This window comes from Lygodium microphyllum, chromosome 6, assembly GCF_053477565.2.
Source record: "Lygodium microphyllum isolate KBCC chromosome 6, Lygodium_microphyllum_v1.1.10, whole genome shotgun sequence".
Lineage (NCBI taxonomy): Eukaryota > Viridiplantae > Streptophyta > Polypodiopsida > Schizaeales > Lygodiaceae > Lygodium > Lygodium microphyllum.
This window is the reverse complement of record NC_141140.1, coordinates 129,210,310-129,354,488: the sequence shown is the minus strand read 5'-3', so window position 1 is coordinate 129,354,488 and position 144,179 is coordinate 129,210,310.

Sequence of the window (144,179 nt, the reverse complement as noted above, 5' to 3'; positions counted from 1 at the left end):
TTTGAGCATGGACCCTATTTTAAATGGTCGTGAATCATTCAGCATACCAAGGTCCAACTCAATTACATTCGCATCTCTTATTCTATCCTAAGCCTCTATTGGCTCATTCAAAGTTACTTGATAGATATCCTTTGTAGTGGACCCCTCATTAGATTCATCACTTGATGACATCACACTACTAGCTGCATCCTCCAATGTATCTATCTTTGTAGAGGATAAAGGAAATCTCTCATTTTGAGGAGATTTAGGGTAGGAATCTACTACTACTAAGTGTCTAGTACATTTTCCAAAGATTAACCGATCAGCGGGTATATCAACCTAACAATCCACTTGTAAGATCCATGGCCTACCTAGCAATACTTGATAGTACCCTGCAAACCTGATAACCCTAAAGTCCAAAATGCATTCCACATTAGTCACAGTCATATGGACTTTAGTAATGTAACCTTCAAGTTGTCTTAAACTATCATCATCCTTTGGAGAATTGTGGAGGCATCTTTTTGGATTTCTAACCCTAGTCTCTCCATTAATTTGGAACTCATAATGTCGACAAAGGATCCCATGTCTACAATAGCATGTTCCACTAATATGCCATTAATATATGCTACTACCTTGGACAATGCTTTTCAACATGCTCAAACCAATCATCTCCTACCCGTGCTCAAACCAATCGTCTCCTACCCGTGCTATGCCCAAGGGCTCCATGATATACCCCATCTACATAATCTTTTTAAATTCCTTATGCACTTCTGGAGACAACTTAATCAACTGCAGGAGGTTTACATCTGGTTTAACTTCACAAAGAGAGCTTGCTAAATAAAATTCATGGTAGCTAGCAAGAGCTCTCTTTTCCCACAAAACCATTCTCTCCTTTGGTCTTTGAATAGGCTTTGGTGCCTCTTTCTTGGATTTTTCCATCTTCTTTGGTAATTCCTTATCCTTCTTGGTATCAGCTTTACCATCAATGGCTTCTAGAGGTCCGCCTTCCATGTCAAGATTAAGGACTTGCGTCCCCTTATCATCTTGCTTAGGATTATTCTTGATAGGTTTTACCTTGTCTTTGTCATTTCTTTACCCTTTCCACCTCTTGCAATGACCCGTAGATTATAGGCTTCAATGCCATTGACATGTACAACTTCAATAAGGCTGAGTTCACTACCCTAGGTAGCTCTTCTAAAATAGCCTTCCCTCTTTGCAGTATTTGTTTCGGTCCCTCATCTTGCTAGAGATTATTTCCTTGTGCTTGATGGTTTATTGGACCTTGTTGTTTACTTCCTTGCTAGAGAGAGTGAATCTTGCTCCAACACGTACTAGCTAGGTGGCTAGACTTTCCACATATGTCACATTTAACATTTGGACTATTTTTGGGAAATGTTGGCACTACCACACCACTTACAACTAAATCTTGAGGGGGAACCCTCTTTTAGGGCATCAACTCCCTTTTAAATTCTGCTATTTCTTAAGGAAACTAACATTAATAGCTATTTTCCTATATTGTTTGGTGATCATGTCGGTATAGTGCTTTCATCATATCTCACCAAGGATATTTGATGCACTTTACTCATAGCCGCAATTGTCTACCTGTCGTTCCATTGGTCTAACCACTTGATTAGGAATTGGCTACTAATTCCCTAGAACAACATTAGGATTTATTGTTTGGCCTCCAATACTTGGTGGAGCCATCTGACTAGCCATAAGCACGGTCACATTGGGAGGAGCTGGCAACATGGGCACATTCTAAATCATGCTTCCTCTCCCATTAGAAGTACTCATGGGCATCCCTTAACCTCCATTCATCAATGCCAAAGTATTCCCAATACCTAGACTTGGATTCCAATTTTCCCTAAAGGTATAGGCTGCTTGTATTCTCAACTCTATCTCCTTTGCTTGTGTAATAGCCATATTAATGTCAACAAGAGCAACACTGCTCAATTGCACTTGAATATTAAAGTCCAGCCCATGAAAAAAGTACTACAACTAAGCAACGGTTGGAATAGGAATATAAGTTTGCAACTTATGAAATACTTCAATTTCTTGGCATAGCCTTGAACATTCTCATGAGGTTCTTGATGTGTTACATTAAGAACACGTAGCTAATATTGACCTCCCCTTTTAGGGGCAAACTCTCTTCGGAAGGTTGCAAAAAATAAATCAATTGTAGGTATGGTTCTAGCCTTTAGGCTATGATACCATACCACAGCTAATTCCTTCATAGTCATATTAAATAACATCATCAAGTGTTCTTCATCGAGCCTTCATCTTGGATTTGACAGTTAGCCATTAACTTTTGAAACTCATTAATATGAAGTTCTGCATCTTCCTCTGCTAAACCATTAAAAATGGGTAGAGGAAATCCCAAGGTTGGCAAGTCTAGCATTCCTATTGGAATTGCAATGGGTTGCACCATGATAACAACTAGATTCGCTAAAGGATTTTGAATGGATAGCACTACTACCCCACTCAAAGTGGGCTGACTAACTAGGAGAGGGAAAGTACTAGGACTTCCTCCTCCTCCTAATAGACTATATGTGGGGCTAGGCTACTAAGACCCCTCCCTTATAGGGATATCGGACAACTCCATTGAGAAGAATATCTCATAATAATCTCAGCCTGCCATCTAGCCCATTCAGCTATTTCTTGCTACTAAAGATGGACTTGACAATCTTTTGAATCTATCACATTGCCTTTTCGCATACACTAATAAACTGGTCCTTATTGATTGAGGTTCCGAGACCACCACTTATTAGAAGATCCTGGAAAATGCACCACATATTGAGACCTAGAATGGGCCTGCCAACATTGGCTCTAAGGCACTAGCCGAGCCTCTACTACACAACCAAACCACCTCTCATAGCCTTGTGGTCAGGAACGTCTAAGGGGTATACTACCCTAACCTCTAATATAGAACTTCATGTTTGTATGAATTATAATCTAATGAATAACCCTTCCCACATTCTTTAGAGGGAGTCCCTACACATATTGGTGTAATGTATTTTCTCTATTTTTTGGAATTAAAAAATCTATTTTTATCTTTTTTCTCTATTTATTTATTGATAAATATAAAATTTTTAATTAGTTGATTTGAACTAATTAAGCTTGCTAAGAATTATTTTTATATCACATTCAATCCCATGCAAACACCATATGCACAACAAAACCCCAAAAACTCATGATTTTTCTTAAAACTGCAATGTTGCATAATTTGCGTGTTTATAAAGAAATTATTAGATGATTGTTTTTTCTTGATTTCCTTAACATTTTTGATAGATCACAGCATTGACAACCAAATACAACCATTTCAAACTATTTACCAACAAAATTTATCATAAAACGATTAAATTTATGACTTACTCATAGAATCGTGCTTTATATCATATGCATCTCGTGATTGGAGGCCCGCTGACGCTTCCCAATAGCCATTGATGCTCCTTCCAACCTTGATCTATACTCCTTCAAGGTCTAGTATCATCTCACAATCAAAATCTCACATCTCAACCCACCTCCTTTTCTCATTGAATCAACCACGGAAATGCACAAGAGGAGAGAGGAGAGAGAAAGACTAGAAATTGAAAATTCAATTCAAGCAGCCATTCTGCAAGATCAAACAAATGATTGGAGGCAATAAATAATCCATTGATTTAATCTGATTGATGCCTCTCTTTCAGGCCCAAACCCCCCTCTCTCTCATAATCGTCATGTAGGAGGGGGTGTGCCATTTTGTTGCAACGAGTTGGCTAGAGCGGGGGCATGTGCCATGTCGTGGGGGAGGGGGGGTCGGGTGGAGTGGGGTTTTTTGAGGTGGGGTGTGCCACATTGTGGGGAGAGGGGGGTGCCACGGTTTTAGTGAAGTAGGGGGATGTGTGTCATGTTGTGGGGGGTTGCCATGCTTTCAGTGGAGCAGGGGAGAGGGGTGTGTGTATGTCATGTCATGGCTTTGGCCCCCCAAAAGGCCCATGCCCACTATATTTTGTTTCCTTTGGTCAATTTTGACCTTTAAGATGTCCAGCCTCCCACAATTTTTATGTCCAATCGACAATCCAAAAAATCCAACACGTCTAGCTTGATGTCCTGAATAGCCAAGAAGTCATCTTTCTTCAATTGATTATCAAAAAAATTATGAAAAATTTGCAACCACCATAACAGTCAAAATTTGCATTCCTATCTTTCATAGTCTCTAAAAATTGTCGAATTCATGTCTTCCACTTCTGTCGGCTTTGCATTCCTGTGTAAAATTTGCATTATTCTATTCCTTTTTGGCACTTTACAAGTATTTAAATTTTGCTCTATTCTAGGAGGCCTACATAGATTTTATCTTCACTTTCACATGTGGTGCAGACTCTTGGATCTCTCGATTGTAGCTATGTATGGCTTTCTCTTGCATTGAAGCAGAGTATGTTGTAAGCATTGAGACCTATAAGGAAGCTAAATGGCTTACTCATCTAGTGAGAGACTTGGGCATTGTGAAAGAGGTGTCTACATTGTATTGTGATAGTCAAAGTGTCACTCAGATGGTACTACAGAACCCTAACTTTCATGCAAAAAGATAAACAACATTGAGATGAAGTATCACTTCATTAAGGGAGATTCTTAAAGACAAGTGCATTGGGTTTTTCAAGATCCTGGAAGAGAAGGGGATTTAATAATGGGGAAATACTAGCTACATTGGCTAGTATATAAGGTGTTAGGGACCTGATTTTTGACGATCTGATTATAATACAAGTTTCTTTTCATCTTCACCTCTCTCTCCAATCTTTCATGGCTTCTTCCTCTCTCTTTCTATGTTTCTCTCTCCTTTTCTAGTCTTTCTCCTCTCCTCATTACTCTCTTTCTCTCTCTTCCTACAGTCTTTCTCTCTCTTCTGCACTCTCTCTCTCTTCTTCTCTCTCTCTTGTCCTCTTCTTAACAAGTGGTATTAGAGCCATAGGTTCTTAATCCAGTTGGCCAACATTCCATTCAGTTATCTTTTTTCTTAGTCACACAGATTTAAGAGCCACAGGTACATAGGTACACAGTTATAGACATGACATGGAGTAGCAGTGGAGTTACCAAGGACTTTTGGACCACAAGGACTGCAGGGCTGGAGCATTAATGGAGTCTTGGACCAAGTTTGGAGGCTCGAATACTAGATTTAGCATCTCGTGGGTCATTTTGGCCGATTTTGAAGGTATTTTCTTTAAAGACAGTGGTAAATGGAGTAGAAGAGGGGAAAGTCCGAGTTACTTTTCAGAAATAGTCTTCTCTCTCTTCATTCTCAAGCTTCAACCAAGCTTCCATGGAGGAAAACCAGCTTATATCTTTTCTCTCCCACCTCCATTTATCACATGGCTTCTAGTAGAGCTTCCTAGGGACCTTGAGCTTCATTCTAAGTAGTCATTTGGTCATTTCCACTTTGCCTTGGCTCTTGATCTTACAGATCTGGTCCTATCACTTCTATCCTCATCTTCTTCTTTGGCAGATTTCCTTTGCCATGATCTGCCCATGCATGAATTGCCACCTCATTATGCTTAGCCTGCACAACTTAGTTGGATGAGGCATGAACAGTGTAAACAAGCTCGAGGAAGAAGGCCTCCAAACCTGCTCCTACCGCCTGTCCCATTTGCTAGAAGACAGAGCCCACACTTTCACACCAGTGGAGAGCCTTCTGTTGAGGTTCGAGCAAGTCTGTGATATGCTCATTATAGATCTCTAAGAAGGAACATCGGCATTGATACCGCAGCTACTTGTCAATGTTTTTCATATCTTCCTCTTTTATTCTTTGAAAAAAATTCTCAAAAACTTGCGGAGTAAGGCCTCTCTCTTCACTTGGAGGTTGAGCAGCTATTAGATCCTAAGTAGCTCCCCGCAATGTATAAGTCTTGCCACTTCCCATCTGTCCATATGCAAAGATAGAGCTGTTGAAGCCTTGAAGATAGTTTTCTACCGACGGTAAACGAACAATCTCAAACATGGTTTGCTTTGAGGCATTTGCTCCGGCAACATGATCAAAGGGGCGAACTTTGATTGTTACCACCACAATCCTACGCTTGCAAAGCCGCTTGGCAAGTATTTGCAAGTACGACCCTGAACCACTGGAGCTTCCAAATTTAGCTTCCACTTAGCACTCCCCTGTGTGTCTTGATTGTGGTTTCTTGTTGTTCGGTGTGACATCGCTGGGGAAGGTTTTGAAGAAGGTGGTCAAAGAGGCAGGGAGGCATTACGACTGTGCTTGGACTTGGTAGAAGACTTGCTGAGAGCAAGCAAAGAAGTGTTTGCGTCCGAGAAAGGACTAGTGGCCTTGAAGCTCCAAGCACTATCAGGAGAACTGGGTGGTGGGGGAAGGAGAAGTAACAAAGACAGTAACAATTGTGACAGTTCCTATACAACAAGTCTTCCGGCTCCATGGCTTTGGCTTGATCTAATTAGCCACACTACTAAAGGATACACTAAATACTCGAAAGAATTCCAAAACACGGGGCCACTACAAGACAATTATGGGAATATTGTCATATCAGTCTCATTTGGGGCCAAATATCTTTCAGAGCATAGATCTGCTCCTCGCCCATGGCAGACATGATAGTCACAACAAGGTCTTTTAAGCTTGGAAACAACTTTACTGCAGAAGTGTGGTGTTTCTTTATGTGGGTGCCTGGGGTATTGCATTACTTATCCAGATTGGAATGGGCCATAAAACTATATTGATTGGAGCAAGCTAAGTGCAAGGGCACCAAATCAGCGTTGTGAGGGCCTGTGGATGTCACTTTCAAAGCATTTGTGATGACATTTCTTTGCTGCTTCCAACTTCTGGATAAGGGATATTTTTGTTTGCTCCTTGGGATTTCACATAAGTAGAGTCTTGACCCTTCCCAATGCTTGCAACATTGGCAATTGTGGAGGCTCTGGGAGCAGCATCCAAGATTATTGTTATCATCCAAACTTTTTTGAATAGATGGAAGTTCTCTTCAGGACAAGTGGTTGAACCTTTACTGTCAGAAAAAAAACCATGGTTTCCAACTTGCTGAGTTGAGGAGCTTCGGGAAAATATTGATCCTCCACAACAGTCTTCCAAATATGTATCCAAGATGGATGTAGATATGCTGCCTCTAGCTGATGGTTTGCACAAGTGGATAACAACCATATCAAACTCGTGTAAGTTGAATTGCTAAGAGAAGTTTGTGAAACCATTCCACTGCTAGGAGTACTGACAAAGATGAGGCACATAGCTTGAGGTATCAAGCCATGAGAGCACACAACATGTCTAGCTTTTCAGAAGACAAAGCAAAAGACTCTGCTATGGAAGTCAGGCAAACTAAAGCATGTTCTACAATCTTTGTGTCATCGTACTGAAGAAGTTTTGTCAGGATGGGAATAGTTTCTACCACAAAATTAGAGGTATCCAAAGGCAATTGCCGGCATATGTTTGCAATAGTTAAAAAAACAACTCTCTGCACGCTAGTGGAGAAAAAGTCAAGGTATGACAGAACAGCCAGAAGTTCTCCTCCTTGTAAATAGGCAGTTGGATGCTCATGAGAAATCTTTTCAAGAGTTTGCAAGGATTTCTATGCCAGGTCAATGTATTCTATAGTCAACAAACATGCACACAAGCAAGGAACTACACCATAATGTACTACGACAACACATGATGTCGGTAACGCATTGCACAGGTGGGTAAGTTCTCGAGCTGCTAGAAGCATCATATCAAGGTTGTACTCATGATTTAGAAGTCCAACCAACAAAGGCACAAAAGAATCTACTGAGAAACTGCTTAATGATTCTTCAGTCCTGATAGAAAGCAATTGCATTGCTGAGAACATAGACTTGTTTTGGTAAACGTTAGGTGTGCTGCATGCACTAGCTTGTTGATCTTTGGATTTAGGTTTGCAAGTGATTCTGAAACTTTGATCATTCAATATAGCACAGTTTTCATTTAAAACATGATTGTTTCAATCAACCTGTCATCCAAAGCTTTATGAACATGCTTTGAAGATCCACAGTGTTAAGGTAGTATCATAAACTCTATGGTAAATCAGGTAACTATTGTACATAGAATGGCTGAATTGGATCTTGAAGCTGTCAAATTCAGGTCTATTGTTGACTGTGGTTGCACTTGAAGTGGTTTTTGCTTGTGTTGAATCAAGCACTTGATGCTGCAATATGCAGATTCATTAAAAGAAGGAATATGTAGTGGAAAACACTGAAACACTGCTCTAATGATATTGCCACATTATACTGAAGACTGTTGGCAGCCAGTGTTGGTTTGTTAGACATGAATCACACAACCAATATTGAAGCTTGGAATTTCAGAGACTAAAATGATGAGGACTTGGAATTGGAAGCACATATGCCTGGGAATGTCTTTGTATTGTTGATCTATGCCAATAGGAGGTGAGTGCCCATTCAATGGAGCAATGGTCACTGTACATATGCTAGCTATAGTAATGGTATTCCAACTTTGGGAATCTACAGATCTGAACTTCAATAGGAGAAATGGCATGCTGTTGAGAATTGGGCAGAGTGATTAAGTTTAGTTTCCCTAAACAGGCTATGAAGGATTGAACTTTGAGTTTCTAGTGTGGCTCATCATATCACAAGGAACAAAACCTGATTCATCATTCAAAATTGAGGCATCTGTAGGAAGGCTAGTTGTGTATGTATTTATTACATGCTAATATGAGCATGGCATATCATTTATAAAGGATATCTACATGAGTTGACAAAGGTCTTGGTGTGACTGATGAAAACCATTTGAGACAGCATTTGATCCATTGTATGTATTTCCTTTTGGGCCACAACTATTTGGAATGCAAACTGCAGATTGGCAATATATTGAGGTGAAGATGATTGTAATGCAATTGGAGTAATTGTTGACTAGATTACTGTCATCTAAAGGGATTCCTGCAACATTTATCATTCACCTGTGTCAGATGTTTGCTACCCTGTGACCTGTGCCACATGTTTGCTGCCCTGTGACAATCTACAGTCAATTGCAGAACCATGAGATACCTATGCATTCTTTGAAAAACCATGATCACATGATACTAATGTAGCTGGCTTATACCATGCTTTGGAATATTCTGAAAGCAACTTGATTACAATGGCAACTAATATAAATAGCTCCAGCTCTACTGAACAAGGTTGGCTTCAAACACAAGCTAATATTGATAAAGTTGGAGTTTTAATTGATCAGTATATTGCTCTTATGAAGGCGGATGGAGAAAAAGGAGCAAGACATGAATCAAGTATGGATTCTCATCACCTTGAGTATTATCAACAGCATGATGAGTATTATGGTCATGATGAGTATTCTCATGGGTATTATGTACCCAATGCTTATGCTTATGGCCAACATGTATATGCTGATGGTACACAGTATGATCTGCATGCATCTTATGAATATGGACAACAACAACATGGAAACAAACATGAGCAGTATGCGAGTACATCTAGATAGCATGTTAATGCTTATAGATATGATGTACCATGTCATAATGCAGAGTATTATTCCATTGAACATTGGCTGTAGAATGGCTATTAGATGGGCAACATGCTTATGCTTATGAGCATCCACCTTTTTGAGCAACATAGTCATGATTATACATGTGAACCTTCCTTAGTTCAGCAGCCCAATTCTTATGGACATGACAATAATGGTCATGCTTATCAGTAATCTTCTAGCTTTGGTGAGCAACAAGTTCATAACTACCATGGTATCACATATCCCAATTAGTTCATACCTCATGATCACCCACATATAATGATGAGTTCTTTTTAAGGTGCTGATGATGAAGAAGAGAGTAGTAAGCAAGCTGAATAGCAAGAAGGGGATAATGAGCAACATGATAAAAAAGATGTACACAATACAGAAAATCATGTTGAGAAGATGAAGGAAAATCATGCTGAGATGATGAAGGAAATGTGTCACATGAGAGCCACCATGGACACACTTGATGCCAATTTCTCTAAGTGGTTGGAGATTCAACTGAAGGGAAAAGAGCAAGAAGACCAAGAAGATGTACAAGAAGGGAACAATGAAGAGCAAGATGTACAAGCTCATGACATATCAGCTGCAAAATCACATGAGGCACTCAGAGAAGTAGATGGTTATGCTGAAGGTTTTAGACTCTTGGAGAAACCTCATGGTGATCTTATTGAGCATCAATTTACACTTAAACAAGGTTTACAATAGCCATTGAATGCATTTGATAATGAGTACCTTGATCATGGTTACGATAATTGGTATATGTCTAATGATGACGTAATACATGATTTGGGCATACATGAAGATGAAGATGGCATTATGCTTCCCTATGATTCGGGAGATTATGGATATGATTATGGGGATACTTCCTTGTATCCATTTGACCCGGGTGGATTGGAGTATGTGGTTGATGGCCATTCTCTTCTCTTGGACAATCATTATGACAGAATACCTTTTGATCCAGGAGGTTAATGGATTGCTTGCGATCTCATTTAGACCAGCATCCATCTTTTTTTTGGTAGACTCTTTTGGCTAAAGATTGGTTATCTATGGCCATATTTTAGTATAGGGAAGATTACAGACAGCTCACTGTTTTACACCAGATTTACTATGAACTTTGAACACCCAAACCTAACCTACATGAGCTAAAAGCACTTACCAAGAGCTCCATTTTGATGTGTAGCATGCCTCGATTGGAGAATCCTACAGAAAGTTATGACAGATTTACTACAGAAAGGCCCTGTAGTAAACAGCTTGCTGTCCACTATCTGCAACTCGCATTTACTCAAGATATGTGGGTAAAATTTTTATTTTTATAATTTCACAATAAATCCCATGTATCGTACATACCCAATGACCCATCATACGCAATAAAACCTCTTCATTCATTAGTATACCCTTGTAATAATGCAACAGAGTAGTACCCTGATCTACTCTTGCGCAGTTATCATAAGTGCCCAAAATTGTTTTTAAGGGCAAAAACCTTCGGGTGATGGAATGTAAGAGAGGGGGGTTTAATAATGGGGAAACACTAGCTACACTAGCTAGTATGTAAGGTGTTAGAGACTTGATTTTTGACGATCTGATTATAATACAAGTCTCCTTTCATCTTCACCTCTCTCTCCAAGCTTTCATGGATTTTTCCTCTCTCTTTGTCTTTCTCTCTCCTTTTCTAGTATTTCTCTCTCCTTGTCACTCTCTTTCTCTCTCTTCATGCAATCTTTCTCTCTCTTATGCACTCTCCCTCTCTCTTCTTCTCTCTCTCTCTTGTCCTCTTATTGACAGATCCATATGGATGATAACCATGCAGATCTTCTCATGAAGAGTTTACCTTTTCAACACTTTGCACACTATAGAGTGCTAATGGGTATTAGATAGTTGCCACGTGAGTACCTAACAATTCCCTGGCAGCACGTTTTAGTGGTCAATTTTCCTGACACTCACGAGAAGGCATGGGGTCTATCATCTAGGTTTCCCAAAGTCCACCCCGTAATGGAAGGTACCGCCCATCCCCACAAGGATCAACCTGCAAGCTCGAGATCCTAATTTGACAACTAAGGTCTCGATGCATCAACTAGCTCCATCAGCGGTGTCCCATAAGGGCTTCTCTTCCGATTGGAGTGATCATAATTACCCTTGGTTCATGGAGTGCAACGCTTTTTTCCAAGGACTGGTTAGGATTTAGGGAACCTTAATGGAGTTCTGGCATAGCCACCGCACCTTTCCCCTAAGATAATTATTGATCAAGGTTTTAAGACCTGACCCTAAGTAAGTCAACACTCGGATCTACCTAGATTTTCCTAATCAACATTTCATTCAATCACGTAAGAGAAGCTTTGAGCTTATTGGGACCACCTATTTGTAAGATGGATCCATCAAGGATCTCGCTCACCTGCTTCCCACAAATGGTTTTCTAATTACCTATCACATTAAGTTGTGATATATGAAAGCAGCTTCGTTAATTAACCTGTTATCAAAGGTTCATTCACATAATTTTATAGCACAACACAAAGACAGAGAAAACACTCTTTTGGCAAAACATATTTCACAAAGTTATTTACAATGCTTTTCCCCTTCTACCTATGCAGAAGATAAACCTCCGTTCACCTGAAATTCCCTTCTGTCTATGTAGAAGAAAACAAACCCTCCAAGATTTTGCTCCCTTTACTAGTATTGGGGACTCCAGGATCCCATCTTGATTCCCATGAGGGTCAAGCAGTTCCTAGGAGCAATCAAGAGGTTTATGGCTAGAGTCCCCCCTGGCACTCCCACCTCCTCTTGCCTAACGAATTCCTCACCAAGTGACCTCTCGCTGTCGAGGCCGACCCAAAGCTCCTCGCGGCGGTACAAAACAATCCCCCTTGGAGCAGGGTTCCACATCTAGTCGTGGGGAAGGCATAGCATGATCTTTCCTCTCATTATTATGATTATATATTTACAATCAGATCTAACTGCTACAAGCACAATCAACATTTCCTATGCAACCATCAGTACATGCACAAATAAAAAAGAAACATCACCAAGTGTTTTTAGCATAGGAAGCAACCCCACCCAAATCTAGGGTTTCTCTTTTAAGATCCCACCTTATTCTTAGGGTTTTGCTTTCTACGTGCAACTCTTTTTCGAGATCCATGGTTTATTTCACAAATTTTAAGTCCATTTTATCCATATGAAAAATTTGGTATTTCCACCCTAAAAGATAATATGGGTATTTATACTTATGGCAGGCAATTCATGCATTGTCCTACCCTAACCCGTACTTAGTAGGATTTCAAATGTTTTTCCAAGTCTATTTACACTTTAGAATTTGTATTGACAAATTCGAGACAAATTCTTATCAATGTCCAACAAGTCTTACAGACTTCCAATATTTATTTAATTTCCTGATACTGATAGTTTCAGGGTTGTTGAGTATTTCATAGTTATTTTTGCTTTAACATTCTCGATATTTTAGGTAAGGTTTTCTTGCTGATTCATACATGGGTAAACTTATGATATTGACGCTGTCGCTAATATAATCATCAATATTAACATTGCGTGAGTTTTCAGTAAGAAAATAAATTTTATTTTATTCTACTCATACTCTATGGTTTAATCGACAATGTCCAACCATTTGCAGAACTTTAACGTTATCTAGAAAGAAAAATTTTCATTTAGTTATGTCCTAAGTGCAATGATGATTGTTTTTTTGAAAACTTTATTCTAGGCAATGCAAAATTCATAAGTGCGATTTTTCTTTCATCTTTTAGACATCAATCTATATTACTACGCATCTAATTTATGTACATCTAGTATATGTTTTTATATACAATTTTTTGTTGATTTAATGCATTGATTATTTCATGATATTATCCAAAGGATTTTCTATCAATTATTATAAAACTCATTTGTGTCTGTTTGTCATTAGCAAAATGAAATAGAGATAGTCACTTTCAGGGAAAATTTATAAAATATTCCCTTTCTTAGCACCATCTACCCTTTTTTTGTTGATTCATACGTGGGTCAATTCATGATATTGACACTTTCACTAATATAATCATTAATATTAACATTGTGTAAGTTTTCATTGATAAAATAAATTTTATTTTATTCTACTCATACTCTATGGTTTAATCGATGATGTGTGAGACCATTTATCGAACTTCAACGTTATCTAGAAAGAAAAATTTTCATTTAGTTATATCCTAAGTGCAATGCTGATTGTTATTCTGAAAACTTTATTCTAGAAAATGCAAAAATCACAAGTGTGATTTTTCTTCAACTTTTAGACATCGAATTATATTACTATGCACCTAATTTATGTGCATTTAGTATATATTTTCCTATACAAATTTTTGTTGATTTAATGCATTGATTATTTTATGATAGTATCTAAATAATTTTCTATAAATTATTATAAAAATCATATACATCTATTTATCATTAGCAAAATGAAATAGAGATAGTCACTTTTACGAAAAATTTATAAAATATTCCCTTTCCTAATACCATCTACCTTTTTATTGTTGTTATAATCACACATGTCATTAATGAAATAACAATAAATATTATATAGTAAACCATAATTGAGATATTTTCTTAATGATAGGCATATAATCCTTTTCCAAGTGAAAGAGTCTTTTCACTGAATAGTTAATTATTATATTACTTAGGCTATTTTCCTAAGTGGCAATTCATATGCATTTTCTTTAGAATGTGTTTATAATCATTTAAAGCCAAATATCGCAATAAGCTTATAAAACATTATTTTTTTTCCAAACCGAGATGTTACCTCTCTCAGCTTTGTTATAATAAGGGTTTCACAAATTTCTACTGCGTCATTTTCTCCATCGGCCACGTTCTTTGCTTCCCTTGCTTCAAATGGGCTTTTTGAATTTCTACAACCTTGTGGAGCCATGGTTGTCAGGTGAAATTGACGTGGTAGTTCAAGGAGAGTTGGTGGTCATCGAGAAAAATTTTGCCAGCATTTTACTTAGTGATATCGTTGTATGGGAGGAAGGCATAACAGGGGGTAGAGAAAATGGAAATGAGGTAGAAGAGGGGTATTTTCCTCCTTTAAGGCTCAAGCTACAATGGAAAAGAGAAGTAGAGAAATTTTTCCATCATCAGGAGGTCTTCCTTCTTGCTTTCTTTGTGAATGAGAGGGGGTGTATTTATAGTCATGAGGGGGAGCATGCAATCGACTCATTCTTTTGGATACTTGTCAAGAGCTAAGTAATCTTTATAAAAAATATATTTTGATTTCCTACCTATTGGATGGTGGCATGGGGATGATTTTTAAATGCTTTCTCTCCCATCCATGCGTAAAAAAGTCATGATTTTTTGTCTATTTTTCCAAAAACTTTTTTTTCTTCAAAACGACTTCATCTGGTGGTTTTTGTCCAAGTTACCTCATGACTTATCTAGTTTATAAATTCATGCCATAGTCTTTGATACTTAACTTACTCAATATCATACTTGTTCTTGCGTGTTCTTTGTCTACCAATTAAGGCTTTGGCGATTTTTCTCGTGGTTATGAAATCAATACGATAAATGGAATCGGGAATGCTAAATCAAACATAATGCGAGAAAATTTATGATCAAGTCGTTGTAATATTATTTATGAGGCGTCTTTACTTTTTGTTGGCTCCTGTTGGGTTGCGGAATTAAGAAAAATTACGTGCGGTCCCTTATGTGATAACTCGACGAGTAAATTTTTAAAAGGTCTTAAGACAGAATTCATTTCTTGATATGAAGTATTATGGCAAGAATATTACAATAGTATATTCACTTTATTCTCATACTCCCATAAAGGCACATTGGCTTTTAAGTGGGAGGTTCTTGGAGTAAAGGCCAATGGCTAATAGCCAAACGTACACCTCTTGAATATATACACATTATACAATCATATACAAGTGAAGACAACAAAGAAGAAGTGTGTCATTCATTTTTTACTCTCATAAACCTCTTGTGTTCTTCTCCTCTCTCAATCCTCTTGCACTCCATAGCTTCTACATTGCATCCCACCATTGCTTCCCTCTCAACAGATGGGTAGGCAAGTGAGATGTAAGTGTAGGGTCAGGATGCAAACTTATGCAGTGGATGGTGAGTGGGCAATGGGTGCAAGAGGAAGTAATAGGGGTGACACACTTCCCACAGAGAGAGAGAGAGAGAGAGAGAGAGAGAGAGAGAGAGAGGAGAGATTATATATATATGTGTGTGTGTGTGTGTGTGTGTGTAAGATTTAAACAAGACGAAGTGAGAAAATATGGAAAAAAAAACATAAAATCCCAAGCTTCAATGTATGGGGGAATAAGAACTCAAGGAAGTGAAGTTGACATTTAGTAGCATGGAAACTTTGCTTCTCTTGCAAAGTTCATTTGCATCCCACCATTGCTTCCCTCTCTTGGGTAAGTTACTCAAGAATATATGTGTGCATCATGTGGGTTAAAAATAAGGTATTTTTAAAATATTATTTTTAACATTTTTTACATATAGAATGATGTAATATAAAGGGATTATTTATAGATTGAATAGAAAAGGGTTATTTTTTATTCAAGAAAAATTCACAGATAAGGATATTAATGAATAGAACGCACGTGATGTAGAGGATATACATATAGTAACTTCCCCGAGTTCCCTCTCAACACATGGGTAGGCGAGTGAGATGTAAGTGTAGGGTCAGGATGCAAATTGATGCACTAGATGGTGAGTGGGTAATGGGTGCAAGAGGAAGTAATAGGGGTGACACACTTCCCACAAAGAGAGAGAGAGAGAGAGAGAGAGAGAGAGAGAGAGAGAGAGAGAGAGAGAGAGAGAGAAGAGATAATATATATATATATATATATGTAAGATCCAAAAAAGACAAAGTGAGAAATATGGGAAAAAAAAACTTAAAATCCCAAGATTCAATGTATGGGGGAATAAGAACTCAAGGAAGTGAAGTCGCCATTTAGTAGCATGGAAACTTTGCTTCTCTTGAAATGTTTATTTGCAACAATAAGGAACATTAGTACTATATTATAGTTGGTAGATTTCACAAACCCAAAACCAATCCTATGTCTAAATCTACAATCCTCCTCGAACCTAGTTTTTCAAAACGTTTGTGCTAAAAAGATTTTCTTCAAAATGTTGTCTAAGGTCCCTTCCAAGAGAAAAAAACAACTAAAAGAGATAGGTATTAAAAGTAGTTTATGGTTAGAAAAGGAGATTAGAAATCCCTTATTTATTGGATCCTATGTGTGCTAAGGCATCACATATAGTTTTTTATTATGCCTCTCTTTCTCTCTTCCTCTATGTGTGTGTTTGGGGGGAGGGGGGGGGGGGGGAGGGATGCTATAGTGGCTAGATTCCCCTACATATATATCTCTCAAATAGTAGGGATTGATATAGAGACACAATAGCAGCATAGTTTTTGTGTGTAACCTCAGCATCCCTTGCTAAGGTTGCTACACATGCCATTTGAGAGGGCATCTGCTTCATCTCATTTGGCAACAAGTAGTCTATAGATACATTGCCCAGAAAATTGTATACCTAATTGAAAATCCCAATGTCTTTCTCATCCTCTATATCCCCAATTGTGCCTCCATCAATGTCTGGCTTGTCTGCATCATCTCAAGCTCATCTATGAAAGGGGACATTATGTGGAGAATTTCCAAGTTTAACTAGATCAACTAGAAGCTATCAGACCCTTTATCAAGTACTCTACTCAAGATAAGTGAATCAAGGGCGTTTCTCACCAACATATGTTTGGCCATTATTGTTGTTGTACATGGCTCTCATGTAGTGCATACATTGATATCCCTTCCAATGTGCTCCATAAAAGCATGTTTGAGGAGGAGGGATAAAATTTCTTAGAGGGTGTAAAAATTATGCATCTCCGTGGTGGGAGAGGCCTAGAAAGCTCAAAGAGATTGGGCCTCCAAATGGAAACATCTCATTTTCATCAACTAAGGCTCTCTCTCTACCCCTCTCTCTCTCTCTCTCTCTCTCTCTCTCTCTCTCTCTCTCTCATAGGTCTGCTTACATAGCCTATGTTTGGAGAGAAAGAATCATTGCTATATGTAGATGACATAAATCATCATCTTTCCAATATAAATGTTGCCTCTTTATATAGCATCACTTTTGTTTTGAGATTATAGAAATCTTCACCCTTCCATCACTAATTGTCTCATTTTCTTGTTAGGTTTGTAGAGGTAGGAATTATCATCCTTTCGTTAGAAAATTGTCTCTCTTTTTAATAGAGTTGGTGTCTATTTTGTGTGTGAGTTGCTACTTATCAAGAATCACATGGTGTGGGGGGACTTGCTTGAGCAGCACTACCACACACTGTACACACAAGACAAAGCTCACTTAGGAACACAAGAAGAGAGATGGAGGCCAAAAAGTTTTATTGTTTGTTTTTTCTTCTTCTTCCACACGTTATACAATGTACAAAAAGTATAGATAAGATAGAGTATAAAGGAAAGTTGCCTACTAAGTCAAACAGTGCATAATTGACTATACTAATCAACTAGCAGTATATCTATGTTAGCTATAGGTAAGTGTAACAAAATAAATATAATAAGTGGTAATTTAGTGGTCATGTGAGGATCATAATGACCACTGACATGCTAAGTGTAGACGTGTAGACCTATCTAGCCAGGCAGTCCATCCTCAATGTCCACACATGTTGAGCTTGCCATCTCAACACTCCCCCTCAAGCTCAACTCTATCTCTGTAACTCCAAGTAAGCTTCGAAAATTTCGAAGCTTCTCTACATCCAATGCTTTTGTGAAAATGTTAGCTATATGATCCTATGTGTTGAGATATACCAAGTCAATCTCTCCTACAAGTATCTTCTCTCTCACAAAGTGGTAGGGCACTGTAACGTGCCTCGGCTGTCCAGGCACATTTTTAGTGGTCCATCGAGAGACGAATCTAAGCGACACTACCCAGAACTCCCATGGAATGTTACAGGGTTTGTCGGCTAGGGTTTCTCAAGTTCGCCTTGCAACGGAACGTTCCCGGCTGAACCCACTAGGATCGACCTGAAACTTGGATCCCTAGTGGTCAATGTCTCTTGACAATATTAGAGCCCCAAGAGAGACACCAAGGAAAATGGGATTCTACTATAAGAAAATCTATTTTGTAACATCAACAATCTTTTATTTCATTCTTTTGATGACTAAAACAAAGAAAACAGCAAATCTTCATGCAGCACCATAGTAGATATCTCCCACGGATTTGATAGAATCAACCATAATCTTCAACATCTTCATAAAATCCATCAATATAACAAGAAACATAAAAGAATACACCATTTTTTAATGGAACTAAATCACATAGTATTCATCCTCAATGTCTTCATAGTTTTCTCTCTCAATCTCTCATAGAAAGATACATTGTTTTGATATAATTGGCTATCTCTGACTCTCTCTCTCTCTCTCTCTCTCTCTCTCTCTCTCTCTCTCTCAACAATACATCATCTCCTCACTACAATACTCAAGAATGAATAATCATTCTTAGGTCGTGGATGCACCTCCTAAGAGGTATGTCTGTGTCAAAGAGGCACCAGAGCCACTATAGTAACCCTTCATATCTCGCTCCTGTCTCTATTACTCTAGTCTTCTCTTTAGTCTTCAGCAGCTACTTCTTCCATTTGTTTTAGCTCTTTTGAACTTAGATTCATCCTTTCCAAAAGTTAGAAAACTTTTCCAAAGTCACACATACATTCTACAGAACACTTATAGAAGATCTATAGAACAAAACAGAGACAGAGGCTCTGTAGAAGGTTTACAGAGGGTTACAGAAGGTCATCAGAGAACAAAAAATCCTCATAACTCATACTAAAACCATTCCAAACTATCAAAAACTATTCAATAAACTTTCAAAAGATTTCAATATTCATCAATCATCAATCCATGCTTCATAAGAAAATCAGAACAAAGCAGAAGCTATACAGAAGGTATCAAAACCAATCAAAACCTCAACAAAACCTATCAAAACATCAAAAGCTTCATATTTCTACTAAAAATCATCATGAACTTCCAAAAAATAATCAATATAATCCAAAACACTCTCAAAAACTTCCATTAACAACCATACATCACTCTAAATCTATCAAAAATCAACCATTCAAACCTCAAAAATAACAAAAATCAGTCAAAATTTCAGTCTTTTTCCACTCTCAACATATCCCCACACTTAGAAAGGAAGCGTCCTTGCGACCTAAGAAAAATAATAATGTAAGTTCAGCAAAGGGCTCAATTTTATCTTCTTTAGTATCTTCAATAATCACCCCAAACCATGACCCCAACTTATCACCTGTATCTCTGATAATACTACAACGAAAGGAAAATACCCTTTTGGATATTATCTCTATTTTTAAAAGAAAATTGTTAGCAATCACAAAGTCATAAAGGATATAAGAGTTTTCTTTGAATCAACATCGTCTTCTGCTAGCTTGTAGTCCAACATCTTCTTCATCAATCCATCTTCAACTTCAAAAACATCCAACAAAGATAAACAATATATGTATACCACATATATAACTCACACAGACACAACACTATGTAATCTGAATGGCACATGGCCCCAAAAAATGGAGAGCACAGAAAAATATTTTCATTAAAGAAAAAGAACTTATACATCCAAAAAGAACTCCACTGCTAAGCAGGATGCAGACACTTCTTGAGATGCTCCAGAGTTTTATTCTCATCTACAAAATGCAAAGGCACATTCTGGAGGAACTGTATACAACACATCCTTTCTAGCAAAATAAGAAACCTGGTAGGGAAAGCTTGTGGGAAGTAATACAGAATATCCATCTGAGCAGCAGTCACATCCAAATTCGGATTGATGGTCAAACGGGGGATACACTTGCGAGTGTTCAGATTAGACTGTTGATGCATAAAAGAAAGGTACCAGCAAAAATGAGTTGTAAGATGTACAGAGGTATCCTCAGAATGAGCATGCACCCGAGCAAAATGAAGGTAAGAGTTTGAACATGCTACAGAGGTATCCCAGGACCTTGGAATGAAAGACCACAGCTAAACACCGGTCCTGTCACAGAATCATGCAGTGCCCATTGTCGTCGACGAAGTATGTCACTATCATACCCTGGTGTATCCAGCACTGATTGAGGAGGAAGGTTAATGTAATCGGAAGGAGAGGAGAATAGAATAAGAGGAGAGAATTGTAAAGGAGGATAGGATAGATCATAAAAATAAGGGAAATGAAGAGATAAGGAAGATGGAAAAGATGAAAGATTCAGCAAAAACTTATGAAGGGAATCTGCTGAGAAAACAGAAGGAATAAGAGAAACTATAGGAGGAGGTTCAAAAGGGGTAGGCGATGATGTCGGATCAGCAATGAAAGGACAAAAAGTAAAAACAAGAATGTGAGGGAAATTAGAAGGAGTAAAAGATAACAGAGGAATAGTATCAGGGGTTGGAAGTGAGGAGGGAAATATACAACGAAAAATGATAGGACATAAGAGAATAAGACAAAAGATCAGTGGGATCTAATGGATAAAAAGAGCAACGATAAGCAAGATCTTGGAAAAAAGAATCAGTGAATAATGGATGATAAGCAATATGACGCAACAGTTGAGTTTGCAAAGGTTGGATATCGGATTTGTGGAATACACCCCTGAGACGACGGGGTTCCAAAGCAACATCTTCCAAAGGTAGATGCCAAGCATGTCCTCTACACCAAGACATCTGCTTATGATAAGTTTTCAACCCTTTAGCTAAAAGAATCTCCACTAAATGTACATACATCATGGTAATATTGATGGAAACCCACACCTCACACCCAGTTTAGGAATCCACAAGGGGGTGGGGAAGAGGGAGTATGCCAGGGTGCACAATTGATGGTGCATTAGTGCGTCCAACCCATTTGGCATAGGTGCAAGCAAGAAGGCCGGGGAGCCTTGCAGTGCAATGTACAGAATAGAGTGACGTGTCCTATGCTGATGGCAGAAACCCATCCCATGGGTGCATAGGGAAATAGAAACGTACCTGACGCCAATGGTCGTAACATCCCTCAATCTTCACCTCTCGATACTTGATTGAAGAAACATCCATCACACTCAATCTATCCTCTGTCTCACTCTCTGTTGAAAGATCTAGGAGGGCAACCTGTTCCTGAAACCCATTGATGTAATCCTCACTGTCACTTGTGCAAATGTTATATGCCTTGTGCACATTTGATGGTGCAACTGTGCATCTCGCCCTGTGCCAGCATACAATGCAAGAAGGAAGGCCAGGGAGCCTTATAGTGCAGTGCACAGGAACATATCGTGCTTTGTGCATTGAGAGGCCCAGCCCATGCGTGCAACACTCCGTTCACATATCTCACCTCTCATTTTATTTGAAGGGAAAGACTGGTCACTCAACCCACCCTTTGTCTCATTCTCTGTTGAAAGATACAGAGGGCAACGCATACTCACGTCCCCATCCTATTAGGATGAAAGCTTGCCTCACTTAGTGGGTTGGTGATGACGATCATGTCAGCTGGTGTTGTCATCAGGATACTGAAGAAGAGGCATACCCAGGGAGGCAACCAACAAGTCTCGAACTTCAATGATTTGTAAGAAAGGTCGTCTGTTAAGAAGGTCAGACGAACTGATATTGCAGAGACAATGCACCAAGGGAGGTGGCTTCAAATTACTTGCTAGAAAGGTTCTGTTTTGGTGATTCAACTATCCTAAACTACGGGATGTTACCACCTTTTCCATAGTCATCTTCCCGCCACGGGTGTTTCTACCTTTTCTTGGAACAAGGCCTGTTATGAGAGGGAATTTCTTCCTTTTCTCCCATAACAATTTTTTCTGTTTTGTTTCTTTTTATTTTTTGCTCTTTTTTTTCTCTCTCTCTTTGTCTTTTTTTTGTTAATAAAGAGAATGGTAGAAATACCATGTGTCAAGACCAACCTCACCACCGTTTTTGGATCAGACGAGAAGATAACAAGGTAGGGTTGAGAGGTATCTGTGAGGGGCTAGCAAAATGAGACCGCCTTATGAGGAAGATTATAAGGGCTATCAGAAGCACGAAGAGAATGACAGTGTGATGCCCAAAAGGGAGAGGGTAGGTCGACTGTGATTGTCAAGATCCCCAAGGAGGGAAGTACTTCTTCAAACGATAGCCATTGATTAGGAAAGGATCATTGGAGGCATCAACGGTCTGTACCTAAACGGAGCCATTAGGATTGACAACAAGTATCTTGTATAGGCCCATCCACCATTGTTGAAGCTTGCCAGGAAACTTGCCAAATCTCAAATCATAGTCCAGGACAAGGTCACCTTCTTTGAACTCCTTGTGCTTGATGAAACTATCATGATAGGCCTTCCGTCACGCTTGAGTGGTTTCCATGCACCGTAGAACCATCCTTTGAATCTCATCCAAACATTCCAAGTGCAGGAGGCAGCGTGGAAGTGACTCATCATCTCCCAAGTGTTCTTTAATTGCCACTCACACAGAGAGGGCAATTCCAGTTTGACAGGGAAGACGGCTTCTGTACCATACACTAACTGGAAAGGGGCCTATCCTGTAGCTGCCTTATGGGAGGTTCTGTATGCCCAAAGGGCCTCTGTAAGTTGATCGTCCCAGTCGCGACGATGTGCAGCAATCGTTCTTATCAAGATCGAGCAAAGGATGTGATTGGTGACTTCAACTTGGCCGTTGGCTCTAGGGTAGTAAGGAGTGGACTTGCGATGGCAGATCTTATATAGCTCCGTCAGCTCCTCCATGATTTTGTTAAGGAAATGAGTACCTTTGTCACTTACCAGCTCGAGGGGACTGCCAAAATGGATGATAATATTTTCGTACATGAATAGAGCTACATTGTTACCATCATCATGCTTCAGATCTTTAGCTTCACACCACTTTGTGACATAATCCGTACATACTAATATGTATCTGTTCTGTTTTCATATGGTGGGTGGATCAATGGGTCCCAAGAAATCAATCCCCCACTTCTCGAACGGCTATAGGGAAAGAATAGGCTACAGTGGCATGGCACTTGTTTTGGTGGGTTTCCCCATTTGCTAACAAGCATCACATCTCTTGCAGTAGTCATATGCATCCTTGTGGAGGATCGGCCACACCAATATCCTGCCAACAGAGCCTTCCTGGCTATCGCTTCTCCTGCGAAGTGTCCACCACATGGTTTATCATGGCATGCTTTCAATACTATGCCAATTTCATCCCCTGCAACACATCTTCGCAATACTTCATCTTTGCCTCTCTTGTACAGTGCACTGCCTAGCAAAATGTAGGGGGTTGATTCTAACAGAAGCTTCTTCTTCTCACGGCTTCAGATACCAAGAGGATATTGTTGAGTTTCCAAGAGGTTGGCTATGTCTGCATACCAGGGACTAACTGTTTTAACTAGAAACAATGAAGCATTGGGAAGGTCTGGATCATCATGTTTCTCTTTTGTAATTTGAGGGATCCGTGATAGATGATCGGCTAGGACATGGGAATGGCCAGGTTTAGTGATCACTTCAAAATCAAACTCCTAGAATAGGAGCAACCATCCCATGAGTTGTCCTTTAACATGTGCTTTGTTCATCAGGAAGGACATGGCTTCATGATCCACGTAGACTTTGAAATGCATTGACAATAGATAGTGTCGAAACTTCTCCAGTGCAAACACCATTGCCAATCACTCAAGCTTTGCCAATGTGTAGTTCCGTTCCCTATGAGTGACCTTTTGGCTTGCCTAATATATTGGTTGATCTAATTTAGAGGGGCCCTTTTAACACAGGACAACACGTAGCCCTTCGACTGATGCATCTGTGTGTACATGAAACTCCTTCGTCTAGTTAGGGGGCTGCAAGATAGGTGCTTGGATAAGGCACAATTTTAGGGTATTAAAGGCTCCTTCCTAGTTATCAATCCAAAGGAAATCCGCATCTTTCCTTAGGAGCTTGTGTAGAGGGGCTGCCTTGGTTACAAAATGTGCAATAAATCTTTTGTAGTAGCCCACATGACCAAGAAATCCTCTCAATTGCTTGAGGTTTGTTGGTGCTGTCAAGGCGGAAATATTCTCAATCTTCACCGGGTATGTTGCAATCCCGTGTGCAGAGATAATATGGCCCAGAAGAACTCTTGATGAGATGCCAAAGACACATTTTTCGGGGTTGAGAGAAATCCCATACTCTTGGCATCTATCAAAACATTGCTCTGGGTGTCCCCAGTGCTCACGGATTAAACTATAGACACAGGAGTCATCAAGATATACCTCAATGAAATCATGAAAATGATATTGGAAGGCAGTCATCATTACTCATTGGAAGGTGGTAGAAGCATTACAGAGCCCAAATGGCATCACTCTATAGGCATACGTCCCCCATTCTGTGGTGAAGGTTGTTTTGGATTGGTCCTCTTCTACAAGTTGGACTTGGTTATATCCGCTGAACCCATCCAAGAGGGAATAGAGCTCATGGCCTACCACTGTGTCCAATAGTTGGTCTATAAAAGGGATAGGGAAATGATCCTTCTTTGTCTTTGAATTGAGCTTTCAAAAGTCCACACATATTTGAAGTTTCCCATTCTTCTTGGGTGCAACCACAATGGGTGAAACCCATTCACTGTTAGCCATGGGATAAATGAACTTGGCTTCAAGAAGTTTCAATAATTCAGCCTTCACCAGAGCAGAATAATTAGGATTCATACGCCTTTGTCTTTGCCTTATAGGTTTGGCATTAGGCTCTAGGTCAATATGATGTTGGCATACTGTGGGATCAATCCCCTTTAGGTCTTTATATGACCAAGCAAACACATCTAAGTTCTCCTTTAATAGATCTCCAGGACCACTAGTTCTTCTTCTAGAAGATTGAGACCCACTTTCAGGTGACGTTCAGTACTGTCAGTGTCCAGGGACGTCACTTGTCTTTCACCTTCCACTTCGCGGATAAATGTCCCACGGATTGCTTCTAGTGACTCTTTCAAGGGAGTAGTGTCATCGTATGATGCTCCACTAGAACCAGTGTCCTCCTTCTAAATAGATGACTCATTTGTCTATTTAGATTGCTAGAAGGGTATTTGCTTCTGTGTGAGTGGTGATTTCTTCTCGACTTAGGGATTCATCTTTAGAGGATGCGTCCAGGACTGTCACATAGCACAGAGATTCTAGAAGCCGTGGCTTTAATAGCTTTGGCTTCTATTGACAGGGGGCATCATCATCATCTTTTCTCCAGAATGAACGGTCAACGCGACATGAGCCACTGGTGAACTTAATTTTTATGCCTTTGATCCATTGCTTATGCAGATTCTGCATACTTTGTGGTCCATTGATCAACCCAAATGAAACCATGGTCATTCCCTCCAACACTCCCAGATCTTTGATCTCTGAGGTATTTTTAGGGCCATTAACAAGATTGTTTGCTATCAGAGGAAATTCTTCATCGGCACTTTCATATCTTGCTTCATTTTCTTCCTTATCATTTTCATCCTCTTCCTCTGGAGGCTCTATCTCTACTTCTGTAGAGGCTATGTAGTAGGAGAAGAACAGATCTTCTGCCTCTGTGTCTGTTTCTGCTTCTGCTTCTGTCTCTGGCTCCGTCTCTGTTACTATCTCTACGACTGCCATGTAACAGGGAGAACAGTACATCCATGCTTCTAGCTCGCTTGTCAGAGGTGATTTCAGAAATTAATTCTAGTTGAGGTGGGAGGTATTCTCCTATGGATAAAGACTTTTCTTCCTTTGGTAGTTGGCTTACAGTGCCCACTATTAGAAACTTTGCCTTTGTTTTCTTGGGAAAGATCTGTTTAACAGCCTCTTCATCTCTTGATGTACCATATGTTACTTCGTTGGAGGAGTCAATTATGACTTCGATGGATGTGGATCCATTTCCTTTTTGCGATCCATACAATTTAAACACCACTTTGTTGGGTCTTTTGCCTATGGTTAGAGTTCCTTTGAACCAGTCCGTCCTAGCTCTTGCTTCAAAAAGGCAAGGTCTTCCCAACAACAGAGGGTATGAGGTCCCATAAGAATTTGGTTTAACTACCAAATATGTCAATCAATAGTCTCTTCCTGCAAGGGTTGTTTTTACGTATGGGAGGATACCCAATGGTTTAATTCTGCTTTGGTCTGCCAATCTAATAAGCCATTGTGTAGTTTGAATTCCTTGCAACCCTAAGTCCTTCATTGTCACATCCGTCATTATGTTTACTAATGAGCCCCCATCAATCAATGCATCTAAAATAAAGCATCCTTATATCCATATGCTAATCTCTGGGGTTCCGGGATCGAGGAAGGCATTAGCCACATCTACTTCCTTTACAGGCTCTAGGGCCTTATTGGTCTTGGTCACTGTTGAAGGAGCAATCCTTAATCCACGTCTTCGAGTCAAGATGCTTTTGAATTTCTTTTGAAAGCTGGGAGATAGCATCAACAACTGTCAAAAGGTTAGATTTGGTTTAAATACGTCTAGGTCTTTGACCAAGTCATAATCTTTGATAGGATCCACAGGCATCTCCAGCCTGTTGGGGAATGGGGCTACACCCATTTTCATCTTTCCTTTTTCTTCTAGCAATGGCAGCATCGGCACTTCTTCTATTTCTAGGGGTGCTTGTGCATCGTTTATCTCCTGGACCTCTTGTCCTATTTTTGGAATTGTCTCTGTGACTCTCTGTGGCACTACAGTGCTCTCTGCACTGTTATATCCTGTACTACTCTGTCCCTCTGTTAGCAGGTTGAACTTCACAGTCTTGGTAGGGGTATTATTCTCATTCTAGACAACTGGTTTCTTCTTCTTAGTGCGCGTGATAGTGGCAACTTCCAACTTTACCAAATTGGAGGTAGGCTCTTGTACCTTTTGTTGGCTATCATTGGCATTGGCCTTGACAGGTGCTGGACTTGGACAGTCCTTTACAATGTGTCCTTCTCCTTTGCATTTTCTACATAAGGGCTTATAATCCACGAATCTTCTAGGGTTTGGACAATTTGGGGAGATATGACCCTTTTCTCCACATCTGTAACATTCCAGCTCTGATCTCTAACCACCGCCAGACTGTTGTCCTCTGTAACTTTGAGAGGGAAACCTCCTTGGACCAAAATTAGGACCAAACTCCCTAGGCTTTGGTCCAATATCCTTTGTTGTCATTTTGGATTCTAGCAAGTTGAATCTTGCATTTTCATCTTTCTGTCTTCGTTCGTGCATCTCTTTTAGAGAGCAAATATCCTCTGTATGGTTATTTTGCAAATAGTAGGAACAAAAGGCTCCAAGAATGGTTGGTTTTTGTGTACATTCAGTGGCTAAATGTCCCACTTGATGACACTTTCTGCACCATTAGAACACATCACATCTCTCCTAGCTCCCGCAGGGATGGATATATTGGCGGTATTCACCTTCAGCGTCTGTAGTTGTTCTGTAATCACATCCATAAGCTCTTTCTTGATACTTTCAACTAAGTTGGATAAGTATTCCTTCAAATTTTCACCTCTTGAAGCAGTTGTAGTAGGGTTTTGGAAAGCTTCTGTAATTACTGCATACACCGGTTGGGTTGATCCAAAAGGTCCTATGTACTGGTTCTGATTCAGAGCTCCTGTTGAGACTTGGGGTTGTTGATTCCAATTGGTAGGGTTCCAGTGTTGTTCAGTCGCCATTGGAGGAACTGTTTGAGGCCACTTTTGTTGTGGTTGAACCATCATTTGAGGCACTGTCATCTACGGTGAGCACAATGGATTAGGTGCACTATACTGCGGCACTGTTTGCATCTGGGGATAGGGATATGGAATTGTCCTTGGAACTGCATTTGGTGGATATACCATTCCTGGCATGGGAGGAGGTAAGACTCCTCTTCCTGGAGTCATTGACAACCTTGCCTCAACTTTGTCATACAATCTTGCACCTTCCACTATAGCTTGCAGATTGACTGGTCTTCTCAATTCCACAAACTTGCAAACTTCTGGTTATAGGCCTCTGAGAACCACTCCTTTCTGGATACCTTCGTCCAAATGATGGTTAGTACGTCTCTTCAGGATGGATTCCACTCGCGAGACATAAGCTTCTCCTCTTTCTCCAGAGGACTAACTTAGGTTCATAAACTCTTCTCGCATTGCTCTTCAAAACCTTCATGTCTGAATTTAGTGAGGAAGGCCAACTTCAGGTCATCCCATGTGCCAAAAGTTCTTGCTGCTTGTCTCTCATACCACTCAAACACCGCGCCTTTGAAAGTGGCGGGGAATATCACTAACCAATGCTCAGGGGTTCTGGCATTGTTAGCCACACATGCTACCATAAATTCTGTTACATGAAGATCAGGGTCTTCATTGTACTCTCCCTTAAAAATTGGCAATGGGACTACATTTGCTGGCATGTCATCAATGTTTCCAGGACAAATCTGACTAGGAAGGGGACCTTGAGTCACCATGGGGACTTCTGTAAAGAGTGCTTTTAGGGCATCAAAGGAGGTGTTTGCTGCAAGCTCGTTCTCAGCCTTGATTCTTGCCTTCTCTCTTCTCACGTACCTCAGGACTCGTTCTAACGCTTTCCTCTTGATTGCGTCATTCATCAGGGGCTTGGCTCTAACCAGTTGTTCAGAACTCAATAGAATAGAATCAGAGAGGGGCTTCAATCTCTAGGGGATTCTTTGGCCAACATCTCCTCTACTTATTTCTTTTCAACATCTCTGAATTCGGCTTTCAAACCACTATAGAGGGGGAGATATTCCGTTCTAAAAGAATCAAAACTCATTCTTCTTAGGATCGTTGTTGTGCCATCATTATAATAATCCCAGATTTTGAGGTTTTCAACAGTGTATGTTGTGAAAAACACTCTGTCTACCAACTTCCAGTGGGTTGCTAATTAAGCAAACAGGAGGTTGTCAGTGCACCAAGCATCCCATGTATCTTGCTTTTGAGCATCCACGAACAAATTCCAACTCTTTTCCTTCTTGTTTTCGTGAACCTCCACCATTGACCATGACTCTTGAAGCTTTTTCACGATCTCCCACTTAATAATGTCTAGAAACTTCTCAATGAATGTAAAATCTTCCATGAATGGTCATTCTCTCTATTTCTGTCTTTAGTTTATTCCCTAAACAATTTGCCACCAAGATGCATGTCTCTGTTGCTTCAACAGGAAGAGGAAATAGTCCACCACATAGAGCTTGCATCATGATGGTAATATGTTTTTGCCATTGTGGGATGAACTTCTTGTGGAAAGTGGCTTTGGCAATAAGAATCTCCAACTCTTCAATGGAAAAAGGAACTTTGCAAACATCCATTGAATTCTCCTCTTCTTTGCAAAACCATTTCCTTCATTTTTAGCCTCTTCTGATGCTTGTTGATGGCAAGTTTCCCTGGCTGCGGACCAAAAACATGGAGCCCCAAGAGAGACACCAAGGAAAAGGGGATTCTATTGCAAGAAAATCTATCTTGTAACATCAACAAGCTTTTATTTCATTCTTTTGATGACCAAAACAAAGAAAATAGCAAATCTTCACGTAGCATCATAGTAGATATCTCCCACGGATTTGATAGAATCAACCATAATCTTCAACATCTTCATAAAATCCATCAATAGAACAAGAAACATAAAAGAATACACTATTTTTGAATGGAAATAAATCGCATAGTATTCATCCTTAATGTCTTCATAGTTTTCTCTCTCAATCTCTCATAGAAAGATACATTGTTTTGATAGAATTGGCTATCTTTGACTCTCTCTCTCTCTCTCTCTCTCTCTCTCTCTCTCTCTCTCTCTCTCAATAATACATCATCTCCTCACTACAATACTCAATAATGACTCTCAATAGTCCTTCTTAGGTCATGAATGCACCTCCCAAGAGGTATTTCTGTGTCGAAGAGGCACTAGAGCCACTACAATAACCCTTCATATCTCGCTCCTGTCTCTGTCACTCTAGTCTTCTCTTCAGTATTTAGCAGCTACTTCTTCCATTTGTTTTAGCTCTTTTGAACTTAGATTCATACTTTCCAAAAGTTATAAAATTTTTCCAAAGTCACACATACATTCTACAGAACACTTACAGAAGATCTACAAAACAAAACAGAAACAGACTAGAGACAGAACAAAGACAGAGGCTCTACAAAAGGTTTACAAAGGGTTACAGAAGGCCATTAGAGAACAGTAGAACCTCATAACTCATACTAAAACCATTCCAAACTATCAAAAACTATTCAATAAACTATCAGAGGCTCTACAAAAGGTTTACAAAGGCTTACAGAAGGCCATCAGAGAACAATAGAACCTCATAACTCATACTAAACCCATTCCAAACTATCAAAAACCATTCAATAAACTTTCAAAAGATTTCAACCTTCATCAATCATCAATCCATGCTTCATACAGAAGAAAATCAGAACAAAACAGAAGTTATACAAAAGGTATCAGAACAATCAGAACCTCAATAGAACCTATCAAAACATCACAGAGCTTCATATTTCTTCTAAAAATCATCATGAACTTCCAAAACATAATCAATATCATCCAAAACACTCTCAAACACTTCCATAAAAAACCATACATCACTCTAAATCCATCAAAAATCAACCATTCAGACCTCAAAAACAACAAAAATCAGTCAAAATTTCAGTCTTTTTCCACTCTCAACAAACATTCTAGTGTCACAACCTAGACATCCTGCTTTACGCAAAGATACTCAAGCCAAAGCAGATCCATGCCGCACTTGGTTCAAAGAGAATGGGAAATGAGAGGGATGTGTCACTCAACCTCTTTGCCCGTAGGGCATAGTCCCATTCCGATCCCCTAAAACGACATGAATCGGGGTTCTAACCTGATAATTTCTCAGGGTTAAACATCTGTAAAACCTTGTGAGAAGCCTCCCAGTTCTCTAGGACCACCGTAGGACAAACTTGTTGGGGTTCCACCCACCCGCTTCCCTTGGTAGCTTTAGTTTTCTACTTACTTAAGGCAGATTAGTGGTAACACATACAAGAATCTTCCTTAATTAACTCGTTAGCCACATGTTCCTTTATGTAATTTTAGACACTAACACGAAAACAGTTCAAACAAGTTTCTTGGAAGTAAACTTTATATTAACATTTCAGTTGAGTTACAAATCTCATCCAAAAAGGACAATTTTTCACAATCCATGAAGATGTGTCTTTTTTCCTCCAAGTTTTTGCCCTTGCACTAGTAATAGAGCCTCGAGAATTCATCTCAAGGCACGTAGATTGTTTGAGTAGGTCTCAAAGGCAGGGAATTTACAGCCAGAGCTCCCCCTGGCATCTAAGCGTCCTCTTACATTCAAACTAATCCACAGAGAGACCTCTCATTACAGGTTTGGTCCATGTTCCCCGGTCCATGTTCCCATCACAGTTATTCAAAAATCCCCTTGGATAGGGTTGGCGGCTAGCTGGGGCTGGTTTGGCATGCCCTCCATGAATTTTACATGTTTCATTATGCGGGTTTCTTATGAGAGGTTGGTTCAATCAATCCTTTCACAGACAATGCTCCTAGAATTACAAGCACAAAAAACAATAATATGGTGAGTACTCAGGATGCCTGCTAAGATGGAATTCCTATTTTGAATGCTTAGCATTCACCCTTTGGATTTTTCTTGTCTTGGTTTCAACTCCAATGGCCTTCAGAGGGGGTAGGGAATATCCTTGTTCCATCCTGTGTTCTTATGCAATACAGACAAGTATTTACCCAATTGGATTTTATATCTAACAGTTCCTGGATGGTAATTTTCCTAATTTGTCAACCTTTAGATCAGGGCTTCTTGTTTTGAGATCACAAGATCTAGATGATTCAATCTAGGATCCAAATTGGTCATTTGGTAACCATTTTCCTCCTTAAAACATTACCGAGGTTTCTAAGTTTACCCCAGGGTTTCATTCCTTTAAGATTTCATGACAGAAACTTTTGTTTAACTCTCCCGCGACTGTGGCCTTCTCTTCTCATGATGCACTCCTTTGTGCTGGAATTTCCCACACACTCTGCTTTGATTCTAGAAACCTTTTGCCAAATAGAGGGGTGGTTGATAGAAAAACCACAGGAATAGCGAGGGAGGGAGGGTACTTGTGATCTCTTTTCAAGAGAGGGAGAGAAGGAATTTCCTTAAGCCTTCTTCTTCTCTCTCTCTCTCTCTCTCTCTCTCTCTCTCTCCTGTTCTGAGACTCTCTCTCTCCCTTTCTCTCTCTCTCACTCTCTCTTTCTCCCTCCTTCCCTCCCTCCCTCTATCTCCTTCACTTAGGGGGCTTTTATAGGGGGAGAAGGGTATTATTGGGGGGGGGTGTGACATGGGGCCCCCCGTTTTCCCTCTCCTCTAGGCAGCCAATTTTCCAACCCTCGCCATGCAGTTGGCACTCCTAGGGGAGAAGGGATAGTGAGGGGAGAATGGAGGCGGCACACGTGTGCCCCTCCTCCCCATCATTATTTTCGTCCCCTCGCCATGCAGTTGTCTCTCCTACGATAGAAGGGATAGTGAGGGGGGAATGGAGGCGGCACACGTGTGCCCCTCCTCCCCATCATTGTTTTCGTCCCCTCACCATGTAGTTGGCACTCCTAGGGGAGAAGGGATAGTGAGGGGGGAATGGAGGCAGTACATGTGTGCCCCTCCTCCCCATCATTGTCTTTGTCATCCTCCTCATCTTCCTCGATGTCCTCATCATCCTCGTCAACCTCACTGTTATTGCCTCTAGCTCCTCGTCATCTTGTACTTCATCTACTTCAAATGTTATTGCAACTCTGCCATCATCCTCTTTTTCTTTATCCTTGATGACTACTACTGCGGCTCTCCCCCCCTCCACCAGCTGGTAGTGTCGACATGGGGAGGGCGTAACATTTTTTTGAGTAATATTGTTGGAAAAAGAGGGGGTTTTAATGGGTTATTACAGGCACCTCAATGTGTTTTGTCCTAGCATGGAACACTAGGTTTCTAGCTAGCTCTATGTTGCTCATGTTGTCACATTGAATGATAGCTGGACCATCTCCTTGCACATCCAAATCACCTAATAAATTTTGCAACCATACCACCTCACACGATGCCATAGTAGCATCTCTATACTCAGCCTCTGTACTCGATAAAGCAATTGTAAGTTGCTTTTTGTTGCTCCATGTAACTATTGCACTACAAGGGAAACATGAATCCACTGGTAGATCTTTTGTTTGACATGCTACCAGCCCAATCTGCATCTATGTATTCAAATACTTGTACATCCTTACCTACATCATAAAAAAGTCCATAATGTAAATTGGACTTCACACACTTCAATATGCGTCTAACTTTATCCAAATGAGGCTTTCTAGGCATCTACATAAATGGGCTGACAAGGCCAACAACATAGCTCAAGTCTGGCCTTATGATAGTCATGTAAATCAACTCCCTACTATCCTCTTAAACATAGTAGGGTCTTCTATCTCATCCCCAATGTCAACATTCACATTTTTCTCCAATGGTATTGAAATAGGCTTACATGCTGTCATACCATACTTGATAATATATCCAAGCCATACTGCCTTTGGGATAGTCATATACTATTATCACATCTAATCACCTCAATGCCAAGAAAGTATCTCAGCTCACCCAAATCCTTCATCTCAAACTTCTTCTTCAAGAAGTCCTTAACTTCAGCAATCCCATTGTTATTGTCACCTGTAATAATCAAGTCATTCACATAGATGACTATGATGACAAAACTTGCATCTCCCCTTCTCACATAAAGTGTGTGATCAGCATCAGAATTATAAAATCCAATATTGACAAGATACTCTCCAATTTCATCAGACCATACTTAGGTGCTTGCTTCAGTCCATAGAGTGCCTTCTTTAACCCGCACACACATATGTGGGATGCTCTAAATCCTCATAACCTACTAGCTACTCCATATACACCTCTTCTTGCAATTCACCATGCAAGAAGGCATTCTTAACATCCATTTGTTCCAAACTCCGAACTTTGGCTACTGTCAAGGCACTCACACATCTAACAGTTGCCATCCTAGCAATTGGACTAAATGTATCTTCATAATCTATGCTATATGTTTGAGCATAGCTTTTTGCAACTAGCCTAGCAGTATACTTGCTAACTGAACCATCTGCATTATAGTTGACTTTGTAAACCCACTTATATCCAATAGCTTTCTTACCCTTAGGCAAGGTACCAAACCCCAAGTCTTATTAGCTTCTATTGTAGCCATCTCCTCATCCATTGATGCATCCCAATGAGCATGAACAATAACATCCTCAAAATAAGTTGGCTCAACATCCTCAAGTACCTTCACCATATAAGCATAATGGTGAGATGCTTAACCTTCAAAACCAAATATTTTAATAGGGTATTTGACCTTGCTAGACCTGTGTACCATTGGATCATTTTGTGGATCCTTTACATTACTATGTGCTCTCTGTACACTTGATGTCTTGACTGAAGGAATACAAAGCTCATCATCCAAGCTTTCTATACCACTAGAATCTTTATCGAATCCCAAATGACTAGTAGATGCATCATTACCATCCAACACTTTTTTGTTTCCTTTGTCTTTATGTGCAACACTTTTAGATCCACTTGAAGATGTGGGACTACTCCTTAGTCTCCCAGACACTGTAGATGTAGTACCAAATGATGTTTCTAGTCCACTAAGGCTTTGTGATTCTTGCTTTTCTTTCTACATATAGCTATCATGATCATTATCATCATCCAAAATATCATTAGTAGCTGCATACCAACTCCTCATCTCATTAAAAATAACATCACTACTCACTCTAAACTCACTTGTGATAGGGTTATAAAAATGATACACTTTCTGCTCTAAATATTATCCAATAAAAATACATTTTTAGGCTTTGGATCAAGCTTCTTTTGTAGCTCATCTAACACATGAACATATGCAATGCAGCCAAGTACTTTCAAGTGTGATACATTGGGCTTCTTGCTTATCAAACATTCTTTGGGGGTCATCCCACGAACTGTAGCTATGGGAATTCTATTCATAATATAGACAATAGTATGAATATCTTCAGACCAAAAATGTTTTGGCATATTCTTTTCAGCCATCAATGCCTGTGCAACTTCTGCAATATGCATATTTTTTCTTTCTGCAACCCCATTTTGCTGTGGGGTATACCTGCAAGTAAATTACCTATTTATCCCATGAGACATCAAGAAGCTGCTAAAATCATTAGAGAGGTACTCTACCCCTCCATCTGATCTCAAGCACTTAACTTTCAAGCATGTTTCTATTTCAACAGCTATCTTGAAAGATTTTAAGTGCTCAAATACATTGCTCTTTTCCTTCTTGAAATATACCCATAGCTTCCTTGAACAGTCATGAATAAATGTGACAAAGTATTTGCTGCTACCAAGAGATACATTTTGTGTAGGCCCCCAAACATTTATATGCACAATATCAAGTATATTTTTGCTCACTTCTCTATCATGTGAAAAGGGTTGTCTTACCTGCTTACCAAGCTGACATGCTTCACACACTTTATGAAATTCTGCAACTCTAAAAGAAGGCAACCCTATAACCAATCCTTTGGACTGTATTAATTTCAGCCTTTGCAAATTTTCATGTATAATACATTTATGCCATATTTCAATGTTTATAACCACTTCTTTTTCTTGATCATACATAGCAGCATTCATTGTAGGAATTCTAGCATCTAAAGTGAACATGCAATCAACTCTACTTCTTTTGCGACTAACCTACACTTGTCATTAAAGTCTTCTACATAACAACCTTTTGCATTAAATCAAACCTGTAAACCTTGCTCTACCATTTGGCTAATAGACACTAAATTCTTTGTAATTGATGGCACATGTTATACATCTGTCAGACTCTTTGTTTAGCTATCATGCAAGGACAAGGGAACCTTTCCAATGTGTGAAATTGGGTGGCATGAATCATCACCCATGTGCACAAAACATGGATTTTGTAAGTCTTGCATCTCTCCAAATCATTCAACATGGTTGGTCATATGATGAGTTGCACATAAATCAACATACCATACATCATCATGTGTCCCCTTTCCTGTAACAACATTCATCATATGCTACATAACAAATAGATACTCATTTTTGTCTTCATTCTATTGTGAAGACAATGCATAGTTTCTTTGCTTCAATTTACTATTGCAGATATGATCCTTCTTAGCATAACAATAGATTGTAATATGACGATAAACAATAGTAAAATTTCCAAAACCTCTGTTCTTCCATCCACCTCTTCCTCTAGAACTCCCCCTGCCTCTAAAGTTTCCACGGCCTCCAGAAACCTGCATTTCACCAAATTGCTGATTTTAACCTCTTTTGATGGTTATCTCACTAGCATACCCCATACCACAGACTCTCGAAGAGGATCTATCACATCCCCTTCCTTGACCTTGAGTAAAATGCTTGGACCTATTCACCATTTCTTTTAGATGAGTCACCCTACATATTAATCTCTTCGGTAATCATGAGAGAGACCAACTCATCAAAATCTAAAAATGGCTTCTATACATATACAGAAGTGATAGTTTTCTCATTATTAAGACCACCCAAAGTAGATGAAACTAAATCATCATCATCAGGCATTGTATCAATCGCTACTAAAGTATCTGCAATGTTCCTCACCTTTAAAACATACTCATTGACACATATTCTCTCTTTCTTCAAGGTATTCAACTCTTGTTTGAGTTGAATCTTTCGTGCCTTTGTATTTACTGAAAACATATTCTCAAAAATTGTCCAAGCTATATAGCATGTGAAGTTTCTGCATTCTTGATATGTCCTAACATAGTATTATTAATGACTACAAATAGCCAATACATTACCTTTTTGTCTTTTGCATTCCATTATTTCCTTGCTTTAATTCATTTGCAGTCAACTTTGGCTCCTTTTTTTCACCTGAAACAAGCTCATAAAGGCACTTTCCAATGAGAAAGTTTGTCACACAAAACTTCTGTAAAGCGTAGTTGTTCTGTAGCTAGATTTTCTGTCCTAGATGGTTCTTCAGTGATAAGAGCATTAAGGAAGGCTTTACAGCTAAGGCCATCTGCCACTACATTTTCTTTACCAGGTCTGAACTTAATTTCAAAGTCATACTCTTGTAGAATCTCGGTCCAACATCGTTGCCTTATATTAAGATCAGGCTGAGTAAAAATCCACTTAAGACTTTTATGATCTGTGACTAAGGAAAACTTATTTCCAAGTAAGTAATTTCTCCATAATTTGAGAGCACAAAGCACGGCTAACAACTCCAGGTTGTGAGTAGCATATCTCCTTTCATGGTTTTTCAATTTTCTTGAAGAGTAAGCTACAAGATGACCTTCTTGCATTAATAGGCATCCCAATTCAAGAGAGCTTGCATCTATGACAACTTCAAATTTCTTGCTTAAGCCAGGTAGCCTTAAGATAGAAGTAGTTGCCAAACTATGCTTTAGTTGCTCAAAGCTAGTCTGTTCAATTGGCATCCAGTTAATGGTAACTTGCTTCTTGAGTAGGTCTGTAAGAGGTGCTGCAATTTGAGCATAGTTTTTGATGAATACCCTATACCATCCTATTAGACCTAGAAAGCTTCTCACTTCCTTGATAGTGGTTGAAGGTGGCCAATCTCGAACATCTTTGACCTTGGTAGGATCTACTGATATACCTTTAGCAGACACCATGAATCCCAAGTACTCAATCTTCCTTTTGAAGAAGGAACACTTCTTCGTCTTGGCATACAACTTGTGTGTTCTCATTGTCTCTAGGACAATGCAAAGATGTGGTTCATGATTGTATCTTGTTGAATGAGGTCTTTGGAATATCTTCATTCTTGACTCTATTCTGATAATATCATGACTGAAGATCAATCTTAGAAAATATATTTGCTCCTTGTAGACGATCAAGAAGCTCATCTATCCTCAGGATTGGGTACTTCTTCTTTACTATTACCTGGTTTAGCCCTCGATAGTCAATACAAAGACGGAGAGTTCCATCTTTTTTCTTTTGTAATAATATTGGGGCTTCCCATGGTAAACTACTTGGCCGAATATACCCTTTTTCTAGCAGTTGCTTGAGTTGCTCTTTTAGTTTGATGACTTTAGGAATAGACATTTTGTAAGGTCTCTTTGCTACTGGAGTAGCTCCTTGAACAAGTTTGATCTCATGATCAAATTCTCTTTCCGGAGGTAACTTAGTTAGCTCTTCAAGAAATATGTTGGTGTACTCTTTTAACCAGGATGGTTCTTCTTCTAGCTGACCATCTTGATTTATCTTGTTAAGCTTGATCAAGTAAACAGGTAATCCCTTCTTCAAGCCTTTCACAATTCAAGAAGCTTTTGCTAATTGAACGTCAGGTTTCCATGTTTCGCCTTGTGTAGTTGCTATTTCACCATTCAAATCCTGAAATGTGACTTGACCTCTTCCACAATGGATATGAGTATCATTTGGAATCAGCCAATCCATTCCTAGTAAGCATTCATAGGCTTCTAAGTTTATAAATTTGAATCTCATACTTGAAAGGTTCTCTCCTAGGTTAAACTCTACCTTGGTAGTTTGCTATGTAGAAAGTACTTCCTTTCCATTTGCTAATTTCGCAAGTAGCTTTGATACATTTATTGTATCTATTCCTAACTTCTTAGCACACTTGGGTGAAATAAATGAGTGTGCACTTCCACAGTCAATCAAAACTTTAAATGATTTACCTTGGTGACTAGTTGGTGTCTGTATTACTGAATATTGATGATTTGGGCCTTTCTTATGGAATGCAACATGAACAATTGCTCTTCCAATATCTTCTTCCATAGTAGGTTCTTCCTCCCTATTAGTCTCTTTTAGGGTAATATTTGATGTTCTTCCTCTTGCCATAGCTACTTGACCACGGCCTTGGGCAGTTCTGCCTATCCTCGAAATTGGCCTTGGCGATGGTTTCCACCAAGCTTTGGACAATCTCTCATGAAATGTCATGTCTCATTACAATGAAAGCACCTAAGACCATCCCTGTTTCCCTAGGTAGGAACAAAATTTCCAACTGTGTTGGATTTTTCCTTTTTCTTTTGACCTTGGTAAAATTGGCCTTGGGTTCTTTTTGCTAACCTTTGAATCCTCCTTTGTTTTGGTTATTGTAGCTCTAGAACTTATTGTTGTTAGGCTTTGATTATACTTCCTGCACAATAGGAGTAGCTTGAATCAAAGTATCTTGGAGGTCTATTGGGTGCATTGATTCCAAACGAGTGTTTAGAGGATAATTTAGCCCATTGCAGAAATTGGACAATAGTATCCATGGGGGGTGCATATTTAAGAAGAGAAACAAACTTGGAGTAGTATGCTTCCAAGGTCAGTCCCATTTACTTCAAATTAAAGAATTCATTAATCTTCTATGTGGGTGCGATAAGCTGGAGGTAAATATCTTCCTCTTACAACTTCTTTTAGCAAATCCCAAGTAATGGTATTTTTAGGGACACCTTGATCTTGACATCACTGCTTCCACCAAAGTCGAGCTTCGCCAATTAATTTTAGCTTAGCTATCATGGCTTGGTTGGCTGGGGTAGTTCCAACAGCAGTAAAATAATCTTCCATGGATTCGATCCAAATCTCTGCATCGGCTTTCACATTCTCGCCTTTCTCGCAGTCAAATTACGGGGGTTTGACTTGCTTCAAAAGATTCCTTTTCTCTTGAGCTTCCTTGTAAATTATTGTGGGTGCGAGATTCTAGGAAATTTTCAACAATTCACAAGTTAAATTTTACGAAATTTATATAGCGTCAATATTAGAGTTCAATACTCAAATTATTTCTCGCTTAGTTTATTGAAACAATTTTCAAATAAACCTCTCTTTCCATTGCTAAAGTTAAACTACAATTTCAGAGGTTTCAAGAGAAAGTAAGGTTGCATTATTTTCCTGATTGATAAAGTATCAATCAATCTTTATTATAATATATGCACAAGGTAATCAGATGGAAAGAAATACATTATTCAGATAGCTCGCAAGCTCATCTTATTTTCTTCTAGAAAAGGATTTCCTACTACAATCTAAGCCTGACACTAATCCATCCTTTATGAAGTAACTTGGATTTTGAGAGTAGATATCTAAGAATCTATATTTTTTAGAGAGTTTAGAAAATCTGTCCTTTTTGTAGTTGCGGCGGCTAGAGTGACCTACGACTTTTATTCTGTGAGCTGGAAGGATCTTCGTAACTTCTTCATAGATATACTAGTTTAGTTTGATCTTCTTGCCTCTAGTATACAGGGTTGAGTTTACACTCGCATCATGAAATAGATAGATCTTGAAAACTTCAAGATATTCCATCCATTTTACTCTTTTCAGGTTATTATGAAGATAAGCTAGATGACTTGCATCGGTATAGCAATATCCTCCGCTAATCATCCACCATCTTTCATGATATAGAGGTGAGGGGCTGTACAACTAATCTAGTACCCATATCATCTAAATTATCCACCAGGCAAAACTGGATGAATGCATAGCTTGTCCAGATTGTGGGAGAGAAGGAAGGAGTCTCACTTGTAGCTTTCTTGCTTGCACAATGGGGGAATACCCACAAAGGTGGAGGCTAAAAAACAGTTTTTCTCTTCTTAGTTGTGTAAGCCAGAAAGAACTCAAGTACATAGAAATAGAAGAACCCTATATATGGGTCTCAAACCAAACTCAACTAACTAAGGTGGCATACTAACTGAGCCACGAACTAGAGTAGATAAGGATAGCTGTCATCTAGCTATAATTCATGGGTGGTGTACCAACCGCATCTGCAACAACTGACAAGTCGGTGACATAAATGCACAACGGTCACCCTGGCATATCACGAGTGGAGCTCGATATCTCAACACTCCCCCTCGAGCTCAATCCCAATTCCTGCACACCAAGTAGGTCTCTGAACTTGCGCAGCTTCTCTGCGCCCAATGCCTTCGTAAATATGTCAGCTACCTGATCCTCTGTGTTGACATAAACTAGATCAATAAGACCTAGTAAAACCCTCTCCCGCACATAGTGATAATACACCTCAATGTGCTTTGTTTTAGCATGATAGACTGGGTTATTTGCCAAGTGTATACTACTCATGTTTTCACAATAAATGACAACTGGCCCATCTGTAGGCTGATGCATATCATAAATTAGCTTATGCAACCAAGCTACCTCACATGCAGCCATTGCTGCGCCCCTGTACTCAGCCTCTGTGCTCGATAAGGCAACTATAGGCTGTTTCCAATAGAAGGAATACCCAACTCATCATCAATGCTCTGTTCTGAGCCACTGGATTCACCATCCACATAAGAGTGACCTGTATTCACATCAAACATGGGTTGATCTACCTTCTCTTTTCCTTTTCGTGATACCTGAATACCACTATCTGCATTGCTTTGAGAAGATTCTCCTTATCTCAATCTGCTTGTCCATGGCGAAGAATGTGAACCGCTGCTAGAGGACGCTCCAGGTCCACTAATATTTTGTGACTGCTGCTGTGAATTCTGTGCAGCATTACCATTTTGTGCATCTACATCATCAATCACATTTACTGGTTTATACCAGCTACTCATCTCATCAAAAACAACATCTCTGCTCACTGTAAACTTACGAGTAGAAGGGTTATAGCATCTATACCCTTTCTGCTGCAGAGAGTAACCAATAAAGATGCACTTCTCAGCTTTTGGATCCAACTTGGATCTCAACTCATCTGGCACATGAACATAGGCAATGCAACCAAAAATCTTCAAATGAGAAATATCTAGTTTCCTACCAGTATACCTCTCCTCTGGAGTCATCCCATGTATTGCTGCAGTGGGAGTCCTGTTCATTATGTAGACTGCTGTAGCAACTGCTTCAGCCCAGTAAAAATCTGGCATGTCTTTTTCGTTGAGCATGGCACGAGATACCTCTCCAATATGCCTATTTTTCCTTTTTGTAATTCCATTTTGTTGTGGGGTATGACTGCATCAATATTACTGCTTTATGCCATGCTCCTGCAGGAACCTTGCAAACTCATTTGAGAGGTACTCTCCCCCTCCATCTGACCTTAGGCATTTTATTTGCAGGCATGTTTCTTTTTCAACCATAGCTTTAAGAGTTTTGAAATGCCCAAAAACTTCACTTTTCTTTTTCATAAAACACACCCAAACTTTTCTGCTATAGTCATCAACAAAAGTGACAAAATAATGACAGCCTCCAAGAGATGCAACTTTAGTAGTCCACACATCAGAGTGGATTAATTCCAATGGCTTCTTACTCTCTTGAACATGTCTAGGAAATGGTTTCCTTGCCTGTTTTCCAAATTGACAGGCTTCACATACCTTATGCATTTCTGCAACCTTGAATTTAGGCAATCCTACAACAATATTTTGGGCCTGCATTGATTTAAGTCGTTGTACATTAACATGACCAATGCGTTTATGCCAGATATCAATATCTGCACCGGTTCCATGTGCAAACATTGCTGCACTCAATTCAGGCATGTCTGCATCCAACATAAACATTCTGCCCTTCTTCTTTCCTTTTGCTATCAAGTGACCTTTATTTTTCATATCCTCAACAAAGCATCCATGAGGATTAAATCTGACCTGCAAGCCCTGCTCAACCATTTGAGCAACAAAAACCAGATTCTTGGTGATATTCGGGACATGAAATACATCGGACAGGTATTTCTTTTTCCCATCCTGCATAGACAAAGGAATTTTTTCAATCTGCACAATAGGATGTGCAGTATCATCACCAGTCTCCACAAATCCTGGTTTTTCCGTTTTTCTTGCATCCTCCATCCATTCTGCATGACCTGTCATGTGGTTTGATGCACCTGAGTCAACATACCATACATCGTTGCTTTCTTCTGCACTTGTCACATAATCGTTCATGTGCTGCACCATAAACAAATGCTTATTTCTGTCATCACCCTGTCTACTAGAAGATGCATAATTCCCTTGTTGCAATTTTCCATTCATGATGTCATTCTGCTTTTTATAGCAGTCTTTAGCCATATGATCCATTTTACCATAGTAGTAGCATTCAACATTACTATTTGCATTTTGGCCTCTTTGCCATCCACCACGACCTCTTTGGCTCCCCCTGCCTCTAGAGTTACCACGTCCTCCTCCATAGGACTGGTTTTCTTGAGTTTGCTGCATATTCTGATTTCTACACGGCCTCCTCTACCTCTGCCTCTACCTCTTCCAGCATTTGAGTAGAAGACAACTTCTTTTGAAGTTCCTCCTGAAGAAGATACACCATGGGGTTAGTCCTTTATGGTATAATATGCTTGAGAAGGATATCGTTTCTGAACTTGTCTTCTCTTTCTGGTTAAACTGAAATGCAAATGATGACAATGGAGGAGAGCTCATCCTTGGTGGCATGGATCCTAGACATTACATTGGGCAACATACTTACGTGCCAGTCACATGAAAAGGCTATTGGCAGTTTGATATGGGAGTCTTTCTCATAGGTGGAAATGCAACATGTATCTGTGCCAATGGTTGTGCTGGTATTGTTGATTTTAGAACATCTCTGATGGCTGGGCCAACAGGAATCATAACAGCTATAATTGAGGCCATCGGAGCATCTCGTGTCATGAATCAGTAATGAAGGGCCATGATGTCTCAATATGGTGATATGATTACTGAAATGGTTAAAGCAATAGATCAATCCAGAAAAGATAAGTAGTCACATTTTTAAACGTATGATGCATAAGTTAAAAGATGAAATTGTGCGAAGGCATCCTTGTTCCATCTCGCAAAGGATAGGGCTTATGACACATAATGCACTTATGTAATAAATTCCTAGTTGTGACTCGTGTATAAGATAATTGTAGACGGACATTAAATGATGTCTAAATAGTTGCAATGAAAGGAAAATATTTATGAACTTTGAAAAAAAACATATATTATGCAATTCGCATGCAATGAATAGTTACATTTTAGGTTGAGTTAAGCGATAAAGGAAGGATTAAATCAATGATGTATTCATTGGCATCTGGTCATGAAAGAATGATGCATCCATGCATAGAGTTCTTTTATCAAAATTCACAATTGGGAAAGGATGCACCATCATTAAAATACAATAGCTTTGAATTTGATGCATAAACATAGGATTTACAAGAAATAGTTCTGAATGTCAACTAATACCGTTTAGGGCAAGGAAAAGAAAGATCATTGTAGATCCTATAGTTGCATAGAGGAAAAAGGTCTATGGTCTTGAAATTGCATATTCTCATGGAATGATACACCTCATGCACCTTGCAGTTACTTTCATCTTTTAAGGAAAGTTCTTGCAAAAATTTAGAGAGAAATATTGGCATCTCTAAGGAAAGGATCATCTTTATTCGTAAGATAGTTAGATCACTTAAGTAAATCGCATGTAATTGAGTAACTCACATAAGATTCATAAAGGTGTGAATAGTTAGTGTACGATGATCACCTCAATGTGCTAGGTTGGGTTGAGTTATGATAAAATTCTTCTTAATATTGTACTTAGGATGCCGATTTAGTATTTTTTATCTTAAAGTTCCTACCCACATTCACGAAATGTTAGGATTATCTAAACGCCCGTGTAAGAATGATCTAGGGTTCTCACCCTAAGGATCAGATGACCAAATAACTAGACTTCCACAAGGAATTCAGGGATCCTAGGGCCAAAACGTTTATCAGCCTAGTAGGATTAGGTTTTTGGATTGGGGTCAATAGGACTCCCAAACCCTATATAGTGATCAAGAAATACTGTATGATGGGAGATATAATCCCAAAAGTTAGGTACTAACACCTATCTCGTGCAACAAGCCTGCAAATTCACATGCTCTTGCGTCTAAATCACAAGTTAGTACTGCTATACCTTAGACCAAGGTTGGCAAGTTCTAATTACAAATTAGTTTCTCTAAGAAATTGAGTTGTTGCCCTACTACAATACTCCCTCTTGGGAACTATTTTGCCAAGCTTAGGGCAGTGGTGAATTGCCAAGGAGCAATTTGACCAACCAAGTTAGGACGACGGGGTTGTCCAGAAGCTATTCAATTATAACATAAGGAAACCCAAGGTAGTAACAATTTGGGGTCAACAGGATATAAACCCTATCCCAAGGAAAAAGGGTAAACAAGCAACCCAACTTGCTAAACCTTTGGGATCTTGCCAAGTCGCAAATGATCCAGGATCGAATGCTGGAAGTATTCGGGGAGAAGGAATCACACCTCAGCAGTTGGCCATACGAACGACCACTGGAATGCTCCTGATTGTACACTTAGGTGCCCTATTTGTATTTCTTTCTCAAGGAACTAATGCAGGAAAAATAACTAATGTTTCAGGTTAAAATCCTAGAGGGAGAGGCAGTATTAGTTACCTCTGACTGTTTGCCTGACCCTATCCAAGGGGGTTGTTAGTAGCCACTCCGGGTACGTGGACCAAACCCACTGTGAGAGGTCTCTCCATGGGTGCTGCTTGGAGCAGGAGGACGCTTGGATGCCAGGGGAGGCTCTGGCCGTAAATTCCTTGCCTTCGGATCCTGCACAAGAGGCCGACGTGACTCAAGATGGGATCTCGAGGCCTGTATACTAGTCAACGGGCATAACTTGGAATAGCAATCCCTGAGAATTGCTGGGATAGCCTTCGGGCAGGATATTTGATATATTCCAAAGACTATGATTAATAAAGATCAAATGTTGAAAAAGAAACTTGCTTGACATTGTTTTTCTATGTCATTGCCTAAGTTATGTGAAGGAACCAGTGTTTAATTGGTTAATTAAGGAAGCTGTTTTTGCTTGTCAAACTAATTGTGGTAGGTAATTAGATAACTAAGCAATACGAGGAAAGTGCAGTGGACATGACTCTGGGTTTTTCCTACAGAAGGGTGGTCCCGATTAGCCGGGAACTTTTCTCGAAGCAGTTCACAACGAAGTAGCGATGACCTAGAATCAATAGAGTTAGAGTCCCGATTTATGTTGTTTTAGGAGAACGGAATGGGACTATTCCTTATGGGCAGAGAGGTCAAGCTTTGCATCCCTCCCGTTTCCCATTCTCCTTGAACCAAGTGCAGTATAAATTTTCTTCGACCCTGATGTTTCTATGCAAAGTGGTTTGTTTGGGGCTCGACGCTAGCTACTTCCTAGAAACTTGACTATTAGGAAAACCCTGACTCAGGTCGGTCCTAAGTGGGGACGGCCAGATGCTTTCTCTTCGTCGCAGACTCGGGAAGACCTTGATCGCAAACCTCATGACATTCCTTGAGAGTGCCAGGCGGTGCTTTCTAGACTCTCTTCTCGATGGGCTACTAGGACGTGTCCTACAACTGGACAGGGGGACACGTTACACCTTGTAACTAGTATTTAGGGTTCCACAATCCCATCCTGGGTCACAAAGGGGCTTGTGAGATTCAAGAAACAATGTAAGATTTCTAGCCAGAGCCCCCTCTGGAACCCACATTTTCTACTTCCCAAGACTATCCCTACTGATAGACCTTTCACCTATGGAGCTAGTCCAAGTCTCTCATAGCGATAACCATGATCCCCTTGCAGTAGGGTCTCGCCACTAGCTTGGGGGTAGCCTAGTGCGATCATTCCTTTTACTCTGTTTGTCAATAATTTCTATTAGATATCTAGATTCTAGCAAACACAAATATTCCTTTCAAATGTATATCAAATGATGCAATGATAATCACACCATCATGCAATTCACAGCATCACATAGCCAAGGTAGACCTTATCATCAGGTGACCTTACATTCTAATGAGGATTCTCCACCCCATAAAGAATTGTTGAGTACATCTCTTATAACATGTTAAGTAAGGCATGAATTTTCCATTTGGGCTATCTTACCCAACATAAGCGAAATTCTTTAAAGAAATACATTGTGCCAATAACTCAACGAGATGACTTATAGGACTCTTAAATAGACATTCAGTTTTCATAGCAAGCATTACTCAACACCTAACCTTGTTGCATTTGACCATAACCATATCAAATGTGCATAAAGACATATGTACAATAACCTTTGGCAATTATCTCTAGCATGATTATATGATTTAGAATCTCAATTAATCTAGCTGCAATTCATAACGATTAATTGTTTATGCTTGTACTAATATGATTTCCAAATGAGTTATCAATTCGTATAAGTGAAAAATATGGAAGCTAATATTTTTATGTAATTATTTTATATAGCAAAATAATAATCTAGTAATGAATAACCTAGTTTGACAAGATGAGGACATTAGGGATTTTGTCTTTACTCATGCTTGCATTAGCCACACCTGATGTTCCGTTGGTAGTGGCAATGTCGACAACCTCGTGCACTCCCGTATCTCTAGCAATACCCGTTGCTTGATTGGTTGTGGTGGTTTCCATGGTCTTTCCACTTTGTCGCTTTGGCACCATCGTCCACAAGTAATTCAAGAGATAGGGAAGGCGGAATAGATTCGAGATGAGAGGGCATAAGAGAGATGGCTTAGTTGAAAATCGAGACAGGGGAATTGAGCTCTCTCTCTCTCTCTCTCTCTCTCTCTCTCTCTCTCTCTCTCAAGCTCCTTCTCGCAGCCTCTTAGAGGGATATAATTCTACCTCTCTCTCGTAGCCTCTCAAGGTCTCCTTGTGTCTCTAACTGCTCCCCATGCCTCTTAGTTATAGTGAATTTGAGAAGAGGGGTTGTGGCTGAGAAGTGGAGCTCTTTGTGGAGGGGATCTTGGAAAAATCAGTGACATGATGCTCAAATCATAAATACCAATTGTAGTCCCATGAACATTTTCCTACCCCTTATCCCAGATACAAATAGTGCAGTAGTACAATGCACCGAATCCACAATGGCCGCAGATGGTAGCACCTCAAATGATGGTTCAACCACAATAGAAGTGGCCTCAAATAGTTCCCCCAATGGCAACTCAACAACAACAATGGAACCCTACCATCTAGAATAAACAATCTCTAGTTGCAACAGGAGCTCTGAATTAGAACCAAAACAGAGGCCCCTCTAGATCAACCCAACCAGTCTATACATTGATTATATAGGCTTCCCAAAACCCTTGCAAGTACTTTAGGAGGTGAAAATTTGAAGGATTACATGTCCGATTTAGTATTCAAGCATCAAGAAGGAGCTTATGGATGTCATTATAGAACAATTACAGACGTTGAAGGTGAATATAGCCAACATATCCACTGGTGTGGGAGGTTGAAGAGATGTGATGCAATCTAATGCATGGTGTGGAAAGTGCCATCAAGTGGGACATTTACCACTGAATGTACCCAAAAACCAACCATTCTTGGAGCCTTCTATTCATACTGTGTGAGGAAGAACCATACAGAGGATATTTGCTCTTTGAAGGAGATGCATGAAAGGAGAAAGAAAGATGAAGAAGCAAGATTCAACTTGTTGGAATCTAAAATGACAATGCAAGACATTGGAGCAAATTCTAGAGAGTTTGGTCCTAATTTCAAGACAAAGAGGTTTCCCTCTCAAAGTTACAAAGGATGACAGTCTCGCAATGGCCCACAGATTAGAGGTCGAGTGTTACAGTGTGGAGAAAAGGGACATATCTCACCAAACTGACCAAACCCTAGAAGGTCCATGAACTACAAACCCCTATGTAGAAGGCCACATTGCAAAAGACTGTCCATCCAGCTCCTATAAAAGCTACTCTCGAGACTCAATAGAAGATACAAGAACTTGCTTCCAATTCTGTGGAATTGGAGGTTGCTGCAATAATGCATGCTAAGAAAGCAGAACCCGCAGTTCCAAAAGAGAATATTTCCTCTATGTTCATTTCATAGATTAGGCACAGCCTATGGCTGTGAGAGGATTCATACAATAGTACACATTGTGGGGAGGGCAATCCCAATGACCATCATAGGGCTTTGTAGACCCTATAGTAGGCCATCTCCCCCTAAGAGGGTTTGACTTAACTCTCTTCCTACTGCCTGCTGCAGTAGACAAAACCCTAATTGTGGGTCATAGTCTGCCATAGCCAAAAGCTTGCAAGCTTGGGCGTTTGACTTATTTTTAATCTGGGTATTATTATCAATAGTGATTCTAATAATTGAAAAACCTTTATCAGGATCAATTTACTACCTTGTGGAGCTCAAATGCAAAGGTTTTTTTCATCTCATGGGCACTATTAAGCTCGTGAAGTTCGACCTTTGTTATGAGTAGAAGAATGGAATTTGGTACAAGTGCTTCTTAGCACTACTAATGTATTATTGTACATCAAAGAAATGAGCATTATTGTACTCTCTTCTGATTCATCCCATAGCATAGAGTTGATTGATCAGCCTTGTTCCACCAAGAACTCCTTTAATAAGCCACATCATCAAGAGGAGCCAAAAGTGTAGTCTAAGTTCACTTCACTAAAGCCAAGGAAAACAATCAAACATAAAAAAAGGGTTGTTCAAAGGCAAGGACCACCTAAGTCCTATTTTGAAATACTCCACATGTATGATTTTCAACCCTTCTCATCTTTAATTGTAAAATCTCCATTGTTTTCATTCTTACACTAGTGGCCCTTTGTAAAGGATTAGACATTGCTACTTGCACTAAGCAAATAGTAATACCTTCCTATGGCCTTAGCCTATGCCGATCTTTGTCCTCAAATTCGTAAATTTGATAGTAAAGACTTTCACCCCCTGATAAGTATTCATTAAGTCCAAAATGATGGACAAAGGTTATTGGCCTCTCATTCAAGGGACTAGAGCTATTGATTCTACAAATCCTTCTAATGTGGAGGATGATCAACGTGCTCAAGCAATAATCATGTTACACTTAGATGAATCCTTGATTCATCATGTTGATCAGCTCTCCACTGCCAAGGAGAAGTGGGATGAGCTTGAAAAGCTCTATGGTGCTACAAGTAAAACACTAAGATTTTCCTTAAGATTTATTTCTTCAGCTTGGAATATAAAGAAGGATGGGAAATTTTATTTCTCATATGAAGGGCCTCATGGCACAGTTTTCTTCAGTGCAAGCACCAATTGATGATGAGGATGCTATTTCCATTCTTTTAAAAGCTGTCAAAAGGTCTTTCCCACCCTTGTCAAGTACCATTTGGATGAAGAAAAAAGGAATCACAAAGAATGAAGCACCAGTCAGGCATCTACTTCAATATCCCATGACCAAGTCTTGGTGCATATAGTTGCCAATAAGTGTAGTTTTTCTAAGAAAATTGCATATTGTAAACAATTGTTGGAAAAATACCCAAAAAAGATGAAATGTAATAAATATAAGAAGGCATGGCATATTACCAGTAAAAGTCCTAACCATCCTGAAGTACCTAAGGAATTGGAGGCCAATTTTGCCTCCCAATAAACCGATGATCAACTCTTCTAAGTCCTCTATCCTTTCTGCCTATAACCATCATTGTAGCCTGATCTATAAAGGCATCCTATTTTGGGTTAAGGGGAGGCATTCTCTTATGCGTTGTATTCCAATGCCACCTAGCATTGAGGGGGGGTGTTGAGAGTATAGGCATATGAACTCTCCTTATGCAGGAGTAGATAAGGGCAAGCAGGCGTGAATGGTCTTGAGGGGAAGGGAAAACTCTAACCCTAGCCAGTTGGGGCTATATAAATATCCCATGGGTCTACATCAAAACTGATCGAGTGAGGTGACCCTAGTTGTACTCATAAGCAACTTTATAAGCAAGACATGTCCTTGTACTTTGTGGCTCCTCTCCCTCTTGTTTGTTAGATATTATCAATGCCCCACCCTCATTAGGCCCTACCAATGATCCATGGTGCTCAAAGTTGTAAGGCACCCATTATGAGGAGAAGCCAAATGTGAGCCCGGACATTGGTTGAGTCCTGACTTGTATATCAGATGAGGTCTATGTGACCGGATGGCAAAAAGGTGACCGTTGTGGGTCTAATCTTTGGGTTAGATGGAGTGGTTAAGCTGGTAGCAACTCGAGGCGTATTGCATCGAGTTGCGGGGAAAGGGAGTTAAAAGGGGCCCCTATTTTGGGGTTCGAGGGCTGCGGAAACGGCCCTGGGTCCGGGGGCAGCCCGATGGTAAAGGGAATATTCCCTGGAATATTCCTTGGCCGACTAGTGGAGGCTCATATGGTAAGTCGGTTAGGCCGACCTAACGACCTTCGCGGGCTATAAAAGCTAAACCCCTTCACAGCCATCGATCATTCATCTTTCACCCTGTCAGAGTTATTGTTCCAGCTAGCCTTAAGCTTTTCACCTATCTTCTGTCTAGATTGTCATCTAAGCTTCACACAGTGGAAGTGCATGGGTGGATAGAGCCATATTTGTATCAGCTGTTTGGAGCTAAAGAATTTACTGATTCTCCTCTTATCTGTTGTATACTCTCTATCTCTTTCTCAGATTCGGTTCGCTGTGCCGTGTAATTTTTACATTGTTCACACACTTCAATGTTGGCTTGCACTCTAAATTTTTCATAAATAGAAGTAGAGACATGAGCAAAAGAATAAGAAAAGAACATAACATAGAGCATGTTCTTCTCTTATAAAATATTGAAAACATGCCATGACGAGCCCTATGGAGGACACTTTACAGGAGAAGAGATAGCCAAAAAAGGCCTTGCTTGCAAGGTATTGGTGGTCGACCCTCCATAAGGATACCTATTACTACTGCAAATGTTGTGATGCTTGTCAATGAATGGGAAAGCCTACTAAATTGAGCGCCATGCCACTGCAACCCATCCTTCCCCTAAAGCCATTCAAGAAATGGGGAATCAACTTCATGTCTCCCATTGATCTGCTAACCAAAAGGAAACAGAACTCATATATCTTAGTCCGTATGGACTAATTACATGACAAAGTGGTGTGAAGCCAAAGTCGTAAAGCAGGATGATGGCAATAGCATGGCTCTCTTCCTATAGAGAATATCATCACCCGTTTTGGCAGTCCCCTTGAGCTCATAAGTGACAGAGGTACTCAATTCCTTAACAAGATTATGGAAGAATCAATAGATCTATACAAGATTCCCCATCACAAGTCTACACTTACTACCCCATAGCCAACACCCAAGTCGAAGTTACCAATCGCATCCACTTGATTATTGCATATTGCCATGATTGGGACAATCCACTTACAAAGGCCCTTTGGGCATATAGAACCTCCGATAAGGTTGCTACAAGACAGACCCCTTTCTAGTTAGTGTGTGGTACAGAAGCCGTCTTCCCTATTGAACTAGAGCTACCCTCTTTGCGTGTAGCTATCAAAGAGTGCTTGGGAGATTATGAGTCCTTGCAACACCGTCTCTTGCATCTGGAATGTCTAGATGAGACTTGCAGGATGGCCCTACAATAATGTATGGAAGTCTGATGGACCTAAAAACGGGCCGGCACTGGCTCATGCACTAGCCGGACCTCGTCACTACGCACAAGACAACCCCTCGGCCTCGCGGCCAGGAGCGTCTATCAAAATCTCTGCCTTCCTAAACATTGCGTTTGTAATACGTTGTAGTCCAACTGATCCTAACCCAATATTACTCCTCAGAGGGAGTCCCTTTCACATAGCCAAAAGGCTCGAATCACATACACATGGGGTTCCTCCTACGGCTGAATGCCGTCAACCCTCTGCGACTCTCCTACACCTTGGGGATTGGCCCCTCGATGCGCCGCTCAACATTTAGACATTTCGCACACAAGTCACTCAAGGTACCAAATAAACGTGTCCAGGAATGTACCATTGTCCTTACTTCTCTTCCTCGTTATGATCCCACGACTAGCCTACAGCATAGGAACCTCACGCTCTCAACGGTGGGTCACAGGCCTACTGAAAACAATTGCTATGCATATCCAGGAGCTGACTCTGATACTTTTAATTTCCTCTAAATGATCATGCAAAGAGGTGGATGCCTAGTGCTCAAACATTTTAAAAACCAGTAGCGTGCAAGTGCAAAACATCTCTTTCATGCTTTTCTTTCTAACCGCTTTGTGCTTCGCTGCAACACCTAGCACCGAAGTGATCTTCGTGCTACTAGGTGTTAATTCTTATCATTATTATTCCGTCCTAGATGCGATGCATATAAAATCAGCAAATTATTCCTCATGCTCAGCGGCATTTAACCATTTTTTCCACAACTCTACCCTTCCCCGTTGATAGTGCATCATTGCATTCATTTCTTTTAGGGTTTCCTTGTCATTTTATGTGGAGAAAGGAAGGAAACACGCACTAAAACATATAAACAAGGCTGAACTGAAGCATAACTTCATGCCCCAGCCTTGCCATACATCAACAAACATAAATCCTATTTTTCTATATTTTTCGTAGCCCCAAATGTATTTTTCCCCTATTTTTCATGGTGTTTTTATCATTTTCCCGCCATTTTCTTCATTTTCTTGTATTTTTTAAATTGCTGAAAATGAAAACCAGTTTGTGGGCTGTGGCCCTTAGTTCATTTCAGCAGAAACAGAAATTTTAGTAGGTGTGGATTAATTTATTGCATCATTTTTAGCCCAAAAACCCTATTTTCCTTCATTTTTATGGTTTTTCGTGTCTCGGTTCCCTATTTTCTGCTAACCCACACATGTTTTCCTGATTTTTAAATGATGAACAGCTAGAAACCAACTCAAAGCACGACATACTCAAAACTCAATCCATATGAACACATTTTTATCAACCAAATTTGCATCAAAAGACCATTTTCTTTGTAAAAACAATTATTACCGTGTCTTGCGGGTTTTTCCATTAAATTTGGCACGTCCCACGATTGATTTCCAGCCATGAATTCTGCTTGGAATCAGCAATCTACAATGGTTTTGCATTGCTCTTTCATCCCGTCAAGAATCGGCATCCATCCGGCCGTCCATCTCCACCCTATTCCTTCAAGCACGAACGGGGGCTAAGAGGGGAGAGAGAGAGGAGAGAGAAAGACTGATTTTCTCTCTCTCCAACCAGTCCACCATTGCGGGAGCGGAGACCGGCGATTCACTCGGCATGATGCTTTTACCAGGCCTGGAGGTTCATCACTATGGCTTCTTTGCAAGCCCTGCAATCGATTGGGGGGGGGGGGGGGCGCGTTTTTTTCGGCGGCTGTTTTCAGCCGCCGCCCCCCCTCCATATCCACGATTTTTTGAAGGGGGGGGGTGCCAAAGGTCACCCCCCCTCTCTTGCACCTTTTGAAATTTCAATTTTGGGCCCCCTCTTGGGCACCCCGGCCGGTTTCGGGCCAACTCTCGCGTGCGAACTCCGAACTGCGTTCTGAAAATTTCTGTGAGCTCGTCTCAACATCCCGGACAGGCCTGCAGCTTCACTGACTGGCATGGGCGCACGAAAAAATTATGAAAATTCTCGGAGTGTCGTACGGGCGCCCGTCAAGTACTTGACGCTTAAAATCGTGCTCGCTCGAGCTGCCGCCTTCGTGGTTGAGCATTTTCCCCCGCATTTCCATATTTTTCTCCTATTTTTAGGCATGTTCCGGGGCCTAAAATCCATCCTTCATTGGCGACCACGGGATAGGACGACTCAGTCCGTCGAACCCACGAACATATCTGCACATAAACAACCAAAGAAACATCAAACTGATACAAAACAATTATCATCATAAAACTCAGCACAATGCTCCCCCTACCCCTGGCAGAACCAAGGCATAACATCCACAAGGAGTAGGCCTAGCATCATCTAATAGAATATCCGAAGTGAGTCACTAACCAACTGCTCCAACACAGCCAAACTAAAAAGAACTGCCAAAGAGGTTGCCCTAAGTGGTAGTCTGAACTACTTACCAACTAAAGACAACACCACTAGGAGCTCCTACAAGGCGAGGACTCCTATAGCCTGATCAAAGAGTATTTTCCTTCAGTACATGTCTTCTTTTAGGGTTTTTATTTTATTGACATACTTGGGCATGTAAAAAGGAGGGAGCTGAGCGTAGTGACCCAAGGAGAACAGGGCATCGGTCTCAGGACCTGTCTCGGCACCCAAGAACCTACCATGGCCTCGCAAGGCGACACTTAATCCTTTTCTAACGCTCACTTTTATTTTCGCTCCAACCTTCCTTGTTTTGATATTATTTTTCCAGCAAGAAGCCACCCCTAGGAAGACAAGGTATCGGCCCCGGGTCTGACTCGTCCCCAGGAACCTACCAGGCCTTCGCAAGGCAATGATCAACTGCTTATATATTTTCATTTCTTTTCTCCTCTTCTTTGATAGGGGTTAGAACCCCTTTTTACACACCTTCGTATTGATAGTCATCCTTTAGGACAGTCAGGATTTCTTGGCATCATCATTATGATCTTCTAGCAGGCTTCTCTAACTGCCTCACTACTAACAGGAACTCCTAGAACGGCTGCCTAGCAGGCTAGCAGAACAGAGCCACTAGGGCTTCCTTCTAAAACAGGTCTTTCAATGCCTGACAATGTCTTTACAGGAGGCAATGACTACTCCAACCTCCCTCAAACATACTTAGCCTAACCCTGGGACTTCATGCCTTGGTTGCCGGTCCCCAACAAAAATAGATCCCCTCGACAAGTACAAATACACATATAACAGGAAAGAAAGGTACTCGTAAAGGAGAAATATCACCTGGAATGGCCACAAGAAGCTTCCATCACAGCAAAGGCTCCTCCAGGCTCCACAAAATTCCACAACCCGCGAAACCTGTCCAGCACAACACTAAACAAAAACCCCAATTAAACGCACCCGCACTAGACAGGGAAATGGCCCTCTTGGCCTAATGAAATCAGACATGACTTTGCTACAAAACTAAATCGGCCCTCGTGGCCTAATGAAATAAAACAATACTATGCAGAACATCCACCTGGAAACAACCATGATAGACATCAAAGCATACTATTCCCAGGGGAACAGGGCTTGTAGCCCTAACCTAGGTGCATTAAATTATGACCTATCCCTCGTGCGTATATCGCAAGAGGTGTTCACATCACATGGCGTCGAATCAGTCTATGGGTCCCCGATAATAAAGGTAGATGAGTCTCGCTTACCCTCTGCATCACCCAAATCAACCATCGTCTGCCAAAAAGGGCATGTTCAGAAAGCATACCCCACAAACGACCAGGTCCTGTCTCACCATCAATAGATATATCGGGACAAGGGCCACAATTAAAGAAGAGGTCCTCTTCATACGCAAGATTAGCCAATGAATCGGCAAACGGATTCCAATTCCGTGGAATCAGCTGAAAAGATACTCTATCGAATTCGTCTAGCAGGGCTATGGCAGTGTGATGGTACATACAAAGGATCGGGTTCCGCACCATGTACGTCCCATTGAGTTGATTTAAAACCAACTGAGAGTCCATCAACCTTTATCACGATTTCCTTGCAGATGTTTGATCGATCTTTCCTAGACCTGCAAGGCAGTCATAGCATTAGTGCAATCAGAAGTAATAAGGTTTAATCTTATTAAGATTAACCTTATTTTTAAATTCTATCCCCTCAAGGTCAGCTAACAACACTGTAGATTTATTCTTTCCTATCCTAACGATCTTATAGGGCCCATCCCATTTGGGTTCTAGCTTGCCTGGGAATAATTCACGTCGTGCGTCATAATACAGAACAAGCTGTCCTTTCTTGAAGGTGTATTTCTTGGCTTTGAGGTCGTGTAGCTTCTTCATTCGGCGCTTCGCCACTTCTTGGTGCAATAAGCTCTGCAACTTAAGCTCATCTAAATGTGCCAGTGTCGTCAAGCGCTCAAAAAGAGCGTCTTCATCGCTCAAAGAATGATTGATGGCAAACCGAATGGTCGGCAGCTCAATTTCTAAAGGCAAGACACACTCCTCCCCATATACTAACTTGAACGGGGTATGGCCAGTGGCTCGTTTGAAAGTCGTATTATAGGCCCACACTGCCACGTATAACTTTTTATCCCAATCCCGTTTCTTTTCCGACACAGTTTTGGACAGGATGCCCACAAGCTGCTTGTTGGTACTTTCGACTTGCCCATTGGCTTGCGGATTATATGGGGTTGTCTTGTTATGCTTGATGTTCCACAACTCTGTCAAACCTTTGATCACCTTATTCAGGAAATGGGTTCCGCGGTCCGACACTAATTCTTTCGGCGGACCAAACCGGCATATTATCTGCTCTAAAAGGAAACTAGCGGTTTCTTTAGCATCATCTTTCCTTGTTGCACGTGCTTCTGACCACTTTGTGAAGTAGTCAGTTGCTACAATGATGTACCGCTTTTGCATAGTCGATGACGGAGTAATAGGACCCACAAAGTCGATTCCCCACTTCTCAAATGGAAGTATCGCCATAATAGGGGTGAGTGGTCGTTTTCTATTCTCTCGACTATCATGTCGTTGGCAAATATCGCATCGCTTAACATACGCAAACGCATCCTGGAAGATGGCAGGCCACCAATAACCTGCTCTTAAAGCCTTTTGTGCTGTAAGCCGTCCAGCAAAATGGCCACCGCAAGCAGAATCATGGCACTCCTCCAAAATGAATGGCACCTCGTCAGGCATCACACATCGGCGATAGATATCATCAACCCCTTGCCGATATAATGTACCTGCGATCAAGGCAAACTTTAACGCTTGCTGCTTAATTTTCCTTTTCTCAACCTTAGATAGTTCGGAACCCGCCTCTCCCGTTGATAAATAATGCGTTATTGCAGCATACCAGGAGGGAATAGATGCCGTATCTATTTTAAATATCATCTCCATGTCACTACCTTCAGCCACAGATTCTTTCGGCTCCCCAAAGTCCACTAGACATTCCACGATGCCTTGCAACCTTGGTGGCTTACTCTTGATTTCATAATCAAATTCCTGCAAAGTGATCAACCACTTCGCTAAACGATCAGGCGGCTGTAACTTATTCATCAATAGTCGAAGTCCCTCCGCCTTTGTATAAAGTATAACTTTCTCATAAAGAATGTAATGCCTGAACTTCTTGGTCCCAAAGACCATCGCTAGACACAGCTTCTCCATGTAGGTGTAATTGATTTCGGATACCCCCAACTTCCGACTAGCAAAAGCAATCGGGTGGTACCACTTCTCTTCCCAAATTTGGGCTAAACAACAGCTGATACTATACATGGTGGTTGCTGAGAATATATAGAACACCTCACCTCTTTTAGGTGCTTTTAAAACGGGCGCTCTTGCTAGCTCTTGTTTCACGTCCTCGAATGCTACCTTGCAAGGATCACCCCACACAAACGAACAGCTAAAGGACAATAAATTTGTAAGTGGCAACGTTCTTTCTGCTAAGGCGTTAATGAATCTACGGTAGTAACCAACCGAAGACAGAAAGCTATGAACTTCTTTCGGAGTGCGTGGTGGACCCATGGCAACTATAACTTTGACCTTCTCGGGGTCTGTCGCAATTCCCACCAAACTGACCACATGGCCCAGCAATAGCCCATAAGGTACTCCAAAAGCACACTTCCGTGGGTTTAGGGCGATGCAAAATTGTCTACAGCGCTCAAAGCATTTTCTCAAAATGATCAACTGCCTTTCTCTCACGGTGGCGGCCCCTAAGTCATCAATAAACAACCTCAACTCTTCAGGGGATATGTCACCGAATGTCTTATCGGCTGTTCGTTGCCACGAACCAGGCGCATTGCATAAACCAAAAGCCATCACGTGGTACGCAAAAGTACCAAATACAGTGATAAAAGTTGTTTTCAACTTGTCCTCTTCTGCAATTGCCATTTGGTTGTATCCTGCAAAGCAATCCATAAATGAATATATCTCCCTACCCGCTAATTGATCCAAAATCTGGTCAATAAATGGTAATGGGTAGTAGTCCTTAATTGTCTGCTTATTCAGCTCCCTAAAGTCTACACATAAACGGATCTGATTATTCTTCTTCTTTCTAATCACAACTGGCGAACACCATTCCGTGTGTTGCACAGGAAAAATCAAACCCGCTTTTCGAAGCTTCTCTAACTCCTCAAACAGCCCGTCCCTCAATTCGAAAGGCATACGCCTTACTTTCTGTCGTACAGGACGACTGCCCTCTTTCAACGGAATTGTATGAACAGCAAGACTAGGAGGAATGCCTCTCAACTCATCATAACTCCAGGCAAAAATATCACGGAATTCCTGGATCAAGGCCACATAGTCCTCCCTTTCTGCTGTGCTGAGCATAGAGCCTAATTTGATTGGCCGCGAATCACCAAGCGTACCAAGGTCTAGCTCGATAACATCTGCATCTCTTATACGCTCTTGGCCCTCTATCGGCTCGTTCAAAGTGATCTGATAGATGTCCTCCGTGGTGGATCCCTCTTTGGACTCATCACTCGATGATGTCTCACTAGCAGATAAATCTTCTAATGTCTCCAATTCTGTAGAAGATAGAGGAGCTCTCTCACTCTGCGGGGACTCAGGATAAGCATCAACCACCACACGCTGGGCACCTCTGCCGAATATCAATCGACCGGCGGGTATATCCACTTGGCAATCCGCTTGCAAGATCCAAGGTCGTCCAAGTAATACTTGGTAACTTGGCCGCCCTGCAAAACGAATCACCCTAAAATCCAACATGCATTCTACATTTGCAACAGTGACATGGACCTTAGTAATGCAGCCTTCCGGCTGTCTCAAACTGTCATCTGCCATTCTGAGAATTGTGGAGGTATCTTTCTGGATTGCAAGACCCAACCTTTCCATCAGTTCAGAACTCATAATGTTGACCGATGATCCCGTGTCGACAATGGCATAATCTACTAATATCCCATCGACATAGGCTGCAACCCTTGGGCAATGCTTCTCAGCATGCTCAAACCAGTCATCACCAACTCGCGCAATACCCAAAGGTTCTACGATGTACCCGGTATGTAGGATCTTTCTAAATTCCTTGCGTACTCCTGGGGAAAGCTTAATAAGCTGCAAAAGGTTCACATCCGGCTTGACTTCGCAAAGAGAGCCCGCCAAATCGAATTCATGATAGTTCGATAGAGCTCGCTTTTCACGCCAAATCATCCGCTCTTTAGGTCGCTGAACTGGCTTTATTGCCTCTTTCTTAACTTTCACCTTCTTCTTTGGTGCTTCCTTATCGGCTTTACTCTCTACGGGCTTCAAAGGTCCCCCTTCTAGGGCAGGGTCCAAAACTTGCGTTCCTTTGTCGCCTTGTTTAGGGTTTCCGTCGACAGGCTTATCCATGTCGGCTTCTCTACCCTTTTTACCTCTTGTAAGGACAGCTCGTAGATTAGAGGTTTCAGCATCATTAACGCGTACAGCCTCAATCAAACTAACCCCACTACCACTTGGTAGCTCCTCCACTGTAGTCTTTGGTCGTTGAAGTATTTGTTTAGGCCCATTTTCTGGCTGGGAATCATTTCCTTGGGCACGATGATTAACAGGCCCTGGTTGCCGACTACCACGCTGGAGAGAACTGATCTTACTCCAGCAAGTAGCTGCTAGATGGCCAGATTTTCCACAAATGTCGCACTTAACATTTGGGCAATTTCGTGGATAGTGCTGCCCACCACACCATTTGCAACTAAACCTCGACGGCGCACCCTCCTCTGGGTATCTACTTCCTATCAAATTTTGTTGTTTTTTAAGGAAGTTGACATCAACGGCTATTTGTCGATACTGCTCCGTAATCATGTCGGTATAATGCTTCATCATGTCCTTAACCTCGCCAAGAACATTGGAAGAACTCGACTCATAGCCTTGGTCATTTCCATGTCGTTCCATCGGCCTAACAATTCGATTAGGCACTGGCTGTTGAGCTAGAGGCATGGTATTAGAATTGACCGCCTGGCCTCCACTACTTGGAGCCATTTGACTGCCCGTCGGCATCGACATGCTAGGGGGAGCTGGTAATAAAGGGACATTCTGCATGATGTTCCCTCTCCCATTAGGGTTAGCCATCGCTATCCCTTGGCCACTACTGCCATTGGCTATTGCCATATTGTTTCCCAATACTAAACCCATATTCGAATTGCCTCGAGAAGCATAGGCTGCTTGTAGTCGGGATTCCACCTCTTGTGCTCGTGTAATGGCAGTAACTATATCCCCCAAGGGGACACTACTCAACTGCAATTGGATATTAAAGTCCAAACCATGTAGGAAATATTGCAATTGGGCAGCTGCGGGGATAGGAATAGAGGTGTCCAACTTACGGAAGACCTCTTTTATCTTCTTCGCATAAGCACGAATATCCTCGTGTGGATCTTGGCGGGTCACGTTGAGTACACGCAACCAGTATTGCCCACCCCTTTCAGGGGCAAACTCCCTTCGAAAAGCTCCATAAAATGCATCAATGTTCAATATAGTTCCGGCTTCTAAACCATGATACCATATAGCAGCTCTTCCTTTGAGAGTCATATTGAAGAACATCATTAAATGCCCTTCTTCTTGAATGCGACAGTTAAACATCAGCTTTTGAAACTCCCTAATGTGGAGTTCCGCATCTTCCTCAACTAACCCATTAAAAATGGGTAGCGGGTAACCTAGAGCCGGCAAATCCGTCGTTCCTGCTGGAATTGCAATAGGTTGCGCCATGACGCGGATTGGATTTGCACTAGGAATAAAGACCGGTGGGGTTACACCTCCCGTACTTGACGTGGACTGGCTTATAGAAGGAAGGGGAGCACTCGAGCTTCCACCTTCTCCTAACTTACTGCTTGGGGTCCTAAGACCACTAGATCCACTCCCTCGTAAGGGTTCAGCACCGCTACGCTTAGGGGAATATCTCCTAAAAATTTCAGCACGTCGCCTAGCTCTTTCGTCTCTTTCTTGCTTTTGGATTTCTGCTAGACGATGCTTATCAATAAATAACGGATCAATCTCAGTATCCTTTGGCTTAAACTACTAGTTGGTCCTTAAACAACCAGGATTCGAGAGCCGCCACTTTTAAGCGGCTCCCGACAGACGCACCACTGATGGACCTAAAAACGGGCCGGCACTGGCTCATGCACTAGCCGGACCTCGTCACTACGCACAAGACAACCCCTCGGCCTCGCGGCCAGGAGCGTCTATCAAAATCTCTGCCTTCCTAAACATTGCGTTTGTAATACGTTGTAGTCCAACTGATCCTAACCCAATATTACTCCTCAGAGGGAGTCCCTTTCACATAGCCAAAAGGCTCGAATCACATACATATGGGGTTCCTCCTACGGCTGAATGCCGTCAACCCTCTGCGACTCTCCTACACCTTGGGGATTGGCCCCTCGATGCGCCGCTCAACATTTAGACATTTCGCACACAAGTCACTCAAGGTACCAAATAAACGTGTCCAGGAATGTACCATTGTCCTTACTTCTCTTCCTCGTTATGATCCCACGACTAGCCTACAGCATAGGAACCTCACGCTCTCAACGGTGGGTCACAGGCCTACTGAAAACAATTGCTATGCATATCCAGGAGCTGACTCTGATACTTTTAATTTCCTCTAAATGATCATGCAAAGAGGTGGATGCCTAGTGCTCAAACATTTTAAAAACCAGCAGCGTGCAAGTGCAAAACATCTCTTTCATGCTTTTCTTTCTAACCGCTTTGTGCTTCGCTGCAACACCTAGCACCGAAGTGATCTTCGTGCTACTAGGTGTTAATTCTTATCATTATTATTCCGTCCTAGATGCGATGCATATAAAATCAGCAAATTATTCCTCATGCTCAGCGGCATTTAACCATTTTTTCCACAACTCTACCCTTCCCCGTTGATAGTGCATCATTGCATTCATTTCTTTTAGGGTTTCCTTGTCATTTTATGTGGAGAAAGGAAGGAAACACGCACTAAAACATATAAACAAGGCTGAACTGAAGCATAACTTCATGCCCCAGCCTTGCCATACATCAACAAACATAAATCCTATTTTTCTATATTTTTCGTAGCCCCAAATGTATTTTTCCCCTATTTTTCATGGTGTTTTTATCATTTTCCCGCCATTTTCTTCATTTTCTTGTATTTTTTAAATTGCTGAAAATGAAAACCAGTTTGTGGGCTGTGGCCCTTAGTTCATTTCAGCAGAAACAGAAATTTTAGTAGGTGTGGATTAATTTATTGCATCATTTTTAGCCCAAAAACCCTATTTTCCTTCATTTTTATGGTTTTTCGTGTCTCGGTTCCCTATTTTCTGCTAACCCACACATGTTTTCCTGATTTTTAAATGATGAACAGCTAGAAACCAACTCAAAGCACGACATACTCAAAACTCAATCCATATGAACACATTTTTATCAACCAAATTTGCATCAAAAGACCATTTTCTTTGTAAAAACAATTATTACCGTGTCTTGCGGGTTTTTCCATTAAATTTGGCACGTCCCACGATTGATTTCCAGCCATGAATTCTGCTTGGAATCAGCAATCTACAATGGTTTTGCATTGCTCTTTCATCCCGTCAAGAATCGGCATCCATCCGGCCGTCCATCTCCACCCTATTCCTTCAAGCACGAACGGGGGCTAAGAGGAGAGAGAGAGAGGAGAGAGAAAGACTGATTTTCTCTCTCTCCAACCAGTCCACCATTGCGGGAGCGGAGACCGGCGATTCACTCGGCATGATGCTTTTACCAGGCCTGGAGGTTCATCACTATGGCTTCTTTGCAAGCCCTGCAATCGATTGGGGGGGGGGGGGGTGCGTTTTTTCGGCGGCTGTTTTCAGCCGCCGCCCCCCCTCCATATCCACGATTTTTTGAAGGGGGGGGGTGCCAAAGGTCACCCCCCCTCTCTTGCACCTTTTGAAATTTCAATTTTGGGCCCCCTCTTGGGCACCCCGGCCGGTTTCGGGCCAACTCTCGCGTGCGAACTCCGAACTGCGTTCTGAAAATTTCTGTGAGCTCGTCTCAACATCCCGGACAGGCCTGCAGCTTCACTGACTGGCATGGGCGCACGGAAAAATTATGAAAATTCTCGGAGTGTCGTACGTGCGCCCGTCAAGTACTTGACGCTTAAAATCGTGCTCGCTCGAGCTGCCGCCTTCGTGGTTGAGCATTTTCCCCCGCATTTCCATATTTTTCTCCTATTTTTAGGCATGTTCCGGGGCCTAAAATCCATCCTTCAAAGTCACTCAAGCTCGAAGAAAGGGCTATCATGACACCTTCATCAAGCAGAAGGAGTTCAAGGAAGGTGACTTAGTCCTTGCTTATGATTCAAGATTTAGCAAATTTCCAGGCAAGCTTCAACAATGATGGATGGGTCCCTATAAGGTACTTATTGTCAACCCTAATGGCTTTTTCCAAGTACAAATAGTCAATGCTTCTGATGATCCCTTCCTGATTAATGGCTATCACCTCAAGAAGTATTATCCTTGGAGATCCTGACAATTATCGTCGATAGCTCCTTCTTTCCTTTCACATCGGTTGTCAGTAAGGATTTGCCTATTGCTCTTGATAGCCCTTTTGCTTATCTTGATGAGGTGGCTCATTTTATTAGCCCCTCACATCCACATTCCAACCCTCCTTTGCTCCTTTTCCATCTAATCCAATACAGGTAGCGAGGATGGTTCTAATACATGGTGTTCTTGTCATTCTCCTCTTTCAAAAGAAGAAAAAGAACAAAAAGAGAAAAAAAAAAGAATAAATATATATTGACTTTGGGAGAAAAAGACTTTGGTCCCTTTCATGTCAACCCATTCTTCGAGAAAATGTGGAAACACCCTTGGGAATGGGAAAAAAGAAAAAAAAAGAAAAAAATAGCAAAATTGTTATGAGAGAAAAGCAAGAAATTTCCTATCATAACATGCCTCATTCTAAGAAAAGGTGGCAAATACCCTTGGATGGGACGCTAGCTATGGAAAATGTGGCAACACCCCACAATCTAGGATCGTTGAATCATTCATCGATCTTCCAGAAGAAATTCCAAAGCCACCTCCCTTGGTGCACTGAATCTTGCAACCCCATCAGTGCTTTTGACTCCTCCAATAGACGATATTTCCAATATGCAATCCAAGTACTGGACTTGTTGGCTACCTCCCTGGGTGCACCTCTTCATCAACCGATATAAGTGGACATCATCAACTAGCTGAAGTCAATTTTCATCGACAACCCTTGAGTTATGTGAGCTTTCATCCTAACCCGATGGGAATGTAAGTATAGTCTACCCTCTATAACAAAACGTGAGACAAAGGGTGGGGTGAGTGACCAGTCCTTGCCCTTTATATTCAATTGAGAGGTGAGATGTGTGAATGGAGTGTTACACGCATGGGATGGGCCTCTCAATGCACAAAGCATGAATTTGTTCCTATGTGTATAACACTATAAGGCTCCATGGCCTTCCTTCCCACACCGTATGCCGACACAAGGTGGGATGCACTACTATACCATCAATTGCATACACAACATATAACCTTCGCACAAGTGGCAATAATGATTTAATCAACGGGGTGTGAAGAACTCAGTTGCCCTGCTGTAATCATCAACAGAGTGTGAGATAGAGGGGGGACTGAGCGTGATTGATTTTCCATTCATCAACTAAGAGGTAAGGATTGAGGCACGTTACAACACTTGGCGATAGGTACATTCTCACTCCTATGCACACACGAGATGCATGCTTCCTCCACCATCACTATATGCCTCATTAATTTTGTGCACTACATGCTAAGGCTCCCTAGCCTTCCTTCTTGCACCTATGCCAAATGGGTTGGGACACATTTATGCACCACCAACTATGCACATTGGCATACTCCCTCTAAACCATTCCTCTTGCAGATTTCTAAATCGGATGTGAGCTATGGATTTCAACCTTTTCCATTGAGTGACATGAGTCATGGGGTGAATGACTAAACTATCATTCCAACATGAGTGACTGTTGAGATCGAGTGATATATACCTCACTACATTAACAACGCTACCTCCCTTGGTGATGCTCGATTGTCCCTACCATGCTAGATGATTGTGACGTGGTGAGTCATGGTACATGTTATCGATGACTACGATCCTTTATGTGACAATGACAGTTTCCCTCGACCATCTACAAATCGGGCCAAGTTTTTCTAACCTTGCCCCTTTTGATTACAAGATTTAGTTATGTTTTAAGTATGGGGACATACATGTATGAGTTGTGTGTGGGAGCTTTCGCTCAACCGCCAAGACCCACGGACCGCTTATTGCTTCAAGCGTTCCAAGCCGAGCACTAATGGCTACCTCTCACATAGCTGACACGCCATCTATATCTACGGGTGTAGTGAGCTTACCTCCATGCTATTTGAGTTACCCCCTCTCCCGCGCACTCCGGTAGCTCCACGATCCAAGTGCAAGCTTCAAGCAAGCTCCATCCTCAAGCTCCACACTCCAAGCTCCATCACCGCGAGCAAGAGAAGAGAAGAGAAGAAGAGAGGAGAAGATGGAGAGCTTCTCCACCCCATGGTACCTCACCCTCACACACTCACTCCCTCATGCTCTCACACTCCCTCTCTCAAGCACAAGCTCAAGCAAGCAAGAAGAAGAAGAAGAAGAAGAAGAAGACGAGAGCCACTTTTTGCTACACACAAGAATGAGCTTCTCATTCACTTTTCAACTTTATATACAAAACCCTAAATCCCTTTTGGGCGGTCATCCCCTTTTCCCCTTTTTTACATGGCCGGCCGTAGCCTAGGCCCTTTTCCCATTGTTTTTCTTTCTTCCTAGCTTCCTTTCCACCGCCCATCTACATTTACAAATTGCACGGGTGAGAGCCCGGCGCTCCTTGAATTAAACCCTGATGCACTTGCGCTCTTTTACAGAAGTTTTGACTTGTGCTTTTCCTTATGCGTCTTTGTCTTCCATTTCTCTTGCCTTGGCCTTTGTCTTTGTCTTTTATTTTAGCTTTCCAGATTTTCCACCGCCTGGCACTCTTTTACAAGATTTTAGGGTGCGCCTTTGTATTTTAAAATGCACCTTTCCCCTTTTTCATTCGCCTTGGGCTTTTTAAGGTTGCCCCTGTGCTTTTGGCCTTTTCTTTTCTTCTTTCTTCTGTCGGGCTACCTTTTTTCCGCCTTTACCCTGCGTCTTTTTTATTTCCTTTTGCTTTCTTCGTGTTGGGGTTAATATTACCCCCCTCCTAGACAAGTGCCAGTCCCATGGGACTCTTCATTGAAGGTAGCATGCAGAGCTTGCGCCGAAGACGTGGGTGGAAGGGAGTGTTGTGGTTTGCCTTGGGGGAGTTCTAATGTTGGTGCAGATGAAGGTCATTGGTGGCATTGTGCTATTCCGATTGGCTGTTGATATAGGGTTGACAGTGCTATTCCATTGGTGCTATTCCGATTAACGAGAGGTAAGGGAAGTGTGTACAAGTGGGAATCTTGCCCCTTTACTCATCAAAAGACAAAAAGTTATGGCATGATGACTTGTCAAGCTACTTGTACATCATAGGGGCTTAGTCAATTTGTACTAGGCAGGGTGAGTCGGATTGGTTAGGTGGCTGGAGCGGTGCTGGTGTGGGACTCCCGTGAGGTTGGGCAGGGAACATGTCGGCCAGGACATGAATGGTGTAGTCCCGGGCCACCACCGTTTCCAAAATGTCTTTAAACAATTCATCAAATTCTTCCATGTCCCGAGCTGCCCTTTCTTTCCATGAGCACCTGGTGCCCAAGGGTACCTTGGGGGTCTGTGCAACTGGCATTGCCACATGCTGCGCATTTCTTTGAGTCTCGACTTTCTTGGCCCGAGGGTTCTTCGGCCTTCGTCCGGGATGGTGTCATTTGGGACCTCGCTTCTTCGCATACCTTTTGAGGGTGGGCACGTAGTGCACCGGTGGAGGGGCATGTGTCGCATGTTTCCGTCATCTGCGGAGAGCTTCTCTGCAAGCCAACTGCCCTAGGTTTTCCATGTTTTTCTTGTAGGGGACCTGCAATATGCAAACCAAGGGTTAGGCCTTGATACGGAATAAGACCGTTCGCATGGGCTGAATTATAGTGTGGGTTATCAACCGACTAGAAGAGGTGGAGTGGGACATGCTGTGCTTGTCGTAGCGGGATGGCCCCCGTGATGATGTTGACTTAGCCTCCCGCCATTAGCAGACCTTGGCTTGCGTCGAGTTACATCGGTTGGTGGTCATGGATTTGGGGCAGGGCTCATCCTCGGAAGGATGGACCGGAAAGGGCAAGGTGTGTAGAAAGGGACTGCACCCTATTTACATCATCAAAGATGTCGGTTAGGGATTTCCATGGTGGCAATGTGGGGTGCATGCCCTTTGCCCAGAGGTGGAAATGGTCATGTGAGAGGGGGACCGAACGAGTCTAGCCTGTTGGTCCCAACTCTTCTGTCTGCGCTTGAATATTATTGCTTGTGTGTGTTGATAGTTTCTATACAGGGTGACACAAAAATCATTGTTTATATATATACATGTTTACGAATCCATGTCACTTTACGAGGATAGAAACCAATTGTAGAACTTGGGATTGTACTGGAGCATGGCACATGCATCTAATACACATGGCAGCTTACTCAATACCGATGGATATTTTGCCACATCGAGTAGCATGGAACATTGCCCGAGTCTACTGGCAACATGTAACTCCTCCTCAGTGAGAACCTTATCAAACAGAGAGTTCTCTTGGCTAGGTTCAGCCAAGTCTGTACCCCGAATGGCAGTCAACACTCGAAGGGAAGTTGGTGCCACATAGGTTGGGTCTCTTTGAGATCGCCATTTGGCCAATCGCTCCTCAGAGACTATCATGATCTGAGCTCCTAGTTCGGCCATTGCAATGCGGTTTTCACACCAATGCTGTTCAAATTGACTTTGGCCCTCTGACAGTCTCTTTAATTGCTCTATCTCTAAGAGATTTGGTTGGCAAAGTGCATCATTAAATGTGACAAATAAGGCTTCCTCACCCGAGATGCTTAGCATGCGTTCATGCATGAGCCTGTTATAGTACTCGTCAAGATGTTCTTGCTCTTCCCAAGATAAGGGAAATGGCAAGTATTCTCCGAGTTGCTCTTTAGGGAATGCGCACATGTCTTTCAAGACATAGACGCATGTGAATACCTTGAGCTTGGCATCCAAATCAGTTAAGCATTCAATGACACTTCTATGTTCAACGAGGGCTTGCTCGGTTGCTATCTCATGCAAGGTTCTAGGAGTTTGCCTGGGCTTTAGCGTAGCTGGGGGCTCAGGTCTAGATGAGCAGGATCGGTCAACGCTAGGATGTCTGACGCTCTTGGGGTTTCCATGTTTCTCTTGAGGCTTCGTTATTGCGTCATGGTTTTCCTTGGATGTGACTGGTATAGGTTTGTCACCTTGTTGTGACAGCGTTATATTCACTCTTGACTGGTCAATGCAAGTTCTATTGTCGATGGATTGAGTGTTGCAAGTAGCCATTGATGGTAAGGACTGCTTTGATTTTTCAGAGTACACGGATGTGTCTGAGGGTTCACTGCTGTTAGGGGAGGCGTCAATGGGTTCCTTGGTGGGTGGACTCGATGCTTTATTCATCAACTCTCCAAGCTCTTCATCTCAATGTTCTTGGGGTCCTCAACCACCTGCAACTGTTGCTGTTTCCATTGTTTTCTCCTCTTTTTCCTAGTTAGTGAAGGTGCATCTCTCAACATCTCAGGACCCTAGACTAGGTCAACCGTTGTTGTGCTTGGTTGGGCCTTAGCGTTTCCTGTCTCTAGGGTGTCCACATGGGTCGTAGCCGTGGCTTGCTAACTAGCCTTGCCAAGTTGTGAGGGTACAACTGTCTCCCCTTTGGAAGAGTATAGTTCTTTCACTAATTTCCATGTGTTTAACTCCTCCAGCCTAGGCTTTAGGCACTTTGGAAGTGCTGGAGTTAGTTGCGACACCTCCTCCACAGGCAAACTACTAAGGACATGTTCCACAAGGGGCATTGTCACAGCCAAGGGCTGTGACTGCTGTGACCCCTGATTTGAAGTACTAGCAGCTAGTTCAGTGGTCTTGCTACTATTGGTGGATTGCGCTGTCCAATCCTTAGGGCGATCGGAAGTGGTCACGTCTTTTGTTGCTCTTTGAGCATTCATCTGTGTAGATCGAGCATGAGTTGATCTGGTCACATTGGGTTGCACAGGCATATCCTTGGGCCGAGAGCTACGGCTAGTGTCATGTCCCCCCTCTTGGATACTTGGAAGCTTTGATGGAGATAGAGATTGGGAGTGAGCAGCCGCCATTGACGACCGCTGTTGTGCTTCCTATGGCCGTTTGGAAAAAGAGGATGTAGGAGATCTAGGACTCTTAGGTGAACTTGGCACTGGCTGAATGGTTTGCTCGAGGCTATTGGACAATTGTGCCATTTGCTTTATTGAGCAATCAGACTTGCCATGAGCGATATTGTGCCTATGATGCCTGTTATCCTCTTGGAGAATCAAAGACTCCTTGGCCACTAGTGGATCTCGTGCATGCTCGACAGTTACCTCCAATATCTGCTTGCTAAGCACGGTAGGCTGAGGATTTGTGTTTTGATAGGTCCAGTTCGGTTTCTTGATTTCAATCGTGAGGGGCTCAATGGCTCCAATATTTTTGGTTCGAGACTTGGATTTTAGTTTAGGTTTCGTCCTACGTCTCTTTGCTTTTGACCTAATTTGGGCTTCTTGCAGAGGTGGTTTTGCAGGGGGTTTTGGTACCCAAATCCATCGGTTGCCTGCATAATACCCTTGAGCACGAAGCAACACCTTGAAAATCCATCGAGGCGTTGTGCTAGCTCTCCATCAATGCCTTCGTCTATAAGGCTTGGGCTTCTTTCGTGGTCTTCTATGATATCTGTAAGTCCCAATTCTATCCTTGGCCTTGTCTCCTGACCTTTTTGCTTCAAGTATGGCCTCACTCACTGGTTCTCTCCGTTCAACCTGCGCTTGCATCAACTCCTACTCTCATTACTAGGCTTGGCTGTTACGTGAGCGCCTTCCTTGCCTTTCCCCCAAGGTTCGATGAGGTCATCCTTGCTAAAGGTTGTGACTATCCTCACACCCGGTAGTGTCATGTGTATTCTCTGAGCTATGTAGTCAGCCGCTCACATTTGGTTGCCCTTTTGAAGGGTCTTCCCAGGAGGGTTTCCTTACCATAATTAGCACCATTTGGAGGAACATGAAATAGGATAGGCAAGTTCTCAGTTTCAATTGTTGCAAGGATATTACACTTCCCTATGAGTGCTTGTGGAGGTCCCCCATAAGGGCTAAGAGTTGCACTAGTCAGTGTCAGCTCTGGTTGGCCTAGTAGGGTCCATGCCTCATAGGTCAAGACATTAAAATCTGCTCCTTCATCAATCAGAGCATCGATAGTATGCTCTCTTTTCGTGGTGAGTTTGACCCTAAGATAAGCAGGTGGTACCATGTCTTCATCTTTCGGGTCTTGGCTTGTAAATTTAAGCCTTCTGACAAATGCCCTTGAGTCCCCAACTGCATGACCAGATGTGGATTCTCCACTGATGTCTTGGCTCGTCAGTGCAGTGCTATTCAAGGAGTATCTATTGTCAAGACTGTTGTATCTAGTCATTCTCACTATTGTAGCTTGATGTTGTTGCTCTCCGCTTTGACTAGATGCAATCCGAATGCAACACGTATGTGTTTCTGCAGTGTGGCCTTTTTGCCATTGTTGGCTAGATTGGCCCATTGAGGTTCTAGGGTCTCTGTTTCTCTCGGTCTGGGTATAGTCTTTTGGTTTCTCTTTTGTCAGTGAGAATCCATGTTCATGTAGAGTCATTACTACACTAGGTTCTAATTTGGAGGACATGTCAAGGCGTGTGTTTTCTCTCCAACCTACTTGGGGGAGGTGCGGAGGGGGCAGAGCTCCCTCTGCGGGGGTCCTCTCCTACTGGCGGGGTCCTTGAGAGGTTTATCTGAGTGAGTTCCTTTAGTTATTGAATGCAACCCTCACTTAATGGTCACTTAGTATGCGTGTCACTCCTCATGCACTTGTGCTCAGTCAGGCTTTCAATTTCTTTAAGTGCATTCAAGTGCAGAAATTCACGGTGAGTGCAGCGAGCTACTTGAAGCGTCTTATGCACTCCCACTTTGTTCGGGCCTGATAGGCTTGCTGGTCACTTTTCTCGTTGCCTTGACGGGGTTTAGCGCCTTTCTAATATGTTTTCGCATTCATTTTTGGCCAATCACGTTTTAACTGCTCAGCGTTTTGTTCTAGGTCTCTAGGTCTCGCAACTGCCTACTTCTAGCTGCTAAGCGGCTGCGACCTATGATTTTTCCTATTCCGTGTGCCAGAATCAAGTTCTAAACGTCCTAAGGGCTTTCGACAGTTTGTGTTGCTGATTTCTAGCCGGGTCATGTCAATTTTTTGAGAATTTGATCAAAAATTTTAATTCGACCAGCTAGTCCGAATTGTAGGGGCGGAGTGCCCGATTCGGCCAATCCAAGGGTCGAGTAGAAGGGGCCGTATGTAACTGTCCAAATGCCAAATTCAGCCAGTCCGAACCTAGATGTCCGAGGGTCGAATGGGCCAAGGCCGAGTTAGGAGGGCTGAGTGGGCTGAGGCCGAGTCAGAAGGGCCGAGTGGGCCGAGGCCGAGTCAGGAGGGCCAAGTGTCCAATTCCAAGGTAGTCCGAGTGCTCAATTCTGATGGGCCAAGTGGTGGATGTCCGAGTGGTAGTGGCCGAATGGTCAGAGGACCAAGTGGCCGAGGGCCAAGTCAAGTGGTCAGAAGGGCCGAGTTGAATGGTCCGAGGGCCGATTCTGGGACTTGGCCCATAATCTTCTCACTCGAACACGCCGAGCACAGCGTGTTTTTTCGCTAGACCTCACGAATTTTGCCGCGCCGAGCATTGGAGGCCTTCCCCCTAGTCAAGAAGCTCCAGATCCATCCTAATCATGTAGGGGAAGGTGTAGAATTACCTGGGCTGGGCAAATATCTCTCGGATAACAAGATCGAAGCGGATCCACTCACGAAGCTTTCCTCTTCTCTCCTGCTCTCCTGAAACCCTGCAATGCACAATGTGGCCTTTCTTGCCACTCTTGGCCCTTATACCCCTTCCCAGGTATGGTATTGATGCCCCCAATCACTCACTTGCCGATCTCAGACATCAGAAGCGAGCTTTTTACTATTTTTTGCACGATTTTTGCTTTGTTTTGCAACAGTAAACCCTAATGCTTATTTTCTTTGTTTTTCTTTGTTTTCTCCTACTCTAATGCATCCAAATCACCAAGTAAATACCTACACTACTCCATCTCACAACATAAATCTCGAAAAAGCAAAAAACCTACTTGCCAAGGAGATCGAATACCATCTTCAACCCCCTCACTTCCTACCTATCTCAAGAACTGGTTCGGAGAAAACCCTTACTTTAATGCTTGATTCGAAGCGCTCAAGTGCTCAAGGCTTGAATCCATTGGTCCTGGCAACGGAACCAAAATGTGGGAGCTTTCGCTCAACCGCCAAGACCCACGGACCGCTTATTGCTTCAAGCATTTCAAGCCGAGCACTAATGGCTACCTCTCACATAGCCGACGCGCCATCCATATCTACGGGTGTAGTGAGCTTACCTCCATGCCGTTTGAGTTACCCCTTCTCCCACGCACTCCGATAGCTCCATGATCCAAGTGCAAGCTTTAAGCAAGCTCCATTCTCAAGCTCCACGCTCCAAGATCCATCACCATGAGCAAGAGAAGAGAAGAGAAGAGAAGAGAAGAAGAGAGGAGAAGATGGAGAGCTTCTCCACCCCACGGTCCCTCACCCTCATACACTCACTCCCTCACACTCTCACACTCCCTCTCTCAAGCACAAGCTCAAGCAAGCAACAAGAAGAAGAAGAAGAAGAAGAAGAAGAGGAGAGCCACTTTTTGCTACACACAAGAATGAGCTTCTCATTCACTTTTCAACTTTATATACAAAACCCTAAATCCCTTTTGGGCGGTCATCCCCTTTTCCCCTTTTTTACATGGCCGGCCGTAGCCTAGGCCCTTTTCCCATTGTTCTTCTTTCTTCCTAGCTTCCTTTCCACCGCCCGTCTACATTTACAAATTGCACCGGGTGAGAGCCCGTAGGTGAGAGCCCAGCACTCCTTGAATTAAACCCTGATGCGCTTGCGCTCTTTTACAGAGGTTTTGACTTGTGCTTTTCCTTGTGCACCTTTGTCTTCCATTTCTCTTGCCTTGGCCTTTGTCTTTGTCTTTTATTTTAGCTTTCCAGATTTTCCACCGCCTGGCACTTTTTTACAAGATTTTAGGGTGCGCCTTTGTATTTTAAAATGCACCTTTCCCCTTTTTCATTCGCCTTGGGATTTTTAAGGTTGCCCCTGCACTTTTGGCCTTTTCTTTTCTTCTTTCTTCTATCAGGCTACCTTTTTTTCGCCTTTACCCTGCATCTTTTTTATTTCCTTTTGCTTTCTTCGTGTTGGGGTTAACATTGTGATTAAGTGTTAGATCCCTATTGATTAGTCACCCCGATCTATTAAGGTCTTAAGTGTGGGGACACATCCTTGTACGTCTATTTTGCATACCCTCATGGAAACATCCCTAACGGACGATATAAGCCTACCATGTCCTAATCTTGCTATGATAGGGTCCCTTCCCCACCCACCCTAATGCCAAGAGGCATATTCCACGGTGCATTCCGTGAGGTTTTGTGGTGGATTCCGTAAAACTATATTTATTTGCCATGCTCGTATACAAGGTGGATTCCTTGTGCGAGAAGTTGATGGGGACACCTGTCCTTTTCAGGTATCATGTTAATTTAATGTGCACATGGGTGATTCCATAGCGGGTGATTCCACAAAATACATATTTAAATTAATAGAAGATTATGAGTTTAGAGTGCACTCGTATTAAATTAAGGTTAGGGCAGAGTTCCAACCTATTTATTTATTTTGTAGCTGAAGACTACTAGGTATTCACTTTTGTCGATTTAATTTTATTATTTTCTAACAATTGTGAATGCTTCAGTTGATGTGTAGAGTAGGTAGCGGTAGTGTTGGGAAGCACTGGGCATTAGCGTGTATTCAAGTTATTTAGAAGAAATTATCATTTTTGATGGGCACGTGCCTTATCATTAAAGGCATGGCACTAATATTTATTTCGATGCATTTATGTATTAAAGCACTTGACAGACATTTATTATTTTGTATGCATATAGGTGCTTGGTTTAAGTATTTCATTATTGGACATTGTGTATTTGAGCACAACCCAACTTTTGGGCTACCCAATCGCTTTATTCTTTATTTAGATAAAAGCAAACACAAAAGCTAAAAGCATGCTAATTGTAAATTGGGCTATTTTTTAGCTTTGAGATGAATACATTTATAAATATATGCCTTGTGAAGCGCTCACACAAGGCATGGGGGGACATTGTACCCAATTTGTCTCTTTTCTTCATGTCATGCAAATATTCCTTCTTGTTTTATAATCTTTTCTAGAGTTATTTTGTTCTTGGGGACCTTCCGGTGCTTGCTACGTACGCATCTAGCATCCGATTTGTGCATCAGTGGTATCAGAGCGAAGCTGAGATCAAGGGCTTCCAATCGCTTACCATCTCGCATGAAGACAATGCTCCCGAAACGAACAAGCTCTACATTCAGTCTTGCGACAAATCATCAATACAAATATGTTCCTAGAGGTGAAGAACCCCCTGCTGTGCTATTGGATCGTGAAGGACCACTCTCAGTCTCAGGACAAAGGACCACCCGGAAAGATCCTTTATCAAGATGTTTTTTTTCTCAGAGAAGTAGAAACTTTCATTAGTCAGTTGGATTATAAAGCTTAATAAGCTTTATTAAAAATCTTAACTCCTCAAATTCTAGCATCGACGGTGGAAGGATGTACTCACAGCTGTCAACATCATCAAATTGATGCCACCATCCTGTCAAATTTCCAAAAAAAAACATAAATCTTTTCATAAAGTTTAAATCTTATAAGATTTACTAAGGCTTAAATTCCAATTTTCAATCTTTCCCATAGTTGTTGTTCCCACTCAACCAACTCCGAACCGGTTTTGCAACTCCAACAAGCCCATATTCGTACCTACACCCTGACAGAGACAGTTTCCAGCAAGCAAACTGACACGCATAGTCTATTGGCCACTTGGAAGAAGACCTCATCAATTGTTGTATCCGCAAAAGAAGAAAGATCGCAAAAAAGTCATATATTTTTAAAAAAAACAAGCAATCCTTGTAAACCCAAACTTGAGCTACGCTTATCCCTCTAACAAGATTTTGAGTGTTTGAGATTTTGCAGGATGTCTGATCAAACCATGGAAGATTTTATGGCTAAAGATGATTTACCGGAACCAATAATGGAGCAAAATTTGGACCTAATTATGATGCAGCTTTAAGAGGAACGAAGAGCACGTCAAACTTTGCAAGCTCAACTAGCTACTCTTCAACAATCCATTGTCAATCAAGATGGATTGCAATTCGAAGATGTTATACGACATACGATCGATGCGACACTCGAAGCACAATCTATTAGGAAAGAAGCCAAGATAAGCAAATGAAATTTCAAATTACGTACTTTTAATAGGCTACGTGATGGAAAAATTGTTCTCGCTTTTATCAGTTAGTTCGATGATTATTTCCATGAAGAACCGTATGCCAAAAAAGACAAATTCAAATGTGTCGCTAACCTTTTAGTGGACAGAGCATCGTTATGGTGAACTGTTATCTGCAAAAGTATTGATTGTCCTACTACTTGGGAGGCTTTTCAAAAGAAATTTTTGCAGAATTTTCTTCCACCTCAATTCCATGAAAAAGAAATCAAACAGTGGGATCTTCTGCAACAAAGATATTGTGAGCCTATTTTGCAATACACTGAGTATTTTTGGAACGACTTATTGCAACTTCAAATGCTTGAAGATGTACCTGAGGCAATTCACAATCACAAGTATATGTCTGGTTTGCTTGGTCACTTCTATGCGGAGGTGAACATGTTCAAGCCAACAACTCTGGAGGATGCGATATCTTTGGCCCATGGTGTTGAAGACAAAATTCATGGACGAGAGAAGTGACCACAACAATTTCCAACTAATGGTAACTTCAATACAAAGCAATTTGATTCTAACTTTCGAAGATTCAATCAAAATTGCTTTGTTCCTTTTTCTTTCCGTAAATTTTGGACACAATCCCTTGCTTTACCATCAAACACAAATTCAAATCTTGAGACATCTTTCCAGCCAAATCCCAGTATACCTAAACTCCCAACAATTAACAATAATTTTTCCAAAGCCAAGTCTATAGTTTGCTACAAGTGCCACCAACCTAGACACCGCAGTGAATTGTCAATCCAAAAAGCCAATTGTTCACATCAACTACTTGGGAGCGACCGAAGATGAAGACCATGAAGAAATGCCATATTTCACCGAAGATGATGACGATATCGATAATACTTCAGATATTTTACCAGGTATGCTAAATCCTCATTCATTATTAACAATGAAATATCTTGTGCATGGCCACAAAAAGATTGTTTTGCATGATGATGGGAGCACACGTGATTTTATTTCTACAAAGTTGGTCAAAGAATTGAATTTACATATTGTTCCAACTCATTATCGTATAAAAACTGCATTCTTAGGTACTACATACAATGGTACACAAGAAATTCATGATTTACAAATTAAAATTTGTGATTATATTGAGCACAAAAATTTCTTGGTTGTGCCTTTGCAAGCTAGTGATATTATCTTAGGAATGCCTTGGCGTCATAAATATAATCTCGATATAGATTATTCCACACATTCAATGAAGATTCATTCTAACGGAAAACAAATCACATTACATGGTACGCACACCTTTGATCATTTTCCATTGCTTAGTCACACATACGCTAAACGTGCATTAAGAAAAGGTAGCAAATCATATTTAGTATGGGTGAATGAAATTGAAGCTAAGGAAAATCAAATGCATCCTAGGCACACACAATTTCTTTCACAATTTAAAGATTGTTTTGCTCTGACTTACCACCTGGTTTACCACCTACACGTCCTAAAGATCATAAAATAGACTTAATCCCTGGTTTCCAACCACCATGTAAAGCACCTTATAGACATAATCAGATTGAGAAAAAATAAATCCAAGCCCAAGTTGAAGAACTGTTAACCCGAGGACTTATTAGGCCCAGTAGTTCTCCTTTTGGTGCACCTATCCTATTAGTCAAGAAGAAAAATACCTATAGGATTTGCATTGACTATCGTGCCTTAAACAAGATCACTGTTAAGAATAGATATTCGATATCTAGGGTAGATGACCTCATGGATAAACTGCAAAGGGCCACTATTTTCAGCAAAATAGATCTCAAATCTGGATATCATCAAGTACGATTGGATACACTTGACATTTTCAAAACTGCATTTAGAACTCAATTTGGTCATTATGAATTCTTTGTTATGCCTTTTGGTTTAACTAATCCACCATCCACATTCAGTCGTATGATGAATTGAATATTTTTAAAGCATCAGCATTGTGTAATCGTTTTCTTTGATGACATATTGGTTTTCAGTAAGAATCAGAATGAGCATTATGAACATTTATCTTTGGTTTTCAAATTATTGAAAGAGAATCAATTATATGCTAACCTGAAAAGAGTGAGTTTTTCCAAACCCACATTGAATATTTAGGACATATTGTTTCTTCTGATGGTATTAAAGTTGATCCTAAAAAGATAGAAGCAATTTTGAACTGGCCGATCCCTAAAAATATGCATGAGTTACGTTCTTTCTTAGGTCTTACTAGCTTTTACAAAAAAATTGATAGAAAATTTTCATTGCTTGCATTACCTTTGACGAAACTGTTAAAGAAATGTATTGTATATCATTGGTTTGATAATCAACAAAAGTCTTTTGATTTATTGAAACATGCTTTAACACATGCACCTGTTTTGCAATAACCTGATTTTAATCGACCATTCTTTCTAGTAATCTCACTTATGCTAGCGGATCAGAAATAGGAGCTGTCCTTATGCAAGATTCACATCCCATAGCCTATTCTAGTTGCAAACTTAAACCCTTTAAACTTAAGTATTCTACCTATGATAAGGAATTGTTAGTTGTAGTATATGTCTTATGTCAATGGAAACACTATTTAATGGGATCTGAGTTCATGATCAAAACTGACCAACAAAGTATCAAACATCTCCTTAGTCAGCCACAAATCTCTGACTGTCATATCAAATGGGCTGCTTTTATTCAAAGTTTTCATCCACTTATCCAATATCAACCCAGAAAAGAGAATGTTGTTGCCGATGCCTTAAGCAGAAGACCAAGTAATCCATAATATCTCCGTTATATCTTTTGATTCCCTTATCCCTATGAAAGATACCTATGACCAAGACCTCATTTCAAGCTGATTGAATAAATTAGTTGCTAGTAACTAGATTCCAATAGATTGATTGTCTTATTCATAGGGATTTATGTTTTATGAGAAAAGGTTGTTTGTAACTGCTCCATTTAGATCATTTGTGTTGCACAAAATTCATTGTCCCCCATATCAAGGCCATAGAGGTATTATTTCTACTTTATGTACATTGGTTGAAGATTTTTACTGGCCATAGATGGAATCTGATGTTTCTAACTTTGTATCTGAGTGTTTAATTTGTCAAAGAGTCAAGTGACACCATGGTAAGCAATAATATGGTTTATTAATGCCTTCTACCAATTCCTGAACGACCATGGAAACATATTTCAATGGATTTTATAACTTGTTTGCCTAACACCCAAGCTAATCATGATATGATTTGGACTATTTTAGATCAATTTAGCAAACAAGCATATTTCCTTCCATGCAAGAAAACATTAACTACATCTCAAGCTGCACAATTCTTTTTGAAGAGTGTTTTCACTAACCATGGTTTGCCAAAAGTTATTATTTCTGATTGTGATTCTAGATTCTGTAATAATTTTTGGACTACTTTGTTTGCTAGTTTAGGTACAAAGATTGATTTCTCATCTGCATTTCATCCTGAAACTAATGGGCAAATAGAAGCTACTAACTGTATCTTTTGCATACATACACAAATTCAAAACCATAAACATGGGATACACACTTGCATTTACTTCAGTTTGCATACAATAATACACCACATAACAGCTACACAAAAAGCACATTTTGAAATCATTTATGGACATAGATTGCCTACACCTATTACATCATTATCAAACAAAGTTAAAGCTCTTGATGATATTGCCAATATGCATGCTACTATTTTTGTTGATGTCAAATACATGATTGTGCAAGCCCAGCAATCATACACTAAACAAGCTAACAAGAAAAGAAAAGCTATGAGTTTCAAAGTTGATGATTATGTTTGGTTACGCATTGAAAAGAGAATATTACAAAGTGTTGAGAAACACCCTGTTGTTAAGTTAGCCCCTAGATTTGCCATTTTTCCTTTTCCAACCCCCTTTTCCAAGCCATGGATCCTTAGTTATTAATTTTTAAATAATTTTCTATCCATTTAACGTATTTTTGTGTGAACATGTCTTTTTTACTTCAGAATACTAATCTGATATGACAAATTTTTTGTATTTTTGAGAGTTCTCGCGTATGTTTTTGGCTCTTTCTCCATGCAAACGTGCCCTATTCACATCAAAATTCTATTCTAATTAGATAGCTTGTTTGTCTTGCTCCCTTGCACAAATTTTCTTTTTTTCCCATCTTGTTTCGATAACTCGATTTTATGTTATTAATTTTTTCATGAGTCTTCGTCCTCATTTTTCCTCTTTTTCTCATGTGAACGTCCCTTAATGCCATTGGAAATGCATTTCGGACATGACAACCCTGTCCCAGTGGTTTTTTCTAACATTTTTCCTTTTTATTGCACTTTGTTTTGCAGCATGGATTTTCTTGTACTAATTTTTTACTCTGTTTTCATTTTTAATTTTGCCATTTTTTTCATGCGAATGGGTCGTACCACCCTCGGAACCACGTTCTACCTTACCTATCATGTCTCTCAATTTTATGGAGACATTTTTTGTGTTCACTCCTCCTTGTTTTGATGACCAAATTTTTCCATATTACTTTTTTTTTCCAATTTTTGGGTGTATTTTTTCCGTTTTTTCCATGCGAATGAGTCTTATTCATGTCAGACCTGTGTTCTTATGTACCACGCTAGTCTGCCACATCATCAAATATATTTTTCCTTTTAATCGCCCTCGTTTTCACCGACAGATTTTTCGATATTGATTTTCGTGTGTGTTTTTTGGCCCAATTTTTATCTTTTTCCCATGTGAACGCCCTTAATTTTCACCAAACATCCCCTTTCACTTTTCTACCCTCTTCGTCTCCTCTTCCAACATTTTTCCTTGTTGTTGTTTGTTCCTCTAATGTTTGGATAAATTGTTATTAATTTTTTTGTAATTGTTATTTTTTGTTTCACGTATTTACATGCGAATGTCTACGTTTTCGTGCTTTCCTATGTGTTGACACATCTGTGACAACGCTCTTCCCCAGCACGTATGTTTTGTCTGTCATGTCGACTATGCCATTGCAAATCCCCCTTGCATTTGTGCGCGCAATGGGAGGATTCTTATTTTTTATTTTTTATTTTTTTTCAACCCCAAACCAAATGCACCACATTATATATTACACAACTTTTTAACAATGAAAAACAAATGTAAAATTTATTATTTAAAAACAATCATTAACACAAAAGAGAAAAAAAAAAAACAAACAAAAACACAAAAACTAAAAAAAAAAACAAAACAGAACCCACACACAACAAACAAACACAACCCCTCCTTCCCTCCCCTCGTCTCATCCTTTCTCCACCCGTCGGTCACTCGTGGACTCGCCGGACTACCTGCCCTGCCTCTCATCAACCGCACCTCCTCCGTCGATGCCCAAAGTGCCACCAAATGGCTGCCACATGTAGGACCCACGATGCCACCTTTCTGCATGAGTACACACTGCCCCGCCTGTGATATTGCCGTTGCCGTCCAACTGACGCTCCACGGACACGATGCAACGCTTGTGACGCCACCTAGAACCCCCGTCGCTGCTTGTGAATCACAGTCGCCAACCTAAGGCGTCGGCCGCCCCTCCTGGAGCTCATCGACCGCCCTACACCACCACCTGACGTCGTCATTACCTACGCTTCGTCCGACGTCATCGTTACATGCGCTCTATCCGATCTCCACTCGCGCCGCCCACTCCCACTCCCCCCCTGCCCAAAGAACCCCCTCCCCCACCCCTTGCCCACCACCAGACCCCCTTCCCCTTCTACCCGCTCCCTTTCTCAAATTTTCAAATTTCACCATTTACATTTATCTTCTCACTATTTACATATAAAACACCCCCCATCGAACCACACGAAAAAAACAAAACACAAAAAACAAAATAACGAAAAAAACATCACCATGAAACCCGACACCACCACCCCCTGACCCACACACACATCTATCTATCTTTATCTACTTAACTAATAAATTTTTTATTTAAAAAAGTTTTAAAAAACTCAAACATAATAAAGTAAAACCCCAAACTCACCTTCCACTTTTCCCTCCTTTTTCATTTTCGGGAAACAACCATAACACCATTTGAAAATTCTCAAAAATCCATAAAAATTCAAATAAAATGAAAAAATGTATTAAAAAATATAGAAAAAATATGCATTTTTTTAAATTAGAGTATTTTATCTTAATGCAAAATGCCAATAAAAAATAAATAGAAACATATTACAATTAAAACAAAAATTCACAAAATTTCAACAAGTCATACAAATTTCATAAAATTTTGAACAAATAAGAAAAATCATTAAAATTTTCTTAAATTTTCCAAATTAATTTCCATTATGATTATGATTCCTCTAAAGCACATAAAAGTTAGAAAACATATTGGAAAATTATTTATTTGAAAAAAAATAACTTCAACAATGAGACATTACGAAATTTCAAAACATGGTTGTTTAAGTGCCTTTAAAAATTTTAAAAAAATTCTTTTCATATTGCTAATATTTGTTAGCATTTGTATACTCATATTTATTTATTTATTTATTTATTTATTCAAAAGAAAAAACAAATACCAAAATCCATAGAGGAAAATGAAAAAATTAAAAAACAAAACCAAACCCAACTTACCACACATAAAGACACATTTATGAAAATCCATTAGAAAAATAAAAAAAATCAAAACAAAAAAAACCCAACACATAATTATCCAAGTGCCAAACCTTTTTTTGTCCCCATTCTTCTTATATTAGTATTTGATTTTTCATAATTGCCAGGAGGTTGACTGCCACTTAGTCGCCTTGTTGTTGCATATGAGGATTTTTCTATTTTTTGAATTGTTTGGAAGTGGGATTTTGCATGTCACGCCTTGTGGGTGTTCACACACCAATAGGTTTTTCTCTTTCCCTCCTTCATATGTACCGTAACACGCATGTAATTGTAATAAAAAATCAACCAACCGTTGCACCCACAAAATAAATAGAATACATATCCTAAATTTTTAATTAAAAAGAAGCAGTTGTTAATTTATAAAAGGAACCCCACTGTTGAACGAGCACATAGCACCATAATCCACTTAATTTGGTAACTTAAAATCCATTCACATTGTGTACACGTACATGCGCTATACACAATTAATTTGTAATTAATAATGAACCCCCCAAAGTCATGCATACATGCGCTTTGTGCCACAAATCATTTAACTTTTTGAAAAATGAATTGCATTTATAGAGACCCCTAGTCCATTGAAGTCAGTATAAATTGGGATTGGACTACGCAAACAACTCACCATGCATTAACAGACTAATTTAATAATGAACTATGAGTAATTAATCATCTAATAAAATTGAGTCATGTAGTTTTCACTCACCCACTTCACCACACCATAGGTAAAGGCCTTACGATTATGGGGATTGAGATTTTTTTTGTCCAAGACAAAGATCGTGTCTATCTATATTTATTGTGATGGTTGGAGTCTATGGTTTAGTCTTGATTTCTATATTGTGTATGGGATGCAATTCCTATGACGCCACCTAGAACCCCCTTCGCTGCTTGTGAATCACAGTCGCCAACCTAAGGCATCGGCCGCCCCTCCCAAAGCTCATCGACCGCCCTACACCACCACCTGATGTCGTCGTTACCTACGCTTTGTTCGACGTCATCGTTACCTACACTCTGCGCGGCCTCTATCCGCGCCGCCCACTCCCACTCCCCACCCGCCCAAAGAACCCCCTCCCCCACCCCTTGCCCACCACTAGACCCCCTTCCCCTCCTACCCGCTCCCTTTCTCAAATTTTCAAATTTCACCATTTACATTTATTTTCTCACTATTTATATATAAAACACCCCCCATCTAACCACACGAAAAAAACAAAACACAAAAAACAAAATAACGGAAAAAACAACACCATGAAACCCAACACTACCACCCCCCACCCACACACACATCTATCTATATTTATCTACTTAACTAATAAATTTTTATTTAAATAAATTTTAAAAACTCAAAAATAACAAAATAAAACCCCAAACTCACCTTCCACCTTCTGTAACTTTTTCCCTCCTTCTTCATTTTCGAGAAACAACCATAACACCATTTGAAAATTCTCGAAAATCCATTAAAATTCAAATAAAATGAAAATTTTTATCAAAAAACATAGAAAAAAATATGTACTTTTTTTTAGAATTAGAGTATTTTATGTTAATGCAAAATGCCAATTAAAAAAATAGAAACATATTACAATTAAAACAAAAATTCACAAAATTTCAACAAGGCATACAAATTTCATAAAATTTTGAAAAAATAAAATAAATCACTAAAATTTTCTTAAAATTTCCTAATTAATTTCCATTATGATTATGATTCCTTTAAAATACATAAAAGATAGAAAACATATTAGAAAATTATTTGTTTGAAAAAAAATAACTTCAATAATGAGACATTACGAAATTTCAAAACATGGTTGTTTAAATGCCTTTAAAAATTAAAAAAAAATTCTTTTCATATTGCTAATATTTGTTAGCATTTGTATACTCATATTTATTTATTTATTTATTTATTTATTCAAAAGAAAAACAAATACCAAAATCCATAAAGGAAAAGGAAAAAATTAAAAAACAAAACCAAACCCAACTTACCACACATAACAACACATTTATGAAAATCCATTAGAAAAATAAAAAAAATCAAAACAAAACAAAACCCAACACATAATTACCCAAGTGCCAAACCTTTTTTTGTCCCCGTTCTTCTTATATTAGTATTTGATTTTTCATAATTGCCAGGAGGTTGACTGCCACTTAGTCGCCTTGTTGTTGCATATGAGGATTTTTCTATTTTTTGAATGGTTTGGAAGTGGGATTTTGCATGTCACGCCTTGTGGGTGTTCACACACCGCAAGGTTTTTCTCTTTCCCTCCTTCATATGTACCGTAACACACATGTAATTGTAATAAAAATCAACCAACAGTTGCACCCACAAAATAAATAGAATGCACATCCTAAATTTTAATTAAAAAGAAACAGTTGTTAATTTATAAAAGGAACCCCACTGTTGAACGAGCACATAGCACCATAACCCACTTAATTTGGTAACTTAAAATCCATTCACATTGTGTACGTGTACACGTGCTATACACAATTAATTTGTAATTAATAATGAACCCCCCAAAGTCATGCATGCATGTGCTTTGCGCCACAAATCATTTAACTTTTTGAAAAATGAATTGCATTTATAGAGACCCCTAGTCCAGTGAAGTCAGTATAAGTTGGGATTGGGCTATGCAAACGACTCATCATGCATTAATGGATTAATTTAATAATGAACTATGAGTAATTGATCATCTAATAAAACTGAGTCATGTAGTTTTCACTCACCCACTTCACCACACCATAGGTAAAGGCCTTACGATTATGGGGATTGAGATTTTTTTTTTTGTCTAAGACAAAGATCGTGTTTGTCTATATTTATTGTGATGGTTGGAGTCTATGGTTTATTCTTGATTTATGTATTATGTCTGGGATATGTTATGCATGAAATTTTATTTTCTATTGAGTGTTTGATTACGAGGTTTTCGGGTGCCTATATGTATGCGTTGTATGAAGCTTTCGATCACATATGTGTGTAGGTCATGTTGAATTTTTCATAGGATGTGGAATGCTTGGGGAGGTTTGGTCTAGTCTAGTTAGTGTGTTGTTGTTGCTATTTTGTTTCCCCTATTATATATCTCAATGGTATTACGTGTGGGTTTTGCAGGAATCCTTCCTCATTTTCCTAATTGTGTGTGTGTGTGGATACTCTATTGTGGTCTAAATGGCATCTTCTTCCACTCCTCTACTTGTGATCGAGCATGTGCCATTACCGATTCACGATTATTCTCCTCTATTGGATGATGATTGTATTCGAAAGGCTGGGCTTCATCTCTTTGCGGTCTTGAAGTTTCCTCCAGTGGATGCAAAGCTTTGTTATTCTTTCATGGAGACTTACAAAAAGCTTTCAGGCTGGTTTATGGCCATCAATTTTGTTTATCCCCTGTTACTATCAATGATGCCTTGTTCTTGCCTTTTGTAGCTTTCCCTGTGTCTATTGGTAATCAATTATTATCCACTACTTAGATCATTGCCTTGTTGCAGAAGGAAACCTCTACTTCTTTAGTAGTATCAATGGCACATTTTCCGAGTCTCCTTTATGGAAGCAATTATGCCAATTCCTCCAGGATCACTTTATGTCAGGCAAGCCTGCTTCAAAGTGTTTATCCAGAGAACTCTTCATGGCCTCTATCAAGATCTTGGAAGGGGTTAAGCTTAATTGGACAACCTTTTTGTTGGCTAAGATGGATCAACATTTTCAACGAGTCATGAAAGGTCAACTCAGTAATGTGTCTTATGGAGTTTTTCTATAGAAAATCATTCAATTGGAACCTCCCTCAAGTGGCATTCCTATGCTTGATCATGTTCCCCTTCCACAACAATATCCTCCACCTAATCCTTCTCCTCCTATGGAAGTCAATTCAGATCTAGCAGGTGTACTCCCTTCCAAAGAAATGCCGCACACAAGGTCCTTTTGATCCTTGACCTGTTCCAACCATTGTGGTACATTCTGATCCCTGAGGTGTCCGGTAGCTCCCTTCCCTCGTTCTTGTCTTGTATCAATATTTTTGCAACATAACGGGAAAGACAAATGGATCCACAAATTCCTCCTTCTTTGCAAACAATACTTTCTAGATCTATACTATCGAAGCTAGTTTTTGGTATTTAGAATGCTTTGGAGACTTCCATGACTTCATGTCTTTATACAATCTATACGGGAGTGTATACTTAATTGCAAGTCAAGGTAGATTCTTTGACTAGTAAACATAGCAAAGCTCTTGCGGATTTAGCTTTTGAAAAGATTACTTTGAGTGATATCCATACACAAATGACTATAGCTACAACTTTGATGGATTCACAGCAAGCCATAATTAAGGAATTAGAAGCTAAGGTTGCTACTTTAAAGGAAGCAAATGTGTCCTTAACCAAAGAGAAGAATGTTGTCCTTGAGGAAATGATAGTATCAGCTCGTAAGCTTGGTGTTTGTGAAGGCCAGTTGCAACATTCTCAAGAGATTGTAGAGTCTCAAAAGAAGTTTATTGATGAACTTAATCAAAAAGTTACTACTCTTTCTGTTCCTCCTCCAGCCCCCATGATGTCTTCTTTGTTGTCTAAGAAAGAGCTAGATCGTTTGCAACAAAGGGCTAAACTGTGTGATGGATTTTCTGTAAAGGTAGAGTCCCTTTAGCAACGTATGAATTGTGTCAAGGAGGATATTATCCATTATGTTGAATTGGTGTCACCTCCATCATCCTTTTGGATTTAGTATCAACAGCAACACTTTGCTTTGTACATCTTCTTAAGTAATGTGGACTTAGAACCTCCCGAGGAAGGGTGGCATGATATATGGTCAATAGATTTACTCAAAGCAATATTTGACAATTTATTGATGACTTGATCTCTCATGAAGCTCAACTCTTATCTTTTATGTATCTTCGAAGGAGATCTACGCATCCCTAATGAGGTGGATATGAACCTTTATTTAGGAGATGTAATTTTACAGGTAGTCATATATGTCCATCCAGCTGAAATGACTTTGGTTGATGGCATGGAGAATTATCATCATCAAACATTGTGGTGTAAAGGCTATGCTTGGCATCCTCCTTTGGAGGATGATGTTTTGGAGCCTCACCATCGACGAAGTGTATTTCACAAGTCAGATATTCAGCCATTGAGATCCAACTATTGAACCATATTGCTAATAATCCTTTATTCACTAATGATTTCTTTTTAGCTTTTAAATTTTGCTGTTCTATCTATCCTTATGATCCTCATGATATCCTATCTTATTCCCTAATTTTCTAACATCACCCTTGTATATTTCCATCCTTCAATCTAATCCAAATAGTATCCATCTTTTATCTTTTATGCCTATAGTTTCCCCTCACATTCCAGTTTTTACTACATGCCCCTTTTTATTGCTGATCCTATATCCTTGCCTACTCCTATTAAATCTACTTCTATTGTTCAACCTATTCCTTCTGTTTTTCTTGTAGAATTTCTTCGTAAATTTCTACTTTCTTTTCCTTCTTTCCCACCCTCATTATCCCTTCAAATGTCTTCGCTCTATGATTTATCTTCCCCCCCTCTTCACTATTCTCCTATTATCCCTCTACCATTTCCATTTGGTCATATTAATCTTCCTTCACAATCCATGATGGATACTCTTGGGTATAATAATGATATCCTCCGTCGGCGGCAGTGGACATTGAATGATTCTTTGATAGGACCAGTGTTTTATTGGCCTATCATTCTTGGTTCTTGGGACACTTTGGCATAATGTTCCACTTCATATCTTAAATTGCTAGAGCATATGCTTCTTCTAAGGATACTTTGATATGCTTGGCATCTCATTTTTATTGGCATCTTGCTTTTATGCATCAGCAACCTCACCTGAATACTAGAAAGAGTATTCTGAACTTGATGATTAATCCAAATGAGTATGTGACTGTTGCTCAAATGGATGTTCTGTATTATTTTGCACAAGCATTTCCTACTAGGTTTATTGTCTTGTTGGAAAGGATGTATTGCTTACAATTTCTTTAGAATGTGCCTCTACATTTTGTGGATGAGAACAAGAGTCTAGAATGTCTTAAACTGAGTATGAAGTTCAAGAAAAAATATATTCATCCTATATAGCCTATGGACACTCTCGTGGATGTATTGATCATTTTTAATGAAAATCTTTCTCCTTGCTCTTCAGTTTTTGGGAGTATATGTCATTTAGACTACATTGTCTTGTGTCCATGTGAGTTTTGTATATGTTCTATGGTGTATATGTGGTATTTTATCCCTCTTGCGTGGAGTTGAAGATAAAGATGAAGCTGGTCGAGAGAAGATGACTAATTGTGGTTTGTGGCTTTATCTGATGGATGGATGCTTATGGTAGAAGAAAATCAACCTCTTATATCCTTTAAAAGGTTGTCATGCTTTTCTCTTTCAAAGCTATGATAATGAATAAAGGTGTTTTCCTTTTGTTGCAATTCCTTATTAGATACAGTTTATGAGTTGGGGTCATGTTTGAATGATTTTTTTGAAGATGCTAAAGAAGATCAAGTTGAGCTATACTTTGAACTTATACTCTCTTTTTCCTAGGTCGCGAGGACACTCCCTGATTAAGTGTGGAAATATGTCGAGGATTGAGAGATGACTTGATTTTTGTTGTTTTCTGTAGACTGAATGGTTGTTTTTTAATGGATTTTATATGATGGTTAGTTTTTTTAGAAGTGTTTGGGAGTGTTTTGGATGAGGTTGATGAGGTTTGATAAGCTCATGATGTTTTATAGTAAAGATATGATGTTTTGGCATGTTTTGTTAGTGTCTCTTTGAGTCTGTTGAGATTTTGTTTTGCTCTGTTTTCCTTCTGGATGAGGGGCTAGAATGATAATTGATGAATTTTGAGAGTGTTTGGAAGCTTATTGATTGATTTTTGATAGTTTTGAATCATTTAAGTGGATCTAAAGGCTTTCTAATAGCTTCTGTTAACCCTTTGTTGACCACTGTAGAGCCTCTGTTTGTGTTCTGTTCTATTCTGTATGCCTCTGTAAGTATAATGATGGATGAATGTTTAGTTTGGGAATGTTTTTAAATCTTGGGAAGAGATAAATATAAGTTCAAAATAGCTCAAAGAAGTGGAAGAAGTAGCTATTGAAGATGTGAAGTAAAGACTAAAGTGACAGTGACAATAGTGAGCTCTCAAGGGACACTATAGTGGCTTTGGTGACCTTTCATACTAAACATAGCTCTTAGGAGATATATCCACAATAAAAGAGGGGTTATGGATGATTATTACTAATTATCTCATTGTACTATTGAGAGAGAGCATGCATATAATAGAGAGAGAGTGAGAGATAGCCAAATTTATACAAAACAATGTATTTATGAGTGAGAGATTGTGAGAGAAAGCTATGTAACCTTTAAAGAAGAATGCTATGTGATTATTTCCATTCAAAATGGTGTATTCTCTTGTATCTTTGTGGTCTCTTGATGAATTCTATGAAGAATATGAAGAGCATAATCGATTTTATTCAACTTAAAGCCATGGGAAAATTGTTTCTATGAAGTTGTGTGAAGATTTCTTGTTTCTGGTGTTCTTTTCCTTATTGTGGTCACATAAAATATGAACAACATGCTTGTTGATGATACAAGATAGACTTTCTTGTAGTAGATTCCCTATTTTCTTGGTGTTCCTTTTGGGGCTCCAATTAAGAAAGAGAATATACTAGTAGAGAGTTGGGATGCATTCAAGACGCTTATGGCTGAAGTCTTTGTCTCTCCTCTTAAAAAAGAGAAATTGGCATGAAGATGGTATGGATTAGAGCAAAGAGGCCTAAATGTATGGGATTGTACAAAATAATTCCTCAAATTCACCATGTTTGTAGAGAGCATAAGTGATGAAGCTAAACTCCACAAGTATATGCATGGTTTAAAACCTTCTTTATCAGCTGATGGTATGGCACAAAACCCCACTACTCTTTTGAAAGCCATTGAGCTTGCGAAATGTTATAGAAGAAAGTATAAAAGAGAGTCCTCATTTTAGCCTAGTTATGACAATCAATGAATATTTTAAAACAAAGACAAGTTAGAAATGTTTATGGCAACAATCATACACCAAGTTAGAGCTTTAAAGTGCCAAATTATTCATCATTCAATGCTTGAAGACCTCAAGGCAATTTTAGGATAGCAAACAATCCAAGAGTGGATTTTAAACAAGGGGATAATAAGTTTAGATCTACTTCAGCCAATGTTAATCTAAACTCTATTCCTATGGACATCTATAGAGAAAGGAAAGAAAAAGGCTTATCTTTCAAATGTGGGAAGAAGTATATATTTGATCATGCAACAAAGTATATATATAAGAATGCAAAAGCCACAAGGTCGATAGTATGTTAGTCTTTGAAGAGTCATATGATGATAATGATGAGGTGAATGCATTTGTGATGGAGCCCCAAGAGGAACACCAAGGAAAAGGGAATTCTATTGCAAGAAAATCTATCTTGTAACATCAACAAGCTTTTATTTCATTCTTTTGATGACCAAAACAAGGAAAACAGCAAATCTTCACACAGCATCATAGTAGATATCTCCCACGGATTTAATAGAATCAACTATAATCTTCAACTTCTTCATAGAATCCATCAATAGAACAAGGAACATAAAAGAATACACCATTTTTTAATGGAAATCAATCACATAGTATTCATCTTCAATGTCTTCATAGTTTTCTCTCTCAATCGCTCATATACAGTTACACTGTTTTGATAGAATTTGCTATATATATATATATATATATATATATATATATATATATATATATATATATATATATATATATATATATATATATATATATATATCTAGTACATCATCTCCTCACTAAAATACTCAATAATGACTCTCAATAATCCTTCTTAGGTCGTGGATGCACCTCCCAAGAGGTATGTCTGATGCGAAGAGGCACCAGAGCCACTACATCGTCTCTTCATAGCTCACTACTATCACTGTCTCTTCAATCTTCTCTTCAGTCTTCAACAACTGCTTCTTCCATTTGTTTTAGCTCTTTTGTACTTAGATTCATCCTTTACAAAAGTTAGAAAACTTTTCCAAAGTCACAGATACATTCTACAGAACACTTATACAGAAGATTTATAGAACAAAACAGAACAGAAATAGAGCAAAGATAGAACAGAGACAGAGGCTCTACAGAGGGTTACAAAAGGTCATCAGAGAACAAAAAATCCTCATAACTCATACTAAAACCATTCCAAACTATCAAAAACTATTCAATAAGCTTCCAAATGATTTCAACCTTCATCAATCATCAATCCATGCTTCATACAGAAGAAAATCAGAACAAAATAGAAGCTATACAGAAGGTATAAGAACCAATCAGAACCTATCAGAACATCACAGAGCTTCATATTTCCACTAAAATTCATCATGATCTTCAATATCGTCCAAAACAGTCTCAAACACTTCCATTATCAACCATACATCACTCTAAATCCATCAAAAATCAATCATTCAAACCTCAAAAACAACAAAAACCAATCAAAAATTCAGTCTTTTTCCACTCTCAACATATCCCCACACTTAGAAAGGAAGCGTCCTCGCGACCTAAGGAAAAGAAGAATATAAGTTCAATAAAGAGCTCAATTTGATCTTCTTCAGTATCTTCAACAATCACTCCAAACCACGACCCCAACTTATCACCTGTATCTCTAAAAAAAAGAATACTACTAAAAGAAAACTTTGTTATTCATTCACACATCTGATAAACAATAAAAAGTCATGACAAATTTATAAAGGATATAAGAGGTTCTCCAGCTTTCCATCGTAGGCTTGCCATCCACCATCACCATCAATATTTGAAAAGAGAGCTCTCGAACAAATTATTCAACCAGCACGAACTCATCACATAAAAATTATTACAACACACACACTAACACAACCATCTGAATGGCACCTCCACAAAATGTCTCATTAAGAAGCACAAAAGATACATCCAAGGGTATCAATGAAGATGATCCCTCTTAAAGGCTTGATGATTTCGAAAGCAATCTAGGGATAAAAACTCATCTACAAAAGATTTTGGAGGATTCTGAGAGAATTGAAGGCAGCACATCCATTCTAGCAAAACAAGGTATCTGCTAGGTAGACAAAGGGCATGAGAATATAGGACATCCAACTGTTGGGAATCAATATTCACATTGACATTCATACAAAGCTTTGGAATGGCCTTTTGATCGTTATGGCAATGCCTATGCATATATGCTAAGTACCAAGCAAAATGGGCTGTCAATCTCACTGAAGAATCTAGAGATTGTGAATATTGTTGAGAAAAATGGAGGTAATTTTGGTATGCTTGACTACCAGTTGTCCAGTCCCTTGGAATTAATGGCCAATTAATCTGTGGTCCCGTGAGAGAATCAGTTGAGCTCCATCCTCTTCTTCTTGGAATCTGTTGATCAAATCCTTCGTACCCACTAACCAACTGAGGGGGTTGAGAAATAGAAGTGGCAGGAGATGGAAGTGGAATAAGTAAAAGAGGATGAAGAGATGGGTAGGCAAAATCATAAAATGAGGAATAAGCTAAAGAAGGAGTGGCTGAAAATTTAAGCAAATCAGTGAGGAAATATGTCAATTGATAAGCAAGAAAAGTAGAAGGTATATGGATAGATGGAGAATGACATGGCGGAGAAGGGGTAAAGACTCGATCTTCAATGAAAGAACAATAAGTAAAGATTGGAATTTGAGGAAAACCCTGAGGTAAGATAGCTGTTGAGGTAAGAAAACTCCCTCTGGTCACTTTGACAAAATGTTGGTCCATCTTCGTAAGAAGGTAAGTACTCCAATCAATGGCAACCCCTTTTAACACCATCCTAGAAGCTGTGAAGAGCTCCTTGGACAAATAGTGAGATGGTGTCTTGGCAGGCATGGACCTGTCTTGGAGAAATTGGTAGACTAGCTTCCAGAGAGGATCAATAATCATTGAAAAAGACACTCTTGAAGTGTTAATCACCTTCTTGACATCAAGGATCTCTTTAGTCTGCTTCTGTAAAACAGCTTGAGAATATCATCATTTGAGAATAATTGTCTGGTTGTAACAAAGGGTTCTCCTTTGTAGGGAAGAGACAAAGCTTTCTCTAACCCTCTAGGTGTCAAGACCATGGAAGTACGAGGAACCAAGCTTGATTTCTTACTGTATGACGCAAGAAACTCATCACATAGGGCTAGATCGTCTGGAATCAAAGGAAATGAAGCAACCATGAAAGATGCAAGGCCTGCTTTCGCGATAGGCTTAAAAATCAGTAGGGAAGAATAATCCCTACTGATCAATGGGACATACTAAACATGTGGAGGAGCTTGAGGCGCAATTCAAATGGAATATACACACACACCACAAACACAGACAATCACAGTGAATGCCTGCAAAACAACAAAATAGCTATAAAAAAGAAATTGATCAAAAGAAGCATGCACATAGACGTAACTAACCAACTAACCACCCCAAACAACCACATCCTAGAAAAAATTCGACATAACCCCTACACATATGCGACCGAAAGCTTCATGCTATGCAACAAGCAGGCACCCAAGATCCCGTATCAGGCAAAAAAAAAACTACAGATCGCACCCGTAATCGTATCACACAATCAAACCATAATACCTCAAAAACCTAATTAGGACATAACCAGAACTTTGATAAACAATATTAGCTTAAAGGACTATATGTGCTCATCCCACGAAATGTTTATTGAAAAGGGAAAAAAGTGCAGTGAGGGGAATGATTTTAGTAAAGGGTTCATTTTAAGAAACTATTAACAATGGTTGAAATTTTATTAGGTTGTAAACCTTAATAAGAAAACGACGGTTCATTTTTAAACTATTAGTTACAATTTATTAATGTGAAATAGTGCTTTTAACGAAACCCGGACTTCGATCCCCAGACTCAGGTCTCTAAATGCATATTCATTGATTAAAAATTTAATGTGTATGAAGCGCTCTTCTTTTTCAGTGTGTGCATTTTTGTGACGGCTGATTCATTTTTATTTAAAATTAAAGTGCCTCTGAAGCGCACGTAGCATGTTCAAAGTGAATGGCAGGTTGATTTTAAGTTATTAAAAAATGTGTGTTAAGCGCGAACACGCGTGGAAAAGTGGGTGAATAAAGTTCATTTTAACAATTAACTGTGGTTAAGGGATGACAAAAAATAAATAAAGAACGCAAAATAGATACCTGATAAGGGTGTGTACACAAGAGATTGAGGGCGCACTGAGTAGTCCCAAATGCAAGGAATCCAACAAAAAAGCTGACTAAATAAAATGAAATACCTTAGTATTTGAAAAAAAAACAAAAACAAAATAAATATCAAGGCAATGTTAGTGGGATCACATTTGGTTTAGGCAACGTTCATTAGTGTTTGGGTGAGATTGTTATTAGTATTTTTTAAAAATTGTAATTTAGGTATGTTTTGATTTTGTATTTTATTTTTTAAAATCTTTTTTTGTATATTTTTTATTTTAAAATATTGGATTTATTAGGGTATCAAGCAAACCTGATTGAAAATAAAACCATCAGGCTTCAACAATGGATTTGTAAATTTTTTAAATTATTTTGTAATTTGGCAGCTTATTTTTTAAATTTAAAAATTATATTTTTTAAATTTAGATTAAAAGTTTATCATTTGGGTCCAAAAATAATAGGATGATCATGTGTCAAGGTGTTTTCAGCTTCTTAAATATTCCAAAAGGATTCAAATACCTTGATGGAATTTTTTGTGATTTTTTTGAATTTAATTCTACTTTTTAGGGATTTTTAATGATTTTTTCTCAATTTTTAATAAATTTTAAAAGGATTTTAAATATTATTAATTTTTTTTGCAATGAATTCACTGTATTATAATTAGCAAGATCAACTAGAAAATTACCCAATTTAGGAATGAATTTTTGAGTAATTTTTTTTATTTTTAAATTGATTTTTTATGAAATTTTTAAATATTTTTAAGTGTTTTTAGGTATTTTTCATGGATTTGCGAAAAATCAGAGATACCGGGGCCTTGTGTGAATAGCTGTGTGTGCTCGGGGACAGCACGTACCACCGCACGAAGAAGACCCAATGTGCTTCCTCACGCGTGAACACTCGCTGACCATGCCCTTTCGCACAGGCACACTCGGACACCCGCGCTGCGTGCGGAGGGTGGGGATAGAGTGGAGAAGGGGCAGGAAAGGGGGCTAAAACGGGGGAAACTAGGGTTAGTAGAGGTTAGTTAATTAGGTGATCTAAGTGCATTAGGTTAGGTTAAGTAACGTAGGTTAGTTAAGTGAATTATGGTAAGTGAGTGAATTAAGTTAGTGAGGTTGAGTAGGTTGATTAAGTTAGTTAGGTTGATTAGGTTGATTAAGTTAATTAGCTTGATTAGGTTGATTAAGTTAATTAGGTAAGGTTAGTAAATTAAGTTAAGTAAGGTAGTGAGCTAGTTAACTGAATGCAAGGAAAACTGACTAGAGGGCCAACGGGTGGCGGAAGGGAGGAGGAGGGGAGGAAGTGTGCAGCGGGGTGGTTGCAGGGGAGGCGTGGGGGAGGAGAGAGGTTGAGGAGGAGGGGACGACATGGCGGAGGATGGAGGGGAGAAGGTGGTGTTGCGGCAGGGAGGAAGACGACGACGGCGGTGCTGGGAGGTGCGAAGGAAGGAGGGGAGGAAGCGGGGTGTTGCGGGAGGAAGGAGGAGGGAGAAGTCGTGGGTGGGGAGGTGTCGTGCGACGAAGAAGGAGAAGGTGAGGAGTGAGGAATGGTGCTGCAACGAAGAAGGAGAAGGGCGAGGAGGAAGGAACGGACATGGGGGAAAACGGGGGCGAATCAGGTAAGGCCGTTTTGTTTTTTTTGTTTTTTTTTTTAAATTAAAAATTAAGTGGTTATTAGGATTGTTAACTGTTTATGTGGGTTGTTGTTGTTTTTTTTGTTTATTTATTTTTTAATATGAGAGCGTGGTTTTAAAAAAATGGGTTTTAAGATGTGTGTTTTATGGTTTGTTTGTGTTTTTTTAAAAATTGATTTATGTGTGGTTGTTGGTTGTTGGGTTGTGTGTTAGGTGTGGGTTTTTTTTTTTTTTTTTTGTCATTTCTTTTGTATTTGGTTTGTTTTGTGTTGAAATATGTGATTGTTGTATTTATTTGTGTTTATTTGTTTTTTTTAAATTTGTGTGTGGTGTTTGTGTGTCCATTAAAAAGTGAGCGCGCCCTCGTCTCACGCGCATGCGCAGGGCGGAAGTAAAAAAAAATTGCATCGGCGGGATCAAACACGGCGGGGACGACGACACGCGAGGCATAGAGGCCACGGGGGCATCCTGAGGCACTTAAAACCAAAAACATGCGCGTTCACGCACGACACGAGAGACACGGCCACACGACAAGATGAAGAAAAATTAATAAAGCCCAAACCAGACACCGGATTGAAAAATCGTAAAAAGAAAAAATATGTTGGGAGATGAGAGGAAAAGGAAGGAAAAATGGGACATGAGTTCCGGAGCCAAATCAGGGGGTTCACATGGAAAAAACACAAAAAAAACCCGAAAACACATACATGGATTAATATTGGAAAATCCGCTTGTCGGAACAAAGTGCGAAAAGAAGGAAAAATATGCCAAATAATGTGTCCGATAAACCTATGATGTCAACACATGGTTTCGACCGAGAAAGGATGCGTTCACATGAAAAAAACCCAAAAATCGTACTAGAAAAGAGATTCCAAAATTAATATGGAATGATTCGTGCACTAGAATAGAGGACAGTAAAAATGAAAAATATTAGAGGAAAGGTAATTCATAGGACTGACACGTCAAAACTCACTGCTGGTGGAGTGAAGAGGGGTTCACATGCAAAAAACACAAAAAAACACCCAAAAACACAGGGAAAAATTAATAACTAAAAATCCGGCAATCGGAAGAGGGGGGAGGAAAAAGAAAAAAGTGGGGGAAAGGCTGGCGGGACACGATTGTCAAATTAAACGGGACATCTGGTACAAATAGGGCATGTTTACATGAAAAAATGTGAAAATTACGCATGAAAAGGTCTCGAAAACCCGCAAAATTTAATAGCGGACCAACCGCGATCGGAAGGACACGGAGAAAAAAAAATGTCAGGAGGAAGATGGAGGACAAGGCTATCATATCAGATGGTTGTTCGGAAGTAATAAAGAGGCGTTCACATAGAAAACCGTCCAATTTACGAGAAATGCGTAAAAAATTAATAACTTTAGAACCGTTTGTCAGAACAGGGGTTAGTAAAAAGGAAAAATGGTCAATTCAAAGGGATGAATAGGGCGATAAGGGTGGATGGGGATTCCGTGAACGTAGGATTCATTCACATGAAATAACATCAAGACAAAGGACAAAGGGAAATAGAGAATGAACGACCCTAAGGGAGGGGGGAAAGTGGACGGGTGGTTGGGTAAGGGACCCCATCAGGGTAAAATGAAGTCATGGCATAGATGTATGAGCATTGCAGGGTATATGCATGGGGGTATGCAACATAGACGCGCAGGGACGTATCCCCACACTTAAAACCTTAACAGGAAGGGTAACCCGAACAACAAGGACCTAGTACCACACATTTGACCAACCACGAACGTCCCCACACTGAAAAAATGAATGTCACTGAGAAATAGAAGGTGTAGGGTTAGAAAAACTTGGCCTATATTGTCGAGGAGTAATGTCGACTATCGAGGTTGCGTCTTGTGTCGTTGTCGGCTGCAGGAGGTACCAAGGTGTCTTCATAGCACACGTCCTTCGTGGCAGGGACCATGCGGCAGCACCCAGGGAGGTAGCTGGTTGAAGGAATCGCATGAAATTCGTCGATGATGAGGGATATTGCACTCAACTCATGATCACTCAAATGGAATGAAAGAACAGTCACTCGCCCCATTACTAACATCACTCGAGTGAATAATGATGAACCCCAGAGCTCACACCGAGTTTAGGAATCGACAAGGGAATAGTACAGAGGGAGTATGCCAGAGTGCACAATTGATGGTGCATCTGTGCGTCCAACCCGTCTGGCATAGGTGCAAGCAGAAAGGCCAGGGAGCCATACAGTGCAGTGTACAGAACAGAGTGACGTGTCCTGTGCCGATGGCAGAGACCCATCCCATGGGTGTAGAGAGAAACGAGAATATACCTGACTCCAATGATCATAACGTCCCTCAATCCTCACCTCTCGATAATTGATTGAAGAAACACCGGTCACACAACCCCCCTTATGTCTCACGCTTTGTTGATAGATACATGAGGGCAGCCCATTCCTGAAACCCATTGATGTAATCCTCACCGTCACTTGTGCATAGGTTGTATGCCTTGTGTGCATTTGATGGTGCAACTGTGCATCCTGCCTTGTGCCGGCATACAGTGCAAGAAGGAAGGCCAGGGAGCCTTATAGTGCACTGCACATGAACAAATCATGCATTGTGCATTGAGAGGCCCAACCCATGCATGCAACACTCCGTTCACACATCTCACCTCTCATTTGATTTGAAGGGAAAAACTGGTCACTCACCCCACCCGTTGTCTCACGCTCTGTTGATAGATACAAAGGGTAGCCCATACTCACCTCCCCATCCTGTTAGTATGAAAGCTCACATCACTCAAGGGATTGGTGATGAAGATCATCTCGACTATTGTTGTCATCAGGATCTTGAAGATGAGGCATACCCAGGGAGGCAGCCAACAAATCTCGTACTGCAATGATTTGTAAAAAAGGTCGTCTGTTAAGAAGGGCTAATGGACTAATATTGCAAAGACAATGCGCCAAGGGAGGTGGCTTCAAATTACTTGTTGGAAAGGTTCTGCTGATGAATCGGCTATCCTGAACTGCGGGGTGTTACCACCTTTTCCACAGTCAGCTTCCCGCCCAAGGGTGTTGCCACCTTTTCTTGGAACAAGGCCTGTTATGACAGGGAATTTCTTCATTTTCTCCCATAATAGTTTTGTTTGATTTTTTTTTTCTTTCTCTTTTTTTTAAAAAGTTTTTTTTTCTTTGTTTTTTTCTCGTTAAGAAAGAGAATGGTAGGAATACCATGTATCAGGACCAACCTCACCACTGTTATTGGATTAGACGAGAAGAGAACAAGGTCGGGTTGAGAGGTATTTGTGAGGGGCTAACAGAATGAGACCGCCTCATGAGGAAAATCATAAGGACTATCAGAAGCACGAAGAGAAGGACAGTGCGACACCCAAAAGGGAGAGGGTAGGTCAACTGTGATTGCCAAGATCCCCAGGGAGGGAAGTACTTCTTCAGGCGATAGCCATTGATCAAGAAAGGATCATCAGAGGCATCAACAGTCTGCTCCTGAACAGAGCCATTAGGATTGAAAGCAAGTACCTTGTATGGGCCCATCCACCATTGTTGAAGCTTGCCAAGAAACTTGCCAAATCTCGAATCATAGGCTAGGACAAGATCACCTTCTTTGAACTCCTTGTGCTTGATGAAATTGTCATGATAGGCCTTGCGTCATGCTTGAGTGGTTTCCATACACTGTAGGGTCATCCGCCATATCTCATCCAAGCATTCCAAGTGCAGAAGGTGGCGTTGCAGTGACTCATCATCTCCCAAGCATTCTTTAACTGCCACTCGCAAAGAGGGCAATTCCAGTTCAATAGGGAAGATGGCTTTTGTACCATACACTAGCTGGAAAGGGGTCTGCCCTGTAGCTGCCTTATGGGAGGTTTTGTATGCCCAGAGGGCCTCTGTAAGTCGATCGTCCCAGTTGCGATGATGTGCGGCAATCATTCTTGTTAGGATCGAGCAAAGGATGCGATTGGTGACTTCAACTTGGCCATTGGCTCTGGGTAATAAGGAGTGGACTTGTGATGATGGATTTTATACAGCTCCGTCAACTCCTCCATGATTTTGTTAAGGAAATGAGTACCTCTATCACTTACCAACTCGAGGGGACTGCCAAAATGGGTGATAATATTATCATACATGAACAGGGCTACAATGTTACCATCATCCCGCTTCAAGGCTTTAGCTTCACACCACTTTGTGACATAATCCATACATACTAAGATGTATCTGTTATGCTTCCGTCTGGTGGGTGGATCAATGGGACCCACAAAATCAATCCCCCACTTCTCGAACGGCTTTAGGGGAATAATAAGTTGCAGTGGCATGGCACTTGTTTTAGTGGGTTTTCCCATTTACACTAACAAGCATCACATCTCTTACAATAGTCATATGCATCCTTGTGGAGGGTCAGCCACCAGTATCCTGCTAACAGAGCCTTCCTGGCTATCGCTTCTCCTGTGAAGTGTCCACCACATGGTTTGTCATGGCATGCTTTCAATACTATGCTGATTTCATCCCCTACAACACATCTTCGCATCACTTCATCTTTGCCTCTCTTGTACAGTGCACCGCCTAGCAAGGTGTAGGGGGCTGATTCTAATAGAAGCTTCTTCTTCTCACGGCTGGAGATACCAGGAGGATACTGTTGAGTTGCGAGGAAGTAGAGAAACACTTATCTAGAAGGAAGTTTAGAGAGATTTGGCCTATGGAGAGAGATATGAAAGCTTCAAGCTGACAGGGTGCTGTTGGCTATGGCTGCCATGGAAGCTTCATTGAAGGTAGGAATGCAAATGAAGCTGGAGATAGGGTCCAGTACTCAAACTAAGCTGAGCAGAGATGGAAAGGAGTTGAGAGGAGTGAAAGGAGAGTTGGACCATGCTCAACTGAGCTCTAATACCATGTGAAATACATGGGATCTAGAGCATGGCAGATGCGAAAGCTATGGAGGTTGAAAGAGAAAAAAAAACTCATGAAGAGATTGACCCTGACTAGGACAAATTGTTACACAAGTGAATTAGGTTCCAAGATTGAAACTTGGAATCATTAACACAATCTTGTGTATTGACAGTGACATGACACTTTACTGGAAAGAAAAGAGTACTATCATTGCATTAGAAAAAGAGTGCAAGTACAATGCTTTATAGGATTTAAGTGGTGGTACTTTCTCCTACTGTGCATATGGGATTCTGGTCCTGAGCCCTCACTGCTTCTCCCAAAGAGACTAAAGTAAGTGTGATTGCAAATATCTCAACATGCATACCAGGGAGTAACTATTTCAACTAGAAACAAGGAAGCATTAGGAAGGTCTGGATCATCATGTTCCTCTTTTGTAGTTTGAGGGATACGTGATAGATGATCAGCTAGGACATGGGAACGGCCAGGCTTAGTGACTACTTCAAAATTGAACTCCTGGAATAGGAGCAACCATCTCATCAGTATTCCTTTAACATCTGCTTTATTCATTAGGAAGGACAGGGCTTCATGATCCACGTAGGACTTAAAATGTGTTGACAGTAGATAGTGTCTAAACTTCTCCAGTGCAAACACCATTGCCAAGCACTCAAGCTCTGTCACTGTATAGTTACGTTCCCTATCAGTGACCTTCCGGCTTGCATAATATATTGGTTGATCTAATTTAGAGGCGCCCTTTTGACATAGGACAACACCTAGCCCTTCAACTGATGCATCTATATGCACATGAAACTCCTTCGTCCAGTCAGGAGGCTGCAAGATAGGTGCTTTATAAGGCACTATTTTAGGGTATTAAAGGCTTATTTATAGTCATTAGTCCGAAGAAAATCCGCATCTTTCCTTAGGAGCTTGTGCAGAGGGGCTTCCTTGGGTTGCAAAATGTGCTATAAATATTTTGTAGTAGCCCACATGGCCAAGAAATCCTCTCAATTGCTTGAGGTTTGTTGGTGCTGCGAAGGCGGCAATCTTCTCAATCTTCATCGGGTCTATTGCAATCCCTTGTGTAGAGATAATATGGCCCAAAATAACTCCTGATGAGATGCAAAAGACACATTTATCGAGGTTGAGAGAAATCCCATACTCTTGGCATTTGTGAAAACATTGCTCTAGGTGTCCCCAGTGCTCACGGATCAAACTATAGACACAAAAGTCATCAAGATACACCTCAATGAAATCATGCAAATGATTCAGGAAGGTAGCCATCATTACTCGTTGGAAGGTGGAAGGAGCATTATAGGGCCCAAATGGCATCACTCTATAGGCATAGGCCCCCCATTTTGTGGTGAAGATTATTTTGGATTGGTCCTCTTCTACGATTTGGACTTGGTTATATCCGTTGAATCCATCCAAGAGGGAATAGAGCTCATGGCCTGCCACTGTGTCCAATAGTTGGTCTGTAAAAGGGATAGGGAAATGATCCTTCTTCATCTTCGAATTGAGCTTTCGAAAGTCTACACATATTTGAAGTTTCACGTTCTTCTTGGGTACAACCACAATGGGCGAAACCCATTCACTATTAGCCATAGGATAAATGAACTCGGCTTTAAGGATTTTCAATAAGTCTACCTTCACCAGAGCAGAATAATTAGGATTCATACGCCTTTGTCTTTGCCGTACAGGTTTTGCATCAAGCTCTAGGTCAATGTGATGTTTGCATACTGTGGGATCAATTCCCTTTAGGTCTCTGTACGACCAAGCAAACACATCTAAGTTCTCCTTTAGTAAGTCTCGCAGGACCACTAGTTCCTCTTTTGGAAGATTGAGACCCACTTTTAGGTGACGTTTAGTACCACCAGTATCCAAGAACATCACTTGCCTTTCACCTTCCACTTCGTGGATAAATGTCCCACAGATTGCTTCTGGATAGAGGTTTGACTCTTTCAAGGGAGTAGTGTCCTCATCTGATGTTTCACTAGAACCAGTGTCCTCCTTCTGAACAGATCACTCATTTGTCTATTGAGATTGCTAGAAGGGTATCAGAGCTTTGTTTGCTTCTGTGTGAGTGGTGATTTCTTCTACACTTAGGGATTCATCTTCAGAGGATGCGTCCAAGAATGTCACATAGCACGGACCTTCTAGAAGCCGAGGCTTTGATAGCTCTGGCTTCTGTTGGCAGGGGGCATCATCATCATCTTTTCTCTGGACTGAACGGTCAGGGTGACAGGAGCCACTGGTGAACTTAATTTTTATGCCTTTAATCCATTGCTTATGCAGATTCTGCATACTTTATGGTCCATTGGTCAACCCAAATGGAACCATGGTCATTCCATCCAACACCTTAAGATCTTTGGCCTCTGAGGTCTCTGTAAGACCATCAACAAGATCTTCCACTATCAGAGGATCTTCTTCAACTGCACTTTCATAACCTGCTTCATTTTCTTCCTCATCATTTTCATCCTCTTCCTCTGGAGGCTCTGTCTCTGCTTCTGTAGAGGCTCTGTAGGAGAAGAATAGATCATCTACCTCTGCGTTTGCTTCTGCTTCTGCTTCTGTCTCTGGCTCTGTCTCTGTGACTATCTCTGTGATTGCCATGTAACAGGGAGAACAGTACATCCATGCTTCTATTTCACTATCAGAGGTGATTTCAGAAGTCAATTCTAGTTGAGGCAGGAGGTATTCTCCCATGGACAAGGACTTTGCTTTCCTTGGTAGTTGATTTATAGTGCCTACTGTTAGGGACTGTGCCTCTATTTTCTTGGGAAAGATCTGTTTAACAACCTCTTCGTCTCCTGATGTACCATCTGTTACCTCATTGGAGGAGTCAGTTATGACTTCGAATGATGTGTATCCATTGCCTTTTTGTGATCCATACAATTTCAACACCACTTTGTTGGGTTCTCTGCCTAGAATTAGGTTTCCTTTGAACTAGTCCGTCCTGCTCTCGCTTCAAAAAGCCAAGGTCTTCCCAACAGTAGAGGGTATGAGGTCCCATAAGAATTTGGTTTGACCACCAAATATGTTAGCCAATAGTCTCTCCTTGCAAGAGTTGTTTTTACATATGGGAGGATGCTCGATGGTTTAATTCTGCTTTGGTCTGCCAATCTCATAAGCCACTGTGTAGGTTGAATTCCTTGCAACCCCAAGTCCTTCATTGTCACATCCGTCATTATGTTTACTGATGAGCCTCCATCAATCAATGCATCTAAAATAAAGCGTCCTTCAATCCATACACTAATCTCTGGGGTTCCAGGATCTAGGAAGGCATTAGCCACATCTACTTCCTTTACAAGCAGAGGGGCCTTATTGGTCTTGGTCACTGTTGAAAGAGCTATCCTTAGTCCACGTCTTCTCATCAAGATGCTTTTGAATTTCTTTTGGCAGCTGGGAGACAACATCAGCAACTGTCGAAATCTTAAGTTAGGTTTAAAAGTGTCTAGGTCTTTTACCAAGTCATATTCTTTGATAGGATCCACAGGCTTCTCCAGCTTGCTGGGGAATGGGGCTACACACATTTTCATCTTTCCTTTTCCTTCCAACAATGGCAGCATCGGCACTTCTTATATTTCTGGAGGTGCTTCTGTATCATCTATCTCCTGGACCTCTAGTCCTGTTTCTGGGAATGTCTCTGTGACTCTCTGTGGCACTACAGTGCTCTATACTGCACTGTTCTGTTCTATACTGCTCTGTCCCTCTGTTGGTAGGTTGAACTTCACAGTCTTGGAAGGGGAATTATTTTCGTTCTGAACAACTGGTTCCTTCTTTGTGGCATGCATGACAGCGGCAACTTCCAACTCTACCAAATTGGAGGCAAGATCTTGTACCTTCTGTTGGCTATCAGTGCCATTGGCCTTTACAAGGGTTGGACTTGGACAGTCCTTTGCCTTCTCCTTTGCATCGGATGCATAAGGGCTTGTAATGCACAGATCTTATAGGGTTTGGACAATTCAGGGAGATATGACCCTTTTCTCCACACCTGTAACATTCCACCTCTGATCTCTGACCACCGCGAGACTGTCGTCCTCTATAACTTTGAGAGGGAAACCTCCTTGGACCGAAATTAGGACCAAATTCCCTAGGCTTTGGTCCAATATCCTGTGTTGTCATTTTGGACTCTAGCAAGTTGAATCTTGCATTTTCATCCTTCTGTCTTCATTCGTGTATCTCTTTCAGACAGCAAATATCCTCTATATGGTTCTTTTGCAAATAGTAGGAATAGAAGGCTCCAGGAATGGTTGGTTTTTGGGTACATTCAGTAGCTAAATGTCCTGCTTGATGACACTTTCCGCACCATGTATTAGAGCGCATCACATCTCTCGCAGCTCTTGCAGGAGTGGATATATTGGCGGTATTCACCTTCAACGTCTGTAGTTGCTCTGTAATCACATCCATAAGCTCTTTCTTGATACTTGCAATTGAGTTGGATAAGTAGTCCTTCAGATTTTCACCTCCTAAAGTGCTTGTAGTAGGATTTTGGGAAGCTTCTATAATTAGTACATACACTGGTTGGATTGACCTAGAAGGTCCTCTGTTCTGGCTCTGATTTAGAGCTCCTGCTGAGACTTGGGATTGTTGATTCCAGTTGGTAGGGTTCCACTGTTGTTGAGTCGCCATTGGAGAAATTGTTTGAGGCCACTGTTGTTGTGGTTGAACCATCATTTGAGGCACTGTCGTCTGAGGTGACCACAGTGGATTAGGTGCATTATACTGCGGCACTGTTTGCATGTGGGGATAAGGGTAGGGAACTTTCCCCTGGGACTGCATTTGGTGGGTATACCATTCCGCATGGGAGGAGGTAAGACTCATCTTCCTGGAGTCATTGACAACCTTGCTTTAACTTCGTCATACAATCTTGCACCTTCCACTGCAACTTGCAGATTGACTGGTCTTCTCAATTCCACAAACTTCTGGTTGTAGGCCTCTGAGAAACACTTCTTTTTGGATTCCTTCGTCCAAATGATGGTTAGTCCATCTCTTCAAGATGGATTCCATTCGCAAGACATAAGCTTCTACTCTTTCTCCAGAGGACTCACTTAGGTTCATGAACTCCTCTCGCATCTGCTCTTCAAAACGTTCATGCTTGAATTTAGTGAGAAAGACCAACTTCAGGTGGGTCCCATGTGCCAAAATTTCCTGTTGTTTGTCTCTCATACCACTGAAACACCATGCCCTTGAAAGTAGTGGGGAATATTGCTAACCAATGCTCAGGAGTTCTGGCATTGTTAGCGACACACGCTACCATAAACTCTGCTACATGAAGATCAAGGTCTTCATTGTACTCTATTTGTTGGCCTATCATCAATATTTCCAGGATGAATCTGATTAGGAAGGGGACCTTGAGTCACCATGGGGACTTCTATAAAAAGTGCTTTTAGGGCGTCAAAGGAGGCTTCTGCTCTGCTGCGAGCTCATTCTCAACTTTGATTTTTGCCTTCTCTCTTCTCATGTACCTCTGGACTCGTTCTAACGCTTGCCTCTTGATCATGTCATTCATCAGGGGCTTGGCTCCAACTAGTTGTTCAATACTCAACATATTAGAATCAGAGAGGGGCTTCAGTCTCTGGGGGATTCTCTAGCCAACATCTCGTCTACTTCCTTCTTTTCAACATCTCTGAATTCGGCTTTCAAACCACTACAAAGGGGGAGATATTCCATTCTGAAAGTATCAAAACTCATTCTTCTTAGGATCTTTGTTGTGCCATCATTATAATAATGCCAGCTTCTGTGTTTTTGTATGTTGTGAAAAACACTCTGTCTACCAACTTCCGATGGGTTGCTAATTGGACAAACAAAAGATTGTCAGTGCACCAAGCATCCCATGTATCTTGCTGTTGAGTATCCACGAACAAATTCCAACTCTTTTCCTTCTTGTTTTCGTGAACCTCCACAGACCATGACTCTTGAAGCTTCTTCACGATCTCCCACTTGATGATGTTTGGAAACTTCTCAATGAATACCAAATCTTCCATGGATAGTCATTCTCTTCGCTTCTACCCTTCAGTTTGTTCCCAAAAAATTTGCCACCAAGATGCAAGTTTCTGTTGCTTCAATAGGAAGAGGAAACTGTCCACCACATAGAGCTTGCATCATGATGGTAATATGTTTCTGCCATTGTGGGATGAACTTCTTGTGGAAAGTGGCTTTGATAATGAGAATCTCCAACTCTTCAGTGAACTTTGCAAACATCCATTTAATTCTTTTCTTCTTGTCGATGACACTTCCTTCATTTTCAGCCTCTTCTGATGCTTGTTGATGGCTCGTTTCCCCGGCTGTGCACAAAAAACATGGAACCCCAAGAGGAACACCAAGGAAAAGGGAATTATACTGCAAGAAAATATATCTTGTAACATCAAAAAGCTTTTATTTCATTCTTTTGATGACCAAAACAAGGAAAACAGCAAATCTTTACACATCATCATAGTAGATATCTCCCACGGATTTAATAGAATCAACTATAATCTTCAACTTCTTCATAGAATCCATAAATAGAACAAGGAACATAAAAGAATACACCATTTTTTAATGAAAATAAATGACATAGTATTCATCTTCAATGTCTTCATAGTTTTCTCTCTCAATCTCTCATATACAGTTACACTGTTTTGATAGAATTGGCTATCTCTGGCTCTCTCTGGCTCTCTCTCTCTCTCTCTATATAGTACATCATCTTCTCACTACAATACTCAATAATGACTCTAAATAATCCTTCTTAGGTCATGGATGCACCTCCCAAGAGGTATGTCTGATGCGAAGAGGCACCAGAGCCACTATAGTGTCTCTTCATAGCTCACTACTGTCACTGTCTCTCCAGTCTTCTCTCCAGTCTTCAACAGAGCTGCTTCTTCCATTTGTTTTAGCTCTTTTGAACTTAGGTTCATCCTTTCCAAAAGGTAGAAAAAATTTCCAAAGTCATACATACATTCTATAGAACACTTATAGAAGATCTAAAGAACAGAACAAAACAGAAACAGAGTAGAGACAGAGCAGAGACAAAGGCTCTATAGAAGGTCTACGGAGGATTACAGAAGGTCATCAGAGAACAATAAATCCTCATAACTCATACTAAAACCATTCCAAACTATCAAAAACTATTCAATAATCTTCCAAAAGATTTCAACCTTCATCAATCATCAATACATGCTTCATACAGAAGAAAATCAGAACAAAACAAAGGCTATACAGAAGGTATCAGAACCAATCAAAACCTCAACAGAACCTATTAGAACATCACAGAGCTTCATATTTCCACTAAAAATCATCATGAACTTTCAAAATATAATCAATATCATCTAAAACACTCTCAAACACTTCCATTATCAACCATACATCACTCTAAATCCATCAAAAATCAATCATTCAAACCTTAAAAACAACAAAAATCAATTAAAAATTCAGTCTTTTTACACTCTCAACATGTGACTATTATTGAAAATGAGGATAGTGAAGAGGAAGTTGGGTAAGAAAAAATTTAAAATTCTACTAACATCTTTCCTTTTGATCTAGGTGATACTATTCATTTTGATCTAGGAGGAATTCTTGATGAGCCACATGCTGTGAATTGTCCCAACTCGATGGCTGCTTGGACAAGTTCTAAGAGCTCTAATACATTTCATATGAAGGATAATATTCATGGAAAGGATGTGTTTATCCTGATAGACAGTGGCAATATACACAATTTTGTGAATAAGTTAGTTGTAGATAGATTGAATTGTCTTTCCACTAAATTACAACTTCCCATAAGAGTTTAAGTAGCAAATGGTGAAGAAGAAATTAGCACTCAAATATGGCCACAACTTTCTTTATAGTTGGCTGATAATTATGAAACAAAAGTAAACGTGATTACTTTGGAAATGGGCCCCATAGATATTGTGCTTGGATGTGACTGGCTGATGACCTTAGGAAAGATTACTATGGATTTCTCACAATTGTATATGGAGTTTATCTTTGATGGATAATCTATCCATTTACAAGGAATCTCTAGTAAATCTGATTTTTAACTTATCACCATTCAATAACTCAAGGAGTACAAGAGGTGCTTACAAATTTTGTCTTACACCTAAATAAAGAGGTTGAAGATTGGTCAAAAAATTCAACATATCATCTAGCTTTGCAAGCTCTTCTTGAGGAGTACATGGATTTATTTGAATATCTACTTCATTATCTCCTAAGAGAGTAGTAGAACACCCTATCAATTTGGAGACAAACAAAAAGCCAATCAATAACCCACCCTACAGATTGTCTAAGTGTGAGCATGAAGAAGTGACCAAGCAATTCAAGGACCTTCTAGAGATGGGATTCATTGAGCCTAGTTATTCACCTTATGCATCTCTAATCTTGTTAGTGAAAAACAAAGATGGATCCTTCAGGATGTGTATTGACTACAAGGATTTAAAAAAGATCACACTGAAGAACATGTATCCAATACGTAGAGTTGATGATTTGCTTGATGAGCTTAAGGAGGCTAGATTCTTTACCAAGATTGATTTGAGGTCATGATATCATTAGATCCGTACCCTTCAAGATGTGTATTGACTACAAGGATCTAAACAAGATCATAGTGAAGAACATGTATCCAATACCTAGAGTTGATACTTTGCTTGATGAGCTCAAAGGGGCTAGATGTTGAGATATCGAGCTCCACTCGTGATACGCCAGGGTGACTGTTGTGTATTTATGTCACCGACTTGTCAGTTGCAGATGCGGTTGGTACACCGCCCCTAAATAATAGCTACATGATAGCTATCCTTATCTACTCTAGTTCGTGGCTCAGTTAGTATGCCACCTTATTTAGTTGAGTTTGGTTTGAGACCCATGTCTAGGGTTCTTCTATTTCTTTGTACTTGAGTTCTTTTGGCTTACACAACAAGAAGAGAAAAACAGTTTTCAGCCTCCACCCTTGTGTGTCTTCCCCCATTGTGCAAGCAAGAAAGCTACAAGTGAGACTCCTTCCTTCTCTCCCACAATCCTGACATGGTATCAGAGCCTTGTTCGTGGTAAGGAGCTCAAGAAAGCAAGCCAAGCTCGCGGTGTTCTGGTAAGAGGAGCAGTGTTGCTTTCATTTTCTGTTTTGGGAGCAGATCTCTGCAGGTAGCACAGCCGGAAATTGCAGGAGTGCATTGTCTCAGGTTGAGACGCCCTTCACGGTGAAGCAAGAGGGCAGTATATGCTGCGGGAGACAGCTTTAGCTCTCGGCGACCCTGTTTTTTTGATTTGAGGCCATTTCGGGGCCTGTTTTGAAGGCGGAAGTTTTCTGCACGCACTCAGGAAAAGGCTCAGTTTTATGCTGTGCGACCACTGTTCTACAGGTCGGTGAAAAGTTACTGTAGAAATTGCATCGTATGCTTGTGCGCAGAGACATTGGGAGTTACAGAATCATCCTTGTTGCCTATTGATGCAAAATCGTCACTAGGAAGTGACTGTGTGGTCAAATACCACTTTCGCCAGTTTTGGAGATTTGCTCTTGTGAGCGTGAAGCTGTGTTTTTTGCAGTGACAGAATTTTTTGCAGTATTCTGTAATGGCATCTGATTCTCTCTCACAGATTGTCACTGAAAAGCTTGACAAGAACAACTTCCAAGCATGGAAGTTTAGAATGACGAATTTCCTTATGGGAAAAGGATATTGGGAATTTGTTGCAGGAAATGAAGAAGAACCAGTTCTTCCTGATGTTCCCAATCAACAGCAAATGCAGGCATTTAAAGCATGGCATGAGAGAGCCAGGAAAGTTATGTACTGGCTGTCTATCAGTATTTCAGACTCTATGATTGTGCATATTCAGGATGCAAGTACGCCAAAGGAGGCATGGGATACTCTGTCAAAGATGTATAGCACAAATACACAAGCCAGGAAAATGCAGCTCAAGCAAGAGTTGCACAATGTGCAAAGAGAAAATATGAGCATCAATGACTACCACATGAAGGTGAAGAAGATTGCAGATGCACTTGCTTCCATTGGGTCGCCAGTGGAAGATGATGATTTAGTTTCTGTGACCTTGAATGGTCTAGGAAAGGATTATGCACAGTTTCGGACATCCATTTCAGTTCGTGAAAGATTTCCTGATTTTGAGGAGTTGATTGCTCTTCTAATTTCTGAGGAGCAGAGAAATGGTGGTGCATCTTCTTCAGGAGGAACTTCAAAAGAAGCTGTCTTCTACTCAAATGCTGGAAGAGGTAGAGGCAGAGGTAGAGGAGGCCGATTTGGAGGCCGTGGTAGAAATCAGAATATGCAGCAAACTCAAGAAAACCAGTCCTATGGAGGAGGACGTGGTAACTCTAGAGGCAGGGGGAGCCAAAGAGGTCGTGGTGGATGGCAAAGAGGTCAAAATGCAAACAGTAATGTTGAATGCTACTATTGTGGTAAAATGGGTCATATGGCTAAAGACTGCTATAAAAAGCAGAATGACATCATGAATGGAAAACTGCAACAAGGAAATTATGCATCTTCTAGCAGACAGGGTGATGACAGAAATGAGCATTTGTTCATGGTGCAACACATGAACAATTCTGTGACAAGTGCAGAAGAAAGCAATGATGTATGGTATGTTGACTCAGGTGCATCAAACCACATGACAGGTCATGCAGAATGGATGGAGGATGCAAGGAAAATGGAAAAACCAGGATTTGTGGAGACTGGTGATGATACTGCACATCCTATTGTGCAGATTGGAAAAATTCCCTTGTCTATGCAGGATGGGAAAAAGAAATACCTGTCCGATGTATTTCATGTCCCGAATATCACCAAGAATCTGGTTTCTGTTGGTCAAATGGTTGAACAGGGCTTGCAGGTCAGATTTAATCCTCATGGATGCTTTGTTGAGGATATGAAAAATAAAGGTCGCTTGATAGCAAAAGGAAAGAAGAAGGGCAGAATGTTTACGTTGGATGCAGACATGTCTGAATTGAGTGCAGCAATGTTTGCACATGGGACCGGTGTAGTTGCAGATATTGATATCTGGCATAAACGCATTGGTCATGTTAATGTACAGCGACTTAAATCAATGCAGGCCCAAAATATTGTTGCAGGATTGCCCAAATTCAAGGTTGCAGAAATGCATAAGGTATGTGAAGCCTGTCAGTTTGGAAAACAGGCAAGGAAACCATTTCCTAGACATGTTCAAGAGAGTGAGAAGCCATTGGAATTAATCCACTCTGATGTGTGGACTACTAAAGCTGCATCTCTTGGAGGCTGTCATTATTTTGTCACTTTTATTGATGACTATAGCAGAAAAGTTTGGGTGTATTTTATGAAAAAGAAAAGTGAAGTTTTTGGGCATTTCAAAACTCTTAAAGCTATGGTTGAAAAAGAAACAGGCCTGCAGATAAAATGCCTAAGGTCAGATGGAGGGGGAGAGTACCTCTCAAATGAGTTTGCAAGGTTCCTGCAGGAGCATGGCATAAAGCAGCAATATTCATGCAGTTATACCCCACAACAAAATGGAATTGCAGAAAGAAAAAACAGACATATTGGAGAGGTGTCTCGTGCCATGCTCAATGAAAAAGACCTGCCAGATTTTTATTGGGCTGAAGCAGTTGCTACAGCAGTCTATATAATGAACAGGACTCCCACTGCAGCAATACATGGAATGACTCCAGAGGAGAGGTATACTGGTAGGAAACCAGATATTTCTCATCTGAAAATTTTTGGTTGCATTGCCTATGTACATGTGCCAGATGAGTTGAGATCCAAGTTGGATCCAAAAGCTGAGAAGTGCATCTTTATTGGTTACTCTCTGCAGCAAAAAGGGTATAGATGCTATAACCCTTCTACTCGTAAGTTTACAGTGAGCAGAGATGTTGTTTTTGATGAGATGAGTAGCTGGTATAAACCAGTAAATGTGATTGATGATGTAGATGCACAAAATGGTAATGCTGCACAGAATTCACAGCAGCAGTCACAAAATATTAGTGGACCTGGAGCGTCCTCTAGCAGTGGTTCACATTCTTCGCCATGGACAGGCAGATTGAGATCAGGAGAATCTTCTCAAAGTAATGCAGATAGTGGTATGCAGGTATCACGAAAAGGAAAAGAGAAGGTTGATCAGCCCATGTTTGATGTGAATGCAGGTCACTCTTATGTGGATGGTGAATCCAGTGGCTCAGAACAGAGCATTGATGATGAGTTGGGTATTCCTTCTATTGTTACACCTGGAGTAAGGAAGACCAGGGATGTTTTGAGAGCACCTGGGAGTGAACCCACTTTGCGCAGGTCTACCAGAGTTAGATATCCTGTGGATAGGCTGAAATATGATGGATTTACAGCCATTCACTATGCATATATGGTCAAGGTGATACAGGAACCAGAACCCACTTCTTTTGAGCAAGCCATGGGAAAAGAAAAATGGGAGAAAGCCATGGATGAAGAAATGGATGCCTTGGAAGCAAACGCTACATGGGAATTGGTACCTTTGCCTAAAGGTAAGAATGCAATTGGCTGTAAGTGGGTTTATAAGGTGAAGCACAATGCTGATGGTTCTGTGAACAGATACAAGGCAAGATTAGTAGTCAAGGGGTATGCACAAACATATGGCATTGACTATGAAGAAACATTCAGTCCGGTTGCAAGGATGGCAACCGTAAGAGCAGTCATTGCTATGGCTGCATCAAAGGGATGGTCTTTACATCAGATGGATGTAAAGAATGCTTTCTTGCATGGTGACTTGCAAGAAGAGGTCTATATGGAGCAGCCACCAGGTTATGTGCATGATGTTCATCCTGAGTTTGTTTGCAGGTTGAAGAAAGCCTTGTATGGCTTGAAGCAAGCACCTAGAGCATGGTCTGACAAGATAGGACAGTATCTTGTCACTATTGGCTTTCAGATTTCCAAGGCAGATTTCTCACTTTATGTGAGAAAAACAGAGAAAGGTATTATGCTACTTGTCATTTATGTTGATGATTTGATTATGACAGGTGACAGTGATGAAGATATCCTTCATGTGAAAATGCTATTGAAGCAGAAGTTTGAGATGAAGGATTTGGGAGAGCTGCGTTATTTCTTGGGCATTGAGGTGATTAGATCACCAAGTGGGATACAGCTCTTGCAGAGGCAGTATGGATTGGACATGCTGTCCAAATATGGGATGACAGGCTGTAAGCCTATTTCAGTTCCTTTGGAGCAGAATGTGAAGCTGAGCACAGATACAGGTGAGCTTCTAGAAGACCCTACTATGTACAGACGCATAGTAGGAAGTTTGATTTATATGACTATTACCAGGCCAGATTTGAGCTATGCTGTTGGTTTGGTAAGTCAGTTTATGCAGGCTCCAAGGAAACCACATTTGGATGCGGCTAGACGCATACTCAGGTATGTGAAGTCCACATTGCAGTATGGACTATTTTATGAGACTGGGATTCAGATACAGCTGCATGGATACACTGATGCTGATTGGGCTGGTAGTATTTCTGATAGACGATCTACTAGTGGATATGTGTTCTCTTTTGGGAGTGCTGCAGTCACTTGGAGCAGCAAGAAACAGCCTACAGTTGCCTTGTCGAGCACAGAGGCTGAGTACAGGGGTGCAGCAATGGCTGCATGTGAGGTAGCTTGGTTGCATAAGCTACTTTATGATATGCATCAGTCTACAGATGGGCCAGTTGTCATTTATTGTGACAACATGAGTAGTATACACTTGGCAAATAACCCAGTCTATCATGCTAGAACAAAGCACATTGAGGTGCATTATCACTATGTGCGAGAGAGGGTTTTACTAGGTCTTATTGATCTAGTTTATGTCAGCACAGAGGATCAGGTAGCTGACATATTCACGAAGGCATTGGGCGCAGACAAGCTGCGCAAGTTCAGAGACCTGCTTGGTGTGCAGGAATTGGGATTGAGCTCGAGGGGGAGTGTTGAGATATCGAGCTCCACTCGTGATACGCCAGGGTGACTGTTGTGTATTTATGTCACCGACTTGTCAGTTGCAGATGCGGTTGGTACACCGCCCCTAAATAATAGCTACATGATAGCTATCCTTATCTACTCTAGTTCGTGGCTCAGTTAGTATGCCACCTTATTTAGTTGAGTTTGGTTTGAGACCCATATCTAGGGTTCTTCTATTTCTTTGTACTTGAGTTCTTTTGGCTTACACAACAAGAAGAGAAAAACAGTTTTCAGCCTCCACCCTTGTGTGTCTTCCCCCATTGTGCAAGCAAGAAAGCTACAAGTGAGACTCCTTCCTTCTCTCCCACAATCCTGACACTAGATTCTTTACTAAGATTGATTTGAGGTTAGGATATCATTAGATCCATCCATATGTGAGAGGGTAATGCAGTTAAGACTGCCTTTAGGAATGATCATGGGCTATATCATTTTCTAGTGATGCCATTTAGGCTTACTAATGCTTCAACTACTTTCTAGAGTTTAATGAATAAGATTTTGCAGCCTTTCCTCTTCCAATTTGTCCTAGTCTTCTTTGATTACACATTGATTTACAACAAGACTCTATGTAGAGCCATGCTCACACTCAATCGCCCAGACCCACGGACAGCTTATTGTTTCAAGCATTTCAAGTGAACACCTATGGCTATCTCTCACCTAGCCAACACACCTTTGATCCTATCGGGGTGTAGTGAGCTTACCTTGATGCTCGAATGAGTTGCCTCCTCCCTCAAGCACACTGGTAGCTCCACGATTCAAGATGCGAGCTCAAGCATCATCAAGCCTCCACCTCCAAGCTCCATCCTCCATAGCCGCGAGCAAGACAAGAGAAGAGAAGAGAAGAGAAGAGAAGAAGAGAGGAGATGATGGAGATATTCATCTCCAAGATCCCTCACCCTCACATACTCACTCCCTCACACTCTCACACTCCCTCTCTCAAGCACACACAAGAAAGCAAGAAGGATAAGAGAAGAAGATGAGTCCACTTTGCCACACACCAAAGAATGAGCTTCTCTCTTCACTTTTTTGGCTTTTATACATGCCCTAAATCCCTTGGGGACACCCATCCCCTTTTTTATATGACCAGCCATTGTGGCAAGGTCCTCTTTTCCGATTCCCTTCTATTTGCCCTATCTCTTTATCTATGCCTGTCTATCTTTTACAATCTGCACAAGAGGGATCTTGGTGCTATTTTACAAAAGTTTTAGGGATGCCTTACATTTAAAAATGCACTTTTGTCTTTGACTTAATTTTTGAGGCTTCCATTGTGCTTCTGACTGTTCTTCATCTTGCTTCTTCCATTGCATCTGCATTCTTGACTTCTTTTTTCTCTGTCTCGAATTGAGGTTAACATGAACCCTCTCCTAGACAAGTGCCAGTCCCATGGCACTTGCAGGTCTTTGTTGATGAGGGCTTGGTTCTTTGAAGGGTGGTTTCCAAGTTGATGGTGGAGCCTTGTGTGGATTGGCATTGGGTGAGAAGCTTTGGAAAATGGTTGCGTTATTGGAGGCCAAGCATATGTAGAGTGGATGGTGGGGCCTTCGATGTCAATGATTTACATAATTTGTCTTTACTTGAAAAGAGAATAAGTGTGCTACCTATGGGGAGTATCTATCTTACCATGTGGTGCATTGTTCTTGTGCCAGTGGAATTGGGAGTTGGGTCAAAGCTTGGGTGTTGTCCCACACTTGAGGATCCAATTTGTGCATAAGGGAGGTGCAGTGGGTGTAGCTTAGGCTGACATGTCTAACCATAGGTGAGTGTGACCTCCCTAGGTATATCCTACTGATAGATAATTTTTGACACCAAGAGGTGCTTTAAAATAGCCAAAAATTTTAAATTTCAAGGAAAAAATAGACTTCGTCGAAGGTGGTAGCTACGATCAGTACGATTTTAAGTGGCAAAGCCCCAAAAGTGCTTTAAAGACCCACTGAGCGACGGTTGGGCAGTTTATATAATTTCTCGGCATATTAGATGAGACTCTCAGCAGTGGGGGACTCCAAGACGGACTGCCAAAGATTTTCAGACCTCAAATCAGACGTCAGACAGTCGGATGGTAGTGCCTGCAAAGAGCCAATTTTCATGAAAAATCAAACGGTGGCGGATGGCCGAGTTGGAGTTTTTCTAGATGCATTTTGATGTCAGGAATCCAACGCAAGTCTCGGTTCGTCGATTTCAGCCCTTTTGACCCCCCCATTGAATCCCTGCAAGGTTCGGGGTTGGGAAATGACTACTGGATCTGGAAGCCGAGAAGAGCAAGACAGGGCCTAGATTTGTAGATTTTGATGTCACGAAGCCACCCGTCCAGACTGATCTCAATTCCAATGGCGTTTGCCCCCTCAAAACTAAAAAAACCACTTGCAGTTGTGTGAAAGTACAAGCCAAGAACTAGGTAATTGGGTTAAAAGCTTAAAAGCTCTTAACAAAGAGCTTAAAACCCAAAAAATCAAATGCCATGGAAGGGGGGGGGAGGCGCATTTTTTTCGGTGCCTCCAATCTTCAATGATTGGCCATTTCTGATCCGACAGAGAGAGAGAGAGAATCCTCTTGGGCTTGAGATGCTTCCAATCTTCACTCTCCATTGCTAAAATCTGATCAAGAAATGATGTACTATGCTGAGAGATTAAAAATCAGTCTTTCTCTCTCCTCCCTCTCTCTCCCCTTAAGAGGCAGTTCATGCCCATGAAGAAGAATGAAGATCGAATGAAGGATGCTTGTCCGGCATGGTACCACATCACTCCCTGATTGATGGAGGGCTAGAGTTGGCTGTCTGGAGGTGGGCTAAGCCTTGAATGAGGGCTGATCTACAGTCCCGCATCAGATTTTAAAACCCGCAAGGAAAAAACCGGTAATTCTATTTTACAAAGGAAAATTGCTTGTTTTTTATATTTGATTGAGCCAATGCTGTTCTTATGAAGTAAAAATTGGTAGACATGTTGTTAACTGTTTGTTCTATGCTTGCATGATGAAAAAATAAGAAAACATAAAGTCAAAATGCTGGGAATAATTTTTAGAAACCCATAAAACACGGTTTTTATGAGAAAAATAGAGTTTTTGGTGTTTTCAGGTGGGATAAACCAATACATATGGGATAAAATGCCAATAAAATCTATATTTCTACTGTTCTAAGAATCAAGAGCCAGAGATCTGAAAATATAACAATATTTTTATTGAAAAAATAGAGAAAAATGGGGAAAAATAAGAGAAAAATAGGAATATACCTTAGAAAATATGGGAAAATATAATAAGTGGTTGTGGATGTATGGTAGTGGCAAAGCATGAGGTTTGGCCTCAGTTTGTCCTTTTTTCTTTGTCACAGTGTGTGATTTATTGCTTTTTATACACTAAATCATGACAAAACAACCTCTATACACCTTTTCAACGAAGCAAAATTTAAATGGTGAGAGGAAGGAGGATTTTGTGCAATAGTTTGAGGGCTGAAATAATACAAATTTTGATTGTTTTTTCTATGTATAGCATTTAGGAAATGACCTATTTGGAAATAAGGGATCTAGTAGCACAAGGTTCACCTTAGTGCTAGATTCTTGCAAGGAAGTATATACGTATTAGTTGGAATTCATGAAAAGACTATTTGCATACTAGCACATAGGTTGATTTTGAAACATAACTATTTGTGTACAATGAGACATCTACTATTGCATTGATCATACATATGGTATCAACTCCTGGAAATGCATAGCAATTGTTTGAATTATAGTTGAGCCACGCTTGAGAGGGTGAGATCCCCTTGCCGTAGGTTAGCCGTTCATTTCTAGGGGGAAATTAGTGGTGAGGAAACATGGTATCTCCTAGATCTCGCTAAAAAGAGGGGAGTCTTGTGCGAATGTGTTTATATGTAAAAGTAGCGCATTGAGGGGCCAATCCCCAAGATGGAGGAGAGTTGCAGTGAGGCCACGACAATCATCCAATGGCCTCGTATGTCTATGATACGTGGCACTTATTGCCAATATGTGTGGGATACCGCGTTGGGGTTTTGGGAAAGGTGTCGTTGGGCTCTTATCCAACTATAAACACAATATTAGATGTATCTAATGTGCATTTAGTTATTACATACGCTCTTGGACCGCAAGGCCGTGTGGTGGTGGAGGTGTCTATTTTGTGCATGAGGTCCGACTAGTGCCATAGCCAGTGCTAGCCCATTTTTGGCTGGCCTATTTTTGGTCCCATTAGTAGTGCATTTGCCAGGAGCTGCCTATAAGTGGCGGTCTCCAAATCTAGGTTGTAAATGGACCTAAGTTTATAATTTCCATTAGGAGTGTACTAAGCTAACCATAAAATGGGGTTTGTTCAAGGATGGAAAACCTTGGCTTTCCCTATACAAAACTTAATGATGGGCTTAGTTAGTTATGTAGAGCATGAGTCCTCTACAGAATATGATCTAGGTGATGAGAAGAGTAACCAGTTAGTGGTTACCCCATCCTCTAATGCAATGGCATGGGCCGAGGTTCTCCTTGGTGCTCTACCCAAGAGAAATCATGTATAACCATCCATCAACCTAGAGGGCATTGAACAAGTATGTTGGAAGCTATGGCAGTCATGGCATCAACAAGTGATTATGTTGAATCTGTAGTGCCATGGAAAAAACTCGGCATATAGTGGAGTATAGTTATGGATGAAACATCCCATGTGGTGGGGCATCATGCCAAAATTTTAAGTATCACAAGGATGTTAGAAGCCCTAGTTGTAAAGGGAAAGCCGTTGCTTAAAAGGCATGGTCCCTAGGTCCTAAGTGCTAAGGATAAGTTTGCTTTTGATGAGGGGAAAAAGCTCCTAGATAAAGCCATCATGGAACTGCCTATGAAGGGGCAAGATATGAAAGGTCCTCTAAGAAAGGATCAGAATGACATGCTAGGAGCTATATGCCTCCCTAAACCACTTTATGAGTTGGCGGAAAGGGAAGTTCATGGAGGCAATGACCTTTCAATACCAATAAAGATGGAAGTGGATGAAATTAAAGAACCTAATACGCTAGTACTAGGTCAAGAGGAATACAAGGATTTTAATGGCCCAGTGTTAATCTCGAAGGAAAGGACTAAATGCCCTCCTCCTTATAGGGATCTCCCAGTGTTTCATGGGGTTGATGAGGATCCGATGGTGTATTTACGAGAATATGGCCTAACTTGCCTTGCAAGTGGGTATGATGATATTCATCGGATGCTCGTATTCTCAAGTACCCTAAAGGGAGAGGCTAGAAAATGGTACTGGAGCCTCCCAAGGGGATCTATTAAATCCTTTGAGTCTATGACCCAAGTTTTATGGCAGCTAATGTAGATTAGGCAAGAGTCCTATCCTTCTATTAAAGAATATGCTAGAGCATTTGATGATATTCTAAGGTTTTGGCCAAGAAGAGCTACTATATTTCCAGGTGATGTGCTATGTGAGCTCTTTTTGAGTGGCTTAGAGATGAACATGCAAATCCAAGTGGGAATGCCAAATCCTAAGTTGTTAAGGGAAGCAAAGATGCATGCCATTGAGTATGAGGGACATATTCAGAGATGTTGGGAAAACTTTTGGAGTTTTCCTTGCTTAGTACAAGTGCATCCTAGCTTCCAACCATTTCTACAAGGAGAAAGCTCGCTTGTTGATACCAAGGCAGCCTATGAGGGGAACCTTGGTAGCCAAAATCTCCAAGCAAAAAATGGAAATAGTAGGGATAATATACCCCATGGAGATAAAAAGATTCCAAGCCCGATAAGTCCCATCAAGGCTTGCAATGCTCCCATGAGAGGTAGTTGCGATGGCGGCATTGATAGGACCATCGAGTCTATGAGTATGGATAAGTGTGTTGTGAGTGGTTCTAGTTGTGCTGCTAGTACGACTCTTGAGAAGCCTTTTCAATTTAGTGATGAATCATGATTTTGAGTAGATGCTATTCCTTTTAGTAAAAGCATGGTTCCTATGGTTAAGCAGTTGCAGAGTGGACAAAGGAAAGGGAAGACATCTCATATGAAGAAGATGCAGCATGCCCAAGGTCCACCTGTGCTCGATGGAAGTCATAAGGATGTGAAGCCATCTGGCTATAGCAATAAGTTCGCTTTGAGTCCATTAGACCAATGTGGCATAATGGGGTAGTCTAAGAACATGAAAATGAATATGAGACTGGTTTGGAGACCCAAATTTTCTAAATGTATGGTTGGTGTGTCAGATGAAGGGCGAGGAATTGCATGTGGGCATGCTTTGATGGATTTCCACATAGGTGTGATAAAAGGCCATAATGCTACATCTGACAATAGGGACCGCCCTAAGATGCAGCTATGTGATGGGTCTAGGCTTGAAGCTCTACCTAGTTTGGGTTGTACCATTGATACATATAATGATCCAAATAGGGAAGGGTTGAATGATCATAAATCCTTGATTCTCCCTGGGAGGAGTTTTTGGAAAGTTGGGATGACCAATCCGTTTGAATGAAAGCGAAGGAGATGAGATATATAAGCTCAATGAGGTCATTCATTCAGCTCATAGTACCCAAGAAGAGATGGCCATTATTACTGAGATATCAGTAGAAAGGCTTGGGCTAGTGGATCTACAAAGGGTGTAGATCAAGCTTTTAGCTAACTCGCATGAGCAGCATGAGGCTAGTCCTCATATATGCTATCTTTGGTATCTTGGCTAGTTTGATAGGATGTGGTGTATATGCCAAGAAGACCATGCATTGCATGGATTAGAATGACCTATCCATTTTAGGCTAAGAGGCCAGCCAGTTTGCAGTGAAATGTGCTATTTCTTCAGGCCAAGAGGGCCCTATGTTTGTTTGTTGCAGGTACATTTAATGGTTTGTTGTTTTAGTGATTGCATCATACAGGTTGATGAAGTCGCCTCATGCACTCCCACATCCTATCAAACTAGCCACATCCCAGGTTTAGGTTATGTATGTTTGTGGGAGGTTTGAGTAGTCATTGCCTCCTACAAAGGCAGTGTCAGGCATTGAAAGACCTGCTTTCGAAGGGAGTTCTAGTGACCCTGTTTTGCTGACCTACTAGGCGGCCGTTCTAGGAGTTTTTATTAGTTGTGAGGTAGTTAGAGAAGCCTGCACTTCAATATCAAGAGAAGAACAAGTTCTGAATCTAGCTACAAATACATATATGGAGGAGTGCAAAAAGGGGTCTAACCCCTATAAACAAAAAAAACAAAAGGAAAGAAAGGAAAATCCATGAGCAGTTGTTTATCGCCTTGCGAAGGCCTGGTAGGTTCCTGGGGACGAGTTAGACCCGGGGCCCCCGATGCCTTGTCTTCCTAGGGGTGGCATCTAGCTAGAAGAATAAGAATAAGAGAAGGTTGGAGCGAAAATAAAAGTGAGCATTAGAAAATGATTAAGTGTTGCCTTGCGAGGGCTTGGTAGGTTCTTAGGTACCGAGACAAGACCTGAGGCCGATGCCTTGTTCTCCTTGGGTCACTACGCTCAGCTCCCTACTTTTTACATGCCCGAGTATGGAGATAAATGCCTAAAGGCCAATGTGCTAAAATATAATTTTTTTTGATCATGCTATAAGAGTCCTCGCTAGTAGGAGCTCCTAGTTGAGTTGTCGTTAGGTAGTTCAAACCACACTTAGGATGACCTCTCTGATAGTTCTTTTTATCTTGGCTTTGTTGGAATAGTTGGTTAGTGACTAGCTTTAGGCTTTTTATCAGATTATGATAGGCCTACTCCTTGTGGATTTCATGCCTTGATTTTGTCAGGGGGTAGGGTGAGAGCTGTGATGTGTTTTGATGTGTATCTATTTTGTATTAGATTGATGCTTCCTTTGGTTGTCGGTGTACAAATTTGTTCGTGGGATTCGACGGGCTAAGTCACCCTATCCCGTGGTCGCCAATGATAGATGATTTTTGATGCCAATAAGTGCTTAAAAATAGCCAAAAATTCCAGATTTCAAGGGAAAAATAAACTTTGTCGTTGAAGGTGGTAGCTGCAATCAGTATGATTTTAAGCGGCAAAGCTCCAAAAGTGCTTTAAAGACCCACCGAGCAACGCTTGGGGAGTTTATATAATTTCTCGGCATGTCAGATGAGACTCCTTGTAGTGGGGGACTCCAAGACGGATTGCCAGAGATTTCCAGATCTCAAATCGGACACGCCGGATAGTCGAATGGTAGTGCCCGAGAGGCGTCAAAGAGCCAATTTTCATGAAAAATCAAATAATGGCGGATGGCCGAGCTGAAGTTTTTCTAAATACATTTCGATGTCAGGAATCCAATGCAAGTCTCGGTTCGTCGATTTGACCTCCTTTGACCCTCCATTGAATCCCTACAAGGTTCGGGGTTGTGAAGCGGCTACTGGATCTGGAAGCCAAGAGGAGTGGGACAGGGCCCAAAATTGTTAATTTTGACATCACGAAGCCACCCGTCTAGACAGATCTCAATTTCGACGTTGTTTGCCCCCTCAAAACTGAAAAAACCACTTGCAGCAGTGTGAAAGCACAAGCCAAGAACTAGATAATTGGATTAAAAGCCTAAAAGCTCTTAACAAAGAGCTTAAAACCCAAAAAAATGAAACACCATGGGGGGGGGGCGAGGGGGGCACATTTCTTTCGGTACCTCCAATCTTGGCAATGATTGGCCATTTCTGATCTGATAGAGAGAGAGAGAGAGAGAGAATCCTCTTGGGCCTGAGATACTTCCAATCTTTGCTCTCCATCGCCAAAATCTGATCAAGAAATGATGTACTATGCTAAGAGATTAAAAATTAGTCTTTCTCTCTCCTCCCTCTCTCTCCCCTTAAGAGGCAGTTCATGCCCATGAAGAAGAATGAAGACCGATTGAAGGATGCTTGTTCGGCATGGTATCGGATCACTCCTGAATCAATGGAGGGCTAGAGTTGGCTGTCCGAAGGTGAGTTGAGCCTTGAATTAGGGCTCATCTGCAGTCCCGCATTATATTTTAAAACTTGCAAAGAAGGAAAAAATTGGTAATTCTATTTTACAAAGGAAATTTGCTTGTTTTTTATATTTGATTGAGCCAATGTTGTTCTTATGGAGTAAAAATTGGTAGACATGTTGTTTACTATTTGTTCTATGCTTGCATGATGAAAAAATCAGAAAACATAAAGTCAAAATGCTGGAAATAATTTTTAGAAACCCATAAAATACAGTTTTTATGAGAAAATGGGTTTTTTGGTGTTTTCAGGTGGGATAAACCAATACACATGGGTAAAATACCAATAAAATCTATATTTCTGTTGCTCCAAGAATCAAGAGCCATAGCTCTGAAAATATAACAATATTTTTATTAGAAAAATAGAGAAAAATGAGAAAAAATAAGAATATACCTTAGAAAAATATGGAAACATATAATAAGTGGTTGTAGACGTATGGTAGTGCCAAAGCATGAGGTTTGGCCTTATTTTGACCCTTTTTTTTGTCACAATGTGTGATTTATTGCTTTTTATACACTAAATCATGACAAAACAACCTCTATACACCTATGCAACGAAGCAAAACTTAAATGGTAAGGGGGAGGAGGATTTTGTGCAACAATTTGAGGGCTGAAATAATACAAATTTTGATTGTTTTTTCTATGCATGGAATTTAGGAGATGGCCTATTTGGAAATAAGGGATCTAGTAGTACAAGGTTCGCCTTGGTGCTAGATTCTTGCAAGGAAGTATATACGTATTAGTTGGAATTCATGAAAAGACTATTTGCATACTAGCACATAGGCTGATTTCGAAACATAACTCTTTGTGTACAATGAGACATCTACTATTGCATTGATCATACATATGGTATCAACTCCTGGAAATGCATAGCAATTGTTTGAATTATAGTTGAGCCACGCTTGAGAGGGTGAGACTCCCCTTGCCGTAGGTTAGCCGTTCATTTCTTGCGGGAAATTAGTGGTGAGGGAACATGGTATCTCCTAGATCTCGCTAAAAAGAGGGGATTCTTGTGCAAATGTGTTTATATGTAAAAGTAGCGCATTGAGGGGCCAATTCCCAAGATGTAGGAGAGCTGCAATGAGGCCACGGTAATCAGCCGATGGGGTGCCTCGTATGTCTGTGATACGTGGCACTTATTGCCAATATGTGTGGGATACCCCCAAGGGGTTTTGGGAAAGGTGTCGTTGGACTCTTATCCAGCTATAAACACAATATTAGATGTATCTAGTGTGCATTTAGTTATTACAAATGCTCCTGGACTGTGAGGCCGTGTGGTGGTGGAGGTGTCTGTTTTGTGTATGAGGTCCGACTAGTGCCATAGCCAGTGCCGGCCCATTTTTGGTTGGTCCCATCACCTGCCCTTGATGTGCCCTAAGCGTGATGTGGGGAATAAAAAGAGGGGCTAGCGGGTTATAGCCAATCGAGGCTACCGGATGTGCTTAGCTTGAGAACCCCTTGGTCCAGTGACTGTGGCCATGGCCAATGTGGAGTTAACTGTTTTTTCATGTGATTTCCTTCTCTTTTCATTTTTATTCTCTTCTTTCTTTTCTTTTTCTTTTTCTTTTTTTCTTCTTATTTTCTTTTATTTTCTCTCTCTTTGAATTACATAGTCATGACAAGAGCTAATCTTCGTCATCCGCATCAGGAGAGGGTGAAGTTGGGGGCTTATGAGATTTACTAAGGAATTGACAGGTCTGTATATACCCTCTGAGGTTTAGGCATACTTAGAGAGTGGCTGTGGAAAGAAATGGATGATTGCAAAGAGTGAAGTGGCTATTATTCATATCTTCTAGGAGGGCTAAGCAAAATGAAGGAATTAGAGCAGCTCACATCATCAATCTGGCCATGGTGTAGCTGTCTATTCCATTGGGATAAAAAAAGAGGGGTGGAAGGTGATACTCTTGTGGTGTGGATCCTATCTAAGTAGTATCCTAAGATAATTACAAGTTGTGATGAAGGTGGGATTGGGATAGAAATAGAATTTGTCAATGAAGCAGACTATTGAATCATATAGGCCCTTTGATGTGAAAACGAGGGCCTCTTTGGGTTTAGTAGCATTGGTGTTGTAGATCCATGGAAAATTATATCGACCGTGGATGCTTGGGTTGAAATCCACTCCTACCCTTCTCAGATATGGCATGAAGGTTGGGTTATTTCTCTCGAAGGGTAGGGTGTTACAAAAAGCCATCCAAGCATCCATGTTTACATAAAAAATGCAGGTCCTCCTCCATGTGGGTTGGTATTCATAGCCTTTCATAGCCCTGGGCACTTCAAAAACATAATCCTCCCAAAAATTTGCATCCTTAGTCCCCCACAGGGTTGATTCTACTCTCTCTCCGAGGTCCATTTGTCTCCTAGCATTCTTCCAATCACCTCTTCGGCACTACTCTGTGAAAGTTGGAGGGGAATCAAAAATTAAAGTCGAAGGGCTCCCTAGTAGTCTCCTGTTGTTCCTAGATCACAAGTTCAGCATTAAAGCTTGTTGGGAAGTCATCTTGGCTTGGTGGGATAGGTGTTGTTGGCACCACTGCTGGCTGGGCATTCAATATTATCTTTGTTTTCTCCACCATCTATTGTCTCTTCCTATTAAGCTCCGCTTTTCTTCCATTAGAGGTGTCCACCTTCTACTACTGCTATTCTTCTGGGCTTGGGGAAGGAGGTTGTGGGACAAGTTCTTCTTCATGAGGTCCCATGTCAAAGCTTGTGCTAGCCTCTTCTCCTTGTTGCTAATCTTCCTCTTTGTGCCCCCTCAGTGAACCCTAGTGCATCGACTTCTTGTGGGGTCCATCCTACTTGCAGTAGATAGTTTTGTTGCTTCTCAAGGCCAAGACTTACACCCACCCAAGATTTGCACTAGCATTTGCAGGCGTGCTCTTAGGGCCCTATGTGCAATCCCTAGCTTCTTCTTTATGGATTCAACAGCCTTCCCTTCCTTTGTTTGAGTGACATTTAGCAATTTGTTCAGGAAGGCGTGTTGTTGGGCTTCAAAACTCACTTGGGTAGCCTCTGCCCTACTCTCAACTAGCACTTTGTCGTTTTCCACCTGAGCCACATGGCGTGCCAAAGCTTTGACTCTTCTTTCATTATGGTTCGCACAGTCCTCTGCTCTCTTCTTCATTTCCTCAAGGCTTTCTCCTTGCCTTTGATCCATTATCATCAACCTCTACTCTTGATCTTTAATCTCTCTTTTTAACCTTTGTTGCTCCTCATGCTTCGAGGTTACCACTTTTTTCAAATTCTCTCTCTCTTCTCGGTACCTACATGCCCTTTCCTCTCTTTCCACCTCTAACTCTTCTGTGGCTTTATGTTCCTTTTCCATCTCCTATTGCAGGTCTTCATAGAGCCCTATGAGCTTGTCATTATGGCATCGTAAGCTCACTAGGGCTTGAGTCTCTTCATCCAGGTTTACTTGCCAATTAGTTTTTCCTTCCATCCTTGGCTTGCAATTGCTCCTTTAGCTCACTTATCTCTCTTTGACACATGCCTACTTGATGAGTTTTCTCTAATTGGAATGTAGCCATGGCCTCATTTTCTGCCTTTAGTTTAGCCCCACTGCTATCTTCTTATCCTCCTTTGCCTTCTCTAGCTGTGAGAGAAGTTGCTTGACATATTCGTCATAGTCTATGGTGGTAGCTCTGTTGTGGGAATGGAGGTTGTGGAGGTTTCCACCTTTGGCCTCTTGGGATCTTTCCTAGACTCGATGTTTGCTATCTACTACCAATATTTTAGTTCCAATTATGGGGGTCCCTTCTTCCATTCCTTGGGCCATTTCCTTTTTAACAAAGTACTATACCCAAGACATGAGGTTGTTAGCATCCACTTTGCCATGGAGCTTGGTGTGGATATGGTTGTGGGGGTGGTGGGCACTAGGAGAGGAGGGATGGGATCGATTAGGGCCTTACCCTTGCCTTTTTTCACTGTGGGTGGTGTGATCTCTGGCACTTGTGCACTTGAACCTGGGCCTTCATCTCTAGGTGGTCTCATGGCACCCATCTCATCCTGTCTGCACTGCTACTCTATAGATAGATGTGTTGCCAGAGCCATGTTTTCATCTTCCTTCCTTTTCAATGCTTTATCTTCTTCGGCTACCTTCCTTTTTCTGTCCTCCTTGGATTTTCTTGATTCTTTTTTCAACCTCTCCGACTTCTCCTTTTCTTTCTTCTTCCTCTCTTCCTCTTCCTTCTTAGACTCTTTTTGAGCTTTTTGTAAGTTTGATTTTTCTTTTTTCCTACTTTTCTCCTCGGTCTTCTCTTATGAATCCCTTTTCTTTGGCTTTTTGGGCTTTCATTGGCTAATTTTGGCATTTCTTGTTCTCCTTTCTCATCATCACTCACTATCCTTTCACTAGAGTGTGGTTGATGTTCATGGTGAGGCGATGACTTCTTTGGTGTTTCTCCAACTCCTTCTCCTTCACCTTGTTCTTTCCCTAATGCTTTCCTTATTATATCAGTCAAAACCCCACAAATCTGATGGTAGAGGCCTTTGAGAATGACACTTTTCTTTTTGCCTTGGTAGCAAGGGACTCTCCTCCTGTGTGTCTTCCTCTTGTTGCCAGTGCTTTTGTTGGAGACTCATAGTTTTCTACACAAAGCCATTTAGGTTCACTTTGTCATGAGATCTTGCTACAATGCTCTCCATCATAGGCATGTTGATTCGGCTCATTACTGAGTTGTACCTTTGGCTAGAGAATAGTGCATGCATCATTTTGGCCTGGAGCTGGATTTCAAGGTCGAGGATGTCTGCCAAGATGATGCTATCGTTTGTGTGGACCATCACCTTGTCCATTCCTAACATGGCATGCACATCTCTCTTCAGCCACCTTTCCACCTTATTGGCTAGGCCCAATGATTTCTCCACCAACTCTAGAGTCAACTTGATTTGAACTTAGCAAATTTTTTCTCTCTCCCACACTGTCATGGTGCCGTGGTTCCTACCAAAGGTCCAGAGAAACTCCACACACTGGCGGTAGTGACCAACTGCGTCCATGTACTTTTGCAGATGGCATTGTTCGACAATTTACTTCACTACTTGTTCCTCCATGGCAACATCCTCCAAGTTCAAGACATGCCTGAACTTGAATTAGTTAAAGGCCCTTTTTCCACAAACACCATATTGTGGAATATGGGAATTTCCCATAAGTTTGGGACACGTGGTCAAATCTTTGGATTTTTCATAATTTGAACACTATAACTCCAAATTGAGCACTTTATAGCTCAATAGATTCTATTTTTTAAGCACTTTCCAATGATAGGTCACATCATATGGTTTTGTTAAACTTATGGGCATGTTATCCAAGTGCCACCTTTTTAGTATTCAAAAAATGGGAATTGAGAAATTCCCAAACTCACTAATATTGTGTTCACAGAAAGGCCATATTTTTTTTGCTCTTCTTCTAAAAATGGCAACTTGATGGCTTTCTCTTGGTTGGCCATGTTGCGTGCCTATCATGAAGCCATGAATTGGTTTTGGTTTTTTTTCCTTTGCTTTTGAGTTTTTTTTAAATTTCCACCTTACCCCCTCCCCCTGTGGAAATTAGAAGAATCCTTCATAGGATTATAGATTAAGGGGTTAAGGGCATTTTTTGCATGGATATTGTGTTTATTTTTGCATGAGCCAAGGATAAAAATTGGGGTTGTATTCCATTTGAGCATAGTGGTCCATGTCGCAAGGTCGGATGCCTACATGTGTGATGTAAGTGAGTGTAAGTGAGGACATAGAGTAGGAAGTCACCGGAGTCAACTCTATTAGCAATATGGAGCTCCTCTTCTGTGAGGATTTAATCTAAATAGGGATGCCCTCTGCTATGGTCCTCAAGGGGTCGATTACAAGCAGTAGTCAACACCCTATAGGAAGTTGGAGCTACATATATCGGGTCATACTCCAAGGTTTTGATTGTGCATCTCTGTTTAGCATTTGTCATGACTTGGCATCCTTATAGTTCCCATTGAAGTCAAAAATCATACCATTTGCATAAGAAAGAGGAGTCATTGTTAACGAGCTGCTTCAACTCCTCAATTTCTTGGTCTATGACAAGGACTTTGCTCTTATTATAAGATGTGATAAGTCATTGTTTGCATGCTTGTTTAATAATGAAAATCTTGGTGGCAATGAGTTCCTCGGTTGCGTTGAAATCTTTGACAAATACGAATTCAGATTCCTCCCATGAGCAAGGTAGCATTTGCACTTTTGTGGCTAAAGGCTCATCCAAAAGACCTAAGTCCAGCCAATCGTAGCTTTTAGCAAGCATGGTAATCGTGGCATCCAAGCATTTGAGGCAAGCAACCAAGTCGTCACTTGTATGCTAAGCTAAGTCTGGGGCCAAGGTTACAATGGATCTCCACTGGTAAGAGGGTCTAAGGCAGGTAGGTGGCTAAGGTTTGGTTGGGCTTGATAGTTCAATAGCTGATGGTGTAGCTCTAGTTGTGTTTCTGGCTGGGGTTGTGGCCTTGATGCACTAGGCATGGCCAGTGTGGTGGGTGGCATGCTACTAGATGCTTGGGCAACAGTCGGGGTATTAGTAAAAATCCAAGGTTGAGGCGGTTTAGGAGTAGCGAGTTGCTACGGTTAGGGTTGATAGACTTGTTGAGTCTCAATGGGTTTAGGTTTTGGAAGGGCAATGGGCCCTACAACCAGAGGCTTTTATGGCGTTGATGCTTGATTCATCTTGATGCTTTGTGTGGTCAAGCTTGAGGGTGACATTTGAGTAGTGTCCTTGGCCGTCTTGGCTTTAGGTGCCCAAATCTAGGTATTATCCTCGTAATAGCCTTGCGCTTGCAATAAGATATTGGGGACCCATCGCAACTTGATCATCCATCGATGCCTGTAGTTTCTTCTAGGCCTCCTAGGTTTCGAGGGAAGGCTCCTAGCCTTGCGAGCTCATGGTTGGGTGCTCCTAGGCAGCGGTCTTGGATGTTTTGGTACCCATTTGAACTTCTCTCTTGAATAGCGATTCTCAAACTAGGAATGAAGAATTCTACATGTACAATTGCCTCAGTTCTATAGGTCAACCTGAAGGGATTTTGTCCCACAATTGTTTTATAGGCTATCTGATAGGCCCATAAGGCTGCCATTAGCTTGTTATCCCAGTCATTGCACAAAGCAGAGACTACCTTGGTTAGGACGTTTACCAGAATCTTATTTGTTGATTCCACTTGGTCATTTGCGTGAGGGTAGTAGGGTGAGGATTTTTGATGGATGATCATGAAGATGGACAAGAGATGAGCAATCACCTCATTGATGAAGTGCATGCCTTGATCACGCTGACAAGTTTGATGGGGCAGCCAAATCGAGAGATTGCCAACTCCCATAAGAACTTAGCAGTGGTTCATATGCCATTCTTCCTAGTGGCTTGAACTTCCACCCATTTATGAGATAATCGGTGTGTTGAGATATCGAGCTCCACTCGTGATATGCCAGGGTGACCGTTGTGCATTTATGTCACCGACTTGTTAGCTGCAGATGCGGTTGGTACACTGCCCATGAATAATAGCTAGATGACAGCTATCCTTATCTACTCTAGTTCGTGGCTCAGTTAGTATGCCACCTTAGTTAGTTGAGTTTGGTTTGAGACCCATATATAGGGTTCTTCTATTTCTCTGTACTAGAGTTCTTTTTGGCTTACACAACTAAGAAGAAAAAAAATTTGTTTTTTCAGCCTCCACCTTTATGTGTATCCCCCCATTGTGTAAGTGAGAAAGCTACAAGTGAGACTCCTTCCTTCTCTCCCACAATCTTGACATGGTATTAGAGCCTGGTTCGTGGTAAGGAGCTCAAGAAAGCAAACCAATTTCGCGGTGTTCTGGTAAGAGGACCAGTGTTGCTTTCATTTTTCAAGTTTGGGAGCAAGTCTCTGCAGGTACTCTTGTATATGATTTTGAACATGTAATTTTCTATCTAAATCTCGATAATCTTGATGATGATATGTTGTGCTATCAGCTCCTTGGAGTGCGAGAATGTATGATGAAAGCAATGTTTCCAACGTAGATGAGGAGAGTATGCAAGTGGAGGGGTCGATATTGCGGAGGGTGGAGGTCAAAGAGATCTTGGAGCATGTAGAGGAGACAGACATGGGTAACGATGATGGAAAGACAAGAGGCCATGAATTCTTTGAGAACAAAGTGGACTCCTCCTTCTGTGGTGACCTATCTATAGACCTTCTAGTGTACGTGGAGTTGTGCCAAGAGATTGACATGAGACCATAGGCTAGGTCATACTTGCTGCATCTACCAACTCAATTTGTTGATGAATCTCTTTTAAGGATACTTTAGAATATGCATTTTAATTAGCATCATTTTTTTAAAGTTATGTTACCATGCTTTACTCTAATCTTTATCTTGATTATGCTAACATCATTTTCTGTCTGTGTAGGTTATCTTTGATGATACTTGGAGAGCAGGATAAGTCGAGGGATGAGCGATGAGGAGTTATAGGAGATATTCACACATATGTCTCCAAATCAGATGGTCTGAATTAGAGATATGGCAGACTAGGAGTTGTCTCATACCATCGGGCCATTTCGTGAGATCTACTTCTGCACGCTCTGATGCACGTGGATGATGTGAGTACGCGGTTGGTTCCAGATAAGGGTGCTACTCCTCGCTCTCATATAGGTTCCAGAGAGGGTGGCTCAGATGGGTGCTGTGGAGTAACCGATGTAATGTCTCTGTCTCGTCGTTCTGGTGGATATTTGTCACCTCTAGGATTTTTCACACTTGTAGGGATATCTACTCCAGTGACTTCAGGTTTTTCTCAACCATTCACTGCTGTAGGTGGCACCCCTATGGGTGCTACTTCGAGAGATACTACCCCTGTGGGTACACCAGATATACAAGGGTCTCCTGGTTATTCCTAGAAACATGGTCGTAGGCAGGAGAGGACACAACTTAGATGTACTCCAAAGGGGTATTGATACCTCATAGATGATAGGATAGATGCTATGATCATGAATGATGAGGGGAGGAGGGTGATGTATCGCATGAGAGAGTTATGCCAACAAGTTTTGAAGCACAACATCTTGGACCATTAGAAGAATACATCCGAGGGGAGCAAGGACTATGGCTAGATGCAAATGATTGGTAGAGACTCAGGGAGGAGTCTACGAATTCTCCAAGACATTGGCAACAATAGCAAGAGGCAACAAGGGCACAATTGGAGGCAAGGGTCATGCATCATCTACGGAGTGGTGGCTAGAGGACTTATTTGGGGGACTTTGTAAGTTTTTCTTTTGTTCTTCTCACTTTCTTATTTGCAATATCACTTGTACTATCAATCATGTTTGTAACAATTGTATTCTTTTTTCTTTGTAGCACTCCATCATAAACCATGATCCCACTGGCTGCTTGGAGAACTCGATATGCAGAGAGACATAGTATCACTGCACTCATTGATAGACTGTACGCACGTGGTGCCCTAGTAAGTCAATCATCTTTCTTGTCTCTAGAGTTACTATTTTTTAAAAAATGCATTATATATGGTGGATTGGTGTGTAGTTTTTCATTTTTCAGAGTCCCTTTGATGCTCCTTTGCATCAGGATGAGCTTTCTGATGGCAGGATCTGTAGCTCACGCTTGGATTCATAGAGCGCACACCCTCTTCTTTTTTGGTCATGTGATCTGTGCAGGCATCTTCCATGTACTATTCCTTAGATGTACTTATCATTCTTTATATAAAATTGTATCTTGCAATAATTACAGATAGAATTTCATGTTTGTTTTGACTCTCCTATCCTCATGATCTTGTACTTATTCTATGAATTATCCATATTGTGGATTCAAGTAGATTTTGTGCTCATCTTGATGACCATTGCTTACCCAACATGTAATTAATACACAGCACATGGTGCTTTGCCCTGCCACAAACTTTTTTTCTCTCTGTAATCGTCGCTAATTTCTCTATACACATCACTGTTGTTGTCGCTATCCATGTCGCAAGCCGTTGCTATATGTGTTTCTATTTGTATCACAAATGCAACTCAAATAGCAATAGTTTTTATGAAGATTTTATAGAGACGCTTATACTGACGCTTTTAGCGACGACGGGGGGGATTTTTTTAATGAACATTTGCGTTGCTTTGAATGTCGGTATGAGACCTGTATCTTGTAGTGATCCTAGAGGGTCCTTTATCCTAAAATGAAGCATCCCATTCACTAGTGATGTTCATCTTTAGAACATTTGAGCACATTTTCCTAAACATGCGCTATCTTGTCATTCTTTCCTATATCATATAAATGGTAAGATATGCAACTTTATTCAACATTTACTTAGGGGGCTTAATCTCCAAAAAGAGGTTGATGAAACATTCAAGATGTCTTACACTTACCCCAAGTGTAGAATTTTTAAAAAAAATCATTGGGGGCTTACTCTTAGTGTAGCTATTGATGATGATGAAATGTGCAAGGTGTCTTATTCCATAATCAAGATGCATCTGAGGTCTCCACATGGTGTTCAAGTGAGTTTGGCCATCATATTATCAAGCTCTTTGACCATTTATTTGAGCAAAAATTAGAGCATAAAAATAATATGTTATCAAGATTTGGATATACTTCACCATGACTATCTCTCATTTTGTAGGTGGGATCCAAAATTAAAACAACTTCTATGTCCTAGTTCTTGAAGTCCTAACCATAGGTGTTGAACCTATGCATGGAGGGAGTCTTAGGTCAAAATTTGGGCATTGCAAATCATCAATGTTTAATCATGGTCTAGATAAAGGTATTTATTACTTTACCCACTAATGTGATACTTGTGGGATTCATATTCTATAGATGCCACATGCAAGATAGGCTTTGCTTACACATATTCACATTTGGACATCTTATCCTATTCCTATGTTCACACATTTAATTCATATGAATGGATGTTGGCCTCATTATTAGGGACAAATTTCATTGCGTGATTCTTATTGTTAAATCTTGTTGTTTGAATGGAAATAGATTAATCTGTAAGCTACAAATACACCTTATTCACATTTGGACATTTCATCCTATTCCTATGTTCATGCATTCAATCCATATACATGGATGCTATCCTCATTAGGACACATTTCATTTTTTGATTCTTGGTACACATAATAATGCTAAATCTTACCACTTGAATGGAAATAGATTTATCTATGGAAGTAACATAAACATCTACACTACCTACTTTTGAAGAAGAGATTACTTGACATTTGGAAGTTGTAATGGATCCCTTCATTGAAATCATATTTGTAAGTAAGGACAAACTTGTACACTAGGATGTCTTCTATTTTTGACAAAGAGATGACTTATACTTGAGATTTGGCAATTGCAATGGATCCCTTCTGTAGAGGGAGTGGAGCCGCAAGAGGAACACCAAGGAAAAGGAAATTCTCTTGTAAGAAAATCTATCTTGTAACATAAACAAGCTTTCATTTCATTCTTTTGATCATCAAAACAAAGAAAACAACAAATCTTCATGCAACATCATAGTAGATTTCTCCCACAGATTTGATAGAATCAACCATAATCTTCAACATCTTCATATAATCCATCAATAGAACAATAAACATAGAAGAATACACCATCTTTGAATGAAAATCAATCACATAGTATTCAACTTCAATGTCTTCATAGTTCTCTCTCTCAATCTCTCATATACAGTTACACTGTTTTGATAGAATTGGCTATCTCTGGCTCTCTCTCTCTCTCTCTCTCTCTCTCAATAGTACATCATATCTCTCTACAATACTCTCATAATAACTCTCAATAATCCTTCTTAGGTCGTGGATGCACCTCCCAAGATGTATTTCTGATATGAAGAGTCACCAGAGCCACTACAGTGTCTTTTCACAACTCACTACTGTCACATCACTCAGTCTTCTCTTCAATCTTCAGCAGCTGCTTCTTCCACTTGTTTTAGCTCTTTTGAACTTAGATTCATCCTTTCCAAAATGTAGAAAACTTTCCCAAAGTCACACATAAATTCTACAGAACACTTACAGAAGGTCTACATAACAGTATAGTACAGTACCAGAGCAGCTACAATACAATTACAGTACAGAGACAGAGCAGAGATAGAGGCTCTACAGAAGGTCATTAGAACCTTATAACTCATACTCAAAACATTCCATAATATAAAAAACTATTCAATAAGCTTTCAAAAGATCTCAATCTTCATCAATCATCAATCCATGCTTCATACAGAAGACAATCAGAACAAAACAGAAGCTATACAGAAGGTATACAGAACCAATCAAAACATCAACAGAACCTATCAGAACATCACAGAGCTTCATATCTCTATTGAAAATCATCATGAACTTCCAAAACATAATCAATATTATCTAAAACACTCAAATACTTCCTTTAACAACCATACATCACTCTAAATCCATCAAAAATCAATCATTTAGACCTCGAAAACAACAAAAATCAGTCAAAAATTCAATCTTTTTCCACTCCCAACATATCCCCACACTTAGAAAGGAAGCGTCCTCGCGACCTAAGGAAAAGAAGAATATAAGTTCATTAAGAGCTCAATTTGATATTCCGTAGGATCTTCAATAATCTTTCCAAACCACAACCCCAACTTATAACCTGTATCTGATAGAAAAATACTACTAAAGGAAAACTTTCGTTATTCATTAACTCATCTGATTAATCATTTAAAAGTCATAACAAATTTGTAAAGGATATGAGAGGTTTTTCTTTAGCTTTTCACCATAGGCTTTCCATCCACCATCACCATCAATATTTTGAAAAGAGCCCCCGAACAAATTATTCTCAATCAGCACGAACTCATCACATACAATTATTACAACACACACAAAAACACTAACACAACCATCTGAATGACACCTCCAAAAAGAGATATATATAATTAAGAATCATCCAAAATACATTGCAAAGGCATCAATGAAGGTGATCCCTTTTGAAGGCTTGGTGGTTTTGAAAACGATCCATGGAGAAGGATTCATCTATAAATGTCTTTGGAGGATTTTGAAAGAACTACAGACAGCACATCCTTTCTAGCAAAACAAGGTATCTGCTAGGTAGACATAGGGCATGAAAATATAGGATATCCAACTGGTGGGAGTCAATGTTCACATTGACATTCATACAAAGCTTTGGAATGGCCTTTTGATCATTATGGGAATGCCTATGCATGTATGCTAGATACCAAGCAAAATGAGCTGTCAATCTCATTGAAGGATCTAGAGATTGTGAATATTGGTGAGTAAAATAAAGGTAGTTCTGGTATGCTTGACTAACAGTTGTCCAATCTCCTGGAATTATTGGCCAGTTTATCTAAGGTCCTGTAAGAGAATCAGTCGAGCTCCATCCTCTTCTTCTGGGAATCTGCTGATCAAACCCTTCATATTCACTAACCAACTAAGGGGATTGAGAAATAGAAGTGGTAGGAGATGGAAGTGGAATAAGTAACAGAGGATGAAGAGATGGTTAGGAAAAATCATAAAAGGAGGAATAAGTTAAAGAAGGAGTGGCTGAAAATTTAAGGGAATTAGTTAGGAAAGGTGTTAATTGATAAACAGGAAAAGTAAAAGGTATATGGATAGATGGAGAAGGGCATGGTGGAGAAGGGGAAAATACTCTATCTTCGATAAAAGAGAAATATGTAAATATGGGAATTGGAGGAAAAGATTGAGGTTGGAAAAGAAGAGGTAAGATTGCTGTTGAATTGGTTTGATAAAGGGAAATATAGGTATCATAGCGATGAGCCATTTGTTGGTAGTACAATAGGCTAGGAACATAGGGACCTAAGACAGATATTCTCTGATAGGCATAAAAAAAGGTTGAATCAAATGGATGGTTTTTTGAAAGGTGAGCTAAGAGATCCACCCTCAGTTGGTTAGTGATTTGTACATAGGTAGAAGCTGTGTTCTAACGTTGATTTAGGACCACAGAATCAATCATTGAGTGCCAGGAATTGTCAGGACAAGTAGTCACTTTTGAAGAGTAACATTGGAACATGTCATCTATCTGTAACTCCAAATAGTTGACATACAAAACAGCTTGCAAAACCATATCCCCCACATACCAGGCCATATCTACTTCATCTGGAATCAACAGATCTCCCCGTAGATACATGTAAGATAGCAACATGGTATCCGTCGTCATAGAATCTTCAAACACCATACGGACCACTTCTATCAGTAACTCAAGAGACCAAGCCCCACTCCAACCATCCTCTGGAAGAGGAAGATCCATCGTTGAAAGCTTCATATAGAAGGCCAACTTTTGCAATTGATAGTGGACAAAGAAAGAATGATTTGGAGGAACATACTCCTAGAAATGCTCAAATGTTGACCATAACAAATCCATCCTGGACTGCAATCTTTTCACTTTATCTTGGAACAAAGGACACAATGTGGCCTGTCTCTGGAGAACTGCCAAGTCCTGCTTTGAGATAGAAGGAATCAAAGGAACATTGGGACTTGGAGGAACAAACTGTGACTGTGTCAGTTGGTCTTGTAACTGCTTGATTTGGGAAGCTTGTGATTCCACTGTGTCATGAGTAGTCTGTAAGGTTGAGAGTTTTGCATCTAAAAGGGTTTGAAACTCCTGAGCTTCTTTAGACATTCCCTCCTTCTCCTCTGATTCTCTAGTGACCTCTGACTGAGCTTCTGTTAACTGAATCTTCAAAGAAGATATCTCTTCTCTTTGATTCTCAATCATTTGGGTTTATTGCTCCATCTGCTTAAATAGATCTGCAGGTGTGTCTTTAGTAGAGGCTAACTCTGATGTTGCCTTATGCAACTGGTCTTTGGATTGCATCAGTTCTTCATAAAAGGAAGCATATAGCTGTTGAGCACAAGCTATCACTAAAAGTTCAATCAAATTCTGAATGTCTTTACAGAGGAATGGAATGGCATTTCCTGACACTAAACTGTTCAATGAAGGGACTAATATGTCCAAGGAACCCTCTCTATGTGCTCTGAATAGGTTGTTACATGTGAGGTAAGCAGGGAGGTCACTGCCAGATGTAGCAGGAATTGTGACTGAAGGAAGAGCTAAAGGAGTTTTATTTGCCACATGCTTCAAGCGTTTTCGCTGAATGACCAGTGGAGGAGGAGAATCAAGATCCTCTATATCAATAGGTTCTGACTCTTTTGAAGGTGGAGGAGGAGGTACTGGATCAGATGGAGGAGGTGGTAGCACACCCTTTTTTAGGCCTGAGTATGTCAATAAAGTATATAGGTAGGAACCATATGTGACATTTCCTCTGGTTACTTTGACAAAATGTTGATCCATCTTTGTAAGCAGGTAAGTGCTCCAATCAATAGCCACTCCTTTTAACACCATCCTGGAAGCTGTGAAGAGCTCTTTGGACAAGTAATGGGATGGTGTTTTGGCAGGCATAAACTTGTCTTGGAGAAACTGGCAAACCAACTTCCACAGAGGATCAGTGATCATGGAAAAAGAGACTCCTGAAGTGTTGATCACTTTCTTGACATCCAGAATTTCCTTGGTCTGCTTTTGTAACAACTTGAAAATCTCATCGTTGGAGAATAATTGTCTAGCTGTAACAAAGGGCTCTCCTTTGTAGGGAAGAGACAAAGCCTTCCCTAACCCTTGGGGTGTCAATATCATGGAAGCACCATGAACCAGTCCCTACTTCTTACTGTATGAGGCAAGGAACTCATCACACAAGGATGGATCATCTGGAATCAGTGGGAATGAAGCAGCCATGAAAGTTGCAAGTCCTGCTTTTGCTGCTCAAAAGCTAGTAGGGGAGAGTAATCCCTATTGATTAGCGAGACATACTAGATAGGAGGAGGAGCATGAGGCGCCATTCAGATGGAAAACACACACACCACAACACAGACAATCACAAAGAATGCATGCAAAACAACCAAAGGGCTATAAAAAAGAAATCAATAAAAAAGAAGGACACATATACATAGACGTAACTAACCCATTTACCATCCCAAACAACCCACATTCTAGAAAAAATTCGGCATGACCTCTACACATATGCGACCAAAAACTTCATGCGATGCAACAAACAGGCACCCAAATGTAAGAAGCTGGGAATAACAAATTAGTGTTAATAATATTGATATTATGCCATGTCACACTGATATTGGTATAAAAGGAGAGAAGATGTAATTTTTCACATCTTTTTGACACATTAATACAATTACAATCCTTCTCTCCCTTCTTACTCACAGCTTCTATGGCTTCCCCTTCTTTCCTGTCTTTCTCTCTCTAAATCTAGTCTTTCTCTCTCCTCGTCACTCTTCTTCTCTCTCTTCCTGCAGACTTTCTCTCTCTTCTGCAGTTTTCTCTCTCCCTAGTTCTCTCTCTAACAAGTGGTATTAGAGCTTGAGTCTTTGATCCATTCTTTTCTTCCATTTTCAGTTCCATTTTCCTATTTCAAAATCAATTTCAGACAAAAATGGTACAAGACAGTGACTAGTGGAGTGCTGCAGGACATCTACAGTTAGTAAGAGACTACATCTGGAGATATCCAAGGTCAGATATGGTGGATAATGGCTTAAATGGTTGGACATCATCAAATTTCATGCAAAAATGGAGGTAACTAGGGTAAAGGATGGTTAACCGGGCTTAGTTAGAGACTAAACTACAGCTACTTTTCAAAAGAGGTCTTCCTTTCCTCTTTCTTCAAGCTCTGCCCAAGCTTCCATGGAGTTTGTTGGCTGAGATTTCTTCTTTACTCACTAATCCTTGCTCTCCATCAACAATGGCCTGCATAATGGCACTCTAGACATCAAATGCAATAGGTGGAGCACCATTTTATGGTCTGTAGGAACTGCCACGTGGACTGGACAGCAGCTCGAAATTTGTGCTGATTTTTCCAGCCCTATTCTTCATCTCTCCTCAGTCAATCTTCAACTATGGTGCTTTTAAATGATCCTTGGCAGTGATTTCTTCAACTTCCTGGTGTGTTTACTCCAAAATAGGGCTATATTCCTCATCCTTTCACTCTCTTGAAACCCTACATGAACAATCCATGGGCAGCCATGAAAGCTTCAGCCCAAGCTTTCATTTCTTAACAATTTCTTGAAGATTCTTCATCCTTTTAGCCCGTGGGATCATCTCAGAAAGGATTCTTCAACAAATTGCAAGGATTAAGCACAAAATGGTTAAAGATTGAAGATCAAGAGCTTCTATGGAGCAAAAATTTGGGGGAAACGGGTTTAATGCTTCAATTTCAAGCATTTGAGACTCCAAGATTGTTCTTAAGCACCGGATAAACAAGCCTTATGGATTATTTTACCAACATTGGACAACTGGGGGCTCTATCAAGCATATGAGATTGATCAAGTCATCTTCAGCCATGTCAAAGGTACTCTTCTTCAATTCTTAATCTTTCTCATTAATCCAATTGTTGAGCTTAATCCATTTGATTGAAAGATTAAAGAATTGAACATTATTCATCAAATTCTCAGCCAACCTTTGCTTGAATCCATCTATTCATGAATGCAATACTTGCTTTATGCATATTAGTTCCAATCAGTGAATTAGAGGCTTCAATATGAAATTTCAGCATAATACTTGAATCCTATTGACTGAATCCATTGATTGATGAATTTGTTTACTCTAATCCAATTGATTGGCTGAATTTCTTTTGCCCAAGTTGAAATATTGTAAAAGGGTAAGTACTAGCAATCAGTGAGTCACTGAATTGCATCGGTAAGACCCTTTTCCTATCCCAATTTTTCAAAATGTCATTCAATTGCATCTCATGAAAGGCTGAATGAATATTTCAGAAATGCATATCATGATGATTGCTTAGAACACTAGCCTCTGCCATGTTGATATTCCCATCGAGGAAAAAGGTGGATGCCGGGGGAGATAGTGGGATAAAAGAGAGGTGACCCTCCCTCACTATCGAAGATCCCGAAGGGGTGCAACCAATCGACCTGGGGGGAACTTTGCCCACCTCCCGGTGATTCAGAGGCCGTGTAGGGAGCCTGTCATGCCGTTTTATCCCTCACACAGGTACAACGAGTGGAGGATTGAAGATTGAAGACTTTCCAAGGACTCAAGTACCTATAGGACCAAAACAAGGTAAAACAAGGAATTTACAGGTCACTTACAGGGTATTTACAGAAGGTTACAGGTACACCATTTATTACTAATGTTAGATATGATCAATGCCCCACCCTCATTAGGTGCTACCAATGATCCATGGTGCTCAAAGTTGTAAGGCCCCCATTATGAGGAGAAGCCAAGTGTGAGCCCGGACATTGGTGGAGTCCTGACTTGTATATCAGATGAGGTCTATGTGACCGGATGGCAAAAAGGTGACCATTGTGGGTCTAATCTTTGGGTTAGATGGAGAGGTTAAGTTGGTAGCAACTCGAGGCACATTGCATTGAGTTGCGTGGTAAGGGAGTTAAAAGGGGCCCCTATTGTGGGGTCCGGGGGCCGCGGAAGCGGCCCCTGGCTAGGGGGCCCCCCTGGCGGGGGTTCGGGGGCAGCGCCCCCGGCCCGATGGTAAAGGAAATATTCCCAGGAATATTCCTTGGCCGACTAGTGGAGGCTCATATGGTAGGTCGGACCTAACGACCTTCGCAGGCTATAAAAGCTAAACCCCTTCGCAGCCATCTCTCACTCATCTTTCACCCAGTCAGAGTTGTTGTTCCAGCTAGCCTTAAGCTCTTCACCAATCTTCTGTCTAGATCGCCATCTAAGCTTCACACAGTGGAAGCACACGGGTGGACAGAGCCATCTTTGTATCAGTTGTTTGAAGTTAAAGAATTTACTGATTCTCCTCTTATCTGTTGTGTACTCTCTATCTCTTTCTCAGATTTTGTTCGTTGCGCCGTGTAATATTTTACAACTGAAGCATAGGTGCAGGTACTACAGGGTACCCACAGGTCCTATATACCCTTTTGCAGGGTTTGGTAGCCATTTGGGGTTACTATCTTGCATTACAGGGTCAAAACATGGCACTTACAGGTCTAGACAGGGTGCATGACTGGGACAATTCAGACTCTAAAATCCAACTACAGAATTTTCTGTCCTAAACATGTTATAGCGTGCTATAGCTCATCTTGAAGAGGGAATTCTTAGCTTCGATTCGCACAAAAAATTTCTAAAATCGGAGTTTTCTAGCCAAAGTTATAGCCATTTTTCTGACGGGGGTACTGCAGGACTGCACTAATATGGCAAGACATAAAGGCAAAAATAAGGTCTAGGAAGATTATGCTCAGCAAATCAGAGATTCCATGATGGATAGTACACTTCAACAGAACCCTGTAGAGCTTCGACAACAAGGAGAAGTTAGTATACTCAATAATACTTTGTGTGCCCATGAACAAAGACATAGGGAACGACATGAGGCCATCTTGTCAAGAATGGAGTAGATGGTTCTATCTACTAATCAGACCAAGGCTTCTATTGATAAGTTGGTAGAATCCAATGAACAAATCATGGCACAAATCTCTAAATTCATGCAGTTGCAAATGGCATCAAGAGAAGTTAATGAGAAGGCTTATTCAAACAGTGGCCCTTCAGCCCCACTTCAGCCATCTAACCAAAATGGTCATGGAAATGGGGTTATTGGAAGAAGAGGTATTCCAAATAGTCAGTATGAAGTATTTGGGCAGTTTAAATGGGGCCAATACTCAAGCTTTTGGACTGCATACTCAAAATTCCAGGGGTACTCTACCAGCAGGAAGATTACATAGTAATTCTCAGCCACCTGTTGGAAGA